Genomic DNA, 144179 nt, shown 5'->3' on the forward strand with positions numbered 1-144179 from the left:
CCATTATTATTATTAGGGTGAACTGAAGCATCCTACCAATTTTCAATATTGTAGCTCTATTATTTCGCGCCTCTGATTTTTCCGAAAAACGCGGATTCTGGAGTCAATTTTAGTTTTATGGTTTTGGAAACCAGCACCACTCATTAATGACTTCTTACTGCACCTTCTCACCAAATTTTGGCTTCCTAGCGTCATTATTTAGCGCCTCCTATTTTTTCTTTCAAAACGTGAATTTTACGTAAACTACTAATTTTATAACATTAAGATTTGTTACCTGAAACATTATTACATAGAACTATACTTTAACAAAGTTTTACACACAAATCTTAATTTTTACTTTTATGTTAAATGTGGTGCAATACTATATGCAGGCGCGTTACGATGACGTGACGCTACTAGCAGTGAACTAGGGTAAGTCCCGTGCACTCGCTCGCCTCTGTATCTTATACATGATACAGCGCTTGCTTTGCTTCAACCTGTCACAGAGAACTGCAATTCTAAATATTTACATAGCCGCCGATGATCTGTACGTCTATGAAGCTATAATGACATTTGATCATATCATCTGGTTGCTTCACTTCTTTTTTCAGCAAGTGTATGTAGATTTTAGAGTTTTATACCAGTGAACCATCTCTTAATGGGAACAACGAATACGAAGAACGCAAACGGTTGCAATTGAATACTGTGTGTTGAGTTCCTAATAGCACTTGAGAAATCCTGGAACGTGGCCAGGTACAACCAGATGCTCGACGTCTGCGGGACGTTAAACAGTAATCTTTCTTCTTACAGCCACATGCCAATGACAACAACGTTGTTCTGAATGTCTAGAAGCACCTTGTGGAGGATGATCAACTAATAGTTCTCTGACGGTATCATATTGCTTTTCCGTGGGGTCATGGGTAGGTCGGGTGCAGTGAGAAATCAAAGCAAACAGATCCCATCCCGGCGCTTGTCGCAAATCTTATGTAGAAGAGTGACAACCAGTGTAGATAATGATGATGATATTCATGCTCTTAAGAGATTATTGCAAACTGCTGAAGCGTATTAGACCATCCTTGCTAATAGAATTCTGCAAACGTTTCATGAGAACATCCTGAGATCCTTTCAAGAGTACAAATACTGGATTTTCGTAAAACTCTGCCGCAGACTATAACTTCAGTGATTGGCTATTCGTGAAATCTTAGATAAATGCGTATCTTCTGTGAAACACATATACAAAATGGTGAATCTGCTGGTTTAGACTATCCTAACAGAAAAATTCAAATTTTTGTGTCAAAATAAAAACATAATGATTTAAATATTTGCTGTCACATGAACTTGAATGGAGCAGTGAATATATGTGTGATATATACTGATTGAAATTCGTGTCCTATTTTTGTCGTCAAACGTGTCGGAGACATTAAATACTTGTAATCGCCGAATGACTTACTTTTGTCGAATTGACACCAAACAAGTTCAATGTAACAGCTCCATGGGCGGAGTGCTTGCAGCAGTAACCCTTGAGAAACAGCTGAGAATTTCCAACATCAATCAACGTTACTGACTCTGAATCTGTTATCAAAACTCCTCCATCCCCTCCCGACGTCACAGAATAGACATTTTAAATCTTCCTCGATTCTTTCCTGCTCGTGTTCGATACTGGGAGTTAGACGGACCTGCCAGATTTCTTGGTGACACATATAATCCACACAATAACTTATTCGCTTAAACTCTGGTGCTGCTACCCCCATAAATGTATCATCTGATGGTAGGTTCAAATGGTTCAAATGGCTCTAAGCACTATGGGACTTAACATCTGAGGTCATCGGTCCCATAGACTTAGAACTACTTAAACCTAACTAACCTAAGGACAACACACACATCCAAGCCAGAGGCAGCTATGTAGGTGTTTGTCAACAGTATATTTAATCATTCGGAAGAGAAGGGTGGTGATTCAGATTTCCTATGAAAGACTGCCACCCCAACTAGATCATCATATCACATATTATGCGATAATTCAAAACGAGCTGCTCTTCATTGATCTTTTTCGATGACCTTCGTCAACATTATCTAGAAAAGGATCCCATATTACGTATGAGTAACCCGGAAAAGGAAAAACAAGCGTAGCGTTTTCAGTGGCTTTAGCAGATTTATTGCACTTTCTGACTGTTCTGCCAACAAACCAGAGTCTTTGGCTCACCTTCCCTGCAAAATTTTCTGATGTAAGCTATTCGGAATTCTAACCACCAGGTATCTACTTAAGTGGACAAACTTTACATTTTTGTGGATTATTTTGTAACCGAATACATGTTAAAGACATTAAGGTAGCGGTAGCGTACTCGCTTCCCACGACCGGGTTCCCGGGTTCGATTCCCGGCGGGGTCAGGGATTTTCTATGCCTCGTGATGGCTGGGTGTTGTGTGATATCCTTAGGTTAGTTAGGTTTAAGTAGTTCTAAGTTCTAGGGGACTGATGACCATAGATGTTAAGTCCCATAGTGCTCAGAGCCATTTGAACCATTTGAACCATTAAGGTATTAATTTCCTTGTTACTACAGACAGTCGTAGAGGGCTAAAACTATAATGAATGACCGATATTCGAATATATCTAACAAATAATCGAGGAAATTTGATGAAAGAGCTACTCTGAGACGAAGAGTTTCGTACAAGATAGGAATTTTAAAAAAAAGTCCTCAATTACTAACAATATAGCCACCCATGATGCGCAATACTCTCGGCTCTGTTGGAAAATGTACTTAGTTCTTTTATTTGCTCTGTCTAGTAGTCTGCTCATTCATGGAACACACAAAGCTCCTGTCGTAGCCATCAGTATAGACATTTCAGTAGTAAAGAAGGGCAAATATGTCGTACTGTACGGTAGCAAAAGTGTGTACGCCCGGTATCTCCGAAACTGTACAGCGTGACCACTAAGCACACGAAGCAGACTCAAGTGGATGTACGTTGCAGTCATGCAAAAATCGACCTGCTCAAGATGACCAGCCTGGAGATAAATTAAACCAATCTTTGGGCTGAAGGCCACAACAGCAGAGAGATAAAAGATACTTTTCGGTCATTCTCACAAGGAAGTCCAGTAAAGTAGCGTTGTTTAGGAATTTCGGCGACAAAGATGTAGTCTGTTATAAACAAAACCGAATACTTTTAACAAATCTTCTAGTTCGAAATTTTTCGATTCTGAAAGAGCAAATATGTAATCTAAAAGGCAAAACAATATTTGAAGTCACAAGCAGCAGCCGCCATTCAGGGGACGTCATGCTGCACGGTTTACATCACTCAGTGTAAATATAGAAAAGTATCCCAATAATCACTTTGGTAGTGTCGGTGTAAAGAATGCCGGGGAGTTAGTTTGTAGGTTTATAGTTCAGGGCGGGTTTTCTTTCAGTTTTGCATCTGTGTCTGGGAAACTGCGGTGCATAAATGACTAATGAACGCTCTTTGCGTGGCGGGCGATGTTTCTTCGCTCCTGATTCTTTTATGAGGCGTACGCAGAGAATTGACTTTGCCTTGCACTTTGCCTTGCCCAAAACGTGGTCTCGAGTTCCTGCCTTTGAAGTTAAACGGATAGACAGCTGCTAGGAGTTTCACTGAATTATCTAATGAAGAGGCACAAAAGGACCGCGTTTCTGTCCTTGTTACCGTGTAATTTGATCAATATTGAATCTCTTTTCGTGGTGTTATAATGTAGATGAAGTGCTCCTCTACTGCTTTTGTTATGAATTATATACTTGATTCTTTTTATTAAGTTAAGATGTTATTACGAAACGTCACGTTCGTCGGTCTCCGTTTCCTGCTGTCTGACACGACGCCGTTACTATTCATAAGGGAAAATTGGTTTCACGAAAGTTTGGAAAATTGAACATTATGGAAACAAATTACCAGAAATACCAACTACACGACACATCTAAGAATACTGCCGGAAGAAGGAAGGCGAACTGGGAATTATCTCTTAAGAATCCTAATTTTTTCCGGTTAAAATTAATGTTTCCACTTTATTTCCTTCTGTGCTATGCACAGCGAAACGTTTATTTTGCGGATCGTGGTTTATTTTATCTTCATCAACACTACGCGTAGACTTGAATTAACGCTGCTGTGACGGTTTGTTATCTGAAATCGTGGCTCAGGGCACTTCACTTTGACGGCTTTACCTCGTGGAATGAATCTTAAAGCAGATTAAGATGACCTACTACTATCGATGTTACCAAATAATTGACTTATCTAACTTCTTTTTTTGTTTTTATTTAATATTGTTTCTCTGTCACCAAGCCCTTTGAGGTAACATCTATGTAATTGTTTTATTCATTATTCATGTTAATTTGTATCAATTTAATTTATCTATGGATGTAATATTAAAAATAAAAAGAATAAAAATGTTGAAACTTTACTCCTGGTTTGTGTATAGGGGAAGTAGGCTTGTAATCATGTAAAACTTCGAGGTGAATCCCTCCGCAACGAAACTTGCTTGGTGGGAATAGAAAAGGTGGATGTGGCAGTCCGCCGGCCGTTGTGGTCGAGCGGTTCTAGGGGCTACAGTCAGCAACCTGCTACGGTCGCAGGTTAGAATCCTGCCTCGGGCATGGATGTGTGTGATGTCCTGAGATTAGTTAGGTTTAAGTAGTTCTAAGTTCTATGGGACTGATGACCTCAGAAGATGAGTTCCATAGTGGTCAGAACCATTTGTGGTGGTCCAATTCCAAGGTTCTGTTTGTCACAAGTTGCTCGGTGGCTGGCTAACAGGCAAAGAGTTTGCATCTTTTCAACTAAACGAGGCAAGAAGAACAGTGACATCATATAACGTAGCCTCGGATGTGGAAAAAATTTGGTTTACTAGTCATGACGTATTTTTGCGAGCTCTGTACTACGAAAATCCGACGCTAAGATGCAAATTTTCAGAGCTCGTTACGCAACAAGAGCCATGAAAACTTTTTTTAGCCACAGGAGATTCACACTGCTACCATCTTCATCTGAAATTATCAGTTGAGTACTGGCTGGTTCACATGGATCTGAGCATTAAGGGACTTGAAATCTGAGGTCATCAGTCCCGTAGAACTTGGAACTACTTAAACATAAACTAACCTAAGGACATCACACACATCCATGCCCGAGGCATGATTCGAACCTGCGACCGTAGCGGTCGCGCGGTTCCTGACTGAAGGGCCTAGAACCGCTTGGCCACTCCGGCCGGCTGTTGAGTACTGCACAACTGCATGGACCAGTTATGCTATTTCCTTGACGTTGTGTTCTGTAAACTTCGTGTTAAGCACCATATTTTATCCTTATTCCTTAGGGTCCCAGGCACTACGACATTTGCAAGAATCTTATTCTATTGAACTGAAAGCAATTACCTCCCTTAACAAAAGTTAATAAACTTTGCAGAGTGGTAAAGTATGTAATTATTCAGTGGGCTTTATGCTGGAAGTACTCCGGCTAAAGAATAGTTAAAGTGGCGGCAAAGTACAATTACAAACAGAATATTTAAAGTTTGAGTTTAAGTATTCTTCTTATTGAAATCTCAGTACAGTATTAAGTTGCTTGCAAAAAATGTGTTAATCCATAACTTTTACTAGCTAGTAGACTTGCAGAGCCAGCATACAGATGAATTATTGTGCGTGTTTGAAAATGATAGAACCTATAATTTCATGTATATATAGTTAATATTGTTTCTCCTGTGTTGTGACCAAAATTTGCATCCTAATTCTAGTCTGCTGACAGATTAGTTTCTGAGTCGCCATTCTAATATTAGAGTGAAATTTAAATTTCATATTACAATTACAGAACGCAATAAGTACAACTTCAATTCTTATAGCTTATGTACACTATATTAAACAAATGGTTAAAACCATTCAAACTATACTAAATCCAGGGATCAGGTGTCCCATTTGTGCTTAATGGTATAAGAAAGTGAATGCTCCCTGAGAATACAAATAATAGTAATAATAATAATAAAACTGGAGAATGTCATTACCTGCCAACAATTACAAGGACAGAAGTTTCCAGTAACTAAACCGTTAAAAGATGGAATTGCTCCATTAGTAAATATTCTCCTATAACAATTAATAGCTTTCTTATTTAATATATAGATAGTAAGTGTCACTGAGAGCCAGATGTTTCAAAAACGGGTTATGTTCTTACTGCGTCGTTCATGCCGAACTACTGTTACATTGCTTGATGAATTGCGCTACTGCTTGGTATCTTATTTGAAAAACATAATTCAGTGTCAAGTAAAGTCAATCCGAATAGTTAAAGATCTTCATGAACCGTGCTAGTACTTGATACAGCTTTGGGTGACCGTTTCTTCTCACGTAATCACAATTTACTTGATTACTAATAGAACCTTGGTTCGATTCCCGTTTGTTCCGCTACTGCTTCCTTTCACTAGTAAAACTAAAAATTATCCAGTACCTTAATCGTAGCACAGAGTTACGGTCAAATTAAAATCTTTTCATAGGAATAAAACCAGCGGTGTACTACTAATTTAGTAGTAGCCAGTTGGCACAGTATTACACCACTGAACCCCAGTTCTTTAAAGAATCGAACTCTCATGTATAAAATATCTTCAAACGTCTGATTACTTTGCAGATGACTCAACGTGTTGAATATTCCACGTTAAACATGTAAGAGAGGAAATGTTTGGTAAATATTTGAAATTATGCTTGAAAGTTTGTTAGAAGTCGCTAAGCGCTCTCGCCGACAATGGTGGTTCAGGTGAACATGCTGACGTGCCAAGGACAAGATGGAGAGATGGCGAAAATATAGGAGGATATTGAACGAGTACTTCAGTATGTAAAGGGAAATGTAAATCTAATAATCATAGGTGCATGGGACGGGGCTGGAGGTTAAAGAATAGGTAAAAGGTTTGCGGGAGAATGTGGGTTCAGCAGTAGGAATGGATCACTAGAAAGAATGAGTTCTGCATAAATTACAGATGATAATAGCGAACACGCTATTCAAAAATCGGAAGAAGAGGAGTTATACCTGAAAAAGACGGAGAGACGCAGGAAGATTCCAGCTGGATTACATCTTGGTCAGACGGAGATACGAAAATCAGATATTGGATTTTAAGTTGTGTACGGGTGTGTGATGAAGTTCGCAACTCGATGTGGATAACGTCATAAGGAGTATCAGAGTAGGCATTTCAATAGATGTGCGTACATCTCTAAAAATGGAAATCACAGATGTTGGACAGACAAACTGTAACGTATCTACAACTATATATGCCTATGTTCGTCTCTAATAATGAACTCGATAAGCTGACTATCAGTAATCGGAATCGAATCTCATAACACTGTGTGCATGTTGTATGAGTGTCAAATTCACTACCATTTAAGCCCTCAACAGATCGTTACATGAAAAACTTACAATTAACATTTGGATAAGCTATCTGACTGCGTATTTGAATATGAAAAACTACAGGAACAAATTAACCTGTAACAATGAATATCTAAGTTATCTGACTGCGTTTTATAACACTAATTTGCAAGTGAAACAGAATCTGGCGTGTGCGACGGAATTTACTGGATTAGAGTACATGACATGTTGTGGTGTGTCAGTGTCTCTGTTTTTGCCCCACGTTTTGCACTCACCTCTTTAGACAACTGCCTATTTCCATGTGATTTACAGTTATTCTCAGCAGTTTATTGTTACTAAGGATGACTTTAATAAAAAACAGAGTTTATTTGGGTCCTGATAGCTACTAAACAACCTGTGAGAAGGAATTTCATGAATTAAGTCTATTCAAAACTTCACGAATCATCATGAGAATGACATAACTATCAATTATGGCTAAGTGCCACATTAACAAATTATTTCAATTTAAAAGCTACATTATCATTTAATAACCTCAGCATATTTGTTAATTATATCTGGAGAATACTTAATATTATTTGGAGGGTAAGGAGGATTCTTTAACTGACAAGCAATACATGGGAATATTGCGAATTCGGACTGACAATCAGAAGCCTAACCCTGCAATTGCTCTTGTACTACACTTGCGAATTTTAGCTTGAATTCCATCTTCAAGCATAGTTAAGCCATCTAAATCCCTCCTGGCTATATAAATGAAATCAGGCCTTGAGTATGGTAAGCTCTAACATCACTGACGTGAGGGCAGTGTGACACATCTACTGTCTCCAAGATCCCGACCGACACTACTTAGATTTGCTCTCCTATGTTTGGACCTCAGATTGTTACTGTCGATATCTGAGTGCTTACACAATGCAAAGAACAGCTTTAAGTTGGCTATATTGTTTTCAATTAATGGAGGATTTTGACACTCTCCTTACGTAGCCCCCCTGTCGCTTCTTTAAGAATTTGAACGGGACTTACGTGCAAATAGGACAAAATGAGCTAAAAATTCTTAATTGTGAAAAATGTATACATAAACATATAAGTTTGACAGTAAATATTATTTTACAAAGAACATAGCGAAGCATTTATTGCTTACCAAAAATGTTCAAATATTTAAACACAGTACATATAGAAGTTCTATTAATATTAGAAAGATTGTTCATTATTGGCTCAATTATCTTGATAAAGTTTTGAGAGCCTTTTAAAGGCACATTTTAATACATGAAAAATTTCAACCTCTAAAGTTTAGAAAAATAACAGGAAAAATTGATAGAGTGTTATTGCTTTGAAGAAAAAAAAAGAATGGGAATGTTGACTGCACAAGGAGTTTTGTATACTTTTGCACTTTGCACACTTGTAGAAATATGCGAGGAGAAGTAATGTCGTAAACTATATGTGATGTTGAGCAGTGGCTGGCTCATGCTATGTGTTGGATTAAACCTTGGTTGCTATTCTGTGTTTAATCTCCCGCGGTTATCGCGATTATGCTGTTATCCTCTCTTTCTGCGGGTGGCAGAAGCGGTGTGTATCGATATTCGCCCTTGGACTATCTTTGGCCTGGCGCTCACTCATCCTGGACATGAAAGTTGAGTTTTGACTTAATCTATTAGCAAGTCACGATTGTTCACGTTTGGAGCTCGTTGTCCGCTGTTGGGATATTCCCGCGAGCAACAACGTGTGTTTGCAAGTTGACAAATTTTAGCCACCCTCCAGTGCAGTTTAATTGTACTTGGTTATTTGAAGTGAAGTGCACCAGTGGAATCTTCTGCCTTGTGGCTATTAACGTTCTGGTTACCTGTCATGGCCATTGACGTAAATTCAGGCAGTGTATTTTCCTCATCCTGTTGTTTCTGTGCAGCACGGTGTGTAGTTTGACAGCTCAATGAATAATTGGTTGTTGGCGCCAATACCTTCTAGGTTCTTCCATTAAATTCCCTGTTGTGTGCTGGTCAGGTGGAGCGGAGGTTATGTTGTTGGTGTCTCCGTTGACGGTCTGTTGGTTGGGTTTTCGTTGGATTAACAATGGTGGGGTTGACTGCCTGTCTCATCTAAGTGAACGTCAGTGTTTGAATTCCAGGCTGTCTCTCGGAACTTCTGAGCGCTCTTGGGTGTACTGCCTTTTTGTTGTTGTACTTGTATGGCTTCTAGTCAATTTTTAGATTAAGGTTGTTTTGCCCTTAAGAGGGGGTTTGGGCTTTCAGCCTAATTTAAGAACGGTTTTACATAAAGCCTTTGGCATTTTTAAAACTAATGTTTGAGTCTTAAGTGTTGGGTCTTCAGCCGATTTTGAATTTAATTTGTTTGTTCTTAAAGTGTCAGATTCACTGGGCCTTCATCCTAATTAAGAAACTGTTTTAAGATAATGCTTTGCCTTTTAAATTTCTGATTTTGGTTGAGCTATAACTTATTGGCTTTCAGCCATTTTTAAATGAAAGTGGTCGTGCCTTTAAGGAGCATTCAGCTACTAATTAAGTTCCAAAACTAAATCTGTGTGTTTTTTTAAGAAAAATTTATCTTTGCTCTTGTAATGTTTGATGAAATAAAAGGTTGTATGTTCGAGTGTAAATGACAGCCACTTATTTTGGCCCTTTCCACAACTTAAACTACCTGCCCTGTCCTGCAGGTTTAGCAAGGCATTTCAGAGGTGTGTTTACTGTCTGTATCACTAACACTTCAATGTAGATTGCAACAGAATCATGCAGCACTGTGTACAGTGTCTGTCTCACTGGCTCATTGACTCGGAGAAACTGCATTTTTGTTGACACAGTGGCTCGCATTTTCAGCGTCCTTTCACTGAGACAGCACTATGTATCTGTGGCTCTCGAAGGCAAAGCTCTGCATTTGTTACTGATTACCATTCAAGAACACAAATTTATTGCACACACTCTTTTTTTATGACATATCTCCTTGGTTGCTGCCATCACTGAAAGTAACATCATTGTTACAGACATCAAGTGTGCATGTGCATTTTGTAATCTGTTTGTGCCCTGGCAGATCATAGTTGCTTGGTACTCTACCGACAGAAAATGCTTATCATAACAATTTTACAAAATTTTTTACTTATCCCTGTAAACATAAGTGAAAATAGTTAAGTAAGTAATTGCACATGCAGTTCATATGAATGAAAGTTTGTAAATTGTTTCACTTGGGACACGTATATTAACATGAATCTAAAATTATTGTAGATAAATATGAAGTTTGTGGTATTATGAGAACTGTTTAGTTACTAATTAATATACCTGCTCATGAAGCTTATTATGCTAAACTTATGAAACATGAACCGAGTATTAAGTAATTCTGCCCGACAGTGTTTGGTTATAATATAAACATCAGACAAAGTGTCTTGCATTGTTCAGTGTTATACACAAACTGACAACAAAATTTATGTTGGCTAAGAAACGCTTTGCATATTGTAGCATCATACACTAAATGACACAAAAAATATACTTCATGACAAATTCTTTCTATAGATGGACATGGATATGCTGCTTGAGGCAGAAAGCTAAAAAAACATTCGATGCATCTTTATTAAAAACCTTAATAATGGCACATATCAGTGTTTTACTTAATGTTTTAATAATCATATATTGAATAATATCGTAGTGTTCTAGCATTTATTTGTATGTTCAGAACTGCACTTTTGTTGGGAATGGAGGTACTATCCTACCATCATCCTAACTACCACAAAACACACAGGAATCTATACTACACATAAATTGGATCCATGTTTCTACAGGATATAGATTTTAGTAAAGGGTATTGGGATAGTTAGCTTTTTCATTGTTGTATTCACTATGGATCAGAGTTCAATATATGTTCGCTCTCGTCTTTTCATCTGAAAGAGTTTGATTAGTCCTTATACTCACAGTAGTATAAATGTTACATAAAATTCTTTCTTCTTATGGAGATCTTCAGATATTTGGAAAAAACTGTTATTGCAGTGGGTGCTGAAATGTTTATTGTCGTCATCTTGGTTTCTAAAGGAAGAAATTCATTAGATAACAAGTAATAAGTTTTCTTCTTTCTGGAGTGGCTGCCAAGTACAGTTCCCTCTGACACCTGGAAAAGAATTGTTAGTAAAGTCGGGTGGTGCTTAGGGAATTATATTAGGAAATGAGACACTTAAAATAGTAAAGGAGTTTTGCTATTTGAGGGAGGGGGGGGGGGGCAAAATAACTGATGACTGTCGAAGTAGAGAGGATATAAAATGTAGACTGGCAATGCGAAAGAAAGCGTTTCTGAAGAAGAGAAATTTGTTAACATCGAGTATAGATTTAAGTGTCAGGAAGCCGTTCTGAAAGTATTTGTATGGAGTGTAGCCATGTATGGAAGTGAAACATGGACGGTAAATAATTTGGACAGGAAGAGAATAGAAGCTTTCGAAATGTGGTGCTACAGAAGAATGCTGAAGATTAGATGGGTAGATCACATAACTAATAAGGAGGTATTGAATAGAATTGGGGAGAAGAGAAGTTTGTGGCACAACTTGACTAGACGAAGGGATCGGTTCGTAGGACATGTTCTCAGGCATCAAGGGATCACCAATTTAGTATTGGAGGGCAGCGTGGAGAGTAAAAATCGTAGAGGGAGAGCTAGAGATGAATACACTAAGCAGATTCAGAAGGATGTAGGCTGAATTAGGTACTGGGATATGAAGAAGCATGAACAGGATACAGTAGCATGGAGTGCTGCATCAAACCAGTCTCTGGACTGAAGACCACAACAACAACAGTTAATCCTTTGTGTTTCGTTTGCTTACATTTTATTATGATTTACTTTCATCTCTGGTCTTTTCCTTTCTTATTTGATTTCTATTATTACCTGAAAAGAATTCATTAATGGCATACATATATGCATAATAAAGTCTACAGCGTTTTATGTGTCTACGTTTACTTGTGACAGTGAAAAACTATATGAGACAAACCTCAATGTTACCTTGTACTACAGTTTCAGTTTTATCTTTCGGCATAATTTGCATTGTCGAGCTGGCCGTGGTGGCCTTGCGGTTTTAGGCGCTGCAGTCTGGAGCCGAGCGACCGCTACGGTCGCAGGTTCGAATCCTGCATGGATGTGTGTGATGTCCTTAGTTTAGTGAGGTTTAATTAGTTCAAAGTTCTAGGCGACTGATGACCTCAAAAGTTGAGTCCCATAGTGGTCAGAGCCATTTGGATCATTTTTGCATTGTTGACTGCCTTTCTCCATGATATCAGGTCTTGAGTGTGGTAAGATCTGCCCCCACCGGCGTGAGGAAGGCGTGACACGTTTTCTGTCTCCGAGCTATCGACCGAAAATACTTACAATTGCGCTTCCATATTTCGCCCTCAGATTGTTACTAGTCTCAAAACAATGCCTAGAATCACGCTCCCATGTTTCGTCCTCAGATTGTTAGTATTAGTATCTGAGTGCAAAGAATAGCGTTAAGTTTGTTATATTATTTTCGTTGTAATGGCGAGTTCTGACATACTCTTTAGAAAACAGCTCGGACCGAAGAAGTTTCTGAGCCAGGGTGGTGACATTAAGAGCGCAGTGGAAACTCCACTGTTAAAGGCAGAAGTGTGACAGCTGTTTGTTGGAAAGAGTATACTGAAGGAGTCTTTGAGGAGTACGGCTCGTCTAATGGCGTGATAGAAGGAACAATGACACAGGGTATCCAGTTTTAGAATCAGAATTTAAAACAACTCTGGAAGACTTACGACCAAAGTCTAAAAGGGTAGATAACGTCCCGTCGCAATTTCTAAAATCAATGTGGGAGTGGCAATCGAACAACTATTCAGGTTGTTGTGCAGAATCTGAGACCATCGACGTGACATCAGACTTTAGGAAAAATATCATCCACACAACTCCAAAGATAGCAAAGGTAAATAAGTGAAAAAACGAGCATACAATCAGCTTAAAAGTGCGTGCATCTAAGCTGCTGACAAGAATAATATGTAGAAGAATGAAAAAGAAAGCAGAATGAGTTAGATAACAACCACTTTGGCTTTAGGTAAGGTAAAGGAGCATGAAAGGCCGTTCTAGCAATGTGGTTTATAACTGAAGCAAGGTTGATGAAAAATCAAGACATGCTCCTAACGTTTGTCGATATAGAAAAGGCATTTGGCAGAGTGAAATGGTGCAATGTGTTGGAAATTCAGAGAAAAATGGGGCTAAGGCATAGGTAAAGAAGGGTAAGATATAATACATACATGACCCAAGATGGAACTATAAGACTGGACGACGAAGAACAAAGTGCTCAGATTGAAAAGGGTGTTACACAAGGGGTAGTATTTAATCAGTACTGTTCAACATATACACAAAAGAAGCAATGAAATACGACAGAGGTTCGAGTGGAATTAAAATTCGAGGTGAAAGAATGTTACTGACAAGATTTGCTGATGATATTTCTTCCCTCTGTAAAAGTGAAAAACTGTTGCAGGCTGTGTTGAGTAGAATGAATATACGGAATATGGAGAGAAAAGTGTAAAAAATAAGTAACAGAAACTGTGCGGACTTCTTGTATCCTTCAGGCGCTTACTGTTGAGGATGTGGTCTGCCGACCAACAGGCCTATAAAAACATGGAAGGGCGGAGTACTACACTACTCGCCGTTAAAATTGCTACACCACGAAGATGACGTGCTACAGACGCGAAATTTAACCGACAGGAAGAAGATGCTCTGATATGCAAATGATTAGCTTTTCAGGGCATTCACACAATGCTGGTACCGGTTGCGACACCTACAACGTGCTGACATAAGGAAAGTTTCCAATCGATTTCTCATACACAAACAGCAGTTGACCAGCGTTACCTGGTGAAATGTTGTTGTGATGCCTCGTGTAAGGAGGGGAAATACGTACCATCACGTTTCCGACTTTGTTAAAGGTCGGATTGCAGCCTATGCCGGTAGCGGTTTATCGTATCGCGAAATTGTTGCTCGCGTTGGTCGAGATCCAATGACTGTTAGCAGAATATGGAATCGGCTGGTTCAGGAGGGTAATACGGAACGCTGTGCTGGATACCAACGGCCTCGTATCAGTAGCAGTCGAAATGACAGACATCTTATCCGCATGGCAGTCACGTCTTGATCCCTGAGTCAACAGATGGGGACGTTTGCAAGACAACAACAACCATCAGCACTAACAGTTCGACAACGTTTGCACCAACATGGACTATCAGCTTGGAGACCATAGCTACGGTTACCATTGACGCTGCATCACAGACAGGACCGGCTGCGATGGTGTACTCAACTACGAACCTGGGTGCACGAATGGCAAAACGTCATGTTTTCGGATGGATCCAGGTTCTGTTTACAGCATCATGATGGTCGCATCCGTGTATGGCGACATCGCGGTGAACGCACATTGGAAGCGTGTATTCGTGATCGTCATACTGGCGTGCCACACGGCGTGATGGTATGGGATGCCATTGGTTACACGTCTCGGTCACCTCTTGTTCGCACTGACGGCATTTTGAACAGTGGACGGTACATTTCAGATGTGTTACGACCCGTGGCTCTACCCTTCATTCGATCCCTGCGAAACCCTACATTTCAGCAGGATAATGCAGGACCGCATGTTGCAGGTCCTGTACGGGCCTTTCTGGATACAGAAAAGGTTAGACTGCTGCCCTGGCCAGCACATTCTCCAGATTTCTCACCAACTGAAAACGTCTGGTCAATGGTGGCCGAGCGACTGGCTCGTCACAGTACGCCACTCACCACTCTTGATGAACTGTGGTATCGCGTTGAAGCTGCATTGGCAGCTGTACCTGTACACGCCATCCAGGATCTGTTTGACTCAATGCCCAGGCGTATCAAGGCCGTTATTACTGCCAGAGGGTACTGATTTCTCAGTATCTATGCACCCAAACTGCGTGAAAATTTAATCACATGTCAGTTCTAGTATAATATATTTGTCCATTGAATACCCGTTTATCATCTGCGTTTCTTCTTGGTGTAGCAATTTTAATGGCAAGTAGTGTAGTCATTGTCCTTGCCAGATGTCACACGAATATGAAGACTGAATAATTATCCACCTAATATTTGCTATCTTACAAAAGGAATCCAGCCTTGAATCAATAAACGTGCCTGACTGCTCGGAAATCGGCGAGGGAAGATCGGAATATTACGATGCTTGATTAAAAAAACACTCTTTTTAAGGATATCACACATACAAAGAGTAAAAACAATGCAACTTTCGTGTAATGATCTCCTTCTCTGCAAGGGCGTCTGTACTTAGCTATGACTTTAAACTGACTCACAGGTCATCATATCAATCCACTAGTTGTATTAAACATAAATACAAATAAGTTTTTGGTTTATTATAGCGATGTGCCCCTTGAAACAGCGACTCTCACTGATTCATGATAATTTTAAACAAGTAATTTAAATTCAATGAAATTAAAGCCTAGCTAGGTGCTGAGGTCTTTGTAAAGTGACATGCATATCAAAACAGAATTTTCTTTTCAGCACTTTACATAATTTCTACCTACTCCGGCGCAGTTATGTATACTGTGGTGGCTACAGTACACTGAGGTGACATACTCTAATACCGTGTCGGAACTTCTTTTGACCGCCGGAGTGCAGCAACTTTACGTGGTCAACTCCAAGTGGTATGGAATCAAGAAGTCGCTGGTAATCCACAGCACATATATTGAGCCATGTTGCCTCTACAGCCGTCCGCAACTGCGAAAGTATTGCGGGTGCAGGGTTATATGCATAAACTGACCTCTCTATTACCTACTATAAATGCCAGATACGATTCATGTGGGGCTTTACAGGTGTCCAAATCATTCGCTCGAATTGTCCAGGACATTCTGACATGTCGCATTATCATCCATAAAAATTCAAGCGTCGTTTGGGAACATGAAGCCCATGAAAGGCCCATGAAAAGCCGAACATAACCATTTCCATTCAAAGATCGCTTCAGTTTGACCAATGTACCCAGACCGTTCCATGTAAACACAGTCCACATCATTATGGAGAAAACACTTGCTTTCACAGTGGCTTGTTCACCTTTTGGATCAATGGCTTTGTGGCGTCTGTTGCACACTCAAACCCTACCATCAGTTCATAGCAACTGAAATCAGGACTCATCGGACCGGGCCACGGTTTCATAATCGTCTAGGGTCTAAGTGATATGGAGACCAGCTCAGGAGAGATGCTTCTGGCGATGTCGTTATGTTAAAAAGTCACCCGATTAGGTCGTCTGCTGACAAAGCCCATTAACGCCAGATTTCGCCGCACCATCCTAACAGATACGTTCGTCATACGTCTCACATTGATTCTGCGATTATTTCAGGCAGTGCTGCTTGGCTGTTAGCACTGACAAAACTACAGAAATGCGGCTGCTCTCAGTCATTAAGTCAAAGCCATTGGCCACTGCGTTGTCCGTGGTGAGTGATAATGCCTGAACTTAATTAGTCTTTCATATGAATCACCTGAAAACAAATGACATTGCGCTACCGTTTTATATCTTGTGTGCCGATACTACCGCCATATGTATATGTGCGTATCGCTCTCACATGACTTTTGTCACCTCACAGTATTCTTACCCGGTTGTCGGCTGTAAGCTGCTATCGACCACCCATTCGGTTCACCGATCGTTTTACCAGCAGTTTCATCCCGAAATTACAGTATGTTGTCTGCAGCATATATCCATTTGTAGTAACACGTGGAATATCCCCGTAGTCTGATCGGTAGCTGCCTTCTCCACTGTTATTCTTTCTTTGCTGTTATTTCATGTCCCTCGACTCATGTGGGCAGGAGGCTTGGTGTCAGCCGCACAGCTCTCCGCTCTTCAGACCAACGAATCAAAAAAGTTTACAACGTGAAATGCAATCAAAAGTTTGGGGTGTTTTAAATTTTAAATTAAAGATAAAAGACGGAAATATATTCATTTTAAACAATAATCCCAGGAGGTAAAAATTCCTCTGATGAAATCACCGAAGCCCTGAAGTTTCACTTAAAATCTGAGTGACCTGAACTAGGATCAGAGGTATTGCCACAGAAGAGAGTATGTTCCATGGGGTTTAGTGATGTGAGCAGAAAGAGTGGGGTGTTTTACTTAGGAAAGCTGAGGTGGACGATGGACAGAGGGTGAGGAGCAGTGCTTCGTGTTGGTAGGGCAGTGATTGCAAGAGGAAAGGGATGGTCACAGAAGGAGAGGGAAAGGAAACAGGAGCCCTGATGTGGAATGGGACAGGTGAGAAATGGTTAAAGTTGATAGGAGGAACAAATATCGGGGTATATCTCATTGTCTGGGAGAGGGAGTTGGTTGAATTTGCGTTGCGACAGCATGTGGAGTACAAATACGCTTCTCGGGTTTGCCGACGGATCGTGTTGTGTAACGCGCACAATATTTCATCGATGCAACAGCTCGACATCATCAGGTGGTGGTAGCTGCTGCTGTCACTGTTGCAAGGCAAGACTGGCGATAATCGCTCTGCGGCGTCGAAATTCATCATGGCGAAGCAGTTAATACGCATGCACAAGAAGACACTCATAGTTGGAGGAAAGCGGCGCTCCTCGTGCCCCCTCCTAGGAGCCGCGGAAAGACCATCCACGCTTGCGCTATGGGCAATGGCTGTGCTGGCGGCCGCTCCTGCGGTTAAAGGCTGAACTAAATTCAGTGGCGCGTTGCGTCACGCGATAAATCGGAAGTTCTTGTTTTCCCTGCTTCGATTTAATGGCAGCCTGTGCTGGATGCCAGGCGACGCTTAATTTGAAACCTGCATCCCTGTTGATAACATTGTCCGCCGTAGGGATATGTATGGCCTCCCAGATAAAATTTCCATATGTTCCTAAGGCATACCATGTCCCGTGTCCAAGCCATTCTCCGCTACCGCTGATTTATCAGGCGTGTATAATGATGGTGTTCGACGCAACATTCTTGCGCGGTTCAGCATGTCGGTCCAATACACGATTTTCCACATTGACATGGGATTTTATACACCCCACGTTTCCTAAGGCCAAGGTCGTCTTTGAATGAGCACAGATTCCTCAATTTTGCTGGTGGCCAAAAAACACACTTGATGTCGTGCTTTTTGAGGATTATTTCTATTCTCGCAGACAGGCCGCCAAAATAGGGCAAGAACACTGTTGCAGTGGGTGTCTCCGCAAATTCATTTACATCCCTGCTTCGAGATTGCTTATAACGGAATGCGTGGCGTATCTGCATATCGGAATAGCCATTCTGTTAGAATGCCGTTCTCAGCTATTGTAGCTCAGCAGGTAGACTGTCGGCATCTGAGACCACATGTCATCTATGCGCCAAAGAGCGCAGGACACTACCGCATTGCGCAGGATGATGAAAACTTGTTGCCGCAAATATAGCACTGTATGAGTTGATTTGCGATACACGCTGTGTCCCAGTGTATCATCAACTTTTCTTATGATTATGACGTCCAGGAATGGTAGGATGGCATCCTTTCCCCCTTCCATTGTGAACTGTATGTTCGGATGGAGCGAGTTCTAATGCCGGAGAAACATAGGCAATCTCTCTATTCCACGGGGTCACAAAACAAAAGTAAGACATGCTGAACAACGCTAGAATGTTGGGTTGAACACCATCGCTATACACGCCTGATAAATCAGTGGTAGCGGGGCTTAGCCTGGACACGGGACATCGTATGCTTTACGAACAGACGGAAATTTTATCCCCAGCGTCGTCTTTCTCGGACTGTTTTGTTAAGGAGGCCATACATATCCATACGGCGGACAATGTTATCACCAGGGATGCAGGTTTCAAACTAAGCGACGCCTGGAACAAAGCACTGGCTGGCATTAAATCAAAGCTGGGAAAACAAGAACTTCCGATTCATCACATGACGCAACGCGCTACTGAATTTAGTTCGGCCTTAACCGCAGGAGCGTCCGCCAGCACAGTCATTGCTCATAGCGCACGCATGGTTCGCCTTTCCGCGGCTCCTGGCAGGGGGCACCAGGAGCGCCGCTGTCCTCCAACTATGAGTGTCTTCTCGTGCACGCGTATTGCCTGCTTCACGCATGATAAATTCCGACGCCGCCGCAGTCGCTCCTTGCAGCAGTGACAGCAGCAGCTACCACCACCTGATGATGTCGAGCAGTGGCACCGATGAATTATTGTGCGAGTTACACAATACGATCGTCGACAAACCCGAGAAGCGTATTTGCAACAGATCCGTTGGGACAGCATGAAATGTCACATCAGGATATGGAGTGTTTGTAGATGTAGGGGCTCTCACGTCTGTCGGCCGTCGTAATTGAATTTATTATTTATTATTTACTACATAAATTAATTGGTAATGGCGATTGTTGCCGACCTACGTAGTGGGCCTTCATAAAAATTATATTTCATTCAGTTTTGATTTACAATTAAATGCTTTTATGAAGTTGCCTCTTTTAACAATATTAATCTTCAGTGGGAATTACTTATTACGTTAATGACTGTAGACTCGCTGAATCTTAAAACATGAACATGTAAGTTGAACAATGGAATAAACTTTTCATATTAATTTCCTGGGCTAGTCAGTTTACTTTAAAGCAAGGAATCTTTAGTTATTAATTACAATTGCGGCCCACACACGCGCGAGAGTATTTTTTCTTACCTCTGTTAACCATTGCATTGTAGTCGGAGTCCTGGCTCTGGCTCTCGACTGTTGTACTGAAAATATAAATCTTAAAGCTATGTATTTTCTGCAACGTCGGGCAGCTGCGGAGAGGTTAATAGCGGGCGAGGTATTCGCTTCCGCTAATTTTTATAAGTTAATATCGCCACGTAATAGCGTCGAGGGCTGAAACGGCCGCTGCGATTGTTGCACTGTAAATTACTCCAGTGCAGGTTAATGCAAGAAAGGCGGGCATTAAATCGGGATCACATTTTACAAAACAAAAGTGAAGAATAATATTAAATCAATATATTATCGGCTTAATTAGTACAAATATGCTTAGATTTTCCAGCACTCGCAAGATGTTCGTCTATACGCAATAAAGACAAGAGATGAAGTAAAGACGACTAAAAAATGACAAAATAGTGCGATTTTCCGTCTCTTTAGATCATTTTCTTTCGCGTGCATCTTTACTTGCCCTCGAAACTTACACAGAGAAATTATTATAATATGGATATATGAGAAAAATACATGTTCGCCTGAGCGGCTAGTGTCCACTTATTATTCAATTTTTTAATGTCTCTTCTTTATAAACACTGTTTTAAGTCTTTTCTTAGTATTTCACTAGGAACGGTATATTGCCCCACCCTCCGAAATGTTTATATCATAAAAAAGGTTAGTGGTAATTCCTTTTTTGACATAAATATTTCCTATTTCATGTCCACAGTGTTCATAAGCACGTAGTTTTTTCTTTCATAGTCTACATATGTTCCATGTATGTTTTAGTCATTGTACTTAGTGATGTTTGTTGCACACAAGTAATACAGGTGAAGTTATTTACATAACAATATAATATACAATTGGTTACGAATACAGTCATGTGCAAAAGGAAATGACATAGAATACAATTAGTTTAACAATTATGTTATGATATTTTACATTTGTACAGTCATTTTGGCTGCTTCTTTTGGTGGTTGCAGCTTTGTAGTGTTCAAGGTATACAACTACGAGTTAGTCTGTACTTCTTGCAGTTCCAAGGGTATTAACTGTTCGCTCTGCGGGCCGGCAGAGGTGGCCGAGCGGTTCTACGTGCTTCAGTCTGGAGTCGCGTGGCCGTACAGTCGCAGGTTCGAATCCTGCCTCGGCAATGGATGTGTGTGATGTTCTTAGGTTTGCTAAGTTTTAGTAATTCTATGTTCTAGGGGACTGATGACCTGAGTTGTTAAATCCCATAGTGCTCAGACCCATTTGCCCCATTTTGAATTTGTTCGCTCTCCATTTGGCGCACCAGTAGGGAAATTCTGGTGGAAAACATAGGCGGAGCGACAGACTAACCGCTTTGGTTACTTTCACTTAATTATTTTTGGGATATCATTGGAGTACAGGATGTGGATACGTTACGAGCAATTTTTCGTTTCACTATGCAAAGAAATGAGGTTATTATAATAATTAATATATCGTAGTTATTGATTGCGGTGTCGTTGATGATCTACGCCGCGACGATTAGCTTGCGACGGTGCCGATTGGTGTGTTCGGTGCTCGGCGTTTGCGGTGGCTGCCGAGAGGTCAACGCCCGCTCGACGCTAGCGTGTCTCTTGCCGTCGTGGAACGGCAGAATGAGCTGATCGGCTGCACAGTTGGCAATGCGATTCTGTCTCGGCTTCTTGTTGATTACAGCCTGAATGGTAACACTCGTTTTCGGTTTTCATGTCTTCGATCAATAATTCAACAGAATTCACTATTTCCAGGAATTGTTCTATATCATATATTTTTTAATTTCACTGGGCAACTTCATTTATATTAATCTGATGACGTCGAGATCGGACATGGGCTCGTCCCAGTACCTGGTTTTGTTTATTTACTTTTCAAAATATTTGCGTAAGTTTCCCACCTTAGGATCGTATATTTCTGAGCTGTATAACTCCTTGCGTAGTCCTTCTTGGACGCTATCGGACCAGAATTTTTACAAGAATGGACCTTCAAACTGTTGCACCGTTAGACATTTTTCGGACGCGTCGGTGGCCCGCAGTGCCGCGTCACCTTGAATAAAGGAGACCACGAACTCTATTCTTGGTCTTTCCGTCCATGTCCTGGGAAACACATTCCTAAAGCTCTTAATGAATACCACAGGGTGGACATTTCGTTTTACGCTATTGAAGGGTTGGAATGCCCTGTGTTTTATCAAATAGTCCTCCTTTTTGCACATCTGATTGCTACCTTCTGTGGCATTCACTACTTCGTGATGTGCGCTGCACGGTATCGCATATTGCTCCTGCCTGTAATTCACATTAGGCTACGGCTCCCGGTCCCTGCATACCGTCTGCGTTATTATAGTAATCGGTACGCGGAGTCGGATTCGTTATCTGTCCGCCGATGTTTACATTGCTTTCCAACACAGACAGTTTCCGCGCGACCCCCTGTTGCTAATTTGGCAACTCCGATGTCACACGGGATTTGATCTGTGTTAATTCAGCGTGTAGTGCTGCAGCGCTAGCGTCAATATTTACACTTTCGGCCGCAGTCGCATGTTCTACAGCTGCTTTTACATCGCTTTCAATCTTTGCAAAGGATCTCGCGATCCTTTACTTCTAGCCATTCAGTAAATTCTTTTTCGAATTTTTGAGCTTGCATTTCCAAATTTGTATCAATACTTTTCCGTACGTCTATCTCCACGCCATTGGTTAATGTCTGGACATTGTCTTCTGGCCTTGCCTGCGAAATTTTTGATGCATGGGAGTATAGAACACACTACAGAGAGCAGGAGGAGACAGTGCTAATGACTTAATTTCATACAGGCTCTGCGTATACAGGGGGACAGAGGGATAGCAAATTTTTTTTTGTCAAAAATTACAGACCACTTCTAGGATGTGCCTTCCGAGACGTAACCAAATAAAACCATAGAAAAAGTACGAACCCAGGGGATGCAATACCTCAGGAATGCATCTGAGGGCTCATGTCTAACTAAAAGAAAAACTGAATGTAAATTAGTAAACAAAAAATTAGAATAGAAGCTATGCAACTTAGTCAGATGATGGTCAGATGTGTATCATATATACAATCCTAAAAATACCTAATTTTACACATCTTTTGAAAAAAACTGCAGTAATCAGTATTTCTGTTATGCTTAAGAAATAAATAATGGAATATTATGGACAGGAATTCATCAAGATGTTACATTTCACATTTAAATATTTTTTACCAGATAATATTCTATTTACAAAAATGAAATTAACTGACCTATTTTAGAAAAAACATTATGTACATAAAAAAGATAAAACACACAGTTTTTCTCAAACAGTGTAAAACAAGGCTACCATGAGGAAGATATATATATACTTAAACTTTATGTTCAGTAGTGGGGTCCAATAACAGAGAGACCCAAAACCCAAACATATACATCATTACAGGACACAGTCCAACCTGCCTATACCTACAAAACCTTCATATAGAATAGTCTTCACACAAGTAATATTATGAAATCATACCAGAAAGGGGTTGGTACATTATTTCTCCATGCATATTACAATATTACAGTAGAACCTGCAGCATGATGTACCGTATATGCATTTTATATTTGCATTTTCACTTGTTTGGATATACTGAAGGGGTGTCTCACCACTAGAGAATAATGCATTTAACATAACGAAAAACAATTATAAGAGCCTAGAAATTATAAAACGTACATGTTAATTTCCAGAAATAACTGACAGGTGTTATGTGTACATAACTTATATTCAGTAAAGGTGCAAACAAAGAGAGACCATCAATCTCCAAATACCCAAATGCTTCCATCCTCACACACACACACACACACACACACACACACACACACACACACACAGAGAGAGAGAGAGAGAGAGAGAGAGAGAGAGAGAGAGAGAGAGAGAGAGACACTTTGTAGCTAGAATATATTTCATCTTGTTGAACCCATACAAAATCATATCATAATTGAGTTGATACACCAATAATAAAAAGTTAATCATTACGAAGTGTTGTATTCATGATATATGGAACAAGTATTAATCTAATCTAATCTAATCTAATCTTAAAATATTACAAAAGCATCTACAGTGTCACACTTATAAACTTCATACCGGCATTTTGGTTACTATTTGATCTTCAAAGAAAAAAAGGGGGTGGGGAAACCATTATACTGTTGGAGAATGAAGCATTTAAAATAATGAATGATAACTGTAAGGACCTAGAATTGTAAAGCATTTATGACAATTCCATATACAACTGACAGAGAATAGAAGCTTTGGAAATGTGGTGCTACAGAAGAATGTTGAAGATTAGGTGGGTAGATCATGTAACTAATGAGGAGGTATTGCATAGGATTGGGGAGAAGTTTGTGGCACAACTTGACTAGAAGAAGGCATCGGTTGGTAGGACATGTTTTGAGGCATCAAGGGATCACAAATTTAGCATTGGAGGGCAGTGTGGAGGGTAAACATCGTAGAGGGAGACCAAGAGATGAATACACTAAGCAGATTCAAAAGGATGTAGGTTGCAGTAGGTACTGGGAGATGAAGAAGCTTGCACAGGATAGATTAGCAGGGAGAGCTGCAACAAACCTATCTCAGGTCTGAAGACCACAACAACAACAACCGTTTCTTTTGGTCTATTTGAATTATAGTAATTTTACCTGTTTATTTCCCAGTACTTTGTCAAGTATACAAGTATCAGAACCATAAATGGAGGCTATAAACTTTAATGTGTTTACTTCATTATCAAAATGTAATCTACAGACAGAGATCTTCAGGAGCCTGTCAACCATGGAATGAAAAAAAAAGCTAGTTTGTAAGCCTCAGGATGTCAGGAAGATTTATGTTACATGAGTTGTGGTAGTTTTTCTGAAAATATTAAAGTGAACTTTCTGACTGACTAATGAAACTGCCAGGTCAAAAACAGCAATGTTATGGTTTCGTTCTTTTTCATCTATGGAAGGTATATTACCATCTTCATTGTTAAGTAAGTTGAAAATTTCTTCAGTATCATTATAATGTCCATCTGTCATGATAGATGTGTCATCTACATATCCATATACTAGAATTTTATCAATATGGGAAGATCTGCTTTTCAAGATAACATTTTCTAAATTATCCAAAAAAGTGTTGGCTATAGTGCCAGCAAGTGAGCTATCCATACCCAGAACATTAGGTTGAATGAAATATTTTTTGTCAAAGGTAAAGAAATTTTGTGATAGTGCTATTTACAATCCATCCATTGGCTCCATAATTCCTAGTCACTGTTACTTTTTCTGTTTCAATATAGCTTTGCTAATCAACATTAATGTTATGAAACTTCCTGGCAGATTAAAACTGTGTGCCCGACCGAGACTCGAAGTCGGGACCTTTGCCTTCCGCAGGCAAGTACTCTACCATTTGAGCTACCAAAGCACGACTCACGCCCCGGTACTCACAACTTTACTTCTGCCAGTACATCGTATCCTACCTTCCAAACTTTACAGAATCTCTGCTGCGAGTTCTGTAAAGTAGTGAAAACATTATACCATAATAGGGGACCTGAAAATCTGTCAACAAACCAGTCAGCTCATCAGACTTTTTCAGGAAATATGTATTTGAAAATATATAACTGGCGCTAAAGATATGGTTAAATGATTGACTAAGTATAGAAGCAGGCACATTAATACAAGTGAATAAGAGTCACATACCTGGAATTTCATGATCTACCTCACTAATGTACAGTGTTTCTTTGGAACCAAAGATTATAATGTATCTCTTAGTAAACTGATACTCCATTTGCTACCATGTACTATAGTTTTATTTCTGACCTGGCATTGTCTTCGACTCTATCCTTGACATTGTGGCCTAGTTACATCTGGCAGAGTGCTCCCAGTTGTCGACTTGTACTTTCCTGTTAACGGAAATTATCGTACAGCCATTAATGTAGAAATTTTTTTATCTACTACAGTGGACTTGAAAGGGCAAATTACTTGTTTTAAAATTATGGTCTAACTTTCCTGCAGTGTTTGCCAGAAAGTGAAATACTATTTAACCTCACATTTCCATTTAAACTGTGTAATCTCTAATGGTTTAATTTATTCGTTTTAGTCTAACCTGATAATGGTCATTGACCAAAACCTTTAGCGAATTGTGCGAAATAAATGAAAGCTGGAAGATTCACCATGAATTTTAACAGTTATGTGGCAGCGGAATACCCTCACTGGCAAACATAAGTAATTAGATTAGAATTTAGTTTGCGGAGAGTACGGGAGATGAAGAGATGCTACATGTGGATAAGGAGGCAAGGGAATTTGATGACATAGTAGAGGATCCAGGTAGGGGGGGTAAACAGGTGCAGAAAGCAAGATGGAGTTCATGGCGTTTGAGGACCTGGAGGGAGGAGATCTGTGGAACATTTGCATAGCAGTGAATGGTTCAGATCTGTCTCTTAGTAGTTTGTTGTATGGTTAGTAGGAGAGTAATCCACTTAGTTGCCAGTCGAGGGTTACTCCAACATACACTCCTGGAAAATGAAATAAGAACACCGTGAATTCATTGTCCCAGGAAGGGGAAACTTTATTGACACATTCCTGGGGACAGATACATCACATGATCACACTGACAGAACCACAGGCACATAGACACAGGCAACAGAGCATGCACAATGTCGGCACTAGTACAGTGTATATCCACCTTTCGCAGCAATGCAGGCTGCTATTCTCCCATGGAGACGATCGTAGAGATGCTGGATGTAGTCCTGTGGAACGGCTTGCCATGCCATTTCCACCTGGCGCCTCAGTTGGACCAGCGTTCGTGCTGGACGTGAAGACCGCGTGAGACGACGCTTCATCCAGTCCCAAACATGCTCAATGGGGGACAGATCCGGAGATCTTGCTGGCCAGGGTAGTTGACTTATTCCTTCTAGAGCACGTTGGGTGGCACGGGATACATGCGGGCGTGCATTGTCCTGTTGGAACAGCAAGTTCCCTTGCCGGTCTAGGAATGGTAGAACGATGGGTTCGATGACGGTTTGGATGTACCATGCACTATTCAGTGTCCCCTCGACGATCACCAGAGGTGTACGGCCAGTGTAGGAGATCGCTCCCCACACCATGATGCCGGGTGTTGGCCCTGTGTGCCTCGGTCGTATGCAGTCCTGATTGTGGCGCTCACCTACACGACGCCAAACACGCATACGACCATCATTGGCACCAAGGCAGAAGCGACTCTCATCGCTGAAGACGACACGTCTCCATTCGTCTCTCCATTCACGCCTGTCGCGACACCACTGGAGGCGGGCTGCACGATGTTGGGGCGTGAGCGGAAGACGGCCCAACGGTGTGCGGGACCGTAGCCAAGCTTCATGGTTGGGAATGGTCCTCGCCGATACCCCAGGAGCAACAGCGTCCCTAATTTGCTGGGAAGTGGCGGTGCGGTCCCCTACGGCACTGCGTAGGATCCTACGGTCTTGGCGTGCATCCGTGCGTCGCTGCGGTCCGGTCCCAGGTCGACAGGCACGTGCACCTTCCGCCGACCACTGGCGACAACATCGATGTACTGTGGAGACCTCACGCCCCACGTGTTGAGCAATTCGGCGGTACGTCCACCCGGCCTCCCGCATGCCCACTATACGCCTTCGCTCAAAGTCCGTCAACTGCACATACGGTTCACGTCCACGCTGTCGCGGCATGCTACCAGTGTTAAAGACTGCGATGGAGCTCCGTATGCCACGGCAAACTGGCTGACACTGACGGCGGCGGTGCACAAATGCTGCGCAGCTAGTGCCATTCGCCGGCCAACACCGCGGTTCCTGGTGTGTCCGCTGTGCCGTGCGTGTGATCATTGCTTGTACAGCCCTCTCGCAGTGTCCGGAGAAGTATGGTGGGTCTGACACACTGGTGTCAATGTGTTCTTTTTTCAATTTCCAGGAGTGTATTTTGTGTGTTAGTTAGCTAGGAAGGGCGGTTATCACTGGCAAGATAGAAATCTTGTAGGCAGAAGGCGTGTTGTTTATCCTACAATTATTGCATGCGTTTCGGAGGGGTTGAAGTTGAGGAGACATTGGGTACACCTGGAGATTTACTGACTGAGGTGGATTTGGAGGTATCGTTGAGATTTCTGTAGTGTAGGATAGACGGTAAGGAAATAAGTGTCATCAGCACACTGAAGGTGATGGACTGGTGGGGATGGTTTGGGAATATCAGCATCATAGAGGAGATAAAGTAGTGGTGAGAGGACAGAGCCTTGGTGCACTTCTGCAATGGGATGGAAGCTATGGAATTTGGTGTTGTTGATAGTCACGAAGGGTGGGTGACTTGAAAGGAAAGATGCAACAAGGTGGATATAATTAATTTGAGACGTATATGTCTGGAGTTTGAAAAGGAGACCGGAATGTCTGACACAGTTGTAGTCTTTTTCTAGTCGAGGGAGACAAAAACAGTGGATTTACAGGAGCTCAGTTGGTGGGATCGGAGAAGGGTGACATGCAGCAACTGGTCATCAGAGGAGAAATTGGGACAGACGCCACACTGGTTGACGGTAAGAAAGTGGTTTCGGTTGAAGTGTTTTTTTTTTTTAAATCTTATGGGACTTAACTGCTACACGCTACTTAACCTAAATTATCCTAAGTACCAACACACACACCCATGCTCGAGGGAGGACTCGAACCTCGACAGGTAACAGCTGCACAGTCCATGACTGCAGCGCCTAAGACCGATCGGCTAATCCCGCGCGTCAAGGTAAAAGTGTTGATGGATACGTCGGGAGAGGATGGATTCGAAGACCTTGCTAAACACTGAGGTGAGGCATATAGGGCGGTAAGAGGAGGTATCAGGGAAAGTAGGATTCTGGATGTTTTCCATTATTGAGGATATTAACCTCTGGAGAGGATACAGGCGTAAAGGTTGAAAAATGAGAGGGGGCATTCTTTGAGGCGTTGATACGTAATGCAGTCGTGACCGTGGATGTACTTTTTTATGTCGTTTGCTGTAATTGGTGTATTTAATTCTGTTTGTGGTATATTATCCAAATGCTGGACGCTGGGAGCTAGTTTTGGGATAGAGTGTTTGCACGTTCGTGGATGGTAGAGAAAAGTGAGTAATCAAAATGTAGGTCATCAGGGATAAAGAAAATGTTTGATAGGATGCAATATGGTTATCTTTGCTCAAGTTGTCAGGTGAGGCATGGTTACACGGAGGTGCTGGTAGTGACGAATGGGGCCATTGGTAATGAGTCGATTTGCTCTTCAGTACTTGGAAGACTTAATATGGAGCGTAGCATTGCGTCTGGTGCCAGTACCGGCGTTTGATATGTTTCTGTATTTGCCAGTGGCGTGTGAGCTATTCCGGTCACGAACCTGCAAGAAGCAGCCGTACATACTACAAGATTCTCGGAGGAGGAGTAGGGCTTGTGGAGTGGGGCGGTGTGGAATTATGGTCTTGGTAGGAATGTGGGTGTAAATATTGTCTGACAAGATCTGCTTTCAGCAGTCTATGCGACTTTCCATTATGGCATGCCTAGTCCACATGATGTCTAGGTAAGACAATTTAAGACGGCCATTACAAACGATCCGTCACAAGCCTTGACATCTGGACGAAATGACACCTATTCCTTAGTACCTTTAAAAACTCATAAAAAGTTCAGCTTGTGCATATATTCGCACTTTTTATGCCGAGAGAGGAGGAGATAGTGACAGTGGGAAGGACGATGAAAAACTGTAACTACTGGAAGATAGTAGAAAGTGCTTGATATGCAGAAAGAACGAAGAAGACAATGGCAGTGTGACAGAAAGAGAGTGACACAGTGGGAGCTAAACATATTTGACAGTGAGAGAAAAGTGCTGTCAAAAAGTGAAAGAGACAGTGCGAGTTTGAAAGGAATAAAAGAGTGACAATATGGAAGTCGGTGAGGCTAGTGGTAGTGTGAGACTATAACAATGATAACGAGAAAGAGGGAAATAGTGACAGTGAGAAGAGACTATAGCAGTGGGAAGGAATAACTGAAATATTAGCAGTGAAATAGAGCAAGACGGAGACAATGACAGTGAGAGGAGATCGTTGTAGTATGACAAAACGAAGGAGACTGTGGCCCTGACGCAGGTGACAGCGAGAAAGAGGCACAACATATATTGACGATGAAGAGTACATGAGAATGAGCAGGTGGGAATCTAAGAGTATGAGCGACTTACAGCGATGGAATAGTGAGTCTGAGAGAGGTGTGTGAGAGAGGTGCGCTGCATGTTAGAGTGTGAATATCTCTGCAAGTCAAAATTTTTGGGTAGATCTTTGAAGGTATTTTGGAAGACACAATGAGACTCGGTACCACACTTTTCAGTCATAATCTTTTAAACAGGAGTATATTCACCGTTTTTCAGCTCCAATATGATCATTTTTCCGCTTCCAGTTTTATTGGTTCAAATTCACGACTGGTTTCGGGTTATTATCAGTCCATCGTCAGGTGTTCGTGAGTGAAAAAGGGAAGACTTGTTTGCTACAACTGCGTCATTCCGTTATCTCGGGTTAGTGCGGCTGTCACCAGCCCACAGCCTAATGTTCAGTGTGCAGCGCACACGCTCCTCACGGTGTAAGATGTCTTACATTGTTCGGTGATGCTCTCTTAGTGTTTCTCCCTTTTCTTTTATTCATTTGACCGCCCACTTTTCTTACGTTATTTTGTGGCTATCTGATGCGGCAGCCATGTTTTTCATTCTGACTAATCCGACCGTATCAACTTATATCTATAGTTGGACAGCGACTCTCCATTGTTATTACAACGAACAGGTGTTGAGTCTTATACAGTGTCTTATGGTTGCTTCATTTTCCCCTCTGCAGTCCTGTACATCTGAAGATATTCTCGTAATTTCCCGAAACTGGCCATGATTTTGAAACAATAAAACTGTTTACAACCGAACCGGTGAATTATCTGATTCCATTATGAAACTCAATTGCGAATGTCCTAATCAAGTCTTGTGGAGTCCAATACAGTTATTGAATAAGAAAACTCCTCGTATTAACAAAGACCTTGTAGACGAAATTCAGATACTACCCCACGCTCATTCTTTATGCCATACGTCCAGTAACTGGATTATCGTAATAGCTGTATCTTGACAATTGAAGGTACTGCTCATCCTTTCCTCATCTTGTTCGAAATCTCTCATTTAGCTGTAAACAACCATTCTACGTTGGTGATTAATGAAAACCACGTTTGCTGAATAATGCAGCCGAGATGATTTTCAGTAATCAGTATCAGTGTCAGTCGTGGTGCTAAAATGGATCCAGATCACAAAAACTAAAGAGATATGTAATAAGGCTTTAGAGCCTCAAATAAGTAACAATAATAAATAAAATCGTAATATTAAACAGTCAGCTTTCAAAATAAATGTAGCTAATTCTCTGTTTCTGTGACGTGTTAACTCGAGGCACACTGCACCCGTAACGATTTTACGGCTGCCTTGAGCACAGTATACCATACACTCCTCTAGGATCGGGAGAATAGATACACCTTAAGCTTCGTCCTACTTCCGTTGAACTACTTACTTCTTACAAGAGTATACTAGGAGTAATAAAATAAAAACGAGGCACATAAAGTAAGCGAACTATTCGTTATTTGGGAAGTAATACATTTATTCCACTGCAAGACAAGATGGTAAATGTCTTTCTGGAAAATTGTTCGCGGTTGTGTATTGACCCATCGTTGTAGCCATCGTGTACCTCTTCGTCCAAAGAAAAGTAATGGCCGTGAATGTCGTTCTTCATGGTTTTAAAAATATGGAATCTGATGGGGGGAGATCGGGACCGTATGGGGCATGTGTAAGGGCTTCACAGCGAAGGTTCTGCAGCAAAATCGAAACAACCTTTGGGATTTTTGGGCGGACGCACGACAAGTAATATGTATAAAAAAAAAGTACATGTGCGTAGCCCTGGCATGGGTTGTGGCTGCAGTCACAGACAAGACGGACAAAATACAAGAGGCAGTACTTCCGTATGTTAGCATGGGTAGGCGGGAGGCACTGGGAAGTGCGGAGTTCTATGAGTCAGATTGCGTCCTTAGGAAGTAAGTGTAACAGGACTAGTGAGTGGAAGGGCTAGGAGGCAGAAGGTGCAACATTCTTTGGAGAAACTATTTATTGCAGTTTTAAAAACAGCAAACATTTTAAAAGCTCAAGGTCACCAGTAAGATAAGTAGTTAATATAATACTTGACAATTTCAAACACTTGATTCCAATGACTTAGGTCAGTTGATTGTTTAATTGAATGAGTTTAACGCCCCAACTAGTACACAAATAAATGATTTTGAGAGTACACCACCTTAAATCACGGAAAATTCAACACTTCAGTCATGAAGAGGTCTGCCACGAAAGTGGCATCCCACACAGTCTATTTGTTTATCAAAAGAGCAAATTTGCTTGTATTAAGTGGCTCCGGTGCAATAACCAGAACCACCTCCCTTGAAATACATCGGCTGAGTCTTCCAGCAGGGCCCGCCAGGTTCCAATAAGAGCAGGAAGACTTTGTGAGCCACTTGCAAAGACAACGTTGAATAGCAGCGGCACTGACGCCGATACCGACTAAAATAATGAGGCGGTGCGGCGAGAGCCGTGCTGCAGGAAGGCGAGTTGACCCAGCGACTCTCGTAGACGGACGGCTGCATCACAAGGGAGGCCGCGACGTGGCAGGCAGCGGCCGGCTGCCAGCAGCAAGTCACGACGAGGCGGCGCCAGAATTCAAGTCGCCGCAACTCGTGACGGCTTAATGTCGGCACGTCTTCCCCCGCCAAACTGATCCCCTGGCCTCGGTGGGATCGGCTGTCTACCAGCATTATAACGATTTTCCATCCTTCCAAGGGCTACCCTCAAGTTAGTAAGGGTGCACTTCCAATTCTCGCGGATCTCAGCAGCGTCCATCCTCTCCGGAAGCAAATCACTGAGTGACCACAAATTCACAAGTGGCGAATTAGATTTGAACGCAAGTATGAAGCCTTGTGGAGTCTTGTGTATGGCGCTATTGAAGGAGTACCCTAACCAAGACAAGGAACTATTCCACCGGGTATGATCACTAAGATGGAAAGCGATCAAGGCCGCCCTCAAATAGCGAATCACCCGCTCCACCAAGGATGGATTCGCATAAAAGGGAGTGGTTGTACTATGAGCCACCCCTACTTCGAAGCAAAAATTACTCAATGCGGCCTATTTAAAGGATGTAGCGTTATTAGAAACCTTATACGACAAGGCCCAAAGATGCCAAAAATGCCTTTCGAACAATTTGGAGACGTTAGGGTGGTAACATTTCGAGTGCGAAGCAACCAACAGAAACGCGGGAACGCATCTTCATAAACAAAGACATACATGTTGCCTTCTCTGGAACATGGGAAAGCTCCCACGAAATCAACCTACGATTTTTCCATACGTTCAGTCGTAAACTGGGCAACCAAAGAACTTGTAGCGTATTCATCATAATACATTTCTCTTTAAGCAGTACGGCTCGACACTTTCTCCTTTCCTCATTTTTTCCTTAATGGTAGCAGCTCGGAGTGTCCGCGCGGTTTGAGGCGCCAAGTCAGGCATGGCGCGGCCTCTCGTGCCTGAAATACGAGTCCTCCATCGGGCATGGGTTTGCGTGTTGTTCTTAGCATAAGTTAATTTAAGTTAGTTTTAGTAGTGTGTAAGTAAAGGGGCCGATCACCTCACCAGTTTCGTCCCTTTGGAATGTATTTGAACATATTTCCTTAATGCTAATTATCACTGGGCCCCCATCTTGATGCACGGCATTGTCCTTAAAAAAGAAGCGGAACGCCACTAAGAATGGCAAAACATTCAGTAACCAGTGTCTCCAGAGTGACCTCCCCAGGAATTTCTTCATCATCCAGTTGATCCTCCGGGTCCTGCTCGAACATTCAGCTCAAGCCATCGGCCACAACATTTTCCGAGCCATGGATACGTCTGACCTTAATCTGAAATGCAGAAATACGTGCTGCCCATCTAGCAATTCGCCCTACTCTCCTTAGTCTTACCAACATCCAACTGAGGGCCCTATTATCGGTTTATAACAAAAACGGTTGGTGTTCAAAATACAATTCAAATTTTTCAAGAGTGAACAAGACTGCTAGGGCCTCCAGTTCGTATACTGAATATTGACCCTCTAATGGCGACAGACTACGTGAAGCATAAGCTACAGGGACTCTCCCAGACTCTTCTTCCTGCAAAAGCACAGCCGCAACTCCGGACACAGCGGCGTCTGTTTCGACAATAAATTCCTTGTTGAAATGAACCAAAGTCAACACAGGAGCGTTGGCTGCACCCTTTTTTAAGGCCTCAAAAGACGCTTATTGGGCAGGACCCCTCGCGAAGTTTTTTTCCTTTCTTTCAGAGATAGATTAATGGTGCCGTTAGCTGGGCAAAAATTGGCACAGAATTTCGGAAATAATTGACCATTCCGATGAAACGAGTAACTCTTTGGCATTTTTAGGAGTGGGACTCGAATGGATCGTCTGATTACGACTCTGAACAATCCTAACTCCTGCCCAGAAACAATATGGCCCAAGAAAGATATTTCATGCTGATAAAGTTTTGCCTTCCGAGGTTTGACCGTAAAACCCGCCTTTCGCAACCGTTTGAGCCCTTCTCTAATATGAGCAATACGCTCCTGGAAATTCTCACTAAAAATTACTAACCAACAAGGTAATGGTACAAATGCTCTAATTTAAGATAGGTGACAGGATCGATGCCCCAGTAGGTTGTCCGAAAGGAACCCTATTATACTCTTAAGGTGCCCAAACAGTAACAAATGCCATTGCAGGTTTGGACTACTCGGCCAGAAGGATTTGGTAATAGGCCTAGTTTAGGTCATAGTTCATGAAGACCTTTGCCCTTTGAATTGAAGAGAATCACGAATGCAAATCAGCAAGCGGTATAGATTGCAGCAATACTTTTTAGTTAAGGACCTGATTACAACGGAACGCAACCAGCCCTGCGACTTGGGAACCACGAATATAAGAGAGAAGTACGGGTATTCACATGTTCTAATAACTCCTTGCCGGGGCATTTCCCCAATCATGGCCCGTAACAGTATGTATGGTCGCCGCCTCACGGGAATGTTATCCGTCAACTCGTATTTATACCATGTTTCTTTCACTTCATGTAACCTATAAGTGAGCACATCACAAAAGTCCTCGGATTATTTAACAATCTGCCCCTTCTGTTCTGAAGAACACACACACACAAAAGGTACTAGCAATCCGGGATCGCCAAAATTCTTTTACAGGAGCCCCTTCTTCGCGATCCCCACTTGAGGTACCGCCAACTAACACCCTCGCGCTGTGCAATTCCTCACGATATGCCCACTTCCCTTGCACGTAAAAAACTGTTTAAATGTGTGTGAAATCTTATGGGAATTAACTGCTAAGGTCATCAGTCCCTAAGCTTACACACTAATTAACTTAATTATCCTAACACACTCACCCATGCCCGAGGGAGGACTCGAACATCTGGCGGGACCAGCCGATCAGTCCATGACTGCAGCGCCCCAGACCGCTCGGCTAATCCCGTGCGGCCTTGCACGTAAAGCACCTCACCGCAGATAACACCGATTGCCAGCTGGTGCCACTATTTGGCATTCCTTGCCACAAGGTGAGTCCCTCCTGTCCGTGATCAGCGTGCGCTACAGCTTGCACAGGACACATTAACTCTTCTAATTGTCGAAAAGTATGAGGATGCTCGCAAAACGACGCCCTGGAGCGGCTACTTGGTCGCATTCTTCGCGTGTTTTCAATTATTTCCTCTTCACTGTCACCCAAGGAGAAAAACCTAATTTATAGCGCCGTTCTTTATACTTTTGACATACTTCTCCAATACTTCATCAGTATGCTGCATCGAAAAATAACTTCGCCTGCAAGCTCATACTGGACGCGGGTGGTCAAATAACTACAACAAATTAGCTCACCAACTGTAATAAATGAGAGTCGACGACGCATTGAGTCCCTCAACGACTATTCTAGTCGCCCACTGACCATAGGACTCAGTAGCTGGTTACAATGATCAGCATTTCATCCAAGAAACTCTCCTCTTTCCTACAGCCCCAACAAAACTTCTCTCTCCGTACCTAATCGAGGGAATCCAATGGCAAACCCCCTGCTCTCTCTGTGGGTCGCATAGCTTAACAAATAAATCGGATTTTACTACAGTAGGCAACCCATGAGATGTTTATTCTTCCATTGGGTGACAATCACCGTGACGCAATGTCCCCTACTCGAGTTAACCTCACAGCAATTCATCGAGCTGTTCACACAGCGCCCTGGATACCGGGTTGGACGGTTAGACGCTACACAGATCGTGCGCACTCCTAACGGAATGCACAACCCGAACTTTATTATGTTAACCTGCGAAAGATACAGTTTGCTACCCTCAAAAATGGATATTATTGATTTTAATTCCGATACTGCAAGTTAAATGTCGGAAACGGTGTCACTCACTTTTTTTCCTGCAATTTCGCCAGGTTCACCTGACGAAGACGCGCTAACTCGACCGCACTGCCCGGCAAATGTTTAGCTTGTAAATTAGCCCTCCCTTCTGCAGTGCCGACACCCTGAACATCTACCCGGTAGGCATGCTGAAACAGAACCACAGCAAGTAATACCTGCTACATTGAATACAACCCCTATATGCAAGTAAGAAATGTGTTATACTGATGTCACACTCAAGCCACCACACCTAACAACACTCTGCTACCGAAGCGTAACAGAACTAGAGAGTGGAAGGGCGAGGACGAACTGGGTGTGACATTCTTTAGAACTACTATTTATTACAATTTTAAAAACAGCAAACATTTTAAAAGCCCAAGATCACCAGTAAGATAAATAGTTGATATAATACCTGACAGTGAATGATACATAATTTCAAACAGTTGATTCCTATGACTTCGGTCAGTTGAACGTGTAACTGAATGAGTTGAACGCCCCAGCTAGTACACAGATAAATGTTTTTGTGAATCCATCATCTTAAATCACGAAAAATTCAACACTCGACTCATTAAGAAGACTGCCACAAAAGGTCTATATCCAAGGCAGTCCACACTACGTCTCCGTTTACCAAAAGAACAAATTTGCTTGCATTAAATAGCAACGGTACAATAACCAGACCCTAAGTCTTTCAGCACCGCCCGACAGGTTCCAATACCAGCAGGTAGTGTTTCATAACCACTTGCAAAATCCGGCCTGAGTGGCCGAGCGGTTCTAGCCGCTACAGTCTGCAACCGCGCTGCCGCTACGGTCGCAGTTTGGAATCCTGCCTCGGGCATGGGTGTGTGTGATGTCCTTAGGTTAGTTAGGTTTAAGTAGTTCTAAGTTCTAGGGGACTAATGACCTCAGATGTTAAGTCGCATAGTGCTCAGAGCCATTCGAACCATTTTTGAACCACCTGCAAAATCAAAGTTCAATGGCAGCTGCACTAACGCCGATATCGATTAAAATAGCATGACGGTGCGGCGAACGGCTTGCTACAGGAAGCTGAGCTGACCCATCGACCCTCACAGACGGAAGGCTGGATCGCAAGAGAGGTCACGATGTGTCCGGTGAGGACCGGTTGCCTGCAGACGACGCCACACTCACACCGCTCCCGGGGCGCCACAGCAAGTACCGACGAGGCGGTGCGGGAATTCAAGAGGCCGCAACTCTTGACTACTTAACGTTGGTACAGTACGTAAATCTGTGCTCAACATGGAGGTTGGTTTGAACATGCAGTGCTTTATGAGGAATTGTGCTGTGTCCTTAATTTCTTCCCAACACTGAATCGACTAGGTATAAGTCAACCTACAATTTCAAACTCTAAAACACTGCAACTTTACTTGGCATTTTTCTCATTGTAGAATCAAGGATGGATCAAACAAATAACGTTTGGTATCGTAGTATCGAACTTAATCAAAATTTTTTAAATACTTAGTGTAGAAAAGTTAACCTTATACCGACCGATCACAGTAAAAAAGGATGTTATCTACCTTTACTGCCCACTATAAAAATATTTTTAGCCACTCCTTAACGAGAAGTGTTTTCTCTGAGGCCAGCAAGCAGGACTAGTTAAGCCACTACCTAAAAAGGACGTTGCCATGGCGCCCCCTGTGTACCGACCTATTTGCATTCTTCTTGCACTGTCCAAGGCCTTGTAATATGTAGCCCATGAGCAGCTTACAAAATACCTACTAGGGGAATGCCAGTTAGATTTCCTTCAACATCATAGCACAACATCTGCCTTAGTGAAGGCAACAGATGACCTGAAGGTTCCCATGGATGCACTAGAGACAACTGTAATATACTTCTTAGACTTCAGCAAAGTCTTTCCCAAGTGCAGTGCTATGCGTTTATTCATACCTGACGTCTTTCCATCACTGCGCCATGTCCACACCATGGAGTCACCTTGAACGTATGTAGTATCAGGCGATCCCAGGGATCAGTATTAGGTCTTACACTCTTCACATTGTACGTAAATGATGAGTCTCCAGTTTTGTCCTACAGAAAATACGAAATGCACGCTGATGACCTCCAGTTGTATCTCAGTGCAAAATCAATAAACCTGAAGACAGCTGTCGAGAATACTAACACCGACCTGTGCGCACAGTCGCAAATGGCTCTAAGCTTTATGGCACTTAATATCTGAGGTCATCAGTCCCCAAGAACTCAGAACTACTTAAACGTAACTAACCTAAGGACATGACAAACATCTATGCCCGATGCAGGTTTCGAACCTGCGACCATAGCGGTAACGCGGTTCCAGACTGAAGCGCCTAGAACCGCTCGGCCACAGAGGCCGGCGCGCACTATCACAATGGTCCCAACATATACGGTTAAAGCTCAGCCCTGCCCAAGTCACAAGCGGCATTGTTTGATCATTATAGTCTCATTAGAAATTCCTACCACGTTTAACACTAGATGGACAAATATCAACTTCTCCACCAAAGAGTCTAGGACTAATAATAGACGAAACCCGCCCGGTTGGCTGTGCGGTCTAACGCACGGTTTTCCGGGCGGGAAGGAGCGCATGGTCCCCGGCACGAATGCGCCCGGCGGATTTGTGTCGAGGTCCGGTGAGCCGGCCAGTCTGTTGATGGATTTTAGGCGGTTTTCCATCTGCCTCGGCGAATGCGGGAGGGTTCCCCTTATTCCGCCTCAGTCACACTATGTCGGCGATTGCTGCGCAAACAAGTTCTCCACTTACGCGTACACCACCATTACTCTACCACGCAAACACAGGGGTTAAACTCGTCTGGTGTGAGACGTTCCCTGGGGGGTCCACCGGGGGCCGAACCGCACAATAACCCTGGGTTCGGTGTGGGGTGGCGGAGAGGTGAAGTGGACTGCGGTAGTCGTCGTGGGGTTGTGGACCACTGCGGCTGTGGCGGGGACGGAGCCTCTCTGTCGTTTATAGGTCCCCGGTTAACATACAATACAATAATAGACGAAAATCCAAATTGGAATGAGCTCATAACTGCAACGTGTAGGAAGGCATCCATCCCCTACAAAAATATAAAATGCTGTTCCCTCTTCAGCGGAAACTTGTACAAACACTTACGCCGCCAGTTACTGATTACAGTGACGTTACCTTCCAAAGCCTTTCTCAGAAAAGCTCACAGTGCCTGGAACTGACCATCTTATCCGCAGATATCCTGGCTGCTTGTAGCCAAGCGCAGAGATTTCAATGCCCTATGTCTTCTTTGCTGTCTTATCAATGGACAGTCTCATATCTCTCCTCGACCTTAATGCTCTTATCTGAACAAAGTGGCAGAAGCACAGGCCCAAAAAAGGCAAAATCAGCCACTTTTCGAAATTCTTCTCAGTAACATGAACCCGACCCTGGAGTAACCTCCCAAATTATATTCGAGAACTGGATAAAATCTCCAGTTTCAGAAGGTAGTTAATAAGATATCTACTAAAGCAATAAAGGAACTTCACACACTCAAATGACTTTCATACAATTTGTCATATTACAGTTATTGTTATTTCGCAGGTAATTATGACGTATAAAAGTCTGTATGTGTGAAACCCTGGTCCACACATCAGGATCAGGTTAAATAAATAAGACATTCAGTATTCGATTTAAACTTCAGTTTTCTTTAGGTGTGATCATACCCAATCACTATGATATCATTTTTTAAATCTCGAGTATAAACCATACACTTTATGCATAGAAAATATGGAAAATGGACAGTTAAAAAGAAAATCTAACTGTAAATGCGTTTCATCGTTTCCCGCGCCCCTTAAGGCCACTGCTTTGTGACGGTGCTGTGTAGTGTATAATTTTCCTCAGCCAAGTGACTCGCCAATTGGCGAGCGAGTGCTGCGTGATGTACAGTGCGGAAACTGCAGGCCGCGTGCTCCCGCAACACGTGGGAGGTGAGTGATGGCGAGCGACCGCTACTCACGCGGTTGCGCCACGCGGATGCAGTGCTGTAATGTGGTCTCACGTCACTGAGAGTTTGGCACGCCGCCAATCACCAGCCAGTACGATTGATCGGTGTAGAGTGAAGCAATATGGAATGAGTCACTCATGCCTGTCGCCCTAGTTCACTCCGATCGATGGTGAGCCACGTTAGAGACGTTGTCGCAGTACTGTGTACCATGATGGCGTGCTGAAAAGAAATGCCTCCGAAGTTTCTATTGTGTTCTCAATACCGGTAGAGCTCTTACATGCCATGCATATTACTCCGTCGACTTTCCTCCGTATAGTCCCCACTTGGCTCTATCCGGTTTTCCTCTGTTTCTAGAACTTAAAGAACGCCTTCGAGGACTTCAGTTTGATACTGATGAAGCGTTGCCACCAGAAATGAAGTTGTAGCTTCATCAACAATCATATTATGCCGATGGTATCAACAAAATGGTCTATTGTTTGTAGGTGTGTGTTTGTTGGCATGACAAATATGTGGAGAAATGAATATGTTTGTTGTTGGTTTTGTGGCCTTCAGTCCTGAGACTGGTTTGACGCCGATCTCCATGCTAGTCTATCCTGTGCAAGCCTCTTCATCTCCCAGTACCTACCGCAACCTACATCCTTCTGAATTTGCTTAGTGTATTCATCTATTGGTCTCCCTCTACGATTTTCACTCTCCACGCTGCCCTCCAATACTAAATTGGCGATCCCTTGATGCCTCAGAACATGTCCTACCAACCGATCCCTTTTTCTAGCCAAGTTGTGCCACAACCGTCTCTTCTCCCCAGTCCTATTCTATACTTCCTCATTAGTTATGTGATCTACCCATCTAATCTTCAGCATTCTTCTGAAGCACCACACTTCAAAAGCTTCTATTCTCTCCTTGTCCAAACTATTTATCGTCCATGTTTCACTTCCATACATGGCTACACTTCATACAAATACTTTCAGAAATGGCTTCCTGACACTTAAATCTATATGAATATGTAGACGTGAATAATAAGGCTATAGCATGTTAATTACGTTTGTTTTATTTAAAATTGTGAGATCTCACATTACAAAATTTGGAGGTACTGACTTTCAGCACACACTCGTGTAATACGGTCCATAACAAAAACTAAAACTAAACTCCGCCCAAGCAGGCCATGAAGGTCCGGCGGTACCGACCAGCCGCCGTGTCATCCTCAGCCCACAGGCGTCACTGGATGCGGATGTGGAGGCGCATGTGGTCAGCACACCGCTCTCCCGGCCGCAAATCAATTTACGTGACCGGAGCCCCTGCTTCTCAGTCAAGTAGCTCCGCAGTTTGCCTCACAAAAGCTGAGTGCAGCCCCCTTGCCAACAACGCTCGGCAGGACGGATGGTCACCCTTCCAAGTGCTAGCCGTGCCTGACACCACTTACCACAGCCGAAAGGCCCTTGGCAATACTCTTTAATCACATAAAAAAATATATGCGTGTTCTTCCTACTATAAGTATTAGGGATAGAATAAATTTCTTTATTTGCTATCCTTCCTTGTCCTGCAGTTTTAATGGCCTACAACGTACATGTTGAACAATCTGTTTTATTAAGTACAGAAGAGTATAAATGAAGCTACGTTTACAGCACAGTGACTGTACTTTTGACATGGGGAATGAATTATGGAAACAGAATATTCTAAGAGATTCGAAGCGCTATGCAGACGTCGAAACTATGAAGATCAGTGGTATAAGATGAATCAGAGAGTATTTGTTTTATGTAACAAAATTAAAGAATACAATGGCAATTTTTGAATTTAGAAAGACCATTATAGGTCGCATGTTCATAATCACTGTGAATCATATGCCGAATCATAAGCCAGAGGTCTTCGTCGTGTATTATGTCAAGAGACAACGTGGTATCTGCGCCGAGATCTGAACCTTAACCTTTTATGTTCAGGAGACGATTATGTGCGATATGTCATCCCAGATCGTAATTAATCACTGATTCTGTTAGTACAAAATTATATACTATATGTATTACATACAATGCGAAAAAAACAAGAATAGACAACAGTAAATATAGGTCGATTTCGAAAGCAAAATCCTTACAAAAGTGCATCCCAAAAGTATGTGTGTGTGTGTGTGTGTGTGTGTGTGTGTGTGTGTGTGTGTGTGTGTGTGTGTGTGTGGGGTGGAGGGGCTGGGACGTACATGTTGATGCATAGCTCTGAAATGCATCGTGAAACTGCAGCCCAATTGGGCACATTTATAACTTTTTACCTGAATAGCGCGACAAAGCGAAAAATTTGACCTGTAACAACAATCGAAAACGACTATTTTGGGGTCGCTGGTCGGACGGGTGACTTTTCTGATGATATTAATCCGCCAGGTGTACTGATTTCTACTGTAAGGTTAACATAGAAAGTGTAAAACGTGTAAGTTTGGAGCTATTGCAACCAAACTTGCTACACACGTAACAGTTTCCGTTTTGAATCATCAGCCTTTAGCCTGATTTGAAGCGATAGACCGCTGTTATCTCACCTCTGTAAGTGCCTTACATTGGAACCTGCACCCATTGCCATCAATTGTTTGTTCCATATATTATAATCTCTGCCATTCTCTACCATATTTGTTTACTAAAGGCTAATATCGTCAAGGGATAGCGTTCTCGATTATCAGTCTGAAGGTCTGGCTTCAATTTCAGCCTCTATTAAGATTTTCAGACAAAGTCAACTATGGTATCTTAACACTTCTAGTACAAGATTTAACCATCATCACGATAACGGAGTTATCAAGGCAGCGGAGACGACATAAATTGTAAGAACACATCTCCCTTTGGGTGGGAAAGCGTCTGTAAAGGAGGATGAATCAATAACAATAAACGACATGAAGATGCAGAAGGCAGAGAAAATCACTGCTCTGAAGACTGATATCGAGGTGATTATTTTCAAAGACTGCTATAGGTAAAACTGCAATTGGTGTTTGTCTTGGTGGGGGCTGTATGGAGAAGGAAAAGTATGACTAACTCATTATTATTAAACTTGGCAGGAATTATACTCTCCTGGAAATGGAAAAAAGAACACATTGACACCGGTGTGTCAGACCCACCATACTTGCTCCGGACACTGCGAGAGGGCTGTACAAGCAATGATCACACGCACGGCACAGCGGACACACCAGGAACCGCGGTGTTGGCCGTCGAATGGTGCTAGCTGCGCAGCATTTGTGCACCGCCGCCGTCAGTGTCAGCCAGTTTGCCGTGGCATACGGAGCTCCATCGCAGTCTTTAACACTGGTAGCATGCCGCGACAGCGTGGACGTGAACCGTATGTGCAGTTGACGGACTTTGAGCGAAGGCGTATAGTGGGCATGCGGGAGGCCGGGTGGACGTACCGCCGAATTGCTCAACACGTGGGGCGTGAGGTCTCCACAGTACATCGATGTTGTCGCCAGTGGTCGGCGGAAGGTGCACGTGCCTGTCGACCTGGGACCGGACCGCAGCGACGCACGGATGCACGCCAAGACCGTAGGATCCTACGCAGTGCCGTAGGGGACCGCACCGCCACTTCCCAGCAAATTAGGGACGCTGTTGCTCCTGGGGTATCGGCGAGGACCATTCCCAACCATGAAGCTTGGCTACGGTCCCGCACACCGTTGGGCCGTCTTCCGCTCACGCCCCAACATCGTGCAGCCCGCCTCCAGTGGTGTCGCGACAGGCGTGAATGGAGGGACGAATGGAGACGGGTCGTCTTCAGCGATGGGAGTCGCTTCTGCCTCGGTGCCAAAGATGGTCGTATGCGTGTTTGGCGCCGTGCAGGTGAGCGCCACAATCAGGACTGCATACGACCGAGGCACACACGGCCAACACCCGGCATCATGGTGTGGGGAGCGATCTCCTACACTGGCCGTACACCTCTGGTGATCGTCGAGGGAACACTGAATAGTGCACGGTACATCCAAACCGTCATCGAACCTATCGTTCTACCATTCCTAGACCGGCAAGGGAACTTGCTGTTCCAACAGGACAATGCACGTCCGCATGTATCCCGTGCCACCCAACGTGCTCTAGAAGGTGTAAGTCAACTACCCTGACCAGCAAGATCTCCGGATCTGTCCCCCATTGAGCATGTTTGGGACTGGATGAAGCGTCGTCTCACGCGGTCTGCACGTCCAGCACGAACGCTGGTCCAACTGAGGCACCAGGTGGAAATGGCATGGCAAGCCGTTCCACAGGACTACATCCAGCAACTCTACGATCGTCTCCATTGGAGAATAGCAGCCTGCATTGCTGCGAAAGGTGGATATACACTGTACTAGTGCTGACATTGTCCATGCTCTGTTGCCTGTGTCTATGTGCCTGTGGTTCTGTCAGTGTGATCATGTGATGTATCTGTCCCCAGGAATGTGTCAATAAAGTTTCCCCTTCCTGGGACAATGAATTCACGGTGTTTTTATTTCAATTTCCAGGAGTGTAGTAATGAAAGAGAAAGAGAATGTGGATTTTCGGTCACATGGTTATATTAGACTGGTGAATAAGTTCTTAGCGTTTTTGTTTTGCATGTTGGTTTTCCAGTATCTGTGGCTTTATTTATCAATTGTCATGTTTTTGTCGTTCGCTGTTGCTATTTATGTTCAAATACTGGCATTTTGTCATTTGGAGGTACTGAGTGGAGCTGTGGACGCTGGAGAATGGAGTGCCATGTAGAGAAGTGGGATCTATCCGACATATTCTTCTGTACGAGTTCAACAGAAGTCCGACAGCAACGAAGCCAGCGAGAAACACTTGCGGCGTATGTGGGTAAAATGCCACTGGACAGAGCACGGCAAGACAATGGTTTCCTTGCTTTAAAGAGGATCGTTTTGAAGTTAGTGACTCTCCACGTTCAGGAAGACCTCGGAACTTTATGATGATCGCTTAAACGCATGAATACACAATGATCCACTGGAGAACTGGCAAATGTGATGAACTGTGATCAGTCCACCATTGTGGGACATTTTCATGCAATAAAAAAGGTTCCAAAATGTAGTATATGGGTACCGCGTTCTCTTACTCAAAATCACAGAAATCAGAAGGTGGCCATATGCACATCCCTCCTTGTTCATCTTCAGATGCTTCGTTAACAACACGGACCATTCATATCCTACGTCGTTACTGATAACGAAAAATAGTGTCTTTATGCTAACTTAAGGAAAAGAAAGGAATGGTCGACCTCAAAAAAAGCAGCAACTCCCAATGCAAAGACCTGTGCACATCCACTGTGTTGTGTACAACGAATAGCATTCCTGAGGTGTAATCATAACTGCTGACATTTATTGTCAAAAACTGAGACGTCCTGCAGATGCAGTCCAAGAACAACGATCAATACGTGAAGTGACCCGCCTTCTCTAGACAGGCAAAAAACATTACGAGGGAGTTGGATTGGAAGTCCTTCTACATCTGTCTTTTTCATCTCACCCTGCGCCGTCAGATTTTCCGCTCTCTATCGAACAGCCTTCAAGAAACGTCCTTTACGCATTAAAATGCGCTCCGAACGTAATTCAACGAGTTCGCCTCAAAACCGCGTGATTTCTACAGTCGCTGTATCGAATCGTTACACCAGCGTTGAAAAACGTTTATAAATAGTGAAGAAAATTAATTATTGCTGACTAAAGTATCTGTTATGTCTATCTGTTGTGTTAATTAAACTTATATAAAAACGCTAACAACTTACGCATCAACCTAATATAATCAGAAAGAGAGGAATTATTAAAACATACGACTCCAAAAAGCAATAGAAGAAGGCGTACTTGGAGAAGACCTGCAGACACTGGAGGACATCGGTTGGAATACATCATGGTTAAACAAAGATTTAGATATTAAATTCTGAACTGTAACGCATACCCAGGAGCGGATATAGACTCAGACCATAACCTTGTAGCGATGAATAGATAACTGTAGTTAAGAAAAAAAGAAAAGAACATAAGAAGAATGTAGTGAAATGGTATATTGAAAATTTCACAGTGAGATGAACTAGAACTTCTCTGAAGCAGCGACGAAAGTCGTAAGTAATCTGTCGAGAGTAAGATATTAGAGGGAGAGCAGGGTATAATAAAGAAGAAAGTACGCAAAAATAGAGCCGAAGAAGAATGGACGACTCCGGAAATACTCCAACAATAAGATGATACAATAAGATACATCAAGTTTACGAATGAGGTAGAATCGCAGCACCATTGTTTTCTTAGAAATTAAATTGGCAGGACAAACAGGCTGTTAGCATTGACGAGTGAAACTTTTACATGTATTAAGAGACATGTGGTTTATGAAAAAATCGGCTAGTCATAGAACAAGACTGAACGCAACTATAGAGAATTAAAATTTAAAGATGTGAACCAACGAGATACAAAGCGCTGAATCACTTGAGCACAAAAGAAGCTGAAATGGATGACATAGTTCTGGATTAATGAAATATATGAGAGCTGCAGAAACTGGAAGACAATCTGAGTTGCTCTCAGATACCTACGAAACAGGCTTCCATCACATTTCTCGAAGACTGTAACCGCAACATTATCAAAGGAGGTACTTGGGGGTAAATGTGTCAATTATCTGATTGATTGGACAAGTCTTGTTTCTAAACTATTGATCAGAATAATATAAGATATAGAATAGGAACAGAATCAAAGATTAGGTGCCCGGACATCAGTTTGATTTTTCGGAGGGAAGAGTGGCCACACAAGTAATTCTATATAGCGTAATAGTAATCTGTGGCAGATTGAAGAAGAACTGGTATATCTTCCTAGCGTTTGTGGCCTTTCACAATTCTTCGAATATTGATGCAAAAGTACGTAGGCAGACGAATAATCTGTAACACCTACAGTACTGGAGTGCCAGTAACGAAAGTGAAATGTCAAGGAAAACTCGTGAAAAGGTGAGTGTAATTCAGAATTGCAGTGTAACTTACGCTATAATTCTGCTGTTCAACTTCTACGTCTTATTAGTAACAATAATGGAGATGAAAGAAAGTTTCGGAAGACCAATAAAGAATCAAAGGACAAAGACACTAGTACTATGACAGACGAAGTAGCCCTTCTGGCCGGATGTAAGAAATAGGTAGATGGCATGTTGAAAGGGATGTGCAGCACATTTAGTACGGATTGTAGCGAAATGTTGAACAGACCAACGACGAAAGTGCTGAAAAAACAGTAACAGGGAGGAGAATAACGGCTTGCTTAACATAAAAATTGGATGAATGGTGCAAAAAATGAAAGAATTCTCCTGTCAACAAGGAAATGTTATACAGGATGACGGATGTTCATTGGTACAGGCGAGGAAACCTTTCTTGACTAAAAACCCTTTACTGATATCAGATGTTATTTAGACTGGAGTTGTGACTATCAGGAACACAGCATTGAATTGGAAGTAAATGTTGTAACAACGTAACAATAATTTATTCTCTTCCAGCTTCACTCCATGAATGTTGGTCTCAAGGTTAATAAGTTGCCCGATACCACTTTGTCTCGATATTCGCCTGAATCTCGGATTAGATATGCTTCTTATATAAGAATAAGGATATGCGCAATCTAAAAAAATAGTGATCCGGGTATTCTTACATTTAATTCGAATAGTATTGGTCAAAATGTTAATTATAATTGTCAATATAAACTACGTTTTTTTTAATGTAGCATGAAATTCAATTTCTAAACGTACACAAATCACTTCAGAGTTTACATTTTCTTATCAGTTATGTTATCTTTGTATCATGGTAGTCTTTGGGAGTAGGTTGGTGTCAAGTGTGGACTCTCATTACACTACTTTAAGTTCATCGTTGAATACTTTACTAAGTTTTCTTTATTACCGAAGGCAGCCAGCTCTCTCACCGAACACTCGGAGCTACCGTACCGGCTCCTCTAGACCATCGGGCCTGACACACGTGTAGGGAGTTCATCTATAAGTTTTCGTTAATGAGTTTGAGAGTATGACGCTGATGTTTGGTTTGTGGGGCTTCCAACTACGCGGTCATCAGCGCCCGTACAGTTTCCCAATTTTTTCACAGCCCAATTTTTTACACAGCCCGATCTAGTCACTGTAACGAATGATGATGGTGATGATGATGAAACGGTGAGAATACAAACACCCAGCCCCCGGGCAGAGAAAATTCCCAACCAGACCTGGAATCGAACACAGGACCCCGTGATCCAGAGGCAGCAACGCTAGCCACTGGACCACGAACAGCTGACAGTTTACGAGTATCAAACAATGTGACGTACATAGTGGTATCTGTTGACTGTACAGACTCAGAAGTTAACATTTTTTACACCGCCAAGGTGTAACATCGAGAGTTAATCCCCTCAATAGAGTTTTAATGCAGTACGGGCTCGTAGCTTCGGAGCCGGTGGCGGTGACAGCCGATTGTATCTCGGCGTGATTCACTGGCACCCGTCGCTAGCACGGCCGTGGGAAGTGCTACTTATGTTAGTTCCAGCGACAAAATATTCAAGCCCGTAAGAATCTAAATAAACGATACTAAGTATTATTCAATTTTGAAAAAAAACATAATACGTAGCCTTTTGTTTTTGAAAAGAAGCTGGTTGAAACATCTCAGCTTTCTGGCTGGGATATTTTCAAATCTAGAGAAAATTACCAAAAATACCGAAAACCGACACTTAGGGAATTAAATTCAGCTAGGAACTATAATAGTTTATCTTTTAGTATTATTTGAAAACCATTTTCATATTTAAACTTTACTTTTCATTTTTGTAATAGCAAATTCAGACAAAATTAGTATTTGTGTCTTATGTCATTGTGGGAATAAATGAGAGTGAGTGAGAGCACGTATCTGGGACATACGTTAAATTTCAATATTAATATTATGTAATACATTACACAATCATAGCGCGAGAAAGGTGTTTGAAACCACCTTGCTGATGACGTATGCCCAAGCATACTTGTTTTTGTAACAAGGCAGCCAGAATAGTTATTTGTAGAGTAATGTTTTCCTGAAGTTATCTCAAGATTAATTTTCGTTTAGTTTCAATTTGTAACCTTTATAATAACAATTTGCTTGTCGAAGTGATGCCGATGAGTCTGAAGTAGTGATTGGCTCAGTTCAGTTGAGGCGCGAATATGATATTGAAAGATTGATCTGATTGGCTGTTCATTTGATCAACCAACCAGATTGAAGTCTTTCCCCTCTGCTGTGAGTAACAGCATTGAGAGAGCCATGGAGTAGCTTTTGAGACGCGAAGGTCATGTTAAATGTGTCCGTCCTTAAAATGTGTAAGATGAAGAAATGTTCGGTCCTTCGCCTTCAGACGGATTTGAATTGGTAGCTTTTGTTGCTATGAACATTTTGTAAAAGTTTGAGAGTCGTGGGATACTTTGTTCAGGAAATATACTCGTGTGGCTTGTTCGACTTAGAAAATTCCGCGTGGCGACGTTCTGTGTCCTACTACTGAATATACTGTATACGGCGAGCAATCTTTGCGAAAGAAATCCACTGAATGACTTATGCAAGAAATCAACGTTATGTGTAAAAAATGACTGTATATTCGCGTTATTATTCTCGGAATGGACTTAGGAGAATTCTGGGTGCTCTATGTGTGACATAAACTGGGAGCGTATAGAAGCAGTTTCGCATACTAAATGTGGGCTGATGATACATGTAAAAGCAACGAAAATAAAACCTACTTTTAGCAGATTTCCGAACTTTCAATGAATATCACGACTCCGTTTTCCACCCGAAAATTTATTATGAATATTTACAGGTACAAATCGTAACGAGATTTACGCGGCCTCAGTAGCTGTAAATATTAGGTACTGTTTTCACCAACGGTGCTTTTTCATCACCTTGTAAGTACCTACGTTGCAGAGTGATGGGACGCTGAGCAGACGCCGATCTGAGGTAGGTTAATATCAATTTGCAGCTTGCTTCAGTGACAGTGAAACTCAGGGACAGTACCTTCGCAAGGGACGGTAGACCTTGGCATTTGGCGTAATTTTCAGCTTGATGTGTCTACTCTTTCCTGAGAAAAAGGGATGTTAACAGTTGACGGAAAGGATGACAAACGGCCAATAATATAATCGTACAGGGGCTCCGTTTATAACGGTAAACGTACCGAAGACTAAACAGAAACAGCTCCCTCTAGAGACATGGATTTTATTTCATAATATCTTCAAACAAGTCCTTTTGTCATGTCACTTGCCCTAATCTGCGTTTTGCCCATATTCGTTTCCTCACCGAATCTGTAAAGAAGCTCCTTATTTATCATTCTATCAGTCGTTACAACTTTTAGAATCCTTTTCTAACACCGTATCTCATACTCTTCCATTCCGGTCTTCCAAAAGCCCATGAACCACTGAATGCAATATTATGTTTCAGAGAACCAGCCCTAGAAATTTATTTCTGGACAAAAGGTGCATTGAACAAATGTTAGAGGACAGAAGGTAAATGTTTGCAGCTACGTAATATTTAGATAGATTAATCTCAATATTTGGCTATCCATAATTTTCGAAACATGTCGGTTACGTTAAATCTTAGAACTGTCTCAATCAGCATAACATATGCTTTATGTTAGACACTTTTCTCAATATTTTACAGTCATTTGAATTTGGTAAACTTGATATTTATTTCATTTTCCTAAGATGGTAGAACGATTTATAGATGGACTAGATAATTCAAATATTGTTACATTCCAGATGATTTAATTTGAAAGTGGAAACTTCATTTGCGTTACAAGTATTATAAACTAAAAGAGTGGGTGCCACTACTTACTTCTACTATGAAGTACGTTTTCGTGGCCTCACATGCCAGAATGTGGAAGAGAGAGCAGCGTCTGTACATACGAAGATTTGAGACACCTCAATCAGTTCTTTGTAAGATATCATTGGAGTAGGTTGTGTGACTAACTATTCGAGTACAAGTCTTTGTGATTGTCTGCCAAAATGAAGTTGGAAACTGAAATAACGTCGTGGACTCTTTGTTATTGTTTGAACTGTGGCTTCTGTGGACGAAGATTCGCAATAAAACACGTAGGGTTTGTGCTTATTTATTAACACTCGGAACACTACTGGCCATTAAAATTGCTACACCACAAAGATGACGTCCTACAGGCGCGAAATTTAACTGATAGGAAGAAGATGCTGTGATATGCAAATGATAAGCTTTTCAGAGCATTCGCACAAGGTTGGAGCCAGTGGCAACAACTACAACGTCCTGACATGAGGCAAGTTTCCAACCGATTTCTCATACACAAACAGCAGTTGACCGGCGTTGCCTGGTGAAACGTTGTTGTGATGCCTCGTGTGAGGAGGAGAAATACGTACCATACCGTTTCGAACTTCGATAAAGGTCGGATTGTAGCCTATCGCGATTGCGGTTTATCGTATCGCGACATTGCTGCTCGCGTTGATCGAGATCCAATGACTGTTAGTAGAATATGGAGTCAGTGGGTTTAGGAGGGTAGTACAGAACGCCGTGCTGGATCCGAACGGCCTCGTATCACATCTTATGAGCATGGCTGTAACGGATCGTGAAGTCACGTCATGGTCCCTGAGTGAAGAGATGGGGACGTCTGCAAGACAACAACCATTTGCACGAACAGTTCGACGACGTTCGCAGCAGCATGGACTATCAGCTCGGAGATTATGGCTGCGGTCACCCTTGATGCTGCACCACAGACAGGAGCGCCTGCGATGGTTTACTCAACGACGAATCTGGTTGCACGAATGACAAAACAATTTTTTCGGATGAATCCAGGTTCTGTTTACAGCATCACGATGGTCGCAGCCGTGTTTGGCGATATCGCCGTGAATGCATATTGGAAGCGTGTTTTCGTCATCGTCCTTCTGGCCTATCACCTGCCGTGATGGTATGGGGTGCTTTTGGTTACACGTCTCGGTCACCTCTTGTTCGCATTGACGGCACTTTCAACAGTGGACGTTACATTTCAGATGTGTTACGACCTGTGGCTCTACCCTTCATTCGATCCCTGCGAAACCCTACATTTCAGGAGGATAATGCACGACCGCATGTTGCAGGTCCTGCAGGGTCCTTTCTGGATACAGAAAATGTTCGACTGCTGCCCTGGCCAGCACATTCTCCAGATCTCTCACCAACTGAAAACGTCTGGTCAATGGTGGCCGAGCAACTGGCTCGACACAATACGCCAGTCACTACTCTTGATGAACTGTGGTATCATATTGAAGCTGCATGGGCAGCTGTACCTGTACACGCCATCTAAACTATGTTTGACTCAATGCCCAGGCGTATCAAGACCGTTATTACGGCCAGAGGTAGTTGTTCTGGGTACTGACTTCTCAGGATCTATGCACACAAATTACATGAAAATGTAATCACATGTCAGTTCTAGTATAATATATTTGTCCAATGAATATATCATCTGCATTTCTTCTTGGTATAGCAATTTTAATGGCCAGCAGTGTATCTGTCCGGTTTGTTACTTTGTTAGCATTCGCAACAATTGATCGATGCGGGGGAAGATAGTTAATCTTCCACCCAATCATTTGAGGAGGCCGGCCGGTTCTAGGTGCTACAATCTGGAACCGCGCGACGGCTATGGCCGCGGGTTCGAATCCAGCTTCGGACGTGGATGTGTGTGATGTTCTTAGGTTAGTTAACTTTAGGTAGTTCTAAGTTCTAGGGGACTGATGACCTAAGCAGTTAAGTCCCATAGTGCTCAGAGCCATTTGAATCATTTGAGGGGTTGCCTCTTGCAGCTCGCTGAGTAACTGGCTGTATTTTCAGGGAGAATCACTAGCCTTTGTAGGTCCTTCTATTCACCGCAAGGCAACGGTTGATAGTTGGCAGCTCCTCTGCCTCTCTTCCAAACCATCGGCCCTCATACCTGCTCGTTTTGGTCCAGCCCAGGTATTTTATTTCCCTGGTACCCTCCATATCTGGAGAACGTTCCTCTATCAGTCACCCGGGGAGGAGTCCGATGGGGAACCAGCAACCCCACACGGGGAAGGATGAGTACGTAACCGGAAAATGCCTCGCAATCACTTAAAAAGTAACAGAACAAGGACATCTGCAATGGCAACTGTAAAAATGCTACAATAGTATATTGAGGATAGTATTGATCTAAAGTGGATTCGAAACTCCAGGAAGATTGATGAAGAATTCATGCAAAAGCTATCTCCAACTCAAGACAGGAGAAGACACGGGGATCGCACTCGTGACATGCGAAAAGAAACAGACCGATCTGTATCGGGACCATAAATCCAGAAAAAGCACGGCTTACGCCAGCGACGCTGTTCATAGATTCTGAAGTGGTACACATTTCCATACACAGGGATGCAGCAGCGAATGAAGACCTCGATAAACCCTTATTTCTGCCTCGAAGTTTTGCCGAGGCTGAGCAATGTGTGGCATGCTTTCATTTTTATGGTGGCCGACTACTAGATCCTCTCTATTTATTGACCTTCAGCGACGTTTCCACAATATCCTTCTATTTCACGGAAAATATTAATAATTTATCACAGAATATCCTTCAGAGACACGAGAAGACAGTTCGAAAAATGAGAAAGAACGTAAAAGGGAAAATACCGGTCAGATAAATACAAGCAATTTATCAGTGGAAGTCGGTTAGAAATGGAATAAGGAACTAAAGATTTTTATGCAAACATTTTCCTTGAAAGTGTGTCGACAAGCTGTGTATTGCCCACTCTTACATTTTTCTAAGACGGTGACGAAGAAAACATAAAAGCCATGATTTCGACAACCTACAATCTCTAGCTGGTCAGCTAAATATTTATTTTTATCGAAGTGGTGCAACGAAGCTTTAGTTTTCCCTCTATTCTAACATTTTCATTACGACCGGAGAAGCTGTTTCAAAAAATAACCATTTTTGTTTTCGTGTAATTAGTTTTAACTGGTAGCAGTTGAGACTAGAAAGCCGCCTTGTGAACTCCTCCAAATTTATTAATTCTTTAGAACGCTTCTCTATCTCTTCAGATATTCCACAAATTACAAAATAATACATTTCGGACTACTTCTACGTTATTATTGGTCATTATAACGTATGCAGTATTTTAAACCAAGTAAAATTGACAACATATTACGAAATAATACAAGTGTCCTACAGTAATTTATTATTAGTATTAAGTTAATGAATATGTTTCACCATAGAAACTAAAACCTTTGTGTTACTGTTCACTTAAGTAATGAATTCTCATGAAACATGGCAAGAAAAGTAAGTAGGCAAAGATCTCTAACTATTAAAATGAATTTTCTGTGCGACAGGTAGGTGTCATAATCAATACCTTTCACTTTTATAAATCCTGCTACGACAGTAGTACTAAAGAAAACGATATAAATTATACTCCTGTCTACCGCATTCCTAAAGATCGAAGAAAAATCTGCTGCTCTTGATTAATAAAAAAGAAAAGCTTTCCCTGCAGCTGTGTTTTTGATATAGTTTACATCAGTACGTAGATCAAAATGAAAAATTATTATTTTCTTAAGTATGAATTATGGTGGGAGGCAATATAGCAATAGATCTCCGAACAGAATTGGTCGAGTGTGAAGAAATTAAAAAAAAAAAAAGGTTGAAAACAGTGAGACGTTGTGGCAAATTTGTCTTTTAACGCAGCAAAATCGAGTAACGAAATATTTCGTACAAACAAGGAAAGATTTTTTCCTTTTTATGAAACTGATCAACAAACCCGGAGTCCGATCTCTAATGAAGCACCATGTAAGGGGCGTTACACTGATATTTCTCTTTCTTCTCTCGATCGTTTGAAGTCTTACAGCATTACTTGTCACCGACGTGACTTAAGTACTCCGAAATTATTCTAAAGCCAGTAAGTAGATATTATGTCGGTTAAAAAAGAACCATCTCTTGTCCTAGAGATGGTTGTTCTTTCAGCGCATCAAAAGCGAAGCCTTCACATGAGTATCGGCTGTACGTATTTCAAACGAATTTCAAACAAGTCAAAAAGATTCCGTGTTCAAAGACGTTTCGAATTTTCCGCCGGTCATCGTACAGTATACCTCACTATATTTCGACCGGGCACCTGCCAGTCATACCCAAGTGAGCCACTGAAGACTGACGATATCTCCATTTCGCAATTTACACAGTCCAGTCACATGAACGTGTCCATCGCCTATGTTCGTTGTCAACGGACAATAACCTCTCTCAGACGGCCGGTGGCAGTACCAGCAGTGGAAGGTCTACAGAGCGCGTTTGGGGAATGCGTAAAACAGTGTAGTGCTGGGCGTAATGCGGAAACGGACTGAGGGTGATAGTATTTCCGAAATGGATAAGTTCGTAAACAGTTGTGTGCCACCGTGGTTAAAGTATACTGTGAGTGTCAGAATGCCGAGGCAACTATAATGCATTAAGGGGCATAGATGACGGGGGCAAATGACGGTTGTGGAGACGTGTATGGGCGAATAGACGAGCACCTGTTGAGCAATCGACAGTCCAGATGAACCAAGGGGTTACCAACAGTGTTACTCAAAGACCGATCAGCGAACCTTGCTGAGTATTAGCCTCTGCAGCAGGGAAGTGGCTTATGCAACCACGCTGACTGCTCTTCGTCGGCGACAAAGACTGGAATTTTGCACGCCACTACCACAACTTGACGCTTGCTTAGAGCTAACATGTGGTCTTTTCAGATGAATCGCATGAAATCTGTGGAAGCAGACCTCCTGCAACAACCGTCGGAATGGTCTAGGTCGGAGGACCGAGCGTCATGTTCTGGGCAATGTTTTCGTGGCATTCTCTGGGTAATCTCGTGTTCCTGGAAGCCAAAATGGATCAGCTTAAGTACGCATCTATCCTTGCTGATCACGTCTACTTCTACATGCAGGTCGTTTCTCGGCACGACGGCATCTACCAGCAGGGCAATGCGACGTTACTGACAACTCACATTGTACTTTCAAGGTCTGAAGAGCGCCAGGACGAATTTATTGTACTTCCATGGCCACCAAACTCCACGTCTCTGTCGGTACATTTCAGAACCTCACTGCAGAAGGTGGCTATTCAGGCGTTTGACAGGTGATAACAATAATGTGACTGGACTGTGTATTAGCGGGCTGTAAGTGTTATCTGCAAGCGTTCAGATTACGGCAACAGACTGATCATACTGTCTGGTGTGCAGAGCTGTAGCGGGTGGAATAACTCAGCTGTCGTCAGGGTCACCGATCGCAGTTGACATCGGAGTACGCTGTTGTCTTCATTTGGAGAAAATCGTGGGTATACTGGGTTAGACCAACTAGTAACCGCTATGACGGTTAATCAGAGTTTCCGCCACCCGTGTTTCCACGCATTATTTACTGTCGGAGTCACAAGAAGATGCAACTTTTTTGTTTTATGATCTTATGGGACCAAACTGCTTACGTCATCGGTTCCGAAAATGATGCTTCAAGCAGTAGTAAGCAGTACGAGAATTGGTTGGTTAATACAGCATTGGTGTTGGGTGCAACACTTTCCCGCCCCGTAGCTGGCTAGCGCAGCTCACTGTCATGCTAACTGCCATTATTCCCAAGGAATTTCCGATGTTGGAAGGAGTGGGATGGACGGCATTCAGCCTCGAGAGGCAGGAGGTACTAGAATGAGAAGTAACGTAAAGCGCGGTGAACAGAAATGAAACTTTCCGAAATAGTTATCTGGTGTTGTGTTGGAAGACAAATGGGACTATCATGGAAATATTTGTTTTTCTAGATAGACAGTAAACCAATGTAACAGAGTAATTATGAATGTCTTCGTTGGTGGCACTGTCACTGTGACAAATATCGGATGTGGTGCTGAATTGTGGTTACTTGAAGCTACATCTGTGAGTACTTTCATCGGAATTGTAATTAGGCTGACTGAAAATACAATGTTGTGTTTCCGTAATTTGTGAGACGAGTGCAAATAGTACTCATTGGTGTTTCTTCACTGACAGTTATGAAGAACCATCTGGCACTGTCTTCAGCCCAGAAAGTTATGCGGTGATTGAAGTGTATGGATATTGTAATCAGTCAGATTCTATGCTTGTAAAATTTGTTATTGAAAAAGCAAAGGTTAAGTTTCCATTTTTGGAAAAAAACTGATTAAACATGTTCATTTTAGCAGTCGAGGAGTAAGTTTTTAATCAAGGAGGTGTTGTTCGGGAGCTCCACGGTACTTTTGGGCTAAAACTTGTAGATTCAATGACCCTTTTTAAGCATGATGACAGTGGTTTAATGTATTAACAACACAAGCCCATCAATTTGATGTTTCAATAAAGTTATTAGATATACAAAAATGTTTTTGGAAAAGAATTAAAAAATTGATTTCATGCAATATTTTTAGTATTTGTATTGAATTTTCTTGAATCATAAGAATTTTGTTCCTTGTTCATCTAGATCCAAAACTGATTTTGACCTGTCCCTACTCACTGCGCAGACCAATAAACAGAAAAAATAGTTAGTGTTCTACTACTGTTTCTATTCACCCTGCAGAGAGGGGTTATAAAAGTGAGTTGTAGTTCCCAAATCTAATTACAAGTGTAAAGTTAGGCACCAGACCTATAATTTTGATTTCCAAATATTTTTTGAAATTACATTTTATTCTTTTTATATTGAAAATTATTTCTATTCACCCCATTTAAGGGGAGTTAGAAACGCACTCTGTCTTCAGGCCTCGAGTGGCCTACCGGGACCATCCGACCGTCGTGTCATCCTCAGTGGAGGATGCGGATAGAAGGGGAGTGGGGTCAGCACACTGCTCTCCCGGTCATTATGATGGTACTCTTGACCGAAGCCGCTACTATTTGGTCGATTAGCTCCTTAATTGACATCACAAGGCTGAGTGCACCGGGAAAATTTAAGGGGAGTTAGAATGGAACTTTTTTTCACATTTCCAGATTTTTATCTTATTATCAAATTTGCAATTTTCCAAATTAAATGATATATATGTCACTTATAAACTCACAAGGGTACTATTTTATTTTACATTTTGAGTATGATCTACACCAGTTGAAATTGTTAAAATTTTGACATGCATTACTTCAAGATCTAATGAAATCGGTAATTTTGTATGTAGAAGGCTGTGGAGTGCTGTGTTGTAAAGGTTAAATCACGTGTTTGTATTGGTAGCACTGTCAAAAACATGATCGTATCCTTCCACAGTATAAACATACGTTTTATGTCGAAGTGCTAACGTTTTTCCGAGGAAAAGTGCCGAATAGGTTGGTAATTCTCCCCAAAAGTAAAGTATGACGCCAAAACGGTGTGTTTTTCAGAAACATGGGTTTCATGGTAATAGATTTTAGAATATTGGGCATTGTGTTCAACAAGTTGCGCGTGAAGTTACAGACAATGAAGTACAGGCAAACTCGTCAGTATTAAGAGGAACAACTGTTAGTGCTTCGGAGATTAAAATAAAACGCTGTGATATACAGTTTTCTCAAAACGAAAGTGATGATATTCTGATAGATTTACACATCCTAACAAGGGTGTTAGGTGAATGTGTGCGTTGTAAAATATGTGGATAGCGACTTAATTTACATGAAGACAGTGAGATATCAAATGGACTAGTCAGGAAACTTACCATTAATTGTGCCAGTTGTAAATATACTCATTCATCTTGTAATTCTGGTAAGTGTAAAGATAATTACTTTGAAGTAAATGTTAGGTGGTTTTATGGATTGAGAGCTATTGGCAAAGGACACACTGCGGCAGAAACAATGTGTGCCTGATGAGTATGCCACACCCACCTTGTAAAATCGACAAGCATGCAGGATTTATTGGAACTACTGTGGCTTCTGTTGCATATGAGTCAATGAAGGGTGCTGCACACGAACCTGTTGAAATAAATTATGTTGTCATTGACATACCAGTAGCTTTTGATGGCGCTTGGCAGAAGCGGAGTTATTGTTCTAAGAATTCTGTTGCTACATTGACCAGTGTGGATACTGAAAGGTAATAGATTTCCAGATTTTAACCAATCATTGTTATAAGTGAAAATGAAGTGGAAATAAAGAAGGGCATATCTGCGACAGAAATTATGAAGGAACAAACGGTGGTATGGAGGCCTCTGCAGCTACTGAAATTTATTTTCGGTCTGTGAACGAAAGGAAAGAGTGATACACTAACTTCTTAGGTGATGGAGACTCGACAGCACATAACAGTGTAGTAGCCGCTTAACCGTATGGTGAGAAGATTATCACAAAACTGGATTGTGTTGGTCATGACCAGAAGAAGATGGGCAGCAGGTTGAGGAAGTTGAAACAAAGTTTAGAGACAAAAGACTTTCTTATGGTAAAACCATAAGAGGCAGGCTGACAGACAAAATGATTGATGAACCACAGCAGTATTATGAGATGGCCAGTAGAAACAATACTGAGGATTTGTTGAAAATTAAGCAGGCAGTATGGGCTACCTTCTTCCACAGACTGTCAACGGATCAAAAACCAATACACCACCTTTGCCCTCCTGGACCTGATTCATGGTGCAATTACTGCAATGCCCAGTACTCAAACAATTCATACAATCATAAACATTCCATCCCAGCTGCAGTCATGGATATCATAAAACCTATTTACAGAGACCTGGCAAATCGTGAATTACTGATGAAGTGTTTTCACAGTCAGACTCAAAATCCTAGTGCGTCGTTGAATATCTTATATGGACTCGCTTACCAAATAATGTTTTTGTTCGAATGAATACAATAAAGTGGGGGTTCAGCGATGCTGTTGTTGCCTTTAATGATGGCAACATTGGTAGATTGAAAGTTTTATACCATATGTGAATTAATTCTGGAGCAAACTGCATCATAGAACTTGGAACAGATGAACAAGGTTCGCATTGATAAAGCAGAGCATGCAGCACAGTTGGCCAAAAAGGAGCCCTGAATGAAGAAAAGAAGAAAAAAATGGGAAAAGGTCTAGAGGGTGATATACAATATGGTGCAGAATGCTTATCAGTGACTAAAAATTAAAAAAATAAGCATATATGAAGTATGATAGTGTTTTGAAACTTTATAAGCCGTTCCTAAAAATTAACATTTCCTATTGCATTTTCCTTAAATCTCAGAAACCACTTCGAGTAGAGTATTAAAATTTTCAGAGAGCAATAACATACATTTGCTGAGTCTACTGAACTAAAAAAAAGAATAGTAGTGGGACATTACAATAAGCTGCTTACTGTTCTACTGCATTGTGTGTGCTCGCCTTTTCTGCTAATATCGCAGTGTGTGTTTATTTTTCTCACTCAGCTGCTCCAGTGAGCTTAAGCTAATTACTTAGTGTCTACTGTAGGTTGTACACAGCCATTAACAACTTTAAAAGTGAGTGCCTCTAACTGAGAATTTAACTAAAGTTAGTCCCCTCAGGGTTTTTTTATTTTAACTTCACTGCCGCAGAGGCAGGTGAACCTTTGCTACAATATCTAGTGGTGGCCAATCAATTTTATAACCTTCTTCAAAATCTGAATTACTGATACGAAGCTTAAGGGGAGTTGGAATGCGTTACCTGACACTGGTAAATTTAATGACTTGGCTTCCCTGCATTTCAAGAACCACTGTAACCATTGACATGAAACTTTTACAGCACATTAAATGTATGTTCTGAGTCTAATCAATTATAATAATTGCATTTCTGTCACTGCTTTCGAAAATACAACTTTTTAATCACACTGTGTGTGTGTACTATTTTCCACATTATCCTACATAATTTTAATTATCCATAACATTATGAGTAGTGGGATTACCTTTGTATGGTCGCACTTTGCATTGTTGCCAAATTAATTCAAGATGGCGGCAATGACATCATCCAAGATGGCGGCGTGTAGACTTGGAAACACCACCTGACGTCACTCAAGATGGCGGATTTTGGCGGGAAAATAGTTCAATTGTGATACCTCCACTAACCTAACCCCAAGAACAATGGACAGAAATTTTAATTTTGGCGGGAAAATAGACCAATGAGGTTATGTCCACTAATGTGACCCTCCTGAAAAAATTGGCATGAAATTCAAATTCCAACAAGATAATCAATGCAAAAGCATACTTCCCTTTGTTATTACCATTTATTATTATTTATTATCGTTTATTATTATTTATTATCATTTATTATCGTTTATTAATATTTATTATTATTATTTATATCATGCACATGTGTTCGCTACGAGGTCTGGACTCCAACTGTGTTGGGTCATACCCCTGCCACCAGAGAGTACTGCCGTGATATTATTCAAGAAGGCGGATTTTGGCGGGGAAAATAGGCCAATTGGGCTACCTCCACTAACCTAACGCCCAGAAAATTGGCGCGAAATTTTGATTTTGGTGGGAAATTAGGTCAATTGTGCTATGTCCGCTAACCTAATCCCCCAGAAAAAATTGGCGCCAAATTAAAATTCCAACACGATAATGGCTGCAAAACCATACTTTTCTTTATTATTATTATTCATTATTATTTTTTATTATTATTATTGGCCTACGTATACTAGAAAACTGCACCAAATTCAAATTCCAACACGATAATGTCCCACAACTGTAGTTCTATTTATTATTATTAAGATTTATTATTATTTATTTAAGATGTCCGATTTGGTGGAATGAAAGCAATTTGCATTACATCCATGACAAAAATCTGTCAAGTTCAAATTTCAACACCATAATCGAGCACATGTACGAAATAGTCCACATCCTACGAACTTTGACTGTCACTTATGTTTTTCACTGATAACCTATTAAAATCGCATCAAATAACAAACTCCACTTGTAATAACGTAAATCACATCTTCTGATTTGGCAGGGAAAAAAGGCTGAAGTCTTTATTTCAAGCAGTACAGTCATCACTTCTTCTTTAACAGACTTAGTAAATATCTTCAAGATCGTAGTAACACCAAGTGCGCTCGCCACTAGGTCCAGACTCCAAATGACTTACTTCAAATCGTCACCAGCAGAGAAAGCTACACTGGCACCGCCGGTCAGCAGCACCCTGCCACTGGTCCAGTGGCCGCTCGGACCGCACTACCCGCCACACTTTTGGCGCCAAATTTGTTTTGCTGGAAGGATTGGACCTTGTCCATGTCTACCTCACAGCAGTCGGTCGGCCGCTTGGACCACTAAATATGTTTTGCTCGTTCGAACCTCCCGATTCTGATGTGACAGCGGTACGTTGTCCGGTCACCACTTGTATTCGTCCCTGCTACACTTTCCGCGACAAATTTGTTTGCCTGACAGTGGAATCTTCTCCTAATGTCACAACGATCAGTTAGCGATCCACCAGGTAATTTCGTGGCGGACGAAGAATATGCTTGGCGCCAAAGTTGTATGCTGGAGAGTGGAATCTGCCCTGGCGTCACACAACCGCCGGTCCATCCCATGGAACGCTCGACAAATAACGCTTTCACTAAGTTAACTGACTCCAGATCGTCTGCTCTCTTGCGCGGGCGTTATAACCAGTCACGCGCCACCGCTCCGCGGGCGTCCGACCAGTTACGTCACATACCCTCGATTGCCGCCTCCATACACTCTCCTGTAAATATGCTAATAACCACATCGCGTATCTAAGCTATCAATTGCCTAAGTACTTAACTCCATTTCAATTTTAATCATATTAAATAATTCAATTTACAATTTCACGTAAGTATGAAAAGCAGTGCAATTGTATAATTTCTACTACTTTCGAGGTTGAGACCGCCACCTTTTCCTAGGAACCAGCGCCGAGTTTGAATTCTGGCAGTAAAGAGAGGTCACTTCCTCTTTTTCTATAAACCTAAGAAATTTTTGGAATGAACGGACACTTGTACGAACCTCAGTCACCTGACTGTCACTTTGTCCTAGGAAGCAGCACCAAGTTTGAATTCTGCCAGTAAAGAAAGCTTACTTGCGGTTCCGCCACCAACATAAGAAAATTGTTGCAAATGTAGCTCATCACCACTAACCTAAGCCTCCAGGACGCAACCTCTTATTATGGGTTTCTGGTAGAAGGACTCAGACTGCATCAGGCCCATGGATGGAGAAACGAATGTACTTTATTTAGGGATGGGTTATATGTATCACAGAACACACGCACTGACATGTCCCACACCATACAGACCTGCAAACCACACACGATTGCTAATTGTAAACAATTAAAAATAACGCATCGCACAGCCTACAGGCATGTACACCGCTAGTAAATAATGCAAAACATGTACTTCCAAAGAGCCAAACAACTCCTAATTTTCCGAAATAATTTCATTGCAGACCTGCAAACTGCTCCTAAATTACACTGCACAAAGACGTGTAGACACGCTAAGTACTCGAACACTATTCATATAGCGTATATGAAGGCCTACAGACCCGCTCCTCAAATAATGCAGTCATCGCGCACAACCCCAGTGCATTGAGTAAACAGTTGATAGCGATAAGTGATGAATGCCTCAGATGTCAAACTGCGCACATCCTCTGCTCGGCTTCAGCAAGTATGAGGTGGCGGCACTTCCCATTCATACGTAACACCTGAGAAATTCCTATACAAATACGTGTTCACCTACACACACGTGATGATGTGATTGGGCGTGAGTGGAACCGCGAGCTGTAGTCGAACGGAGGCCAAAGTTGTATGTAGGCGCCGTTAATGACTGGTCGTTTATTTGCACACAACACTCACTTCAACCGGTGCTGCGCGCATTCGGCCTTCCTCACTCTAACTGCGGTCCGGCGAAGTTGCTTCAGAATTCCATTCCACAATAGCAGTACCTGCTTCCCCCCTTAGCGATTCTAACGGACCATAAGTGAAGATTGGCTGACACTTCACAGCGCGTGCCAACACCATCGCGAAGTGAGCCAGCGACTGCTCGCCACCGAACAACGGTGAAAGTTGCATTCCAAGTAGCGCTCACGCCAAGTAGACCTCTCGGGGACTGTGTAGCGTCCCAGAAATAGTTAACGCCTTCTTTTTTCATGCCTCAGCTTGCTTGCACGGACATTCTTCCTCATAACAGAACCTGTTTACCAAAATATCGCTCATAAGCTCTAATCGGATTTACCTGTCTAATTACTAACGCTGTAGCTATCGAAGCAGCACCCATATTTTCTTTCTGGGGCTCTCTCTCGGTATTTTGCAAAGACTGCTAATTTTCACTGACATTTCCCTCAATCTATACACCGCCAACCTGTTCTTTCTTTCTACAGACGCTGCATTCAGTTGTAATAAACTATTTTACACTGATCACCATTTTTCACAGACAACTAAACATCGCAAAGATATGTACAGGTCATGAAATACAAACGATATTCGCAAGAATTTTGGACCGTCTAACCAACCAGGGAATATATCACAGAGTACCGTCTCGATCTAGTAAACATGCAATTCATATCCCCAACCATACCAAATCACCCCTCTACATCAGTGAGCCGAAGTCACTCCTCGAACTGACGTTCAAAGACATGGTCATTTCCCCTTGGCATAAACGCTCTACTCGTTCCACTTTCTTGTTCGCATTTCTACAGTCATCTCCAGACTAGTCGATTACAAAAACACCCGTATTTTCGCCATAAAATTATACAATTTTCGCCGTAGTTCTCGATATCAAGCACACAGCACTAGCCACCCATTCGCTAACGCAACATAATGCGCAGGATATAGACTGTAAATTATTTCTCCACAAACGCTAAACGTAAGTGAGGCGCAGCGTGCTATAAACAACTGACTAACTAGAAACAAGTAGGGTAAACTGATATTCGAACTCGCGAATACTGAAGTCGCTGATCTAACAGATTCCACGTGATCACTATTGTTTACAAACCAACTACGGTCTTTCCCACGTTTCGAGAACAGGAAAACGTGTGTCCAACACACCACAAACCATATACCCTCAACTAAATAAAGGCAACAAATGTGCAGAAGCGGTCGACCGAACAATTTACATGGGAGGGAATAACGCTCCACCGCAAACGCGCCATCTCAAAGTTTCACTTGATCACGAAAGTAGCCTACCACATACTTAGTTCGCTATTCGGTCGTCTACAACATGGCAAAGTTAACTGTTATACATTCCTTCACAACCACAGACCTCTGCATTCGGAAGACCGCTACCATTAACGTGGGAACGCGAATCAATAGCACTACAGACGTTGCACACAAGAACACAGTCTACAAAACGCTCACATATTTCTTCTATCACTATACTTACAATTAAATCTTTAATTATTTCGAAAAATTAGGAGTTGTTTGGCTATTTGGAAGTACAAGTTTTTCATTATTTACTAGCGGTTTGCATGTCTGTAGGCTGTGCGATGCATTATTTTTAACTATTTGCAATTGCCAAGTGTGTGTGTAGAACATTATAAGTGAATTATGTGGGAGTGGTTTGCAGATTTGTATGGTGTGGGACATGTCAGTGCATGTGTTCTGTGATACATATAATCCATCCCTAAATGAAGTACAATCGTTCCTCGATCCATGGGTCTAGTGCAGGCTGAGTCCTTTTACAATAAACCCGTATTAAGAGGTTGCTTCCTGGAGGCTTAGGTTACTGGTGATGAGCTTTGTTTGGAACAATTTTCTTAGGTTGGTGGCAGAAGCGCAAGTGACCTCTCTTTACTGGCAGAAATCAAACTTGGCGCTGGTTCCTACGAGAATGACAGTCGGGTGGCTGAGGTTGGTGCAAGTGTGCTTTCTTTCCAACAATTTTCTTAGGTTGGTAGAGAAAGAGCAAGTGACCCTTCTTTACTGCCAGAATTCAAACTCGGCGCTGGTTCCTAGGAATAGGTGGCGGTCTCAACCTCGAAAGTAGTAGAAATTATATAATTGTGGTCTCGACCATGAAAGTAGTAGAAACTATATACTTAAACTGCTTTTCATACTTATATTGAAAATGTAAATTGAACTATTTAATGTGATTAAAATTGAAATGCAATTAAGTACTTAGGCAATTGATAGCTTAGATGCGCAGTAGGGGTGTCAGCATATTTACAGAAGACCATGTCCGGTACGTGTATGGAGGCGGTGATCGAGGTTGTGTGACGTAAGTGATCGGACGCCTGCGGGGCGGCGGCGCGTGTCCGGTTATAACACGTGTGCGAGAGAGCAGACTATCTTGAGGCAATTAGCGATAGCATTCTTTGTCGAGCACGGGGCATGATGGACCGGCGGTTGTATGATGCCAGGGCAGATTCCACTCTCCAGCAAACAACTTTGGCGCCAAGCATGTTCTTCGTCCGCCACGAAATTACCTGGTGGATCGCTAACCGATCGTTGTGATGCTGGGGGAAGATTCCACTCTCAGGCAAACAAATTTGGCACGAAACGTGTGGGAGGGACGAATAGACGTGGTGAACAGACAACCTACCGTTGTGACACCAGAATCAGCAGGTTCGAACGAGCAAAACATGTTTAGCAGTCCGAGTGGCGGACCGTCCGTCGTAAGGTAGGCATGGACAGGCTCCAACCTGTCCAGCAAAACAAATTTGGCGCCAAAAGTGTAGCTGTGCGTTTTTTGTCGATCGCGAATGGACGGTGTGCTGTGTGACTTTGGCATCGGCGGGTACTAGTGTGTCTGGCGAAAACATGTTTGCAGGGTCCAGTGGGTAACGCGGTCCGAGCGGCCGCAGGCCAGTGGCGGGCTACCGCTGACCGGTGGCGCCAGGGGTAGCCTCCTCTGCTGGAAAGGATTTGAACTAAGTCAATTGGAGTCTGGACCAAGTGGCAAGCGCACTAGGTGTACTGCTTGAAATAAAGACTTCAGTCCTTTTTCTCTGCAAAATCAAAGGATGAGAATTATGTTAGTACAAGTACAGTTTATTATTTTAAGCGATTTTGATAGGTTAGCAGCGAAAATACATAAGTGACAGTCAAAGTTCGTAGGATATTGACTATTTCGTACATATGATTGATTATGGTGCTGGAATTTGAACTTGTGACAGATTTTTGTCATGGATTTCTTCCCGCCGAAACTGGACATCTTGAATAAATAATAAATGATAATAAATCTTAATATTAATAAATAGATCTACAGTTGTGGGACATTATCGTGTTGGAATTTGATTTTGGTGCAGTTTTCTGCTATAGGTAGGCCAATAATAACAACAAACAATAATAATAATAAAAGATAATAAATAATAATGAATAATAATAAAGAAAAGTACGGTTTTACAACAATTATCGTGTTTGAATTTGAATTTGGCGCCAATTTTTTTTGGAGTGTTAGGTTAGTGGACATAGCACAATTGACCTAATTTCCCACCAAAATCCAAATTTCACGCCAATTTTATAGGGGTTAGGTTAGTGGAGGTAGCCCAATTGGCCTATTTTCCCCGCCAAAATCCGCCTTCTTGAATAATGTCACGGCAGTACTCTCTGGTGGCAGGGGTATGACCCAACACAGTTGGAGTCCAGACCTCGTAGCGAACACATGTGCATGATATAAATAATAATAATAAATATTAATAAACGATAATAAACGATAATAAATAATAATAAACGATAATAAATAATAATAAATGGTAATAACAAAGGGAAGTATGCTTTTGCATTGATTATCTTGTTGGAATTTGAATTTCATGCCAATTTTTTCAGGAGGGTCACATTAGTGGACATAACCTCATTGGTCTATTTTCCCGCCAAAATTAAAATTTCTGTCCATTGTTCTTGGGGTTAGGTTAGTGGAGGTATCACAATTGAACTATTTTCCCGCCAAAATCCGCCATCTTGAGTGACGTCAGGTGGTGTTTCCAAGTCTACACGCCGCCATCTTGGATGATGTCATTGCCGCCATCTTGAATTAATTTGGCAACAATGCAAAGTGCGACCATACAAAGGTAATCCCACTACTCATAATGTTATGGATAATTAAAATTATGTAGGATAATGTGGAAAATAGTACACACACACAGTGTGATTAAAAAGTTGTATTTTCGAAAGCAGTGACAGAAATGCAATTATTATAATTGATTAGACTCAGAACATACATTTAATGTGCTGTAAAAGTTTCATGTCAATGGTTACAGTGGTTCTTGAAATGCAGGGAAGCCAAGTCATTAAATTTACCAGTGTCAGGTAACGCATTCCAACTCCCCTTAAGCTTCGTATCAGTAATTCAGATTTTGAAGAAGGTTATAAAATTGATTGGCCACCACTAGATATTGTAGCAAAGGTTCACCTGCCTCTGCGGCAGTGAAGTTAAAATAAAAAAACCCTGAGGGGACTAACTTTAGTTAAATTCTCAGTTAGAGGCACTCACTTTTAAAGTTGTTAATGGCTGTGTACAACCTACAGTAGACACTAAGTAATTAGCTTAAGCTCACTGGAGCAGCTGAGTGAGAAAAATAAACACACACTGCGATATTAGCAGAAAAGGCGAGCACACACAATGCAGCAGAACAGTAAGCAGCTTATTGTAATGTGCATACATGAAATTAGCTAGCCAGCTGTTTTGCAAAGACATAAGATACCTCTGTCCAATGGCGTAAAATAGGATTCAGTAAAATCCCGAGGTGTCTCTTGCTCTCCCTCTCTCTCCAAATGGTTGAGTGGCTTACGGTTGGAATTCAAATCAGTGTACCAGTGCAAAAATATTCAACCCCTAGCCAGGCTGTGAATTTCATGCGATGCATGTCATAGAGATGTCAACACATCCAGAATTGAGGATCCCAAGCTATACGCAGTTCAATCGACAAGACTCGGATAGTGTTCTGCACATGTCCCTATACTGCCACTCGCTGCTGCCTCTCTGGCCTCTGGTGGCGTCCTTTGGCTAACCACCAACAGGATAGTGATTTTCGCTGTGAGCAGATACTATTGATATAAGAGTGCAGCCCCAATGTGGAACTCGCTAGTCTCAGTAGCGTTTTAGACGACACGGGTTGAAATAAAAAACAGACTAACACAGCAACGAGTGCGTTCCTGGTCAAAGTAAGACTACTATCATCAAACGAAGACCTTAATATGACCAGATAATTTCCTGAGAAAGTTAATATAGTCCACAGAATTGTGTATACTGAATCATGGATTGTGGGAAAACCGGAAAAGTAGAGTATCGAAGCGTTTAAGATTTGGTGCTTCTATAGCAAACATCGAAAATTAGATTGGTTGATAATTTGTGGAATCAGGTGGCTCTCTACAGTGTTGGCGAATAAATGAACATATGGAAAACGCTGACAAGGAATAACTTCCATGGTCTTCCCCCCGCCCCCCCACCCGGTTTTATCCCCTAGATCTGCCGCTATGTAGATGTAAAGAATAAAACATTAGGGGAAGCCAGATGCTGGAATACAGCCAAGATATAATTGAGGAAATAGGGTGCAAGTGCTTCTCCGAAAGAGAGGACACAGCATCATCTGGGCTACTACTCTGAGGGACAAAAAAGCACAGTATCAAGACATCAGCCCCAGCAGTCATCACGAACGAAAATTGGGGTCATATTTCTGGTAGTACGCAGTTATGACCTTCTGAAAGTACAGCGCTTAAAGTTTCACACACACTCCTTTTCTGTCAATCGCTTCGCCCAGCTGCAGGCTCTTAATGCCCGTGGGCAAAGTTCTGTACTGCGGAGTGAGTAATAAGTTTGTGAAAGACTGTTTTGATATTAACCACATGCTCCGGTCAGTGAGTAAATATATGTAGCTTCTAACCTGAAGCTGATGGCACAGATGTCTTTGCGTGGAACATTTTATGCTGTGATCCACAAATGCAGAGTAAATTAATGTAGCCAATGAGTGTGTTATTAAACAAAAAGGGCAGCGTCATTTAATTATTAGCGTTTCTCTTGTGCAATATCTAATTTTGATTTTGGACGCGGCACTGGTAAAGTGAGCAAAGTGAAGTACATTTACAGGGCATGAAGTATTCTTCAACCTGATGGCGCGGTTAAACTGTAAATTAAGAGTCATTAGGTTTATTAAGTTTGATTAAGAGGTACATATGCGGAAGGTCAATACGAGGACATTGTTAAAGTAAGATGACTGTGTACGTACACGTTATGTTCTCATATTACGTATTATACTTCTCATAGAATTACGTGACTGTTCTTGAACAAGGGTTAAAAGCCTTTGGGCGTAAGTATTCACCTCGCTGCTTTTCTTCCCTCGCCTTCCGCATCCCGTGAATAGAAGGGTTCTGGTTGTTACTCGTTTGTACGGTACTTCGCGCCCGAGCGTCAGGCGGCTGCAGTGGGACTGAGCGAGTGACAAGCAACTTGTACGTACGAAGGTTTAAAAGCTGCCCTTTCAGAAGGTCGTAACTGTATTCTATCAGCATTATCGTCCAAAGCTTCATGCAGAATCGGTTTCTGGGGTTGATGTGTTGACTGATTTTTGCTCCTAACAGGATTAGTGCGCGAAGAAGTGTCAAATAATCGAATTTTTGTCATACGAATTTCACTGTAGTTTTCTGAATAAGAAAAAGTTTAATTTGTGGAAATTGTACCGAAGAAAGACCCAAAATTAGAGGAATTAAAAGTGCCTGCACAGATGACGATGCCCCCACGTCATTCAGGGAGCTCTGTAAAAAACAGTATTTTGATCTGACATGTTTCTTTTTTTATTATTATTTTTTAGTCTCTAATGTCATTGTGACTAGTGTGTTTCAGTAATGGTGCCGTGTGAAGGTTTAAGGTTATAAAACTAGTGGAAATGCGTCGTGGACCAAATATGTAAAGACTTTTAATTGCCATTCACCACAGTATAATCTTCTAAACAAGGAAATAATTGTTAGAAGCCATCAAAGAAGCAAGAATAAGAGGGAGAAGTCCGAAAAAGAAAAGGGAGGGAGAACAACATGACAAACAAGATGACCAGGGACCAGTATTAGTGTTATTCAGGGCACGTAGAGAAACAAGCTTTAATTTTAACTTGAATTTCCCAGGAGTTCACGATTTTGATGTTTTGATATACAGGGTGATTATAATTAAAGTTAAACTTTCAGACGGCTGTAGAAATAACACCACTGGTCAGAGTAACGTCAAATTGCAACGGAATATTATCCGCGAAAGGGGGAAAACGTATGAAGGAAGAAAAATAAATAGTTACAAAATATAGCAATAGATTGCTCCGTGAGCATCATAATTTAATAGTGGTTGACTACAAATGACAAATGAATCGTGTATCAATGTCTAAGTTGTACGTTTAACCTTAAACGAACTGTACTACTCAGTGTGCATTGATGTACAGATGTGATACTGTTTGTTACGTAAGCACATCCACCACCGCGAGGGTGTATCACATCGGATGGGGAAAATCGGTTTTTAATTGTTCTGCGGCGAAAAACCGCATAAGAAGCATCAATCAAAATCAAATCCGATTATTACTTTCGTGTCACTGGCGCAAAACATGTTCAATATGGTGTCCAACATTTCCTGCAACAACTTGAAACCAAGAAACAACATGTTTCACAACTGATCGAAGTGTTTCCGGGTCTCGTTCAGAATGTGTTGCGCAATGCGTGCCTTCGATGAAGCTAGGTTTGCAATCGGAACTCTGAACACAACATCTTTCAGATAGCCCCACAACCAGAGGTTACACGGATGAAGATCAGGTGATCGTGAAGGCCAGGCTCTAGGGAAATGGCGGCTGATAATTCTAGCATTTCCAAAATGGCGCTTCAGAAGCTGCTTAACTGGATTTGCAATGTGCGGAGGTGCGTCATCCCATCCACACATTTACGCTGTTGGAGAGCTGGAATACGTGGTTGCGGAAAAGACAGTCGTAGCGCTTAAGAGTGACGGTGCAGGTAACAGAACCGAAAGCATCTGTCTCTTCGAAAAAAAAATGGCCTTATGCTAAATCATGCCGTAAACCCGCACCACACAGTGACCTTTTCAGGATGAAGTGGTACTGGGTGATTTGCGTGTGGATTTTCCGTTTCCCATATTCGACAATTCTGTGTATTGACATATCCTGTCACATGGAAGTGGGCTTCGTCTGTCAATAAAATCTTCCACGGCGAGCCATTGTCCACTCCCATATGAGTAAGAAATTCTAAAGCAAAGGTCTTTCTTGCTGGCAGGTCAACTGGAAGCAACTCGTGCACATGGGTAATTTTAAATGGATAGCAAAGAAGGATGTTTCGTAGGATTTTACGCACCACTCTCACGGCTATGTCTAAAGTTCGGGCAATTCTCCTTGCACTTTACGTTTGCACACCACCACTCGTCTCCTCCTGCATTGCTGTGACCACTGCTTCCACCAGGTTGCTCACCAAAAGAACCCGTCTTTTCGAATTTCTCCAGACCCACCACAGTCATCGGACCAACGCCTTTTTTCAATCCCTTGAGTGTCTGGAACTTCTGCAGAGTGACATGTGCACAGTCATCATTCTTGTAATACAGCTTTACGAGCAGAGCGCGATCATGCATTGAGACAGTCATGGTGAACGTCGCAGACGCGAAAGGAGGAAGAGACGTGTAACCAGCGGGTTTATCCCAACCTCAGTGGTTCGTGCGCCTGACAGGTGTTTTCAATTACGTATTCTGACACATACAGCGCCATCTTTTGATCAATTTTCACACTTTTTTTTCTTCTGCCATACGTTTTCCCCCTTTTCCGATAATGTTCCCTAGCAATTTGACGTCATTCTGACCAGTGGTGTTATTTCAACAGCGTTTTGAAAGTTTAACTTTAATTATAAGCACCCTGTACATTGGTTAGACACTATTAAAGACTGAGGGCTGAAATTCTGTATACTGTTTTAAATATGTTTAACTAGGAAAGTAGATTATTTTTACGAATTAAATTTCAAAATTAAACCTTTTTTAACGGAAAGTTATGAGATCATTACTGATACTTTTGATAACCATTATTTAAAAAATTCTGAATCAAAATTTATGACAAAAACAACGTCTTTCTAAAAGGTTGCTTTAAGCATATTAGCAGAAAGAACTTTCAGAAAAACATAAAACTTCTACTTTGTTATTATTTCGAGGTATGTGTACTTGTGACGTACATCAATAATTAACCTGCTTTTGAAAGTCTCTTCGGGTTTGCTGCCGGATCCTAAAATCAGCCCGCATCTCGTGGTCGTGCGGTAGCGTTCTCGCTTCCCACGCCCGGGTTCCCGGGTTCGATTCCCGGCGGGGTCAGGGATTTTCTCTGCCTCGTGATGGCTGGGTGTTGCGTGATGTCCTTAGGTTAGTTAGGTTTACGTAGTTATAAGTTCTAGGGGACTGATGACCATAGATGTTAAGCCCCATAGTGCTCAGAGCCATTTGAACCATCCTAAAATCAACTTGATATTTTCGGCGATCCAACTGGTCGCCATATTCAGAAACATGCTGCTTCTGCTGATGAGTCCCGCTGAGAAATGACGCCAGGTAGCGAACCGACGTCCTATATAGGCCACCGTTCAGTACACGGCGTATGCGCCGCCCATCACGGTTTCTAACTCCCTAGACAGGGAGGTGGCGCCGCCCTTAGTGAAACACTGCTGACAACGATATATCGCAATCAAGGCCGCACCGAAGAACGTTCAGTTTTGAAGCGAAATAATACAGGATTCCACGTCTTGCTAAGAGGACACCCATTGTCTCTGTTGATTAAATTATCAGCCAACCTAATTTCAGTCGCCTCTTTATAAACACTGTTCCAAAAACTGGAAATGTTGGCAACCAGATAGTCGATAAGGATTACCCCTTGCGAATCCCAAGACAGTCACCATAACCTGCCCGGCCGAAGCAGTGGTCTTCGCCTTTTTTGGTGCACTTTCTCCGTTGGTAACCCATTGTTAAGATTGTTGGCTGATCTCAGGAATATAGTAATGTATCCATGTTACATCTACAGTGACGAAACGCCGCTTAAAGTCCTGCGGATTCTTTCTGAACAGCTGCAAACCATTCTTGCAACACTTCACACAAGTCCATTTTTGGTCAAGAGTGAGCAATCGTGGAACCCATCATGCGGATAGCTTTCTCATATCCAAATATTTTTGCAAAATATTATGTACCAGTTCATTTGAGATACTCACAGCACTAGCAATCTCATGCACCTTAACTGTTCTGTCATCCATCACCATATCATGGATTTTATCAATGATTTCTGGAGTTGTAACCTACACAGAGCGTCCAGAATTTGTCACTTGTGCCCATATGGCCACTCCGAAAATTTTGAAACCACTTATAAACTGTTCTACTCGAAGGTTCAGAGTCACAGTCACGTTTATCAAGCTTCTCATTAGTCTCCTGAGGCGTTTTGCATTTCATATAGCAATGTTTAATTACCATGAGAAATTCTTTTTCATCCATATTTTGACAATCACTCGACTTCCTTGATTCACACGAATGCCGAACACAAAGAAATAGATCAATATGGCTGAAACTTGGTGTGCGTTCTTTCCAAAGATGCTACTAACTAAACATGACTTCGATACGCGGTGGTAGTGCCATCTCTCGGATTTTGCACGGACTTTTCAAATGCCCCTCATAGTTGTCGATGACTTTAATTTAAATGTTGGCGAAAATACATGTTTATATCCGAAGGCACGCATAAAACAACATCCGAAATTGTGCTAAACGCATTTTCTGAAAATTATTTCTAGCAATCGAAAAGTAAATGGTTGCGAAATCGCACTTGACCTTTCAGCAACAAATAATCCTGAGCTAATAACATCACAACGGATACAGCGATTAGTGAACACAAGGTTTCGCAGCGAGACTGAAAATTGTAACCCCAGATCCCCCAAAACTTAACGAATAATATACCTATTCAAAAATCAGATAAAAGTGCACTTGATGCCTTCCTATGAGACAATCTCCACTCCTTCCAAATTAACAATGTGTGTGTAGACCAGATGTGGCTTCAACTCAAAGAAATAGTGTCGACAACAATTGACAGTTTTATACCAGGTAAATTAGCAAACGACACAGCTGATCTCCCATGGTACACAACATGAATCAGAACAATGCTGCAGAAAGAATAAAAAAGCATACTAAGTTTAAAAGAAAGCAAAATCTCCAAGAATGGAGATATTTTACAGAAGCTCTAAGTTTAAAGCGCAAACATTAATGTGAGATGCTTCTAATAGTTTCCACAACGAGACTTTGTATCGAAACCTTGGCAGAATATCCGAATTTCCAAAGAGATTCTGGTCGTATGTGAAGTATGCTAGAGGTAAGGCACAATCAATTGCCTTCTCTCCACGATAGCAATGGAACTACTATCGAAGATAGTGCTGCCAAAGCAGAGTTATAAAACACAGCTTTCTGAAATTTCTTCACCGAAGAAAATGAAGTAAATATTGCAGAATTCGCAACAAGACAGCTGCCAAAATGAGTAACTTAGAAATAGATATCCTTGGAGTAGTGAAACAACTTAAATCATCCCATAAAAGCAAGTCGTCCGGTCCAGACTGTATACCAGTTAGGTTCCTTTCAGAGTATGCTGATGCAATAACTCAATAATTAACAATCATATACAACCGCTCGCTGGACGAAAGGTCTGTACCCAAAGACTAAGAAGTTGCAAGGCTCTGTGCATTATGAGACTTAATATCTGAGGCCATCAGTCCCCTAGAACTTAGAATTACTTAAACCTAACTAACCTAAGGTCATCATACACATACATGCGCGAGTCAGGATTCGAACCTGCGACCGTAGCAGTCGCGCGGTTCCAAACTGAAGCCCCTAGAACCGCTCGGCCATACTGGCCTGCCAGACGTTGGAAGGGTCACACCAATATTCACGGAAGGTAGTGAGAGTAATCCATAGCATTCAGGAACGTATCATTAACGTCGATATGAACCAGGATTTTTGAACATATATTGTCTTCGAACGTTGTGAATTGCCTCGAAGAGAACGGTCTACTGACACATACTCCACACGAAATTAGAAAACATTATTTTTGTGTAACGCAACTAGACCTTTACTCACACGAAGTGTTGAGTGCCACTGACTAGGAATTTCAAATTGATATCACGTTTCTAGATTTTCAGAAGGCTCTTGACATTGTACCGGACAAGCGGCTTGTAGTGAAATTGCGTGTTTATGAACTGTCGTCTCCGTTATGTGGCAGGATCCGTGATTTCCTGTCAGAGAGGTCACAGTTAGTAGTAACTGATGGAAAGTCATCGAGTACAACAGAAGTGATTTCAGGTGTTCCCCAAGGTATTGTTATATGCCCTTTACTGTTCCTTATCTATATAAACAATGTAGGAGACAATCAGAGCAGCTGCCATAGGTAGTTTCCAGATGATGCTACTGTTTATCGTCAGCAGAAGATAAAACATATTTAGAAAAGATATCTGAATGGTGCGAAAATTGGTATTTGATGCTAAATAATGAGAAGTGTGAGGCCATTAATATGAGTGCTAAAAGGAATCAATTAAATTTCGGTTACACGATAATTCAGTCAGATCTAAAGGCTGTAAATTCAACTAAATAACAAGAAATTACAATTATGAACAACTTAAATTGGAAGGAACACACAGAAAATGTTGTGGAGAAGGCAAACCAAAGACTGCTTTTTATTGGCACAACGTATATACTCAAGAGACTGCCTGCAGTAAGTTTGTGGGTGTTCTTTTGGCGTACTGGTGCGCTATGTGGGACCTTTACCAGACGGGATAAACGGAGTATATCGAGAAAGTTCAAGAAGAGGAGCACGTTTTGTATTATCGCGAAATAGGGGAAAAAGTGTCACGGAAATGATACGGGGTTTGGAATGGACAGCATTAAAACAAAGGCGTTTATCGTTCCAGCAGAATCTTCTCTCAAAATTTCTAACGCGAACTTTCTCCTCCGAATGTGAAAATACGAGGGTCGTCCATAAAGTAAGTTCCGTTTCTATTTGCACCCGCGGCAGCGCTACGAACGCAATTCAGAGCATGCGCGGCAGTTACTCTGACTGTAGGAGGTGACATGTGCACCATTTTCAGATCGTGTGCTTTGTAATGCTTCTTTATAATGTCGGACGTAATTGAAAAAGCCGCCGCGTGTTATATCAGATCTGTGATTCGTTTTCTACATGCAAAGAAAGTTAAACCAAAGGAAATTCGTTGGCAAATCAGCGAGGTTTATGGACAAAATGCTATGAGTGATTCAGTGTTTAGATCTTGGGTCAGACTGCCGGCCGAAGTGGCCGAGCGGTTCTTGGCCCTACAGTCTGGAACCGCGCGACCGCTACGGTCGCAGGTTCGAATCCTGCCTCGGGCATGGATATATGTGATGTCCTTAGGTTAGTTACGTTTAAGTAGCTCTAGGGGACTGATGACCTCAGAGCCATTTGAACCATTTGATGGGTCAGAATGTTCAATGGAGGACGTGATCAAGTGCACGATGAAGAACGAAGTGGACGCCCGTTTACGGTTACTGATTGACTGGTTCACACAGTTGGTTCAAATGGCTCTGCGCTCTGTGGGCCTTAACATCTGAGGTCATCAGTACCCTAGAACTTAGAACTACTTAAACCAAACTAACCTAATGATATCACACACATCCATGCCAGAGGCAGGATTCGAACCTGCGACCGTAGCAGTTGTGCCGTTCCGGACTGGAGCGCCTAGAACCGCACGGCCACCGCGGCAGGCTCACACAGTTGAAGATTAAGGACAACTGTAAGTTTACACTTAGAGTCCTTGCTATGGAAGTCCCGCAAATCTCACGATCACTACTTCACGAAATTGTTACTGAAAAACTGATATTTCGGTAACAGCTCACGTTGGGTACCCAAAATTTTCACTGAACGACACAAAAAACAACGGATGGGCAGTGCACTTCCGTTTCAGACGTGCGATAACTAAGAAGGCGATGATTTTCTTTCTCCGATAATCACGGGGCAGGAAACTTGGGTATCTTGCGACACCCCTGAAACAAAACGGCAATTAATGGAATGGAGGCTTACTTCATGCCTAACGAAGGTTAAGCCTAAGCAAGTCTTAACACCTCGAAAAGTCAAATGCACCAAAGTTCACAAAATGTCCGACAGATGCGCGTCGTTTGGTGATGATTGTGTGCTCAGCCGCCACTTTCGTAATTATTGGCCTCCCAGACTTTGGGGTTACCTGAAGTCACAAGTGTATTGTGATCGAACGACATCTCTAGGGATGCTGAAAGACAACATCCAACGCCAATGTCTCACCATAACTCCGGACATGCTTTACAGTGCTGTTCACAACATTATTTCTCGACTACAACTACTGCTGAGGAATGATGGTGGACATATTGAGCATTTCCTGTAAAGAACATCATCATTGCTTTGTCTTACTTTGTTATGCTAATTATTGCTATTCTTATCAGATGAAGTGTCATCTGTCGAACATTTTTTGAACTTTTGTATTTTTTTTGTTCTAATAAATCCCCATGTCATTCCAAGCATGTGTGTCAATTTGTACCTCTCTATCTACATTATTCCGTGATTTATTCAGTTTTCATATTTATACTGACTTTTTGATCACCCGGTACATGGATACTCCGCATCCACCTTATCTCGCATGGCGGAGAGTACCCCGTACCACTACTCCTGTTCCACTCGCAAACAGAACGAAGAAACAATGACTATTTGTCTGCCTCCCTATGAGCCCTAATTTCTCGAAGCATCTCCGTAGCATTTGAGTGTTGTTCGAATCTACCGATAACAAATTTAGCAGTCAGACACTGAACTGTTTCGATGTCTTCCTTTAATCAGACCTGGTACGAATCCTAAAAACTCGAGCAGCAGTCAAGGAAAAGTAGCACTAGCGTCCTCTAAGCGATCTCCTTCGTACACACGTCTTGCATCACCTCGGTTCCGAGAGTCCCGGAACCTGTATAGAAAAGTGGAATAGAGATAAACATAAACATCATTTCCGCCCTTTTTATTGCCCATGAAAACCAAACATTGCATGTTGTACCACCATACAGCGAGAGCGTCAGAAATGGTGGTCCACATTGCTGTACACACCGGTACCTCTAATACCCAGTAGCACGTCCTCTTGCATTGATGTATGCCTGTATTCGTCGTGGCATACTATCCCCAAAATCATCAAAACAACGTTGGGCCATATTGTCCCACTCCTCAACGACGATTCGGCTTTGGTTGATTCATAGTGGTTGGTGGGTCACGTAGTCCACAAAGAGCCCTTTTCAATCTGTCCCAGGCATGTTCGATAGGGCTCATGTCTGGAGAGCATGCTGGCCACTCTAGTCGAGCGATGTCGTTGTCCTGAAGGAAATCATTCAGCCGGCCGGTGTGGCCGAGCGGTTCGAGGCACTACTGTCTGGAACCGCGCCTCGGCTACGGTCAGAGGTTCGAATTCTGCCTCGGGCATGGATGTGTGTGATGTCCTTAGGTTAGTTAGGTTTAATTAGTTCTAAGTTCTAGGGGACTGATGACCAGATCAGTTAAGTCCCACAGTGCTCAGAGCCATATGTACCATTTTTTGAAGTCATTCAAAAGATGTGCACGATCGAGGCGCGAATTGTCGCCCATGAAGACGAATGCCTCGACATTATGCTGCCGATATGGTTGCACTATCAGTCGGAGGATGGCATTCACGTATCGTACAGCAGTCTCAGTGGCTTCCATGACCACCAGCGGCGTACGTCCATCCTATATGATGCCACCCCAAAACAGCAGGAAACCTCTACCTTACTGCACTCACTGGACAGTGTGTCTAAGGCGTTCAGCCTGACCAGGTTGCCTCCAAACACATCTCCGACGATTGTTTGAAGGCATATGCGACACTCACTGGTGCCAATTCTGAGCGGTCCATTCGGCATGTTGTTGGGCCCATCTATACCGCGATGCATGGTGTTGTGGTTGCAAAGATGGACTTTGCCATGGACATCGGAAGTGAAGTTGCACATCATGCAGCCTACTGCGCCCAATTTGAGTCGTAATACGACGTCCTGTGGCTGCACTAATTCCATAGATAACGGTCATCCACTGCATTAGTAGCACTGGAGCGGGCTGAGCGACGCATGTCATCGACAGTTCCTGTCTCACTGTATCTCCGCCATATCCGAATAACATCGCTTTGGTTCACTCCGAGACGCCTGGACACTTACCTTGTTGAGAGCCCTTCCTGGCACGTAGTAACAATGCGGACGCGATCGAAAGGCGGTATTGACCGTCTAGGCATGGTTGAACTACAGACAACACAAGCCGTGTACCTCCTTTCTGGTGGAATGACTGGAACCGATCGGCTGTCGAACCCCCTCCGTCTAATAGGCGCCTCATGCGTGGTTGTTTACATCTTTGGGCGGCTTTAGCTCTGAGCAGTCAAACCCTGAACAGTCAAAGGGACTGTGCCTGTGATATAGTACCCACAGTCAACATCTGTCTTCGGGAGTTCTGGGAACAGGAGTGACGCAAACCTTTTTTGATGTTTGTAAATGAACCACACGTTCCCATGATTTCCCCAAGTCGACCATTCGAATTTTCTACCACAATCCTCACATGTTCGTTTCATTTCGAATCGCTTTGCAACGTTATGCCCAGATATTTAAACGACATGTCTGTTTCAAGCGGGACACTACTAATGATGTATCGGAACGTTACGGGTTTGTTTCTCCTACTCATCTGCATTAACTTACATTTCTCTGTACTTAGAGCTAGCAGCCGTTCATCACACTAGCTAGAAATTTTGTCTACGTCATCTTGTATTCCCCTACAATCGCTCAACCTCGACACCTCACTGCACAACACAATACCATCAGCAAACAATCGCAGGTTGCTCTCCACCCGGTCCGCCAAATTATTTATGTATATATAATACAACAGTGGTCCTACCACACTTCCGTGGGGCACTGCTGACGATATCCGCGTCTCTGATGAACACTCGCTGTGGAGGACAAGAAATGGTTCAAATGGCTCTGAGCACTATGGGACTTGACTTCTGGGGTCATCAGTCCCATAGAACTTAGAACTACTTAAACATAGCTAACCTAAGGACATCACACACATCCATGCCCGAGGCAGGATTCGAACCTGCGACCGTAGCGGTTGCGCGGTTCCAGACTGTAGCGCATAGAACCTCTCGGCCACTGGTTTTATAACTTAAGAAGTCTTCGAGCCATTCACGTATCTGCGAACGTATTCCATATACTCGTACGTTCTCTAAGGGCCTGCAGAGGGGCACCGTGTCACAAGCTTTCCGGAAATCTAGAAATATCGAGTTTGTCTGTTTCCCTTCATCCATAGTTCGCGGTATATCATGTGAAAAAAGGTCAAGCTGAGTTTCGCACGAGCGATGCTTTTTAAAACCCTGCTTATTCCTGGTTATAAGCTCCTTAGTCCCAAGAAAATGTATTATATTCGAACTGAGAATATGTTCAAGGATGTTAGTGATACTGGTCCCTTCTCTCGCCCTTCTGTGTTTTTTTCCAGTCGCCGGGAACTTTGTGCTGGGCGTGAGATTCACGATAAAAGCGAGTTAGGTAAGGGACTAATGCCGTAGAGTGCTATTTGAAAAACCGAATTGTTATTACATCTGGACATGGTGACTTTCTTGTTTTCAAATGTATCAGATGTTTCTCTACAATGGTTATTACTATACCGTCCATACGGAAGTCTGTGCGATGGTCAAACGAAGGTATATTTGTACGATTTCTTGATTGCGATATTTAAGACTTTGGCTTCCATTTTTTATCACTACTCACGGCAATTTTTCCTGATCAGCAAACAAATTCAGGACTGTACGGTCTTCTAACGGAAACTTTTTGTTCGCCCCTTATTGATGTTACTACACTCATACAAACGAAAGTGTTTACTGACTGTTGCTGCACGTAAAAAAAGAACATATTGTCCGTGGATAAAACCAGCACCTAAATGGCATAAAACAGTTATATTATTGTCCGTCTAAACTGCTCAGTTTTTTAAAAAGATCAGTTTGTATTAGGTATGAACCTTCCTCAGATCTGGAGACAACAGTAGAATAACTAATCAACGAGAAACGAAGTAAATAGTGCTATCGTAAATATACCATAATCAGACATTGGATAAACTTGATTATATCAGAGCAGCCCGTTCAACTAACAGCTAAATTTACGTGTTTCAGCACGGGATGAAATAGTGATTTGGTAGAATCCACGGTACTAAAATAGCCCACAACACTACCGCCGAGACCGGGTGTCAGTTATTTGTCACATTTGAATAAGATAGACATCCAAAACTAATTAATAACAACTTTTGTTTATTTAAGATAATGCTACTCAATGGCCCATGAGTATTCATTGGCACGTGGGAGCCCACCTCGAAACTGCGAGTGTAGCACAGACCAGTATTTCATAACTTCTGATTGGCAACCCCATTCGTAACGTCGTATTCCTCCGACGTATCGGAGACTACTCGACGCGCCACGGTGCAAGTGTAGCGAACGGTGACATATCATAACAGGTAACACACTGCGCCGGAGCTCACGTATCGTGCAGACGTGGAACAGATAGTGGCTCTAAACATTACAATACTTGCGTAGCGTTTATTCCCTGTGCACCTATCATTTGTAGAACTGACGTGCAAGTAGACTATGACTGTCGCTACCACAGAAGAAAAAAAAACTGAAATTACCCTGGCTTACGGAAAATGTGGGAGAAATGTTGAGACTGCTGTTTCCTTGTATACCGAGCGTTCTTTTACAAGGCTATGAACGGTTTTATGTCTGGTGGCAGCGTAAAGACTGGCAAAAGGAAACGAAGCAAAACTGTTACAGGACAAGCTAATGAAATAGTTAAACTAGAGGCAGTGCACCACGGGTAAGCCCCCGGTAATTATACCGCATTTCCGCTGTATCCGTAGGTAGTATTGTTACAATACTGCTTCATTATAAGAATCACACAAATCATGTGTGACTGCATCAAGAACCGGTCAGTGGTTTGTGAACGGGCATATCAACGAAAGCAAACGACGCCAAGTGCTTGCCGAGGTACTATTTTCTACAAACTATGATAGCTTTTACCGGCATGACATGTATTAGTGGAGTGTAAACGGTCTCCGATGGTTGCGTTAAGTTGACCAACGTCCTTGATCGGATAATGTGTGGTGTGGCATCATGGGAAAAAATCTCGTTGGTCCGAATTTCGTCGACGGTACGTTGAATGGACGCAAATATCGAATGTTTATGGAACAAGAACTACTGTAAGATGCTGCCCTGGATGTCGACAACGTATGTAGTTTCGGCATGACAGTTGCCCAGCACTCTGCGCAGTTGATGCACCGGAGGTGTTAGACTGTGTTTACACTGGTCGGTGGATTGGCAGAGGTTGTCTATTCACTGACCAGATAGATCGTCAGGTTTGAGGTCACCGGACTCTTTTTTTTTTTGATAAATTTAAAATACAAGGTATACCAGCAAGTGCCAACAGGCCGTGAACACACGGTCAACTGCATCATGAAGGTCAGTGCTGACATTCCCGCAGCCATGCTTTTGTCCTGTGCACGGTCATTTGAATAGCGGATCACTAAATGTATATAGGCTTTCTAGTATTACTTTTTAATTAGTAGTATTTATTTTGCTTTTAAAATTATTTCCGACATTTACGGAGTCAGAGACTCCATATTATATCCTGTCTTATAGTTTCATCTGTGTGTACTTATCGATGTATCTGCTGACATACAACCTCTGTTTAATTTCGTTAGTCATTTTTATGTCCAATTCTTTTGTCTAGCGTCCGCTGGTTTTTCTTCTGTTCTGTTCCCGCTCTGATTAGGCACGGACGCATTGCCATGACTCTCTGTATGAACCTTTGTTAAAATGTACCTTACGTGCTTATAATATAGTCAAATTTAACTTTACTATGATTTTCATTTCTAAATTTCAACCTTCCACGTCACTTTGTTATTAATATTTTATGATTTATGTTTTTTCAGACGATCACTTCTGGAAAAGAGGCGCCGACGACCCATTGTTAGTGGATGTATATGGCCGAACACTTCTCGTGTTCAGTCATTAATTTCAAATCGCGTACATCACTCCACGTCTTGAGATAGGTGCGCCGATAATTTCATTTGCATCCTGCCGCAGTTTTCACGCGAGTGGCGCAAAGAACGAATCTGCTCGCCGTCTACTAACAGTGACGTCGTTGTGTGACGTATACCAGTCGGACACAGGCCCCGCTTCGTTCAAATTGTTGATGGTTGTCCATCCTTTACTTTCTAATTTATACTAGCCGCTTCACGCCGAACTCGGCAGTTTATCCCTCTGCGCCGTCCGTATGCCGGGCGACAATACGCGCGCGACCGCCATCTAAGTGCACTTTCCTCCTTCTTCATTAATTTGTAATGCTAATTTACAGTTTTGATTCCCCTTTAAGGCTGGGAAACGTGTCAGCGGCAATATGTTTGAACACTTGGTAAAGTAGAGAAGCGTTCGTCTCCAGCCACTACTACAGTGGCGCGTCGAATAGTCGTTATGAAATACATCTACATCTACATCTACATTTATACTCCGAAAGCCACCCAACGGTGTGTGGCGGAGGGCACTTTACGTGCCACTGTCATTACCTCTCTTTCCTGTTCCAGTCTCCTATGGTTCGCGGGAAGAAAACAGTCTGAAAGCCTCCGTGCGCGCTTTAATCTCTCTAATTTTATATTCGTGATCTCCTCGGGAGGTATAAGTAGGGGGAAGCAATATATTCGATACCTCATCCAGAAACGCACCCTCTCCAAACCTGGCGAGCAAGCTACACCGCGATGCAGAGTGCCTATCTTGCAGAGTTTGCCACTTGAGTTTGTTAAACATCTTCATAACGCTATCACGGGTACCAAATAACCCTGTGACGAAACCCTCCCTCTTCTTTGGATCTTCCCTATCTCCTCCGTCAACCCGATCTGGTACGGATCCCACACTGATGAGAAACACTCAAGTATAGGTCGAACGAGTGTTTTATAAGCCACCTCCTTTGTTGATGGACTACATTTTCTAAGGGCTCTCCCAATGAATCTCAACCTGCGACCCGCCTTACCAACAATTAATTTTATATGATCATTCCACTTCAAATCGTTCCGCATGCATACTCCCAGATATTTTACAGAAGTAACTGCTACCAGTGTTTGTTCCGCTAACATATAATCATACAATAAAAGATCCTTCTTTCTATGTAATCGCAATACATTACATTTGTCTATGTTAAGGGTCAGTTGCCACTCCCTGCACCAAGATCCTATCCGCTGCTGATCTTCCTGCATTTCGCTACAATTTTCTAATGCAGCAACTTCTCTGTATACTACAGTATCATCCGCGAAAAGCCGCATGGAACTTCCGACACTATCTACTAGATCATTTATATATATTGTGAAAAGCAATGATCCCATAACACTCCCCTGTGGCACACCAGAGGTTACTTTAACGTCTGTAGACGTCTCTCCATTGATAACAACATGCTGTGTTCTGTTTGCTAAAAACTCTTCAATCCAGTCACATAGCTGGTCTGATATTCCGTAGGCTCTTACTTTGTTTATCAGGCGACAGTGCGGAACTATATCGAACGCCTTCCGGAAGTCAAGAAAAATAGCATCTACCTGGGAGCCTATATCTAATATTTTCTGGGTCTCATGAACAAATAAGGCGAGTTGGGTCTCACGCGATCGCTGTTTCCGGAATCCATGTTGATTCCTACAGAGTTGATTCTGGGTTTCCAAAAACGACATGATACTCGAGCAAAAAACATGTTCTAAAATTCTACAAGAGATCGACGTCAGAGATATAGGTCTATAGTTTTGCGCATCTGATCGACAACCCTTTTTGAAGACTGGGACTACCTGTGCTCTTTTCCAATCATTTGGAACTTTCCGTTCCTCTAGAGACTTGCGGTACACGGCTGTTAGAAGGGGGGCAAGTTCTTTCGCGTACTCTGTGTAGAATCGAATTGGTATCCCGTCAGGTCCAGTGGACTTTCCTCTGTTGAATGATTCCAGTTGCTTTTCTATTCCTTGGACACTTACTTCGATGTCCGCCATTTTTTCGTTTGTGCGAGGAGTTAGAGAAGGAACTGCAGTGCAGTCTTCCCCTGTGAAACAGCTTTGGAAAAAGGAATTTAGTATTTCATCTTTACGCGTGTCATCCTCTGTTTCAATGCCATCATCATCCCGGAGTGTCTGGATATGCTGTTTCGAGCCACTTACTGATTTAACGTAAGACCAGAACTTCCTAGGATTTTCTGTAAAGTCGGTACATAGAATGTTACTTTCGAATTCACTGAACGCTTCACGCATAGCCATCCTTACGCTAACTTTGATATCGTTTAGCTTCTGTTTGTCTGAGAGGTTTAGGCTGCGTTTAAACTTGGAGTGAAGCTCTCTTTGCTTTCGCAGTAGTTTCCTAACTTTGTTGTTGTACAACGGTGAGTTTTTCCCGTTCCTCACAGTTTTACTCGGCACGTACCTGTCTTAACCCATTTTACGATTGCCTTGAACTTTTTCCCTAGACACTCAGCATTGTCAGTGTCGGAACAGAAATTTTCGTTTTGATCTGTTAGGTAGTCTGAAATCTGCCTTCTATTACTCTTGCTAAACAGATAAACCTTCCTCCCTTTTTTATATTGCTATTAACTTCCATATTCAAGGATGCTGCAACGGCCTTATGATCACTGATTCCCTGTTCTGCACATACAGAGTCGAAAAGTTCGGGTCTGTTTGTTATCAGTAGGTCCAAGATGTTATCTTCACGAGTCGGTTCTCTGTTTAATTGCTCGACGTAATTTTCGGATAGTGCACTCAGTATAATGTCACTCGATGCTCTGTCCCTACCACCCGTCCTGAACATCTGAGTGCCCCAGTCTATATCTGGTAAATTGAAATCTCCACCTAAGACTATAACATGCTGAGAAAATTAATGTGAAATATATTCCAAATTTTCTCTCAGTTATTCTGCCACTAATGCTGCTGAGTCGGGAGGTCGGTAAAAGGAGCCAATTATTAACCTAGTTCGGTTGTTGAGTGTAACCTCCACCTATAATAATTCACAGGAACTATCCACTTCTACTTCACTACAGGATAAACTACTACTAACAGCGACGAATACTCCACCACCGATTGCATGCAATCTATCCTTTCTAAACACCTTCTGTACCTTTGTAAAAATTTCGGCAGAATTTATCTCTCGCTTCAGCCAGCTTTCTGTACCTATAACGGTTTCAGCTTTGATGCTTTCTATGAGCGCTTCAAGTAGCGGTACTTTACCAACGCAGCTTCGACAGTTTACAATTACAATACCGATTGCTGCTTGGTCCCCGCATGTCCTGACTTTGCATCACACCCGTTGAGGCTGTTGCCCTTTCTGTACTTGTCCGAGGCCATCTAACCTAAAAAACCGCCCAGCCCACGCCACACAACCCCTGCTACCCGTGTAGCCGCTTGTTGCGTTTAGTGGACTCCTGATCTATCCAGCGGAACCCGAAACCCCACCACCCTATGGCGCAAGTCGAGGAATCAGCAGCCCACACGGTCTCAGAACCGTCTCAGTCTCTGATTCAGACTCTCCACTCGGCTCTGTACCAAAGGTCCGCAGTCAGTCCTGTCGACGATGCTGCAGATGGTAAGCTCTGCTTTCATCCCGCTAGCGAGACTGGCAGTCTTCACCAAATCACAAGCCAGAGAGGATTTCCTCCGATCCATAGCGACACACATCATTGGTGCCGACATGTGCGACCACCTGCAGATGGGTGCACCCTGTACCCTTTATGGCATCCGGAAGGACCCTTTCCACATCTGGAATGACTCCCCCCGGTATGCACACGGACTGCACATTGGTTTTCTTCCCCTCTCTTGCTGCCATATCCCTAAGGGGCTCCATTACGTGCCTGACGTTGGAGCTCCCAACTACCAGTAAGCCCACCCTCTGCGACCGCCCGGATCTTGCAGACTGAGGGGCAACCTCTGGAATAGGACAAGCAGCCATGCCAGGCCGAAGATCAGTATCAGCCTGAGACAGAGCCTGAAACCGGTTCGTCAGACAGACCGGAGAGGCCTTCCGTTCAGCCCTCCGGAATGTCTTTCGCCCCGTGCCACACCTTGAGACGACCTCCCACTCTACCACAGGTGAGGGATCAGCCTATACGCGGGCAGTATCCCGGGCAACCACAGTCTTAGTTCGATCGGGGGATGCGTGGGACGAGCTGGCCGTCCCCGACAAACCCCCATCCGGACCCCCACAGTGATGTCCATTGGCAACAGCCTCAAACTGTCTGACCGAAGCCAACTCAGCCTGAAGCTGGGAGCGAAGGGATGCAAACTCATCCGGCAACCGAACACAGCAGTTGCAGTCCCTATCCATGCTAAAAACTGTTGTGCAAAGAACGTCTGAGCTAATCAACAGAGAGCACAAATAAATCAACACAAATTTAAGCGGTTATTAAAATACAAGATTTCCTAGTAAATCCAGTAATGCTGCTACTTGCGCACTGCTGACACTGCTCGGCGGCGGAAGGAGACTACGCGATTTTACACTATTCAGGTACTAAAACGCGATGCTACAACTCTCAAATACTATAATACGCCCGAAATTTATGAATTAAACAATGCAAGTACCAAAAACACACAAAGAAATTAAGAATTAAAGTATGTAACAAATGAGTGAGCTAGGAGTATACGACTTGCTGCTGCAGCTACTTATCCAACGGCGGCAGCGAGCACCGGCCTGCCTTACCGTCGCAGCATGGAGACGGGCTCCTACGGGCCACTGGTTACTCAAGGGCCATTGAGTAGCATGGCGTAAATTACGTCTGTGTATCCATTTTTATTCCTCCTATTACAGGACCATCTGTGGCGAAACGAAGAATATGCTTCAGGTAGCACGGATGTAGTTTCTGCCGTAGAATCGTAACCAGCAATAAAAAAACGTGGGTTCCCATTAACGTTGCTTGCCAAAACCCCATGCACGCGGTGGGGCTGCGGGTCGATTGTGCTATGCTGGATGTCCTGTTCCGAGACAAAAAATAAACCTATTTTTGATCCGATGTCTAGTTCTAGAGATATTTCAATGTCTTCATTTAAAACGAACACCTTGTATGTTGGTCCTTAGTCTTCAAACATTTGTGGGTCGCCAATTGGAACTATAGAGCGAAATACTTACGTCTACATACTATCACTTACCGAAAGAGAATTTATGTACCTGAAACTGCTACGGATATTTCAAATCATCTGCCTAATAAGGTAGCATTTAATCCCTTACACGCATTTTTGTTTGTTTAAAAGACGCTGCTATAAAGAGCATATTGTATGTAAACATAATCTGATTATCTTTCCAAATAACTGGAACCAATCATTAACTTAGGTCTGGTGGCACATTAGATATATAAAGTATGTTGGTTTACCAGTAACGTGATGGAGTAAAGTGGCATCGCTGTGAGACTTTGTTTAGAACAACGGTTTATTCATATTACAGGAGGTAATCGGACTTCTCAAAGAATTCTATGGTCAGTATGTAATATGTATCATCTCCAATACAGAGGCGCACTCCAGCAAAACTGCTGCATGGTCGCTGACACCGGACCCTTTGCGATCTCCTAAAGACGTCCTCTCACGAGACGTGAGAGCACAAGTGAACGAGCAGCTGGTGACGTCACAGCGTGGATTCCACGTTCCACTACAGTGGTGTGCGTGAAATGAAGAACCTGGCAAGTCAGACGTTTGTCTCGTGTTGAGGAACAAGAAGCGACGTTGTTTCTACCTCACAAGTAGAACTGAGAAGCCGCCATGTTCTATTGGTGGGTTTTCTTTATCACAGAGAAGTTAATACGAACATAAGCTGCTTCAACGCAACAGCAAACGCAGGATCTCTCGAAAACGCTTCTTTTTAGCAACGATTCTTTATAATAAATGACAGGAAGCTACACATCAGTAGATGAACCCTCCCTGTATTTGATGTTTTTCGTGTTATAACTTGCGTGCAGTGAAAGTATACCGTTTCAATGCTCGGTACTGTGATGATCTATCGAAAGCATGTCGGTTTGATACAATTTCTCATAATAAAATATTCAATAATGACAGTTGCGGATATGGTCTTCGGACCGTGTATACCACATACCAAGGCCTCACTGCCATGTTGAAGCAGTAGCTCGGCTGATAGCTTCGTGAGGTGAACAGCACATTATATGAAGTTCGCATCAATCTCCTACCAAATCTTTTCTTGATCTCTTCGTTTCTAAAAGCTCCTGTGTATTTCTCACTAATTTGTTAGAAGTGTTACCTGCAGTAGTTGATGCCATTTATTATAAACTAGCTCGTTTATCCGGTTTCACTCAGGGTGTTGATATGAAATTGTGTGGTAGTTGGAATAAAAGTATAAAGTTTACATACTTGCATAAACATCCATACATTAATAATTTCTCCATAGATCATGAATACTACATTTCGTAATGATGTGAAACATGTTATTTTGTCACTTTAATATAAGTTTTTTTACAGAAAGTAATAATATTTTTTTACTCGTACTTCATATCTAAAAATTCAAATATTGAGTACAAGGAGTTGTTATTCAGAAATTCTTTTAATTTATTTTTAAATGTTGGTTGTCTGTCTGCCGGGCCTTTAATGCTATTTGGCAAATGACCCAAGATTTTTGAGAATATAATTCACTCTTTTCTGAGCCCAAGTCAGATTTAACCCAGAATAGTGAGTAGATCCTTTCTTGTAATGTTGTAGCTATCCACTTAGCTGTTATTTTTGAATTGGGATGGATTATTAAAAGCAAATTTCATAAGAGAAAATATGTATTGCGAAGGTACTGTAGATATCAAAAGTTCCTTAAATAAATCTCTGCAAGGAGAACTTGGGTGGGCTCCAGCTGTTATTCTGATTACACGCTTTTGTACAGTGAATACTGTTTCTCTTTACCTTAAATTACTCCAGAATATGATGCCATATGAAACCAGAGAATGAAAATAGGTACAGGAGGCTAATTTACTAATGAGTTCGTCAACAAAATTTGCAACAGCCCTAACAGCATAAAGTATCACAGGTAAATTTTTTTTCTTGAAAACATATTCTATTTAAAATATTTGTTTTTGAACAACATTTTTGATTTTGTTATTCTGGGCAATTTTTTCGAATATCCTACTCGAGTTCAAACTACGTATAGTTGAGAGAAGCAGGGGTCTATGCGGTTGACGCCGCAATATTTTAAAGTTTGTCCAAGTTCCTTGTTAACTGCAAAACTGTAGGCTAGTCTGATTGGAAATGGCAGTCTTTTAAATTGAAATGGCACTTCAATAGAGATCAGTGGTATTCTGGGAATAAGTAGTGTGTGTCCTTTGCACTTTTAGGTCATGCGTTTGGATTCGGTAATGTTATTCGATAACTGTTTGACAATCATTATCTTCCATTAAATAGTTTTGATGACTTGAACTTTCTGAGTAGTATGTTCGGATATCCAATTTTAAGTCAAAGGCAGTGTATAGCATTCCTGGTACATGCAAAGAGTTTAGAAATTCTGTAAACACTTTTTTCAACGTTTACCATCGTTTAAGAAGATTTGTATTATATTCTCTCTTCACCAGAAATTTTCTTTTGAATATTAAAGTCGATATCGTCGATAGTATCATTTCTATTTGCCAAAATTGCCCTTTCAAATAGCCGGATTGGTATAGCTGTGAATAATGTTTAGATAAATTTAGTTGATGACTTCGTTTTCAGCAGTGGCTATGTTGCAGAAATCACTGTTGAGTTTAATGACGCCGGTCATCTGGTCGGTAGAATATGTGCCATAACCTGTCAGTAAAAGCTGTTGAGCAAAATGCGCTATTGTTTCGCTTTTCGATAGTTCAACTCTCGTGTTTTTGGTTAGTCTGTTTCGTCTTTCGATAGTTCATCTCTCGTATTTTGGGTATTTGTATGTATCGCCTGAGATCTAATTTTTAAGTAAGCATTATTCTCGTCTCCTGGTGTTGACGTGGCGATAAATGGAAATTTTTGTCGAAAATCTCCGGAGTCTCGTCGCAAGTCTTGTAATGTGCCATTGTGCATGCGATGTGCCATTGCCATGCGTTATTTAGCAATTATTTCCGCCAGCAATGGATTTACCAGAAACGTCTTCCTGGGTTTCGCCATGTGTGTCCAAGTAAATAATTCCGCTAGTGCTGTTGTCGATGCAGTTCATGATAACGTTGTAAATTTCTTTTGATTGTCATTGAGGAATAGTTTGTTGAGAGCAACTTATTGGAGGAGTTCGTTGATATTATAGCTTTTCTCTTTTGTTGTTTGAAAGTTTAGCACAATGATAGCATCTTCTCCTGGTGCTTGGCTCCCAAGCTGTAGGAGGGTCTGGTTGTTCATTGCTGAACATTTATCTTCTAGGCGAATGAGTGTTTCATTGAAGATTTCGTCGTTGAATTTGATGGTCAGTTCAGGATGAGCTTGTCGGAATTGGTATGTTACAGTCAAAACCCGTTTTTAGTTAGAACGCGTTCTTATTAGTTAAAACTAGTTCATACTGAGCCACTTAGTATAAACGCGTTTTGCCTAGCTAAAGCTAGTTTTAACTGACTTACGCTTTTCACCAGTCTAGTTGTAACTAAGGCTATCAGTATCAACTAGTTTCAACTGGTAAGAACGCATTCTGGCTAAACTATACAGAACTAGTTTTCACTAAATTTATTTAGGGTAAATATTAAAATTAAGAGCAACTACGTGTTAACTGAAATAAAAAACAGCATTTTTTGTATTGTGCAATGCAATATTTATTGAGAATATTGATCATACATGGAAGTAATTAATTTTAACTACAGCAATACAAAAATAACCATACACTGAAGAATCATTTTAAGGAAGATTACAGAGCCATATTAACAGTATTAGTTGCGAAAGAGGAAACAAAATAATCATACAGTAAAAGTATATAAATTACTCATACATTTGGCAAAAGTTGTTACCGTCTAAATAAAAGAGAAATGTACCAAAAATTTAACAATTAAAGTTTGATTATTTGTTATTGCAAGGCAAACTGTCGTGACATATTGAGTTACAAAGGTTTCCTTTTTTCCTACAAAAGCACCTTTTTGAAATACATGTCTTCTCACATACACAGTGAACAAATCCTTGTTGTGATCATAAGGCTTCCATCTTGGCAGCAGTCCTTATGATACCTTTGTCTCTGATACACCTTCCAGGCTTTGTAAGGTGTCTGCTTGATACCAGAATGATATGCCCGATTTTTCATAAACTGTTCAATGCGAAGACCGTTTGAGCAGTTGGTGGTAACGTTGTCTTGCGTCCATGAAGCCAATATTTTTTCAACGTCTTGGTTGGCGCGTTCAGTAGAACCTTGCCTTTGGTTTTCCGTGAACCAGTTTACACTCAGGCCAAAATACAGCCAGCTCGTTTATGACAGAATTAGCAGATTCCCTGCCGTTGTCAGAGTGTAAAGTACAAGGAGCACCAAATATCAAAAATATATCTGCTAAATGATGTGCCACTTCCTCTGCTCTCTTGCTTTGCAGTGCACGTAACAAAACAAATTTTATCAAGTGGTCCTGATACACCATTATATACTTAAATCCACGATCTTCTTGAGTTTGCATGTCGATCAGATCTACTTGGCAACGACTGTTCATTTCTGAATGAAGTATAGGTTTCGAAACATGACCCCTTTTCCTAATGCTCCTTTTGTGCTGACAAGTTTCACAGATAGGCAGATAAATATTTATCATCTCCACTGTTATGTTTGCATATTTTCTTGAAGTTTCACCCTTTAATCTGTCGCGTCCTTCATGACCAATAATGTCGAAAATTTCTTTGACACATAAGTAGTATTTCACAGGCTCTTTTCTTGTCACTAACTTCTTGGCCCCACAAATATTAATAACCTTGAATCGATTTAATCTTCTGTACTGTTCTGTGTCTTTTTCTCAGCTGATTGTGCTTCTTCAATTTCGTCCACTAATTTATTGTAAGATTCTTTTGTCCTAACGTTGTAGTGGGTTTCTCTTTTGTCGTATTCTTCAATCTGTAACATCCTTCTCATAAATTCTTCTTTCCATCGCCCTTCTTGATTTAGATATGCCATGATAAGTATGTACAAGCTGATGTGCACGTGCTTAACCCCTCGACCGTGTTGTTTGCTGTGGCGAAAAGCGACCAGTGGCGGGCTATTGTCGGCCGCTGCATCGCTGCTCAGGCGGCGAGTTTTGGCGCCTACAACTGTTCCCGCACGTGTTGTAATTCTTTTCGCGCCTCCAGCGCATATTGTAGCGGCGCGTATTTGACACGCTTATGTGCGTTTGTTGTGGGGGCAAATTATTTTCTAACAACTGAATACCTAACAATTTGAAGGTTTTCACAGTAGTAACGCTACTGCAGAATTAAAAAATTATTTATTATAAATTTTTATATAATGAAGAAGGGTTTTACTGGTAGATCTAAAGAAAACACAGTTTCTTGAAGAATATTTATTAGCAATGACTCTTTGTATGGTATAGCTCAAAGCATGGTGCCGCACATAATCCAACATCGTACTCTTCACAATACACACGGTTTCTCTTCTTATGTTTTTCCTGTTGTCATCCAGTTTGTAGCAACACTCGCCATTTTCGTTTCGGCGCCTTTTTGCTTTCCTTATCTGGAATGTGTTTGGATATATGATCAATATTCCAATAAATATTGCATTCCACAAAACAAAAATGCTTTTTTTATTTCAATCAACAAGTAGTTGCTCTTAACTTTAATATTTGCCCCTAAATAAGTTTAATGAATACTAGTTCTGTCTAGTTTAGTTAGAATGCGTTCTTACTTGTTAAAACTAGCTGATACTGATATCCTTTGTTACAACTAGAATTTACTGCTTATCAAAAGCGAAGTTCAGTTAAAACTAGTTTTAACTAGTCAAAATGCGTTTTGACGAAGTGGCACAGTAAAAACTAGGTTTAACTAGTAAGAACGCGTTCCAACTAAAAACGGGTTTTGACTGTAACAGACACATTATGTCATCAGTCATACTCTCTTTAAAAGAGTCCCATAGCAGCTTTGGATTCAATGGGTTACAGGTTGTAGGAAATATGGCGAATACGTGTCATTTGTTTAGCTGAGGCTGTGAGTCAGGCATCTTGTAGTGTTGATTCCCAGTTGTTGTTGTTTGCCAGTAGTCATGCCTCTCTGTATGTCTGGCAGGGATAACAGTCAACAGTCCTTAGATCTCTGAGACTTTTTGGTTCTCGTATTTCGTGTAGCAACATTCGGAGGTAGAAACATTTGGCACTGTTCGGATCTACGCTGTATACTCGGCCTAGTGGACCAATTTTCATGATTCCTGATTCCTTGTTTTCATCGGTGAAAGATTTTTCTTGTTGTGTTCCACGTATAATAGGCAATGTTTTCGCAAATGAATCCCTTTCACACAGTTGGTAACAAGCTGTATATGTTGTGTCCGGAGGTGGTTCGTTTGCAATTTTTCTGGCGTGGCTTTTGTGAGGTAAACTCTCTGTCCGTTCTCCAAATATACTGCTAGATGTCACACAGCTGGTTCGAGTTCGAGTATGGAAGAGCCGAAAATCTGCGACGCTGATTTTGTTACTGTTGATCTATCTTTCCATTTGCTACATGAGGGGCTCATCATTTTGTTGTTCGTTGTCCATGGCTATTTGAAATACTGCCATGTCATTTCCTTTGCTCACATATTTACAGGCACATTTGATGGATTTCGCTGAATTGCAGTCTTCTACCTTTATATTTGCTTGGAACATTTTGAAAAGTAGTGTGTTATATGGTACTATCCATTGATTATTCTCAGGCCTCCTATTCGTATTTTAGCTGTGAATCCACCGATTTTGGGTAATCGTCCTCTGTATTAGGGATAACCATCAAGTCCGGTTTGTGTGTCATCCAAGTATGGTTTTAGGTATTTTTTGTACATTTCCCATTCCTTATACATAGTGAATCGTAATGGACATCATGGTCCGTGAACCATGTTTGTCACTACTATGTCGTAAAGTTATAGATGTACTTGTTGATTGGGAAACTCAGCTTCAATTATTTTGTTGATATCCGGTGATGAATTCGGTCGTGTGGCGATATGAGATTTTATCAGTGAGGCATTCGATTGTGTATATCCATCATCTAATGGTGCCAAAGATGTGGTATTTTTTCATGACTTCAATAAATCTCATTTGCTGTCGTCGGAAAACTCGGTCCATTATGTCGTGTCGATGGATTAGAGGGGGGGGGGGGGGGCTTGTCGGTATCTCTGTTGTTCTTTGATTTCTGGGCACGACGAGTTACATGTGAATGTTATGAAGAGGTCAGGTCGTCCGTATTCCCTTATGTAGGTCACGGCACCTTGTAGTGTATTCGTGCATGTGTCTCGAACTTCCTATGTATGAAGAGCGTAAGGTCACCATTGTTCCAATGTCGGCAATGTTTCTGTCATTTTTGCACACATATCTACCGAGAACTGTTGGGATAAACGTTTACTGTTGAGCATGTGATTGTATGTTTCATTGTCTCTGATCACTAAGCGAGAAGCATAGAACTCTTTGAAAATGGCCTTTTTGCTTGTTTCTACGCCTATTTCAAGTTCGATTTGTTTTAGATTAAAATGATATCCGCCCTCTCCGCGCAGAAATATTAATGGATGTTGGGGGGGGGGGGGGGGGCATCGTATGAACGGTGGTGTTTGCAATGCGTTGTAGTTCATATGTTCTTTGTTCTGCAATTATTTCTCGGCTTGCATTTCACTGTCCACATTTTCCATGGCTATTCAATCTATCTGAGGTACATTAAATCGCCTTTCGCTTTCTCCACGTGGTCTTTTGTCAGCTCGAATTATAACTTTATAGTCATCACAAATCATTCGACCTAGTGGTATTCTGAATTCGTCAGTGAGTGTATTCGCGTAAGGCCCTCTGTATATCTCGGACTACTTCTCGTCTCAACCGACTAATATTTGAGCATTGTTGATAAATTTATGTTTCTGCACTTCCCTGAACTCTACTTGCAGAATTTTTTGGTCTTCTATGGGTAATGATCCAGTGTTATGATAGATTTGTCCTTGAATGGAAAAAACATAATCGATTTCGTCTCTGTTAGTGTGATAAAAGTGACACCGAAGGAAGTCACATGGAAGCAGGAGTTGTACACTTTCATATTTTGAAGAAAGTGTTTTGATTCTAGAGTTTCTCTGGTAAAAATTCCTGCGGAGGTGTTTCCAGTGGTACAAAACGAGTTTTCCCATTCTTGCAACAGAATCCTGGTGTTTATCTAGTGAATGATTTCGCGTTACAGAATTGGCAGCTGTTATCTATTTTTTTTCCGATTATGACCTGTTTTTGTTTGTTGTTTATTCTCGACCAGCTTTAGTGAAATGCTTCATTTGTTAAGTTGTACTGTTTACTATTCCTTTCCGCTCTTCGCGTAGGTTGATATTTTGATGGCTCTTGTGATTTCGCGATCTTTTATTATAAGATTGTGTTGGAATTTTTCATACTTAAAACTGTTAATTTCGTTGTTTTCCGTTTTCTCTACTTCTCACGGTGCCCATTCTCGTTTGTTGGGAACTTTAAAGTGCTTCACGCTTTTCGTCTGTTTCGTTTGTTCGCTGATCTGCTCTGTTTTACGTTTGGGCACTGTCTAACTTATAGACTAAATAAAATAAACTTCTTACTAACAATACATTTTTCGGACATACCTTCAGCTGCTGACGGGCGTTGATAAATATGAACGGCGATAGGTGAAAATGTGTGCCCCGACCGGGACTCAAACCCAGGCTCTCCTCTGAGCCCTCGGTGGCTTAGATGCATGGAGCGGCTGTCGTGTAAACAGGAGATCCATTGTTCGAGTCCCGGTCGGGGCACACATTTTCACCTGTCCCAGTTGATATATATCAACGCCCTTCAGTAGCTGAAGTAATTAAAATAATTTTAATTTCGTTTCGTACTAACGAATACACTATGTACGCTTTAAAAAAATTTCACACTTTATTTTCGATTTATATTCAGTCACTGTATCACGTTGACTACCCACACTTCACCATTTGTTTTTAGTGCACTCACTGCACTCCTATTTTTTGTTCCTCACTTCGTCACTGATAGGAAACTACTGTTCGATTCTGGCTTTATATACGCCTACTAATGGGTAGTCCCACCAGTGGCGCCGGCCGGAGTGACCGAGCGGTTCGAGGCGCTACAGTCTGGAGCCGCGAGACCGCTACGATGGGAGATTCGAATTCTGCCTCGGGCATGGATGTGTCCTTAGGTTAATTAGGTGTAAGTAGTTCTAAGCTCTAGGCGACTGATGACCAAAGAAGTTAAGTCCCATAGTGCTAAGAGCCTTTTGAACCATTTTTGAACGACCAGTGGCTTTGCAAAACATACCAAAGAGGTTTCGAATGGTCCACAATGTTTTAAAACATTCACAAAATTCGAGAGCGTTCTGAAATGTTCCAGCATGATCTGGGATGTACCGGGATGTTCCCGAACATTCTGGAATCTTCCAGAATGTTTCAGAATATTCTCGAACATTCCGAAACGCCCTGAAACATTGTGGATAATTCCGGAATATTCGAGGATGTTATGGAATGCTCTCAAATACTCTTGAATGTCCTGGAATGTTCTAGAAATTTGAAGAGGACGTAACTTCCCAGCACTTATATCTTCAAAAACACGCCCTTCAGGTAAAAACGGGAAACTTCTTTATGGCTACCACAAAACGTAACTCCCTACTTTCGTATCTCGGCGGTAAAATACTTTTTCAGCGATGGTGAACAGCTTAAAAATGTCTCTACCTAGAAAACTATGTGATGAAGTATGTTGCTTCGTAGTGACATTGGGACTACGGATATTATGGACGCACTGACTGACATTACACAATATACTTTAACGATATTTGATATAAAACCGAAAATGGGACGAGAATTCAATTGAGTTAAGGAATAACTTCAACTAGTATGTATGTCAGATCATTGTACAGCATTATTTGTTGTTCAAGCCACTGACGGGTCTAGAACCTTCCTTACGACTTCCAGCGTATTTCTTCGACAACCGTTACAGTGTTAATTCAGCAATTTTACGCGCGGGTATTGCCGTAAGCAAACTGAGATTTACTTGCTAGAAGCAGCTGACAGCCGCAGCAGAACGTCATGTTCGGTTAGATGTAGAGGTCGTTCTAGAACGGTTAGCAACCATGACGGACACCATGTCTGGTGTGCTTTGCGATAAGGAACAGACCCCATGTAAGGACGGATTTAAGACCTAAAAATCGCCACGGCAGCGTAAGCGTTGTCCCCAATACTCCCTGGGCGTAGAGGTTTGGGCTCACTATAGCGAGACGGACTACACCACATCCACTCGGGGACGACAAATGTATGCACTTAAGACAGTTGTGCCATGCTGGAGCGACATGTCAGATATCTGCGCCCACGATTAGCGGGTCTCACTTCGAGACCAGCTCACCGCGCCTGAAGCCGGTTCTGTAAAAATTCACAAGCTTAAGAGTCTCATATCCCCGTGTTTAGCGCCTTGGAGACGGTAGCCCAAGGTACCGTCTCTCAACTACAGTACTACTGATTTCTAGCACATATCACTAGACCGGAACACCAGGGACAGGCGATTCCAGGACCAGCAACCCGCCTTCGCTTCAAACAGAGGACAAAACGACACCAGACGTCGAGATGAACAACGAACGTATGGACAAAGAACGTTTAGCTCTCTTGTCCACCCGCAACTCAGTCTGCCGATCACTGTGGCGAAGTGGATATTACCTGTCCAAGGAAACGTTAATGGGAAGAGCGTACTATGTCTCTGTTATTCGACCAGGGAGGTCGATACCATGCCATTCGTCGCATTTAAGAGGTCGATGACGTCAAACTAAAGATAAAGAGTTGCCACCAGTCCACTAGAAAACACTTCGAATCGTGGTACGCTGTGCTTCCTCTCTCCAACACCTTAATTTCGTGACCTGGGTGTTTACTAGATGTCAACTGGACTATCGACTCTATTGCCAATTATAGATTATTGAGGGATTTTCAGGATTATCACGATTATTCTGGCATTTTTACCTAGCAAGTAATTGAAATGTATTCATACATTCAGTTTGATAAAGTGCGCGTTGCACCGTAGCGGGGATAACAACTTCCGCACTAGATTTCCACGAATTGTGCTTGACCTATCATTCGAAATGAACAATTGCTGTTTTTATGACGTGCATTTTGTGATGCATTTAACTTGTTCTCTCGCTCACTCAAACGTAATGTCACAGCGAGCTATTCAGGCCAAAGCATGTGGATGATGCGCGTTTACAGTCATGTGACAGCAACCCATTGGTGCATCGAAATAGTCGTTTACATTATTTTCTGTGCTGGGCTGTTCCCCTGCCCATCAACGAGGGTCAGTTCCATTATATTCTCTGGGAAAGTTTCATCTCGCCTAATCTCTGTCTGCCGACACGTGACTGCCACGGTGATTAATTACGAAACTGGCTTTATAAGCACATGAAAGGAGAAATATTTAAATAGTTTATGTAACAGAAATGTAAGAGCTACAATATGAAAAACTTATGTAAACTATAAGTACGCAAAGAGATAGAAAGAATAATATGACTTATATTGTGCTGTGTTGCAGCAGCGTCAAATGATTATCAAACTAGAAGTATGGCAAATTTAAAAGTAACGTGCTCAAACTTATCTAAGAAAAATGGGAGTTTCATGGTTATAAAGAAACCTTACAATTTGACACATTAGAAGAGTTGGCATGCTTTAACAATACACGGATAAATATTTCGACATGTTCTAGATTTAAGAAGAATAGTTTTACAAACGAAATGCTAAAGATAATTGTTTGAATTTAATAAAGCTCTCAAATATTTGCAGTCAAGTACATGTCCAGGTCAAGTGTGAACGGGCAAATGCTAAAAACCACAGGGGCCTACAGAAGCCACTAGAGTCTCGTGGAAGGACTGGTTGTAGGATAAGGATATGTTTACTCACATAGATGTAGCTGAGAAACTACCTAGTACCTTGGCGTACATTAAATAAAGATGACGTATACCCAGGTAATCGATGTTTCCTAGTGCTCACTGCTCGATAAACGCGTTTTCCATGTAATTATTGAGGTTTGCATTAACTTCCTTTCCTTCGTATTGTTTTGTTTCTCTTGGGTGGACATGAATGTGAAAATTATAGTATCGTATGAGTAACTTGCGAGTTTTACCAAGGAACAATATATTATGCTACAATGTATGCCTATGCCATGGAATTGAGATTATGTTTTTAAACTCTGACCTCTTTTGTCATTACTATTCTTCTTCTTGGATTATGAACTGGACGCGAACCGTAAGCAGCGTTTAACGAAGGTTTATCTTGCTGTAGCAGCCAATGTAAGTTATTAACAAAACTGAAAAGAATTGCTTGTGTCTTAAAAATTGTGTCCGTGTTGAAATCATTTCTAATCCTACACCTTGTTTGTCTAGAGTAGACATGGGTCTTAACAGAAATCCTTCATTGTAAGGCGCCATCTTAAAAAATAATTAAGAACTTTCGTTTAGCTCATCTTAGAGACGTGACGCTGGTTAGAAAACTAAACCTTTACTTCAGATTCTGCGATCCTGGCGGTCGCTGCAAATAATGTAATAAGATTCACTTTTAGATTTTCTCAAAGTTGCGAGATCAGATTTTCTGAAAGTTGCGAGATAACATCCCAGGCAGGAAGGCCTGCTCACAGGATTCTATTTCTGGTATAAGGTTTTATCTGCAAAAGCTACGCTTGTTATCTTATATTGGAATCAAGACGGAATCAAGATTTTGAGTTACGGAATATATCGTTGTTCAGCGAACGGACTGGTTAAATACTCTCTGGTGCTATAAGCACACAACTGTTGACTTGACGCCGACTAGGCATATATTGAGGAATATCTGTGGTGTTTTAATTGTTAAACAAATGAGTATTTACAATTCCATAACCCCTCAGAACTGAGTGCTTATACGCATTGCGCTAAATTAAACAACATATTACACTGAAAATAGTATTCCTATATTAGATATTTCTCTCTTACGCTGAGCCATTGCATTAATGTGTGTTTCTTTTTCATATAAGCCACGATTCACATTCAGTCTATTATATTACATTGATAATAAAAAAAAGAGTCACAACTATTTTTATTTTATTACATTGCAGTATAAATGGATAAAGAATCCCTTTATTTTATGAAGAATTATGAGGCTGTTTCCGAAACTATACACTGCGTGGCTATCTGAGTTGAATTGCGAAGGTGGATTTACTTCCTGTTTTGTCTTTTTGAATTTTGTGCGTTGCTTTTATCACTTACACTGTGCAACAGTGAAAATGTAAATCGAATGAAAATAACCGATTCCTATCAATTCTGATCTGCTGATAGGGAATATCACGAAGACAATTCAAAATTAGCTCCAATTTTCATCTTACACTTTTATTACGGATTTTCATGTTAAGTTTAAAATCAAATATTATAATGGTTTCTCAGAGTCATAATAGCTATTAATAATGGATTATATTATTGTCCCTGATCTTACTTGTGTGCAATGTTGTGGATATAAACATTTTGATAACAATTTTAGTGATGTCTTTGTCTCCCTCCTCTTTAACTTCAGTGACCTTATTAATGCATGTAATAATATTTACGCATTTGTTTCTAGATTAACTACTACTTGTTCAAGCTGACTGCTACTGAAGTGATAAAAAATGCCACGAGTTTGTGTTAACAGTGCTGACACATTTTGCTATGTATGTGGAGAAGCGACATTTGCTTCAGAAAAACAGCAAATTACTCCATTTATTAAAAAAGGTTACACTTGTTATTTTGGGTGAAAAATAGGTGATCAGGATAAACCCTGGGCTCCACATGTGATATGCAGCACTTGTGCCAGAAACCTCAGGCACTGGATGTATCGGAAAGGATGTTCAATGCCATTTGCACTGCCCATGATCTGGCATGAGCCTTCCAACTATGTCAGTGACAGATACTTTTACATGGTTCCTCCTATCATGAGGGGAATATCAAAGAAAAATGAGCGGACAGTGATTTGTCCTAACATTCCCCTGCCACACGTCCAATTCTACATGGGGATGGATTGCCAATACCTGAACCACCGACAGAGTACGAGATAACTTTTGATGGGGATTCTGAATGTCCTGAGCCATGTACATCACAAGATCCAGAGTCTCTTCCAAATATATCACAGAATGATGATCTGAAATAATTGTCCCTAAATGAGTTAAGTGATCTCATTAGAGATTTGGAGCTATCTAAAACTAAGGCTGAGATTTTAGCATCAAGATTGCAGTAGCGCAAATTTCTGAAAGCAATGTAAATGTTCATTGTGCTGCAGAAGAGAACAACAATTCACTTCGTTTTTTAACATACAAGATAGTCTTGTGGCATGTGTAGACACAAATGGTCTAATGAAGGCTGTCAGAATCAATTACAACCCAGATGAGTGAAGATCTGTCAAAGTTGAGCTTAAAATCAATGCATTTACATGTTGGTATTGATCTTCCTTCTATTCCAGTTGAACATATTGTGCATATGAAAGAGCCATACGAAAATATGAAAATTTTACTAGAAGTCATCAAGTATAATGACTCCCAATGGCATATTTGTGATGACTTGAAAGCGGTTGCACTGCCATTAGGTATGCAGTTAAGGGATACTAAATATTTCTACCTCCGGAATGGCACTGAAATTTATGAATGCATAACACATAACCCAATCCAAGTAATTACTCACTTAAAATGGGATAGCCGAGGTCGTGGATCTCATTACAGTATACATGAATGGCCCAACAGAAAATCTCTTCAACCAGGTATGAAGAACATTAAGAGTGAACCTCTAGTAGACATTAAAAAGTCTCTGCTTCCACCCTTCGACATCAAGTTGGATCTCACGAAAATCTTTGTTAAGGTAATGAACAAAGATGATGACACGCTTAAGTACTTAAGGCAAAAATTCCGTTACTTGAGTGATGCCAAAGTAAAGGAGGGCATCTTTGTAGGCCCACAGATTGGAGAGCTTTTGGGAGACCATACTTTTGATGGACTCATACAAGGTGGTGAGAAGCATGCATGGGAATGTTTTAAGACATTCTGTTTACTGTTCTTAGGGAACAAATGAGCAATAAATTACAAGGAGCTTGTAGATAAGCTGTAGTCATCTTATGAAGAACTTGATTGCAATATGTCATTGTAAATGCATTTCTTACATAGTCATCTTGATTTCCTCCCCAAAGATTGTGGTGCAGTAAGTGATGAACATGGGGAGCGATTTCATCAAGAGGTATGCCGGAAAGAGGAGACCTACTATTATACCAGATTACTGCAGGACTGTCACAAGGGATGTTCCCGAGTACGTGTATAAACGTCAAGCCAAGCGAAAACAGTAATGTTCTGAAGTTATCTCTGAACAAAATATGTAATTGAATATACTGCACATATGGACATTTAACATTTGTAATCCTTTATATACATCTGTGACTAGTTAATTTACATATTTTATTTTTTGTTTTACATAGTGGTGGTACAAGGTAGACTTACAAAGTATTTTCATTCATGTAATATTCTCTTAATTTTTTCTTTGGATTTTACTTTGGTACTTCCAGAGTGGCACTGAAATTTATGAAGGCATAACATATAATGCAATCCAAGTAATTATTCACTTAAAATTTGTTATGCTGAATCTTGGAACATGAATGCAGATTTAGTTAAAGAGTTATTTTTACAAAAATGTAGATTACTTTCTTTATACTGAAATAATCATAACTAAATCAAAATCATCAATTTACACACTTTCACTACAAATTTTTCGTTCAGTGTTATTGAAACTAATTCCAGTTTCCGACGTAGCTAGCCTTGCAGTCAGAATAGTAGATTTTTGTATTTTCCACTAGTCTGATATAAGTTGCGTGGTGTTAATGTTGTGTACTAAAAGATGTAGCTGTGAGGATGGCGAATACTATATGTATTTTAGGAGATTGCCGAGTTTATGTAAGACCTTACTGAAGAATGGTAAGCAATACACTACCAAGTAAAAGGGTTCTTATCCCTAGAAATATTTATTTCCAGATATATGTTTACGTGACTTTTTCCTACTTTTAACTAATACTACGCCTTGCAAGAATAACCTCTGTCTTTACTATTCTTATTACCTTTCAGCTACAGTAGCAATTTGTCACCCAATTATAGGCTGTGAATAATATAAAATGTTCAGGAGTTTATAAAGAGTAATTAGTGATTAAGAAGAAACAGTATTTATATCATGATTTATTGCCTATATGTTTGACTAATGATTAAAACATTTGTCACATAGGTTTGCGTGCAGCTTTCGCTATGAGTCTAATTTAACATTTACGCTCTAACGTATCTTCATAATTATCCTTGTAGTTTTACATAGTTCACTGTCTCCAAGGTCCCACATAACCTGCTTTAAGTTCTGAATGGTTTACTAGTACGTTTGCGCATCATTACGTCTTACAGAAAGAAGCCATTAATCTTGCAAAGAGTTAGCTGTTTATTTATTATTTGGAAATGGAAGATATCACTCTACGACAAATATAAACATTTCTACGCAGCTACAGGCAATCTCATGATCGTAATGAATCTATGGCTCAACGTACATGTCTGGAACCAAGTCAGAACCTTCTGCAAATAAATTGCCCATTTGAATTCTCTAAGGGAATATTCAAACGTTACGTGTCGTAAGTTTTGCTGCTTTTCTCCGCAGTCACACTCAGAGGATGACTTCCATCCCCATTGGTGCTCCACTGTTCCGTATCTGACCTTGTTATGTCTGATCAGCTTCATTACTCAACAGTATCGTCGCTGCAGATGAAAACCTGCTGGAGCAGAGAGTTTAGATTAGTTGATGAAGCTTCACAGAAGTTTGGTGTGCCATTGATTGCTCCAGGCTCCTTGCACATTGAAATTACTGTCTCACAGGCTGATTGCTGTGCGCTACTGCGGTTTTCTACACGACAGTCACTTGGGTGCTGATGATGAAATTTCTGAAAAAATAGATAATTTTGGATTTTCCCGTTATTCTTTTCCACACGTTCATCAATGACTGATCCTAAGGATGGCGGTGTAACGCAGCTTAGGACTGGTAGCCAGTCTGTGTGTGTGTGTGTGTGTGTGCGTGCATCGAATGCACAATATGATGAGGCTCATTGTTTATTGAGCTGTTTTTCAATTATTTCAGTGTGATCACTGCCAGGTGAGACAATAGTGTTCTGCAACTGAGTAGGAAAGAGCTAAATTTGATAATCTGGAGACAGTTATAATAGCACCTCACGCGGGTCCTCTTAACGTCGGGGCTATATTGTCCCGAGTTTAGATGTTAACTCCCACATTCTGGAGATCGATTTATGTCAAAGTCCTTTTTAAGGTCACACTTAGGTGTTATGAACTGTTGGATTATCTGAGTACTAAATGATATTTTAGGTTTGTTGTTCCTAGGTGGAAAGTCGATAGAATGATCTGCGAGTCAATATTTCGATGTCAAACTCAGGAATTACTTTCATATTCCTAAAAAGAACACTGATGCGAATTACGACTTCCTTTCATGAATAAGACAGACACGTTTCGACTCCTTTATTTTGCCACCATTTCCTCCGCGTTGGCCTTCTCTCTTCCAGCACTTTGTCATAATAGCATCAAAGTAATTATATTTCAGGAATTGGATAATACTAATTATAATTTCTCCTCTAGTTTATGTTTCATTTAAAGAGCACTGTAGCTGCCCTTGTCATTAATTATAGAAAAGACGTCTGTCTTATGGCGTAATTAAAGTTAGAAAGAAATTACGTTGGTGACGTGTTGATTTGAACCCCAACAAAGCGCCATTCCGTGCAGATATCCACACGTAAGGAAAGTCTAACTTGTGCAGTCTGAATTTACTTCACGAGCTGAGCATTACGCTAGTCCACGTAATCCAAAATCATCTGTTGCATCACATTTAATGCAAACACAGCCCGCCGTCACCAAACTTACCTGCTGGCCTACAGCGATTAGGTAACTGTTAACCAGGACACCAGGTAACAAAATTAATCATAATTGACCATTCGCAGTAGAAATCATAACTCATCGCCATTACTTGGTTTACTTGGTACCATTCTGATTTTATTATTTAATTCTCGCCGTAGCCACTGAGACTCATCCCGACTTCCGATTAACTAACATTCGGAAGAATGCTGCATCAACAATTTTCTCAATTTTTAACTTTCCCCTTCTTCTATCATGGCTGAGTTAAAAGCCTTTTGAGGATTCTGTGGGATTTTTAATTTATTTTTATTTTACACGTCTAGTTCCACAGGACCAAATTGAGGAGTAAATCTCCAAGTTAATGGAACGTGTCAGTAAATGAAATTAGAGAGAGTTAAGTTTGAGTCATTCATCCATCGTCTTCAGGTCTGATGTGAGTGTTGCTTCAGCTTTTCTAATTCTTTGATCCTGAATGGTCAGAGCAATACCATCGGCGTAAGTAAATTTCCTGGACTTTGTTTCTGGAAGGTCACACGTATACAAAATAAAAGTGAACAGTGACAAAACAGAACATTCTGGGATACCAGCATTTATTTTATGAACAATGCTTCAAGAACTCTCTGAGAAAACCTCGAAGTATCTGTTGTTCAGAATGTTGCAAGTTAGAATAGTTAGTTCCCGACAAGGAGTGGCGCTATTCAGTTTGCACAGGAATCTGTCACGCCAGGTAATGTCATACGCTACACTTACATCGAAGACGAACCCCATGTTTATCTTCTATTTCTCAGTCATTTCCGATATGTGTGATTATTAGTGGAACTTGTTCTTGATGTCCTTTTCCTGGTTGGAGCCTAGAGGTTTTTTAAATTTTATTTTTATGAATGAGCGTCTCTGGTACACTAAAGGGGAAAATGGGTTGGTAGTTTTCGACTTCCAAGGAATCTTTCTTTGGCTTTAGTGCAGGAATGATCTTGCAGAGAAGTGCAGTCGACATTACTTTAATTTGTTTGAAAAGGTGTTCATCCACTTGACTGCACCAGGAGAAAGTTGTAATAGGAACTCGAGGTATGCAACAGCAAGGCCTGCTGCTTTTCTAGATTTCTACATTTACATCTGCATCTACATCTTTACTCCGTAAACCACTGTGAAGTGAGTGGGAGAGGTTACGTCACATTGTATCATTTATTAAGGTTACTTCCCATTACAGTCACATATTGTGTGCAGGGGGAATGAGCCTTTAAAAGGCTGGGAGAGTGCTGTTAATAAACTTATTTGTCCTCGCGGATAAGTTAGTGAGAGGCAGCATATTCCTAGAATCGCCATTTAAAGCCCGTTCTTGAGAATCTGTCAGTTTCTATCCTGCCAGTTCAGCTTCTTCAGATTCTCTCTGATAATTTCCAACAGACCAAACATATTTGTGACCACTTGGGCTGCTCTTCTTCGTGTATATTCAATATCCCCATTAGTTCTATTTGATACCAGTCACACGCACTTCAGCAATATTCCAGAACGAATCGCACGAGTTATTTGTAAATTTATGTAGGTTGACTAATTTTTTTCAGTATTCTACCGATCAACCTAAGTCTAACATCTGCTTTACACAGGGCTGAGCCTATGTGATTGTCCCATTTCATATCCCTACGAAGTGTTCCAAAAAAAAAAAAAAAAAAAAAAAAAAAAAAAAAAAAAGAAGGGTTGCATCTTTGATTCATAATCAAAACGTCTTCGGTCCCGGGTTCGATTCCCGCCACTGCCTAAATTTTGATAAATAATCAGCATTGGCGGCCGAAGACTTCCGGTATAAGAAGTTAGCCTCATTCTGCCAACGGCCTTGTCAAAGAGGGCGGAGGAGCGGATAGAGGTTCAGGGCACTCTCTTGTCCTAGGGGTGGGAAATTTCCCCTAAAGGCGGAAGAATCAGCAATGATCAACGACATTAGGATGCAGAAGGCAATAAAACAACTGCATTAAAGACACGTAACGTGTATCCACAGGACATGTGGCCTGTAATTGAAGAAGTGTCATAATGATCTCTCCATTGGCAAAATATTCCGGAATAGTCCCCCATTCCGATCTCCGGGAGGGGACTGTCAAGGGGGAGGTTACCATGAGAAAAAGATTGAATAATCAACGGAAGGATAACGTTCTACGAGTCGGGGGGTGGAATGTCAGAAGATTGAACGTGGTAGGGAAACTAGAAAATCTGAAAAGGGAAATGCAAAGGCTCAATCTAGATATACTAGGGGTCAGAGAAGTGAAGTGGAAGGAAGACAAGGATTTCTGGTCAGATGAGTATCGGGTAATATCAACAGCAGCAGAAAATGGTATAACAGGTGTAGGATTCGTAATGAATGGGAAGGTAGGGCAGAGTGTGTGTTACTGTGAACAGTACAGTGACCGGGTTGTTCTAATCAGAATCGACAGCAGACCAACACCGACAACGTTAGTTCAGGCATACATGCCGACGTCGCAAGCTGAAGATGAATAGATAGAGAAAGTGTATGAGGATACTGAAAGGGTAATGCAGTACGTAAAAGGGGACAAAAATCTAATACTCATGGGTGACTGGAGTGCAGTGTAGGGGAAGGAGTAGAAGAAAAGGTTACAGGAGATGGTGGTGGTGGTGGTTAGTGTTTAACGTCCCGTCGACAACGAGGTCATTAGAGACAGAGCGCAAGCTCGGGTTAGGGAAGGATTGGGAAGGAAATGGGCCGTGCCCTTTCAAAGGAACCATCCCGGCATTTGCCTGAAAGGATTTAGGGAAATCACGGAAAACCTAAATCAGGATGGCCGGAGACGGTTACAGGAGAATACGGGCTTGGGACAAGGAATGAAAGAGGAGAAAGACTAACTGAGTTCTGTAACAAGTTTCAGCTAGTAATAGCGAATACCCTGTTCAAGAATCACAAGAGGAGGAGGTATACTTGGAAAAGGCCGGGAGATACGGGAAGATTTCAATTAGATTACATCATGGTCAGACAGAGATTCAGAAATCAGATACTGGACTGTAAGGCGTACCAAGGAGCAGATATAGACTCAGACCACAATATAGTAGTGATGAAGAGTAGGCTGAAGTTCAAGACATTAGTCAGGAAGAATCAATACGGAAAGAAGTGGGATAAGGAAGTACTAAGAAATGACGAGATACGTTTGAAGTTCTCTAACGCTATAGATACAGCAATAAGGAATAGCGCAGTAGGCAGTACAGTTGAAGAGGAATGGACATCTCTGAAAAGGGCCATCACAGAAGTTGGGTAACGGAAGAAATACTTCAGTTGATTGATGAAAGGAGGAAGTATAAACATGTTCCGGGAAAATCAGTAATACAGAAATACAAGTCGGTGAGGAATGAAATAAATAGGAAGTGCAGGGAAGCTAAGACGAAATGGCTGCAGGAAAAATGTGAAGACATCGAAAAAGATATGATTGTCGGAAGGACAGACTCAGCATGCAGGAAAGTCAAAACAATCTTTGGTGACATTAAAAGCTATGGTGGTAACATTAAGAGTGCAACGGGAATTCCACTGTTAAATGCAGAGGAGAGAGCAGATAGGTGGAAAGAATACATTGAAAGCCTCTATGAGGGTGAAGATTTGTCTGATGTGACAGAAGAAGAAACAGGAGTCGATTTAGAGAGACGAAGGTGTTGAGAATTAGTAGAAATGAGGACAGCGAGAAACTTAATATCAGGATTGATGGTCACGAAGTCAATGAAGTTGGAATTCTGCTTCCTAGGCAGTAAAATAACCAATGACGCACGGAGCAAGGAGGACATCAAAAGCAGACTCGCCATGGCAAAAAAGGCATTTCTGGCCAAGAGAAGTCTACTAATATCAAATACCGGCCTTAATTTGAGGATGAAACTTCTGAGGATGTAAGTCTGGAGTACAGCATTGTATGGTAGTGAAACATGGACTGTGCTATACACGAAGTTGAAAATTAGGTGGACTGATAAGGTAAGGAATGAGGAGGTTCTACGCGGAATCGGAGAGGAAAGGAATATGTGGAAAACACTGATAAGGAGAAGGGACAGGATGATAGGACATCTGCTAAGACGTGAGGGGATGACTTCCATGGTACTAGAGGGAGCTGCAGAGGGCAAAAACTGTAGAGGAAGACACAGATTGGAATACGTTAAACAAATAATTGAGGACGTAGGTTGCAAGTGCTACTCTGAGATGAAGAGGTTAGCACAGGAAAGGAATTCGTGGCGGGCCGCATCAAACCAGTCTACATCTACATGACTACTCTGCAATTCACATTTAAGTGCTTGGCAGAGGGTTCATCGAACCACAATCATACTATCTCTCTACTATTCCACTCCCGAACAGCGAGCGGGAAAAACGAACACCTAAACCTTTCTGTTCGAGCTCTGATTACACTTATTTTATTTTGATGATCATTCCTACCTATGTAGGTTGGGCTCAACAAAATATTTTCCCATTCGGAAGAGAAAGTTGGTGACTGAAATTTCGTAAAAAGGTCTCGCCGCGACGAAAAACGTCTATGCTGTAATGACTTCCATCCCAACTCGTGTATCATACCTGCCACACTCTCTCCCCTATAACGTGATAATACAAAACGATCTGCCCTTTTTGCACCCTTTCGATGTCCTCCGTCAATCCCACCTGGTAAGGATCCCACACCACGCAGCAATATTCTAACAGAGGACGAACGAGTGTAGTGTAAGCTGTCTTTTTAGTGGACTTGTTGCATCTTATACGTGTCCTGCCAATGAAACGCAACCTTTGGCTCGCCTTCCCGACAATATTATCTATGTGGTCCTTCCAACTGAAGTTGTTCGTAATTTTAACACCCAGGTACATAGTTGAATTGACAGCCTTGAGAATTGTACTATTTATCGAGTAATCGAATTCCAACGGATTTCTTTTGGAACTCATGTGGATCATCTCACACTTTTCGTTATTTAGCGTCAACTGCCACCTGATACACTATACAGCAATCTTTTCTAAATCGCTTTGCAACTGATACTGGTCTTCGGATGACCTTACTAGACGGTAAATTACAGCATCATCTGCGAACAGTCTAAGAGAACTGCTCAGATTGTCACCCAGGTCATTTATATAGATCAGGAACAGTAGAGGTCCCAGGACGCTTCCCTGGGGAACACCTGATATCACTTCAGTTTTACTCGATGATTTGCCGTCTATTACTACGAACTGCGACCTTCCTGACAGGAAATCACGAATCCAGTCGCACAACTGAGACGATACCTCATAGCTCCACAGCTTGATTAGAAGTCGCTTGTGAGGAACGGTGTCAAAAGCTTTCCGGAAATCTAGAAATACGGAATCAACTTGAGATCCCCTGTCGATAGCGGCCATTACTTAGTGCGAATAAAGAGCTAGCTGCGTTGCACAAGAGCGTTGTTTTCTGAAGCCATGCTGATTACGTGTCAATAGATCGTTCCCTCCGAGGTGATTCATAATGTTTGAATACAGTATATGCTCCAAAACCCTACTGCAAACCGACGTCAATGATATAGGTCTGTAGTTAAATGGATTACTCCTACTACCCTTCTTGAACACTGGTGTGACCTGCGCAATTTTCCAATCTGTAGGTACAGATCTAGCGGTGAGCGAGCAGTTGTATATGAGTGCTAAGTAGGGAGCTATAGTATCAACGTAATCTGAAAGGAACCTAATTGGTATACAATCTGGACCTGAAGACTTGCCCGTATCAAGCGATTTGAGTTGCTTCGCAACCCCTAAGGTATCTACTTCTAAGAGACTCATGCTAGCAGATGTTCGTGTTTCAAATTCTGGAATATTCCATTCGTCTTCACTGGTGAAGGAATTTCGGAAAACTGCGTTCAATAACTCCGCTTTAGCGGCACAGTCGTCGATAACAGTACCATCGGCACTGCGCAGCGAAGGTATTGACTGCGTCTTGCCGCTTGTGTACTTTACATACGACCAGAATTTCTTCGGATTTTCTACCAAATTTTGAGACAATGTTTCGTTGTGGAACCTATTAAAGGCATCTCGCATCGAAGTACGTGCCAAATTTCGCGCGTCTGTAAGTTTTAGCCCATCTTCGGGATTTTGCGTTCTTCTGAACTTCGCATGCTTTTTCCGTTGCCTCTGCAACAGCGTTCGGACCTTTTTTTGTGTCCCACGGGGGATCCGTTTCATCTCTTACCAATTTATGAGGTATGAATATCTCAATTGCTGTTGCTACTATATCTTTGAATTTGAGCCACATCTCGTCTACATTCGCATAGTCAGTTCGGAAGGAATGGAAATTTTCTAGTGGCACTTTATCCGCTTTTTTAAATAAAATTATTTTGCGTTTGTTTCTGATGGATTTGGAAGAAATGGTATTGAGCCTAGCTACAATGACCTTGTGATCACTAATCCCTGTATCAGTCATGATGAGAAAGCATTTAGGACAATCTCGGAAGACGTTTTCTGCCTACCACCGGTTTTGAACAAGTATTTTTCCAACATACCGAGGGTAGGTTGAAGTCCTCACCAACTATAACCGTATGAGTGGGGTATTTATTTGTTACGAGACTCAAACTTTCTCTGAACTGTTCCGCAACTGTATCATCGGAGTCTGGGGGTCGGTAGAAGGAGCCAATTATTAACTTAATTCGGCTGTTAAGTATAACCTCCACCCACACCAATTCGCACGGAGTATCTACTTCGACTTCACTACAAGATAAACCACTACTGACAGACACAAACACTCCACCACCAATTCTGCCTAATCTATCTTTCCTGAACACCGTCTGAGACTTCGTAAAAATTTCTGCAGAACTTATTTCAGGCTTTAGCCAGCTTTCTGTACCTATAACGATATCAGCTTCTGTGCTTTCTATTAGCGCTTGAAGCTCAAAGACTTTTCCAGCGCAACTACAACAATTTACAACTATAATTCCAACTGTTCCTTGATCCAAACACGTCCTGTAATTGCCAAGCACCCTTTGACATTGCAGCCCATCCCGCACTTTCCCGAGGCCTTCTAACCTAAAAAACCGCCCAGTTCACGCCACACAGCCTCCGCTACCCGTGTAGCCGCCAGCTGAGTGTAGTGAACTCCTGACCTATTCAGCGGAACCCGAAACCCCACCACCCTATGGCGCAAGTCAAGGAATCTGCAGCCAATACGGACGCAAAACCGTCTGAGCCTCTGATTCAGACCCTCCACCCGGCTCTGCACCAAAGGTCCGCAGTCGGTTCTGTCAACGATGCTGCAGATGGTGAGCTCTGCCTTCATCTCGTAAGCAAGACCGGCAGCCTTCACCAAATCAGATAGCCGCTGGAATCCAGAGAGAATTTCCTCAGATCCAAAGCGACACACGTCATTAGTGCCGACATGTGCCACCACCTGCAGCTGGCTGCACCCTATGCTCTTCATGGCATCCGGAAGGACCCTTTCCACATCAGGAATGACTCCTCCCAGAACGCACACGAAGTGCACACTGGATTTCTTCCCCTCCTTAGCCGCCGTATCCCTAAGGGGCCCCATTACGCGCCTAACATTGGAGCTCCCAACTACCAGTAAGCCCACCCTCTACGATTTCCCCGACCTTGAAGGCTGAGAATGATCCTCTGAAACAGGGCAGGCAGCTGCATCTGGCTCAGCCAGAGACAGTGCCTGAAACCGGTTTGTCAGACGCACCGGGGAGGCTTTCTGATCAGCCTCCGGGCACGCCTTTCGCTGCCTGCCACGCCTTGGAACGACCTCCCAATCAACCACAGGCGAGGGCTCAGCCCCACTGCGGGCAGCAACCGGGGCAGTCAGTCGGCTGATGACAAAAAAAAAGTTATACTATACACTAACTTGCAAAATGGCTCTGAGCACTATGGGACTTAACATCTGTGGCCATCAGTCCCCTAGAACTTAGAACTACTTAAACCTAACTAACCTAAGGGCATCACACACATCCATGCTCGAGGCAGGATTCGAACCTGCGACTGTAGCAGTCGCGCGGTTCCGGACTGAGCGCCTAGAACCGCGAGACCACCGCGGCCGCCATGTAGTTCATGACATTTTGTTAATTTGGTATACATAAGATAGTCATTTGTAAAATGTAACAGTGCAGTGCTAAACTGAATTAAGTGGTGAATTAGATTTTGTTCTGTAGCACGATTTTCGGATTCTTGCTCAGAAAAGTGCCATTTTCAAATTGAATGGGAAGCTGCTAAAAAGATGATAATTCGTTGGTTAAAATATTTGAACTGGTGCCTCGTCGATTTCATTTTCTTACTGTTTTCGACTCTTAAGAAGGAGAGAACTGACATGGTCAATCAAAACGTAATAACAGTTTTAGAATAATGGCCCAGGGAACGTGGAACGGCTAGGCAATTTTCAGATAAATCATCTTTCACTCCTTAGTTCACACACTTTATTTAAACAAGACCCTAAATTTTTCATTAAGAAAACATTCCCTGCGTTTTAAGAAATATAATAATAGGATGTAAAAGATTTAAATAAAAAACACGTAGTGTAAACTACTACAGCTGCACTCAAACGGTTGAGAAAGTTTTACAGTCGCCCAGCTCTTAAAAGAAGTGTTAACTTTTTAAGAGAGAGGGAACGTTCAAGAGAGTCCCTCAACTTAGTAAACATATATCATATCCTTTAAGATTTTAAACTTCCAATGAGTCTAGAATATTTACCAAAATTAACATTTTTCTCTCAGTTAAAGAAGCAACACGATTTTTTTTTTTAAAAAAGGTTATTAGTCGTTTAAGGAAAACAGTCATTTAAGAGGCACCCCCAAAACGGGCTTTCAAGAAAAACTTCCAATTACGTATAATTCCTTTAACAAATTAAAATCTCTTTGATTCTACCACGGTAAAATCGTGCACTTTCCTTTAATTAAGCAAACAACAGGACATTTCTTAAGTTATTAACCACATAAGAAAAAGCAACCATTTGAGAGACACCTCCAAAATACACCTTCAAGGCAAGCCTTCAATTATATATGTCTACTTTACATAACTATTGATTCGTTGAGACGTTTAGTAAGCTGTCGTCCCTGCCTTGTTGCACGTTCAGGTGCCCTTCGACCCCGTCGGACCGGCGTCGTTTCTGCAAGGCATGGCGCTCACGCCAGCAAAACTAGAGCATACTAAGGTTTGTGTTAACGGCCGGTTCCATACCACTTGTCTATAAGTAATGTTAATAAACACAGGTGCTAGGGCAACGTAAGTCCGGTGCAAAATGGTACAGTGCCTTTGAGAAACCACAGTTAATATCAAAGCACCGAGCTTCCAGTGGTTCGAAAGACAACAGGCAGAAACCAAGGTCTGCAGCCTCTACGCGTCCGTGTCGGATCAAAAGGCAAGACGGAAGTTACGGAGAGCCAGAACAACTCAAGAGTCGGACGACATATTCCTAGGTAAAACCAAATATCCGCCCACCTTAGGTCAACTCCGGAGAAGACAACAACTTGCACAGTTCAAGGGTGGGATTTCCCCAAAGATGTTAGGAAATATCTAGAATAGAGTACTTGGTGAGCCTTAAGATTAAATGAATAAATATTAAACAAGTGCTGCTGGTGCGACACTATCTAGGCTGTTTCGTGAATTCACGTAAGCAAACAACTAAGCCAACAGAGTCTGTAACTAGGATCAAAATTTGTGTTCGGGACCTACAGCCACTTTACCAAATAACAGAACTTGAAGGTCACTAAGTGGTGGGAAAACGGCCAGGGCCGACGATGGAACCCTTCAACCGAACACAAATGTCTAGGGGCCTTTCGTTCTAAGGAAAAATATGGGGACTCCTCTTGTCCATTCTGTCGGTCGCGTTCTAAAGCACGCTTCCACTTACGTCCAGCCAGAGCCGCTTCCCACAGCTGCCTAGCATCAATCATCATGTCCGCCGCACTTCTGATCGCGCCCTCTCATGGCCACCATCGCTGAGATCGAGCTGCGCCGTGAGGCGAACTTCTCCACCACAATAAGATGATCTGAAAAGCGAACAAACAAAGGACAGACAGACCACAGGAATTCGAAGAACGCTAAGCTGCACGATTCAAGAAATATTTCTATCTGATGAAATTTTTAGACTTCACTGTTATCAGCAGACGGCCTGTTCGCGTACTCCGCTTGACAAAACAACATCTAACAGCTTGCCTACAGTTTCTCCGTTCCCACGTAAATTACCATCAGCTTCGTCACTGGCGAAACGTGTTGTTTCGTGAACAGAGCCCCTTGGCGAGCCGTACATGCCACACGTTGGCTAGGAAACTGACAGCTCTCCAAGTTTCTATGATTTTGTGGTGAAACTTCAGTGTTGGCAACCATGCAGATCTTGCCGTTGTCCATGGTCGTCTTACTGGCGGGTGGTACATCGAAGAGATCCTGTTGGACCACCCCCATGTCGTTGCCGCTGGTTACGTTGCTGCCCCTGAGTTTCTTCTAATAGCAGGGCCTATGTGGCGGGCGTCAACAGGAACGTTTTACCAAACATGGACACTGGACTCGCATTCGGGAGGACGACGGATCAACCCCGCGTCCGGCCATCCTGATTTGGGTTTTCCGTGATTTCCCTAAATAGCTCCAGGCAAATGCCGGGATGGTTTCTTTGAAAGGGCACAGCCGACTTCCTTCCCAATCCCTCCCTAATCCGATAAGACCGATGACCTCGCTGTCTGGTCTCCTTTCCCAAACAACTCAACCCCCCAAACATGGACATTGAAGTAATGGAATGGCCGGTGATAAGACCCGACCTAAACCCCGCCGTTCATGTGACAAGCTAGACAGTGTTCTTGTCTCCTGCCCCACCACATACTCCCAAAGAACCCTCAGGGACTGTCGTTGAAGAATGGAAACGGATACAACAGTATGACCTCCACGTATTTATACAGAGCATGCCGCATAGGTGTAAGGCATTGATAAACGCACACGGAGGACATAAACGTTATTGAAGCTCTCAAAGTCCAATGAAAAGCACGCAGGATGATGGGATGAATGATTGTTTCCACTTCGTCTCCAACACCTGTCGGGCATTTTAGTTCATTTTATGCAAACGATCGAGAATGAATTGATGTCTTGATGTGTGCTTTGCTTGTGAAAGATAATAGTATAATTTGATAACATACGCAGTCCTCAATTATTGCTCAATGGAGTATGTTACATTAATGCTTCTGAGTAGTGTGTTTCGTAAAGACAAACACAACTTGAATAGTGCGTAAATGCAGAGAAAAAAGATGTAAGATTCTTGAATCTACATTCTGCTTGCTGATTGAAGTGCCGTAGAGAGCTGGTGTTGAGTAGAAAGGTATTGAGCCATATTAAATTTATTAACGCTTCTGAAAATATTGATGAATTTATTTTTTTTAAAGCAAAAATCCAAGAATAACATTAACTGAAAAGTCTAAATTTCAGTAACAAAACTGTTAGAAACACCTCAAAATGGCAACAGTATAAAATCACTTCCTTTATGTAAAGAATATTAAATGAAGTAAAAAAGGTTAATTTACATTACAAACAACAAATTATGTCATAAATATCAACCATTAGTTATTGCCCGTAATTATCAAAAAGCCATTGCCTTCGAAGTAGCCAAAATCATGGACAAAGGTGGTTCCAATTCATGATAATACAGCCGGTGGCAGAGGCGAGGCCATTAGTAATAATTCCTCCTTCTCTACTAACACAGGAAGCCGGTTGCCGCTACCTCAGTAATAGAAACGTTCGTTAAAAATTCCAATAATGGTACTCAAGCATCTTCCACAAGATTGCATATAACAAGAGATACAATAAATTATCCTGTAACACAGAGACGACTCGGAAATCAATTATTAAAAACTAACATACTACAAATTCAGAAATTCTTCTTTAGTTTCTTTTGTTGATACAAACAATTTATTAAGCCACTCGAGCTCGTGATACTAGCCAACACAAAATTATAGACATGCCTCAGAAATAAGGTACCTACATTTAACAGTTTTCGCTGACTATAAAGTCAGTAATCAGAAGAATTACATGTGCATTCTACACCCAAAGATTCTACAATCAGTTAGGAATGATGACAACTACAAGTCCACACGCATTGACAGAACTGAACTCAAGTACTACCAGGCAAGACCTTCATAAATAACACACTTATATGCATAACAACGGGCAACCAGGATATGGAATCAAAATAGCCCCCCCGCGACACCAAACGACGTGCACACTAATCGAATGCTCATCGTAATTTCTCGTAAAATCCAGCGGTCACTGACAAACGCTTGTTTAGAGAGCGCCGAAAGAAGAACGTAAGAAATATTACTCGTAGTCGGAAGCCCACGGGTATCATACAGCAGACACCACTGCGACCAGTATTTGCACAGGTTAGACCGGATTCCAACCCGGCACCACAATGGACACAAACTACTTGCAACTTCAATAGCATAGGACACGCCGAATACAGTGCTTCCTGCAGAAGTAGCCTTTAACGAGCAGTGTTCACGGCTCCGTCAAACCCGCAGTCAGCAAAGGTACCACTCTTGCCAACGGCCCCCAGCAGCCGCTCGGCCACAATAACTCGCCGCTTCAATTACGCTCTCTCCGCCCGTGTCGCACTCTGCGCTTCTCCAGGTCGCCGCAGTCCTGAACTACCTTCTCCTCCGGACTGCCGTCTACGGGCGACAGTAACGCTCCATGTGCTCTTGCGGCCAGGGGGATTCCAAATCCGCGGGAACTACGAGAAATTAAACGCGGGCACACAGCACATTGATCAAGTCACTCATAACAATGAACACACTGATAACTTGAACAGCCGGCCGCTGTGGCCGAGTGGTTCTAGGGGCTTCAGTCCGGAAACACGCTGCTGCTACGGTCGCAGGTTCGAATCCTGCCCAAGGCATGGATGTGTGTGATGTCCTTAGGTTAGTTAGGTTTAAGTACCTCTAAGTCTAGGGGACTGATGACCTAAGAGGTTAAGTCCCGTAGTGCTTAGAGCCATTTGAACCATCTGATAACTTTAACAGACAAATAACTTCCAATAGTGTAAAACGGAGGACGGTAACTGAATAATGTGAGGGATTTTTACAATTAATTCGTAAAGAAGTTGCAGCCAGTGGACTCGATTGTCCACCCAATGCATTTATCGCGTCAGGAGATCGATTTTATCGCCATTACCACAAACGTTAAATGTAGTTCGTAGTGTTTTGCTGGAAACGACTATTCTAAGTGTAAAAAGAGAAGATACTGTTCTTATCCACGACTCATTCACGTCCAGTGCTTTTCAACTTAATGGGGTTTCCGACTGCTTTGTGACAGTGGCAGTTGCTCTTTTTTTCCATGTTCGACTGCTGCTGCATATTTTATCATACTCATACATTAAAGTCAATGACACAGATAGTGTTCCGCAATCTAACAATAAACGTACAAACCTGCAGTATGTGGAGTGACTCCATGATGACGTGGAAAATTTTCATGGATGATGGAGAATAGTGAAGGGATCAATTTGAGGTCAGGAACGACCGAGTCGAAAGTTATAAGTGAAAGTCGTAGTGCCACCCCTGGTAGCTCACCTCTCTACCTCTTCTGTTGCGAGTTCTTTACTTTCTAGCCAGATGACAAGAAGAAAGATGTTGATGGTTTACTGTAAACTATTTTCGGAGGAGATTTGCAAAATCAAGAAGATTTGTGTTTGTGTGCATATATCACTGACGATATACCCATTTTGCTCACCACAGATGTAGAGAAATCTGCTTGTTATTGTTTAGAAAATGATTCTGATTTATATATTTAACTGTAGCAGTTATCTCACAGAACTGTTGTAATAAGAGATAATGGTATTATTACATTACTGAATTCTGTTATGGTGATTTCAAATATTCTAAATAATTGTGAAACAATAATAAAATCAGAACTTTTCCTAAAACATTGGATATCACTGTTACACGTGCCAGTTTATAATCTTATTCCTTGACACATATTAAAGTGCTATACAATAATAAGTCAGTTACTTTGAAAAAAATAAAGTATTGGCTTTTGAAGATCATTCAGAGCCGACCATGTCCAAATGGGTAATGCTAATGAGAATATGACCATACTTAAATGTACTCCTAGGGGAATATTTTCATTGTAGATTTCATTTACAGATATGAACTCTCTCTTGGTAGAAAAGCAATGGCGTTTGCATTGCAGTATGTTATTTTTAGTTCATATATGTACCAGAAGTTAGTGGATATATTTGTCTTTGCATGTTCCTCATCAAACTATATTTGCTTTTGCTGTCGCCTACCTCTCGTATTAATTTGAGTGAAAAGCTTCGGAACACCTGTATATGACTGAAACACCAGTGACGTAGAATTACAATCAGTGAACTCATACGTAGAGCCATCTCTAACAACCTGCCTGCATGGATCTCGAATAGAACGTCTTGTTGAATGTATAGACATAAAAGCGGCAAGAATGGTCACTAGTTAGTTTCACCTACGGGAGAACTTCATAGTGCTGATGTGAAAACTGAACTGACGAACGCCTGAAAGTTAGAGGCCAGCTATCGCCTGGAAGTCTCATTACAAAATTTCAAGGAGTAAGGAGTATAGGCATACACTGGAACACGATGGCAAGATTCCACTAATTACACCTCACACAGACTTATTTAAATGATCATTTTCCCGCGCTTCTTACGATAATTGCTAATGGGGAGGTACAGTGGGAAGTGTCATCTGACACGCACTTTCGTAAGCAGAATACTAATGTAGATGCAAATATGCAATGGGGAGCACGTGTAAGTAAGCTGTTTAGATTTTTTTATTGGTAACGCCGCCACCACGCAGCGCTCAGTATGAAAATCACTGGCTGTGCTGTGTGCAGTCTGTGGCTGGTATGCATTGTGGTCTGCCATAGTAGTGTTAGGCAGCGGCAGCTGGATGCTAACAGCGCGTAGCGTTGTGCAGTTGGAGGTGAGCCGCCATGTGGTGGACGTGGGGAGAGAGATGGCGGAGTTTTGAAATTTGTAAGAATTGATGTCATGAACTGATATATATATTATGACTATTAAGGTAAATACATTGTTTGTTCTCTATTAAAATCTTTCATTTGCTAACTATACCTATCAGTAGTTAGTGCCTTCCATAGTTTGAATCTTTTATTTAGCTGGCAGTAGTGGTGCTCGCTGTATTGCAGAAGTTCGAGTAACGAAGATTTTTGGTGAGGTAAGTGATTTGTGAAAGGTAAAGGTTAATGTTAGTCAGGGCCATTCTCTTGTAGGGATTACTGAAAGTCAGATTGCGTTGCGCTAAAAAAAATTTTGTGTGTCAGTTTAAGCACAGTCTTGTATAATTTTTCTAAGTGGACGTTTCATATGTCGACCCTTAGCTGAGGATACCTCACTGGAATTTTCTGATTTTTTCGTGTAGTTTGTGTGGTTAGAGTAGCCTTTGTTTATTGCTAGCGCGAAATTGTAGAGAGAATTTCCTCTGTAGTTGTAGTTTTTTATTGTTGCACAGTAAAACAGTTGTGGCATGCATGTAGGTTTACACCAAGTATTTCGCAGCTGCGCTTGCAATTAACTAGATATTATTTTCAGTGCTATGTTAATGTGTTCTCTTAATTTTTGTCTTGAAATTGTGCTTTTCTGTGTTATCGTGTGGAATATTGTGACAGTAATGGCGTATGAAAAACGTAATACTAGGCTCCAAAGTAAACTGAGAAATGACAGTGAAGACGAAAGCAGTGTGTTAGCGCCACCATGTAATGAATTAACTAATGTTCAAAGTAGTAATTTGGTAATAGTGCATAGGGAAATGGAGCGGGCTGCAAATAATGGTGTAGGCAGTGAAACAATTAGTGAACAGGGAAGCATTATCGATCGATCTGTCGGCAAAAGCTCGCCTCAGGATTCCGAAATGACAGGACACAATCTTGCAATTACTGTAGATTCAGATTTTGCGTCCTCACCGTTTTCTTAAATACATCAAGACACATTTTCTGCTTTTCAAAATGCGAATATTGCCGGTTCAAATGCACTGCCGAATAGCACAGAGCAACATGTTTCAGACACCAGTGCACTGTTACTACAGTTAATGCAACAAATGGGATAAAGGCTACAAAAGTTAGACACAACGCTTAAACAAAATCAGAAACAAATGGGACAAAATCTTCAAAAGTTATACACAATGGAACAAAATCTTCGGAAATTAGACACCACGCTTGAACAAACACGTGAAGATTCAACTAATGAGTTACATAACATTGATTAGAAATGTCAAAAAGTCTGTAACGACGTAAAAACACAAATTTGTGAGCATTTTCAACCTATTTTTTCGCTGAAAAATGCATGAAAATGCATTACAGAATCACGAAGCAGCCATAAATGAACTGCAAACTATTGTTCATGAAAATCATGAGACCTTGCAAGCTAAAATTGACTCAGTTGCATCTACCGATTCGGTTACCCTACTTGCAAAAACTCAGGAAAACTTAAAGGACACAGTAGATACGATTTCAACACAAATGGACACTCTGAAACTTGGTTCAGAAAAACACACAGAGGAAATAATTTCACTATCTGATAAAGTAGCCGAACTTTCAGATCAGTTCACTAACTTATCTACGAAGGTAGATGATGATCTGAATGACACAAAACCTGTAGCCTTCACTGACACTGAAGAGTATGAACAAATTAGAAAATTCAAACAGAATCAAAATCAAATCAACACACAGTACAAAAGAGAAATGTGGGAAGTACAAGATCAGTTGGCTCAAGTAATACAAGAATTACGTATTTCAGAGGACATTCGCGCCCCAGTACAGGAAGAGGGACATAGAAATACAGAACAACCACAAAATAATAACACAGGACATTTCGGAAATCATGAAAGAAATTGGCAACGTACACTGAATTTTGAGACGGAACCGCCGAAACGATGTAACAATGACCGACATGCGACTCGCCAACATGATGATTTTGACTATAAGCTGTTCATTACTACAATTAAATTCAAAACATTTAAGAATTCTGGCAACGACATTCATCCACAAGCGTGGCTCCATCAATTCTCTCATTGTTTTCCTCCTAACTGGTCATTGGAGCACAGATTAGAATTTATGTGTGGCTACTTGGAGAACGAACCAGCTGTAAGAATGCGATCGGTCTTTCACGATTGCCACAGTGCAGGAGAATTTTATCATGCCTTCCTCTCAACATATTGGTCTCAAGCTAAACAAGACCGAGTAAAACATAGCATCATGATGATGAAACACTTTGAACAATCTGAATTTTCCAGTCTTGTCAAATATTTTGAAGACATGTTGCATAAGAATCAATATCTTTCAAACCCATACAGCCCTTCAGAACTCATCCACATTTGCTTAATGAAATTTCCGGAACATTTAAGGAATATTATTTTGGTAGGGCGTTGCAAAGACGACATTGAAGCTTTTCAGGGACTGTTATAAGAACTAGAAATTGACATTGACAATCGCGGAACGCGAAAACAGAAACACAACAATTACAGGTCACATCCATTGCAATTCCGTGTTGAACGAAATAATAACTGGAGACGACAAGGATATTCTCACCACACAAATCGTGACCAAAAGAGACACCACCTGTATGACAACTGTTGGCAGAGTAGTAATAATTACAGGGAAAGGTCGTACCTTCGCAGTAATGACTATCGCAGAGACTGCCATAGAAACAGACGATGTGGGAACCAAAACAATTATTATCACGGGAGACAGAATAATTTCAGAGGCAACGGTCCACAGTGCAGTGATAATTCAGGGAGAAATTCTCCACCACGTGACTGACAAGAAATTAATTACAGAAATTACCGACATGACGACAGACGATATGATCGTAACGACAGTTCATGAATTGCATCAGAACTAGCGAGCTTCAAACAGGGCAGGGCCTTCTCGACAAGGTGAATTTGTGGAAGTTCGGTCTCCTAATCCTAATAACGGCGCGCGCCAACAAAGAGGCAGACGACGACTCGCACCGCAGGCAGCCGCGTGCGCTGGCTGGCTCAGAGAAAAATAACATAGACGCTAACCTTGAGAAAAATTCCAGTATTCTTTACCGACGTATACCGCATGATAATTGCGTTCAAGTTAACTCTGAGCACTAGGAAGAGTAAAGGTTTACACCACATTTCACATGTAAAACCATTTATCGAAAGATAATCTGCTTTTTAACTTTGTCTTTGCCATATAACTTTTCACTTTACATTACTAGTATGCTTTGTCAGACTGAGAAACTGTTAACATGCAACAATGTTTTGAAGTTAACCATCCAGTCTAGAACCTAGGGAACATTTTTAAACATAAATTACGAATGCATTGTTATAGTGAACAGACAACACGGTGTTGTTATTTGTACATTCTTGCTTGTTGCACGATTACATAACGACTATCAGGCTTACATACTTAGAACATATACTGTTAATGAGATTTTAATGCAACATTTTGGTTTAGTTGAAAAGATGTTCTTTATTTGAAGTACTTTCTGTGAGATTAAAGATAACTTAGCATTTGGTTTCTTTGATAGCTTCACGATTATATCACGACGCTACTAATGTGTGATACAATGTACATTGTGCTTTTGCAGTGTCGTAAATGTTTCGGTTCTGTTTTATATCTGCACAGTTTTTCTGAATTCTTCTGGAAAGGAAAACATGTTTTAGTAGTAACTTTGTGGTATAGCTACAATGAGACAGCCTTTTCTGTAGCACAGCAATACGTTACAGTACAGTACTTACTTCATCACGGCAATAAGCGTAGTAACTACGATATCTATACGCAAAGCATTTCACTTTTGTTTATCATGAGGTAAGCACATTGACTTCTGCAGAACTTAGCTTTCGGAGGACGATAACTACGACACTTCCACAGAGATTATCTCACAACACAATGCACAGTTTAGCGCTACAGTACGCGTATTTCAGTGACTAATTTTGTACTTAAAACATTTATTTTTAAGGATATTTGAAGTACAATGATACAAAGGTTTTCCGTGATACATTTCATTCCATTGCTGTAATCTGTAACACCTGAGGATATAATTACATTAATTATCAGGGGGTACACGCCTACTTGTGTGTACCATGTGTCTGGCAAGCACAAGGAGCCCTAGCTAATATGGTATTTGCTTATACAACTTTACACATCGGTACCATATTTCTCTAACACGTTAATTACACAGCTATCTGATCATTTAACTGGGGGAGACAAACATTCATTTTACTACATCAGTGACAGATGTTTACGTAATTACACAGTTGGATAACTTCACACTTATGAAATTGTATTTTGTCTGTACTTTGTGGACTGTACACAATTTTTCGGAACCATTGTGATACTATGAGAGCTTTGAATGATGTATTTGGTATGGGATCATGATTTTTAAAGTAAGTTTGAGGTAGATGACACTTTTGACATGAGCATTGAATTTTTTTAGGTTTTGAAATTATTGGAAGAAGCTACAACAATTTTGAGATTTGGCTGAAATTTTATGATGTTATGATGACTATGTATATTACGCTGTTGCGTTATGTTTATGATCAATAAGCTGATGCTATATGAGTTATTTGATTATGCTACGTATCTGTTGTGATGAAATATTGAAGAAGTGTCGACGAATAAGGTAAGGAATAATGAGTAGTGGTTAGGGACTCTGGTTTGTGAAAAAGGTGGTTGGAAATCAAGAATCGCACTTTAAGAGTTATGAAATGTATGTCAATGCGTGAATGTATTACAACAGGATTTTTTTTTCTACTGATGTGTAACGCAAAATCTTGACCTGTGAAATTTTTTATATGAGACTGCCACTGTAGCAGAAACTGCTGTCATAAATATTTCAGTAAGAAAGGTAAGTGACCTTGACGTAATGCGTTTTGGGCGCCCAGCTGAGAGGTAGTCGTCTCGTCTGACAAAAGAAAGCAATCAGGTGCAGAAAAAAAGGGCATTATCCTCCCTATTGACATTCCTTTGTAGAAAGCATCGCAAATACAACACGCCCATTACTTGGAAAGATACTTACATCTGACACCTGATTATAACAAATGTCTTTCTACGAGAGCTGAGAGAATTCTACTAACTTATGAAGTGTCACATGACTATTAAATGATATTTTATGCTTTGTAGATAGTTGCTTATTTCATTTGATATCTGTTTTCCAGCTGTGTTGCAGCATTAGTTTTATAAAATAAAATTAAATGCATTTGCTAATGTGAACACTTTCTGTCAACAGATCTATTAAATAATTATTTTATGATCCACATTCTTCGAAAAAGGAGCTCTTGGAATGGAAAGAGCAATAAGAAGCGACTAATAACAGCAACTGTATATATAATTTTCTTTTCAAGTACTTGGTAATTTGTTGTAGCATCAGTTTTTGTGGTGCACCACTTTAATTACATAGACATTAAGGTGTGATTATAACTTTCCCTTATCTGCATTGTTGTCTTTAGTATACTATTTTTTCTGCTTGTTGGTTTGTCATGTTTAGATATAAGTTATTACATTTACTGCTGCTTGCTTTGCAAATCTGCATTTTTTTGGGTCATTGCATTTGTGTTAATTTGTTTTGTGCTGCTGCATTGCGTCGTCCCTTAGTTTAGCATCTGAGCTCAGTAGATATTAAGTTAGCTTAAGAGGGGGTAGACTATATAAGAAACTAACTATGATAAATTGGAAGAAAAGCATTGAGAAGCTATAAGAAAATGGCTTGGCCAAAAAGTAGTGTACAGTGGAGAAAAACTATTTTCGAAAGAGGATGTGAACAGAATACAGAAAGCATGCTTGGATAGGATTTTCTTGGCGGAAACAAATGTTGAAATAAGACGAAAGATCTATGGAATGTAGTTTTGGGTTGGACTGCAGTACCAAATGTTACACTGAAAACAAACCCTGTCCTTTCCCAATATATGTTTGTGTACCCATGTGTATTTGTTTTCTTCCTGTCTCTGTGTACTGTTTCAAAGAATTTTTTTCTTGTAATACTAAGCTACATTCACTATGATGAGGAATACTGTTATCCTCAAATATAATTTGCATTAATAACATGTTATTTACTTCGTAAAGATGTTTACACATTATTTATTCTGTTTTGTTCTAATGCTCATGTGTGAAGTTGATGTTACAAAAGTTATTCTGATCTTTTATGTATGTACTTCTGTCACAAATTTTATAACACTGATGTATTTGTTATTTCGATTCTTTTGTAAAACCCGTTTTACTACAAATGTTATCTGTATTGTTATGTTCTTTAATGATGTATTTTGTACCTTTGTTATTGTATTCTCATGTTATAAAATTGTAATTGACACCAGTTGATCAAATTAAGTAATTTGTAAGTTACATTTCACTGTACACGTTTCTGTTGGTCATAGTATAAGGACAATATGTGAGAAGTAGGGACTTTTAGTGTTTGCACATGTGTTGATAATTCAGTAAGGGACTGGTTAACAGCATTGCTCATTCTACGGACATTTCAAAAACAATTTTTGTGAGTGCACAAGTGGTGGTTATGGACTTGCTATATGGTCTGCAAGACTCTTCAATGGTGATTGTGCGCCTGCACAGTCAAACAGATGGCTGCTGGCCATCTCTACAAGGGCTACAGTGGGCTACACCTTTGATGACCCACCAATACCATTATTTCTACAAGGACTGTAGTGGGTCTGCATCTCTGGTGGCCCACCAATACCGTAATCTCTACCAGGACTACAATGGGTCTACTCTGTGACGACCTACCTACCAATATTCTTTAAAACTTCGACTGACTCTGCTGTGAGTTTGCTCTGTTGTGGCCATTACCTGTCTGCATGTCAAGAGTCAGCACTGTCTTTCCGTTGGAAGGACAACGCTACTTCTTCAAGACTACATGGAAATCCACTACTTCCGTGTGCATTTTCTTTTACCGCTCAGACATTGAGCAAAAACACTGGTATTTTACTGTGATGAACGATCAGGACTGTCTTTATGGACTGTGAGAAAATTTTCGCTTTTAACCAACATTGTATCGATAAGTGTGTGCATTTCATTTCTTTGTTATTGTAATTATGAAAAAATTTTTCAAATCTGTATTGGCCAATGCCCAAAACAATTTGTAAATTTTTTATGGTTAGCATGGGGGCTATGTAGGAGGCTGTTTAGGTTTTTCTTTTTTGGTAACACCGCCACCACGCAGCGCTCTGTATGAAAATCACTGGCTGTGCCGTGTGCAGTCTGTGGCTGGTATGCATTGTTGTCTGCCATTGTAGTGTTAGGCAGCGGCAGCTGGATGCTAACAGCGCGTAGTGTTGCGCAGTTGGAGGTGAGCCGCCATGTGGTGGACGTGGGGAGAGAGATGGCGGAGTTTTGAAATTTGTAACAATTGATGTCATGAACTGATATATATATTATGACTATTAAGGTAAATACATTATTTGTTCTCTATTAAAATCTTTCATTTGCTAACTATACCTATCAGTAGTTAGTGCCTTCCATAGTTTGAATCTTTTATTTAGCTGGCTGTAGTGGTGCTCGCTATATTGCAGTAGTACGAGTAACGAAGATATTTGGTGAGGTAAGTGATTTGTGAAAGGTATAGGTTAATGTTAGTCAGGGCCATTCTCTTGTAGGGATTACTGAAAGTCAGATTGCGTTGCTGCTAAAAAAAAATATTGTGTGTCAGTTTAAGCACAGTCTTGCAGAATTTTTCTAAGGTGACATTTCACGCATAATGAGGAATAGTGATGGAAGGCGTGTATGTTACGGGTGGACAGACAAGAAGAGGCTAACACTTCTGATATGAACGTTGTTTTACACCTTCAGGTTGCCAAGGATAATAATAAAATCACCAATTGTATAAAATTTAGTTGTTATAGATTATAAAGTCACAAAATAATTATGTATGTGAATTATTAATGTAAGCTGATGATTTACTGAAGGTTTTAACCAAACATTGGTGATTAGTTCTCCAAACATACAGAATTTAGTATCGTAAGTGTATACTCACTCTACTGCCAAAACAGAAAATCGTAATGCCTTCTATCACTGAGACCATTTTGCCACAATTGTGCATCTTATATGGTATTGGCGCACTAGTTTCTTGCACTTTATGCACATGACTCTAGTTTTCATTTCTCTAACACAATGCACATCTTTTTCCTGTAAGTAATTTTTAAGTCTCTACTTTGGTACCTTCAATAGAATATGTCTCCGTTACTTCAGTTCCATTAGCTTCAATGGATTTTACGTCTTCTTACGTAGTCCAGTTGGATTTGCTAGCGTGTTGCTCTACATGTGCTTCTTCTAACTTCAGGAAATTTTACTGAAGGAAAGGTTGCCTCCTTCTTATGGAATCCTTCTGCCAAGCTGGATATTTTTGTGACCACATAATGCATGCCCTGAGAACTGATATTGGCCACCATTTCCATGAATATTCGTTACAGCCAATAATTGTGGTACGTACATAGTTGTATTGTCCTTACATCATATCACCCATATCTTTTGCCATTTTACCATTATAATGAACAATGATAGAAGCTGTATAGTTTTCCATTCCTTCCTCAACAGCATCATAATGGTTTTGGGTTGTAAGCAGAACAGAACATTTATTTTTCTTTGGACTGTAGGAGGCAATGGTCATCTTTTTTGTGAAACGAAATAATAGAGTTTTTGTTGCATTTGATAAAAAAAGTTTGCGGTATTTCTCTTTTATTTGCTCTAATAGTTCTAACTAATGTTAATTGGTGATCCAGTAATTTTTCAGCTGGCAGTATGGAAGTAAAAAAAAAAAAATCTTCAAATATATTTACAGTTGAACTTGCAGTTTTACTGCAATTGATAAGAACAAGCTTTTGTCGAAGAGCGTTTAGAACTATCCTTCTTCGTTGATTACCGTGCTGGACCACTTCTAGATTTCAAGATACCCGAAAGAGTAGTATCTTTCTGCTCGTGGTCATCTTCTGATAAATTTTGGGACCACAGTGGCTTTGTCATTTGTTACATTTCTATGACATCGTCAACTTTTTCAATAAATTCAACATTCATGTTTTCATGTTGATCATGCCACAAATAGTAAATATCACGTTGTTCATCACACACGTCAATTGTGTTATGAATATATATAATCCTTTCAAATTCCAGCATACTGTAACCCAAGTCCATGTTTACGCTTAAAAGTGCAAGCTAAGAACGCCAAAGATGCAAATAACAGCAAAGAATCGTTTTAAATCCATTGTTGTCATGGTTTTCCTATCTCAACGACAAAAAGTGAAGTATATCATGACGACAGTATAACTTTTATTGCTTCTCCATCGAATACAAAGGCTACAGATAAAACTCTATAAGCTACTTTTTTGTGCCAGTTTACTATTACACAGCGTCACCAGTTCAGATTCGGTCCAACTGTCTCTGTGAACAAGTGAGAGGAGAATAAAAGCTATGGCTGAATAACAGCCAACCATAGCACTTTGACGGAGTGGCGGTGTAACTTTAAGTTGCGTGCAACCCTCCGACCAGGAAGGTACAAAGGTGGGGTGCAGCAATGCTCCAACTCTACGGTGAAGGAAAAAAGTGACTGGAAGAGAACAAGGCACTGCTACTGATTGTACGAAACGTGGTCGTATTGGACCTATCGTCAGTTACAGTCCGAATACAAATCCTCCAGGATAGTGAGGGGAACGAGGTGTCGGTGCCAGCGCTGTGGAACTGTGGTGCCGATGGTTTGTAGTCCAGCGACCGTCTCACGGAGGGCTTCCCCTTTACTGTATTCGCTTTACAGCGAATGGTCGTCTTGAGAAGGGCCATATTTGTCTCCGCATGCAGAGTGACAATCCTGATGAGCGGAGAGACGTGAAGACTCCACTGGAGAACTTTATTCTGTAGGCACTGGGGCGTCAGCATCCGGGACTTACTGAAGGGTAGTACAACGGAGTGATACAGCCGGACCTTGGTATCTAAATTCAGCTCTCGGCTGGAGAAGAGCGGGTACATGGCCGTTGTCAACTTTAACCCTTTATAGGAGATGTATTATATGTGGCGGAGGAAGAAAAGTTTCTTATCCAACCATATCCCGAGATACTTGATATTTTGGGCCCAAGGGATCCGGATCCCTCCGATTGAGATGTTGTAGCGGAGTGTAGGGTGCCGTTTAGTGAAATAGACTGCTGTAATTTTGGCGGCATTAAGGGCAGACTTATTGAAGCGACACCGGGTGACCGTTGCGTCCACTTGCCTTTAGAGGGGAGCACTGAGCTGATCAGGATTGCGGCCGGTAGTATAAAGCGCTGTGTCATCGGCATATTGCGCCAAATGGTAGTAGCGATTAACGGGCATTTCACTGACATAGATATTAAAAAGAAGAGGGGACATCACAGAGCCCTGCGGGGTTATCAGGTACAAATTTCATAGCAAACATTTCGAAGATCACCCCACATGAGTCATGGAAAATAATTCTATAATGGCATTATTGGGATTTAATAATTGAATAACGCTGATGCATGTAATAATAAACAACGCAGCAGGCGTTCGCATCTCACCAGAAACGCGAAGCAGAGGCGCAGGTATGCGCACAAGATTGCTCTGCTGTCGGAAAGCGCCGACTCTTCGTTCTCTTGTCGTCCCGTGGGGTTTGCTATACACGTCGCTTCCGCAACATTGGAGGCAGCTGTACTCCATCGCTTCACGAATATTGTTCCACACACAACACATGTAGTTCACGCAAATTCTCGGAATCCGTGAACTGATCCAAAGTCTTCTCAGTTCTTGCCACTAACAAGGAGGTTACACAGTTATCGGATATTGTAATTTTTTATAATTAACGTCCATTCCTCCCCCCATGAACCATGGACCTTGCTGTTGATAGGGAGGCTTGCCTGCCTCAGCGATACACAGATAACAGTACCGTAGTTGCACCACAATGGAGGGGTATCTGCTATGAGGCCAGACAAACGTGTGGCTCCTGAAGAGGGGCAGCAGCCTTTTCAGTAGTTGCAGGGGCAACAGTTTGGATAACTGTCTGATGTAGCCGTGTAACATTAACCAAAACGGCTTTGCTGTGCTGGTACTGCGAGCAGCTGAAAGCAAAGAGAAACTACGGCCGTAATTTTTCCCGATGGCATGCAGCTTTACTGTATGGTTAAATGGTGATGGCGTCCCCTTGGGAAAAATATTCCAGAGGTAAAATAGTCCCCCATTCGGATCTCCGGGTGGGCACTACACAGGAGGACGTCGTTATCAGAAGAAAGAAAACTGGCGTTCTATGGATCGGAACGTGGAACGTCAGATCCCTTAATCGGGCCAGTAGGTTAGAAAATGTAAAAAGGGAAATGGATAGTTTTGAAGTTAGATATAGTGGGAATTAGTGAATTTCGGTGGCAGGAGGAACAAGACTTCTGGTCAGGTGAATATAGGGTTATAAATACAAAATTAAATAGTGTTAATGCAGGAGTAGGTTTAATAATGAATAAAAAATAGGAGTGCGGTTAAGCTACCACAAACAGCATAGTGAACGCATTATTGTAACCAAGATAGACATGAAGCCCACGCCTACCACAGTAGTAGTACAAATTTATATGCCAACTAGCTCCGCAGATGATGAAGAGATTGATGAATTGTATGATGAGATAAAAGAAAGTATTCAGATAGTGAAGGGAGGCAAAATTTAATAGTCATGGGTGAGGAAAAGGAAGAGAAAGAAATGTAGAGTGTGAATGTGGAATGGGAGTAAGAAATGAAAGAGGAAGCCGCCAGGTAGAATTTTGCACAGAGCATAACTTAATCATAGCTAACACTTGGTTCAAGAATCATGAAAGAAGGTTGTACACATGGAAAAACCCTGGAGATACTAGAAGGTATCAGATAGATTATATAATAGTCACACAGAGATTTTTCGGAACAAGGTTTTAAATTGTAAGACATTTCCAGGGGCAGATGTGGACTCTCACCACAACCTATTGGTTATTAACTGTAGATTAAAACTGAAGAAACTGCAAAAAGCTGGGAATTTATGGAGATGGGACCTGAACAAACTGAGGGAACCAGAGGTTGTAGAGAGTTTCAGGAAGAGCATTAGCGAACGATTGACAAGAATGGGAGAAAGAAATACAGTAGAAGAATAGTTAGCTTTGAGAGGTGAAATAGTGAAGGCAGCAGAAGATCAAGTAGGTAAAAAGACGAGGGCTAGTAGAAATTCTTGGGTGATAGAAAATATATTGAATTCAATTGATGAAAGGAAAAATATAAAAAAGCAATAAATGAAGCACACAAAAAGGAATACAAACGTCACGAAGTGCAAAATGGCTAAGCAGGGATGGCTAGAGGACAAATCTAAGGATGTAGAGGTGTATATAACTAGGGGTAAGACAGATACTGCCTACAGGAAAATCAAAGAGACCATTGGAGAAAAGAGAACCACTTGTATGAATATCAAGAGCTCAGATGGTAACCAAGATCTAAGTGAAGAAGGAAAAGCAGAAAGATGGAAGGAGTATATAGAGGGTCCATACAAGGGCGATGTACCTGAGGACAGTATTATGGAAATGGGAGAGGATGTAGATGAAGATGAAATGGGAGATACGATACTGCGTGAAGAGTTTTACAGAGCACTGAAAGACCTGAGTCGACAACATTCCATTGGAACTACTGACGGCCTTGGGGGAACCAGCGCTGACAAAACTCTACCATCTCGTGAGCAAGATGTATGAGACAGGAGAAATACTCTCAGACTTCAAGAACAATATAATGATTCCAATCCCAAAGAAAGCAGATGTTCACAGATGTGAAAACTAAAGACTATCACTTAAATAAGTCACTGCTGCACAATACCAACGCGAATTCTGTACAGAACTGGTAGAAACCGACCTCGGGGAAGATCGGTTTGGATTCCGTAGAAATATTGGAACAAGTGAGGCAATACCGACTCTACGACTTATCTTAGAAGATAGATGAAGGAAAGGGAAACCTACGTTTCTAGCATTTGTAGCCTTAGAGAAAGCTTTTGACAATGTTGACTGGAATACTCCCTTAAATTCTAAAGGTGGCAGGGGTAAAATACATGGAGCGAAAGGCTACTACCAATTTGTACAGAAACCAGAAAGCAGTTATAAGAGTCGAGGGGCCTGGAAGGGACCCAGTGGTTAGGAAGGGAGTGAGACAGGTTTGCAGCCTATCCCCGATGTTATTCAGTCTATATTTTGAGCAAGGAGTAAAGGAAACAAAAGAAAAAAATTGGAGTAGGAATTAAAATTTGTGGAGAATAAATTAAAACTTTGGGGTTTGCCGATGACATCGTTATTATGTCAGAGACAGCAAAAGACCTGGAAGAGCAGTTGAACGAAATAGACAGTGTCATGAAAGGAGGATATGAGATGAACATCAACAAAAGCAAAAAGAGGATAATGGAATGTAGTCGAATTAAATCGGGTGATGCTTAGGGAATTAGGTTAGAAAATGGAGCTACATCAAACCAGTTTCTGGACTGAAGGCCACAACAACAACAACAACAACAAGATAAGTTGAGTTTAGAACGTAAATATCAGTCGTTCACAGAAGTTCGATGCAACCCTATAACCTCTCTAACATTTTTTGAGAAACCTGACTGTAATATCGCAGAGAAAGGCTGATTTTTGTCGACAGTCGTCATGACTGCTTGATGTGGGAGCGTTAGATATTCAAATTGGTAGCTGCGTATATACAAAATGTATAAATTCCGACGTTTGTAAACTAATAAAGAGTTAGGGCCAGCAATGGTAGCATGAAGCTTAAGCATAATGGTGGGTCTGCGACACAGTATCAATAACGTTCGCAATCCTGCCTTGCGATGTGTGAGAGTCTATAATTTGCCGTTCGATGCGACGATCGAAAAGATCAGGAAAATGTTTAGTTTATGTGAGACAGTTTACGTTATCATAGAGAAAAAGATGTCAGAAAACTTTTGGCACAGCAGGTCCACTGACAACAGAATAGTTAAAGTATAGATCCAAAAGCACATAGCCACTTAAGTGACTGTATTCGTTCGCTTATACTGTTTATGCAAACAGGCCCCGTACATACTCCGTATGGAAATCCACTGAACACGTGAAAATAAATTCTGATCGTAACGCCCTGTAGAACATAGCACTCAGAAAAATCCACGTGAAACAATGGCATGTGTAACTACTCCGTTAGGGCGGAATGATCCCCACTAAGGGTACAGTAGTGCCTGGCAGTAGGAGAAATGTAAATGAGGAAGTTATAGAATCCATATGCGATCAGAAAGAGAAACGAAGGGAAAGCAGTAAACGTGATTATACAGATACCTCAAAACAAAGGTGGCAGCGGCGTCATTGATGAGGCAAATGATGAGGAATACGGGAAGGAGCATATGGAAGTGAAAGAGAACACGGGGAGGGCAGGGTGCCTTAGTGAAATTACAGCCGCAGCACAGGGGAACGCAAAGGACAGTGACATAGCAAATAGTAAAACATAGGGTGTTTGAAAAAGAACTCCCCAGTTTTAAGTATAAATTTAAGGGGGAAATTAATGAAAACACCTCATCAATGAGTACATATCACGCAGGAGAACTCCTTCACGTTTCTTTAAATGCTAGCACACTTCAAAGTGGAATCCATTTGTTGCTCTAGACACGTCGAGACGATATTCCACATCTCGCCACGTATTCACCCAACTGCAGGGGAGCCAAACTTGGAGAACTGATGAATCAAACAACACAAACTAGGATGGTGTATGTCACTTTGTACAGATTCTAGGACACATAAAAACTAGGGATTTCTTTTTCAGCCAGACTGTATATTGATAGCTGAAAATTCTATAATCGTCACTGCCAAATTACGGCAACAGGAAAATCAGATTGCACCTCTGTGAGTGAAAGAGAACGCGAAACTGGCAGCAAGTGTTGTGGACTGTGTAAAACTGTGAAAACAAGTATTTTGAATACGCAGAAAACAAACGCGACGACGAATCGTTGTCTGATAAAGGCAAGAAGCTAGAAAAATACGTGGACAATGGACGAGCTACAGAAACCTCTTCCACATCACGACATTGTACTCCTGGCAGAATCACAAACCATTAACAGTATCTTATTCAAAACAGATATGAGAAGCAGCGAAGTAGCAGTCTCTGCTATAAAGGAACATTAAAAGGAAAATGCCGACAATGATATCGCTCCAATCAGTATGTTACTTGATAAGCACCTTCACGAGCTGCAACAAAACACTGGCGAGCAAAATACTGCACTGTGGGCAGAAAAATCACCAGATGAAGTGTAACTCCTTCTGTGCAATAGAAAGTAATGACAGTCCGTGTTCTAGGTATTCAACTTGACGATGGAGTGAATAGCTTACGCTCAATTAATGTGGTTTCCGACGTGATTATAGCCGCAAGACGGGAATTAACAGGCTTTTAACGCAGAATGATTATTGTAGCTTCACGCATGGGACGTTCGATTTCGGAAATCGTTAGGGAAGTCAATATTGCGACAACCACAGTGTCAAGAGTATGACGAGAATGCCGAAGTTCAGGCAACACCTCTCACCACGGACAACGCAGTGGCCGATGGTCTTCACTTTACGCTCGTTTCCGTAGAGTTGTTAGTGCTAACAGACAAGAAAAGTGCATGAAATAACAGCAGAAATCAATGTGGGACGTATGGAAAACGTATCCGTTAGGGCAACGCGGCGAAAGTTGACGTTAATGGTATATGGCTGCAGACGACCGATGCGTGTGACTTTGTTAATTGCACGACATCGCCCGCAGCACCTCATCCAGGCTCGGTTGGACCCTGGACACCTGGAAAAACGTAGCCTGGTCATATGAGTCCAATTTTAGTTCCTATGAGCTGACAGTAGGTTAGAGTGTGGAGCAGACCCCACGAAATCACGGACCTAGGTTGTCAGCCAGGCACTGTGTAAGCTGTTGTTGGTCCGATAATACCGTGGACTGTACTTACATCGTACATGAAATGGACTGGGTCCTCTGTTTTGGTCGGCTGCTTAGAAACCATTTGCAGTCATTCATGAAAATCATGTTCCCAAACAACGACGGAAATTTTTTGGATGTCAATGCTCTACATCACTGGGCCACAGTTGTCTGCGATTGGCTTGAAGAACATTCTGGACGATTCGAACGAATGATTTGGCCACCCATATCGCCTGACATGAATACCATCGAACACTTATTGGCTATAATCGAGAGGTCAGTTCGTGCATCGGAACACTTTCGCGGTTATGGACAGCTATAGAGGCAGCATGGCTCAATATTTCTGCAAGGGGCCTGAAACGACCGGTTGAGTGCATGCCACGTCGATTTCCTGCACTACGCCGTACATGAGGAGGTTGTTCACGATATTAGGAGGTGCCCCATGACTTCTGTGCAGCGCATATGCAAAGTGTGTTAACAGCGACGTTTGTGAACGAACAGTCCGAATATCGTAAAACTGAAGCATAATGATTGGTTTTTTAGCAAAGTTCTATTTCCCTTCCTGAGTGTTGGTGTGATCTTTGTAGCTTTCCAGTTGAAACGTCCCCTGTGAAAAATTATACAAGACTGGTCTATGTGAAACGTCCTCTTTGAACAATTATACACGAATGTGCTTAAACTGACACACAATAGTTTTTAGCGCAACGCAATCTGACTTTCAAAAATCCCTACGAAAGAATGGCCCTGACTAACATTAACCTATACGTTTCACAAATCACTTACCTCACCAAATATCTTCGTTACTCGTACTACTGCAATACAGCGAACACCACTACTGCCAGCTAAATAAAAGATTCAAACTACTGAAGGCACTAACTACTGACAGGCATAGTTAGCAAATGAAAGATTTTAATACAGAACAGACAATGTATTTACCTTAATAGTCATAATATATATAGCAGTTCATGACACCAATTCTTACAAATTTCAAAACTCCGCCATCTCTCTCCCCACGTCCACCACTGCTGGCGGCTCACCTCCAACAGCGCAACGCTACGCGCTGTTAGCATCCAGCTGCCGCTACCCAACACTACAATGGCAGACAACAATGCAAACTAAACACAGACTGCGCACAGCACAGCCAGTGATTTTTCATACCGAGCGCCAAGCGGCGTTACCAATAAGAAAACCTAAACAGCCTACTTACACAGTGCGGATCTTTCTTCGAGTGAGCGGTTTTATTTGACTGCTAGGTATCGGGCTAATGTAAAAGGAACCTTACTGGTACGCTATCTGGACCGGGAGACTTGCCTTTATTGCTTTGAGCTGCTTCGCTATACCAAGAATTTCTAGTTCTCAGTTACTCATTTTGACCGTTGCTCTTGATTCGAATTCTGGACTATTCAGTTGGTCTTTTTTGGTTAAGGAACCGTGTTTAGTAAGTTGACGTTAGTGGCACCATCTTCGATTACAGCATCTGTACTGTTGTGAAGTGTAAGTGTCGTGAGCGTCTTACTGCTAGTGAATTTTCATACAGGCAGTCTCTTTGAATTTTGTGCCAGATTTTGAGACAGTGTTCCGCTGGGGAAATTATTAGAATTATTGGCACTACGATTGGAATCAAAATTAATGGTATCCTTACTCGCTGTACGATATTTCCTGATGACATTGCAGTGGTAGCAGAATCAGGGAAAGGACAGTTAAATGCTTAACATCTTAAATCAAGAGATAACAAAACGAAATGTAAATATCCAGAATCCAAAATTCATGGTCATAGGCAAGAAAAGTGATGGAAGTAATACAGAAATAACAACAGGCAGTGAGCCACTCGAAGGTGTAACCGACTTATGTCGATATCACTGAGGAGGAAAACAATAGACGTTTTGAGGAAATCAAGAGTAGAACAACGTTGGCCAAGAGTTCCTTCCAAAATAGTAAGAACCATCTATTGATCAAGGACATCAGCCGCCACACTAAGAAAGGAATTGGAAAGACCTTTCTGCGGAGTGTACTGAAACTCAGATGTGAAACCTGGACCTTAGCGGAGCAGGAGAAAACTCACCTCGTAGCTGGGAAAGTGTTGATCTTGAGGAGAATTACAAGAAATAGCTGCGCTGACAGAAATACGAACAAAATGGTTTTACAGAAATCGAAGAGAATAATGAATACTGCAATCCAGGGCTTCCCAACCTGTGGTCCGCGGACCCCTTAGGGGTCCGTCGACTCTTTCTAGGGGGACCGCGGCCGCCTGTCACCAAATCGTGTAAAATAATGAGTAAAATTATTGAATAAAAATGTGAAAATCAAATTCATCATTTTTTTTCGTGTGTAAAACATGTGTACTTTTACTTCAGGTGGTATCCCCAAGCAGCCTGATCGACTGTTTAGCAAGAATACGGGGGTCGTTTGTGCGCCGGCTCACGGTGCTTGATGCCCTGAAACCTTTTACGCATGCGCGGAGCGGAGCTTTGTCGACCAATCACAGCGCTCGCTGCCACATATGCGGCCCCAGGCATCATTAAATGTTAAACTTGCTTTGTCAGTGCACGACCTATTTGATAAGTCGATTTGTGACCAGATTATTACTTCTAACATGAATCGGTGGCTGAAGTCAGGATCATTGAAGAAGGGTGCAGTTTCTCCATCGCCTTCACAACAAGGGAAGTTTCCAGTTGAAAAGAATGAGAAGTGAGGATGACCAAAGGAAGACTTTACATACACTTGAACATTTTTCTTCGGATTTCACGATAAACCACACACACACACACACACACACACACACACAAACACACACGACTGTTACGAAATATGCATGCTCCTTACACAACAGTAGCCAAATAGTGGAAGTGAACAGACCATAACTGGCAGCTTGTCAACAGCGAACAGTTTGGACGTGACATTGAATGCTCCTTGAGGTAGACAGCTCCATCGTGTGAAATTTCAATTACCAAGTAATTTTAATCAGGCTATAGTGTGTTGAACAAAGGGCGTAAATCGACTAGCAAGTGTCTGGATACAGTGGTAATTCAAATTGGATCGTTAATTTCAAGTTGTTTTCATTCATCTCTAAACCAAAGACTATTGATACTTCGGAAGGGGGGGGGGGGGGGCATTGGGATCATGGCACTTGCACTAAGAAGCTTTTTTGCTGGGAAATTTAAAGTTACTGTGCTCTTGACTGACTAGGGGTCCGCTATGGATTTTCAACTGAAGAAGGAGTCCACCAGCTCAAAAGATTGGGAAGCCCTGCTGTAATTTATAGGCCAACAGAAAGAACAGCTCTTTTGACAGTTAATTGGACATTATATTTTACTACAAAAAATTTTCGGATGGAAGATCGTAGCGCAGAAAACGAGGGGACGACGGCGAACATCCTGTTCGAAAACCATAACCAGTGAGACTGGATGTTAGTCACACATGGAAATAAAAAAGACTGCTGGAAAAGAAGATACGGCTGAAGACACATGGCATAATCTTTTGAGAAAGAAGGAGAAGCAGAAATGCTGATTTTACAGGATTCTTCTTCGTACTATGACATTTAAGGAAGTTAACTGTCTTTTACGTTTAGTCGCGCGTCATTGGTGAAGATGACATTTTGTTTCCAGCAGATTGGAGATACGTAACGCGGCTTACTTTCGACACGTCTCAAAGCGGATTTTGAAATTAAGTTCCCAGTATAATTAGTCGTTTGGTAAGGAAGTTCTAAAATTAATAGCCCTATTGAAGAACATCAGTGCCTTTTGTAAAGGAAAATGGCACAATTTAACGAACCAAGCGATCTGTGTTGTCGGTGGTGTGAAGCACACCCACGCCCTACTTAAGTGCATCCACGTAAACCCTCTGTGAAATTCAGCCTAACTTGTAAGCGTTATTGGAGGCGTACACTAGAGTAGAGGGCTCTTTTGCGATTGTCCTCGTTCTAATTAAACTCCAGCTGCGGTTGGAACTACATACAGGCGAGAGAACAAAAGGCCTTCTCACCCTTCATCTTCTCTCTTCTCTCTCTCTCTCTCTCTCTCTCACACACACACACACACACACACTCTCTCTGTCCTGCCGTATGGCTAACACTTCCATCCAGCGCTAACAGTTCATGAGAAAATAAGATCTCTTAAAAAAAAAGAAAACAAAAAACAAAGAACAGAACGAAGAGAGAGAGAGGGAGTATAGGAAGCTAGTTTAAGAGAGAGAGTGAGAGGAAAAACAAAAAGTAGGACAAACACGGTAGTTCCTAAAATTGTGCACTGTACGGTGTCTCTCTTCTCTTCGTAATAAACTAGAAGAAAATCAACGTTAAATCACACTGTCATCAAGGTTCAAGAAATCGAAACGTGTTACATTATGTTTAGTTGGTAACCGCACAGATAATAAGGATTTCTTATTTGCTAGGTGCGTAAAATTATGAAAAGTGTAAATAAATCCCTCTTAAAAAGATCAGTGTCAGCTATAGACTAGTCTCATTATTTATTATCGACTAACAACCATTTGGACTAAAAATGAGCATTGATAAAACCAAGATAATGATCAATGAATGGACACCTGAGGGACGTGTGTATCAGTTGGAAGTACACATCTCCAAAGAGTAACAGAATATATCTATCTGGGTAAACTGATAAACATGAAAGGAGATTTAAAACCAGAAATATTACGATGAATTTAATTGGGTTGGTAATCTTATGGGAGGCACTCTTCAATTTTGTAATCTAAGATGTCGTTTGCAATGAATAAATCTATTTTTGACCAATGTATATTGCCAGTAATAACTTATGACTGCGAAACATGGACATTAAATGGGTTCTTTGTTAGTAAGCTAACAGTAGTCCAAAGAGAAATGGAAAGATCAATGTTGGGTTACACGAAAAAGACAGGAAGAGAGCAGTTGAAATAAGACGAAGATCACCAACATGACGGAAAGAGTGAATACACTGAAATGGTACTGGGCTGGTCTTCTTGCTCCAACAAAAGGTGGTAGATGGTCTAAACAAGTCCTAGACTGGACCTCAGTTTACCAAAGTGACATACAGGAAAACTATCAGACGGATGGGACAAAGATATAAGGGAGACAGTGTGGCTCAATTGGCAACGGGAATCCCAGGATAAGAAGAAATGGAAGATCTCACTGGAATGCTTTGCTATACGCCAACTCAAAGAGGCCACATCATTAAGTGATAGAACTGGTTGATGATGTTGATGAACAACCAGTAAATGAACTGAAATTGTTACAGTTGACAACACAACTAAGATTTCAAATAACTCCCAAGAACTTTATTCAAGGGCTACAGTTGTAGTGCACTGACCTTCTCTGTTACAGATTTCGATATTATATCGCCTTCTACAGATAGCATCATATCCAGATCATAATCTTTCCTCATGACAGAGTGAACCAGAATCGCAACTGACTGCTATGCGAAGTTCCTTCATTTACCTTTTTCGTCAATCATCTCGTCATGAGATGCATTTTCAGACAAACTTGTGAAAAAGTATTGTGCAGTAGCTATTGTTGCTTGTAATACATACTTTTAAGCACTGTTGTAATGACGTGAAAAAGTGGCAGCTACTTTCACAATTATATTTGCTTTAAAGGATCGAAGAAGTATTAGTAACTATTTCAGATACAGTATAATTACGTAAGTGTTTCGTGTTTCAGTATGGGAAAGATGTAGGCATGAAAAATAAATAAAAATGGTTTCCAAATTAAAATAGTTGCTTTAGTTCCCTTTTCTCCTTGTAATTAACTTATACGCCCATTGCAATGTCAGCCGTTTTTTGAACTTGTGTTTTGAATAATCAGTGGAACAGACGTTCCATTGTGTCCTACAACGTTGACTTGCAATGATATAGCGCTCTGCATTGAACACCATATTCTGAAAATCGCCCAGAAACACCCTAATCGACTTCTGGGTGCTAGACTAAGTGAACCCACGTGACGTTCTTGAAACACCCTTTGGTTCTCGCACGCCTTATTCGCCGGGCTTGCTAGCTGCTATTCTCTTGGTCTATGGCAACTCCCTGGTTATGGAAACAAGGTTGATAGCAGCTACTCGGTCGAGAATGGAGTTATTGTCCAACAACACTGAAAGGTGGTACTGAGCGAAGGGGCGCACACACTGGATACGTACACAGCAGGATTGCAGTTCATACCCTGGTCTGGTCATACAGAGGTAACTTCCGCGTGAGTCCTCTACTTCGTTCACGGTGAACACGTGGTTGGTTCCTTTGAAGTGGAGTTGCCTTTACCCTCGCCTATATTTCTCCAGTCAGAGCTCGTACTAAATTTCTGATCAGCCGAATATGCTATCGCATCAAGGAACAAATGGAAACACCATGGATAACCAACCATATATGCAGATGACGTAGTTTTAATAGGAAACAACAGTGGTTGAATTTAGGTATGACGT

This window comes from Schistocerca gregaria, chromosome 6 (assembly GCF_023897955.1).
Source record: "Schistocerca gregaria isolate iqSchGreg1 chromosome 6, iqSchGreg1.2, whole genome shotgun sequence".
Classification (NCBI taxonomy): Eukaryota; Metazoa; Arthropoda; class Insecta; order Orthoptera; family Acrididae; genus Schistocerca; species Schistocerca gregaria.